The sequence below is a fragment of the Eulemur rufifrons genome, chromosome 8, assembly GCF_041146395.1.
Source record: "Eulemur rufifrons isolate Redbay chromosome 8, OSU_ERuf_1, whole genome shotgun sequence".
Taxonomy (NCBI): domain Eukaryota; kingdom Metazoa; phylum Chordata; class Mammalia; order Primates; family Lemuridae; genus Eulemur; species Eulemur rufifrons.
In genome coordinates this window covers 111,163,841-111,308,019 of record NC_090990.1, presented here as the reverse complement: position 1 = coordinate 111,308,019, position 144,179 = coordinate 111,163,841, and the positions used below count along the sequence as shown (strand labels likewise).

Genomic DNA, 144,179 nt, shown 5'->3' with positions numbered 1-144,179 from the left:
CATATTGATGCCGAACTTAGTGCAGACACCCGATGGGCATAGCGCACCACAGCCCAGAACTCCTGGGCTCAAGCGATCCTCCCGCCTCAGCCTCCAGCGTAGTTGGGACTACAGGCGCGGGCCACCGAGTCAGGCAATTGGGTAATAATGATAACGGTAATGTCTTTGTAATGGCCCCTTGCCCCTTGAAGGTTTTCTGGCCCAGAACAATCTTGTCTTGGATGCTCCTGACAGGGCCTACGCAATTACCTCTCTCTCAGGCATTTGCAAAATTTTGATTAATAATATCTTTTTTATTTTTTGAGACAATGTCTCACTTTGTCATCCTGGCTAGAGTGCAGTGGTGTCATCGTAGCTCACTGCAACCTCAAACTTCTGGGCTCAAGGGATCCTCCTGCCTCGGCCTCCCGAGTAGCTGGGACTACAGGCGCGTACCACTGACGCCCAGCCAATAATATCTTGTATTTGCACACTCTGCTCTAGCTTTCAAAGGTTTCCAGAAACATCTCATTTAAACTTCACGAAAATCTTGTGTTGCTCTCTTTAAGGATGAATAAACAGATTCGAAGGGGTCATTATTACTGTAATCGGAAATGGCACTTGAACTTGCAGTCTCCAATCCCCCACCCCCATCACTTCCCCAGATTCTCTGCTCACCAACTTGCGGATGCTTGGCCGGCCAATCAACGTTAGCACTTCCTTCCTCTGACACTGCCTTGTTACACTGTGTCAGTCACGTGCACATTTGCACACGGGCGGCACGCATGAGCGCCAGGTCCCTCCCCCACAGCGGCTGCGGTATGAGCGGTGTAGGAGGCGGCAGTGTGGTGGCAGGTGCTTCAGGTGGCGCCTGGAGAGTAGGTTCTGGTCCTCATCCCGCCACCACCTGTGCGACCCTCAGCAAGACAGGAGCACCTGGTGTGGCTCCTGAGGAGGTGGCTGCCTACAACCTCTGAGGTCCCATGTGGCTCTGGTGTTTCTGGACTGTGATTGTTCAGAAAGTAAAGGGACCACCACCAAAAAGAAGGCGCAGTGTGTTGTGTTGAGGTTAACAGAGGGTGAGCTTGCCATGTCCTAGTCAACCCTGAGCAGAGCTTCCACTCAAACCAACTCTGAGCTCTGCCCCCTGCCCCCCATCAAGGCCTCCAAGCCCCTTCTTGGAACCGTATTTTCCAAGTCCAAAACTAAGCGGAGTGTGGTCTGACGGTTATTTAAGAGAACTGTTGGACTGAGGGCGGTGGCTCACACCTGTAATCCTAGCACTCCGGGAAGCTGAGGCAGAAGGATCACTTGAGCTCAGGAGTTCGAGACCAGCCGGAGCAAGTGCAAGACCCTGTCTCTACTAAAAATAGAAAACTCAGCCAGGTGTGGCGGTGCCTGTAGTCCCAGCTACTCGGGAGGATCACTTGAGCTCTGATGACACCACTGCTAGCTGGGGCAACAGAGCGAGACTCTTGTGTCAAAAAAAAAAAAAAAAAAAAGAGAGAGAGAGAGAACTGTTGTCGAAACCGCAAGGGGGTTTCAGTCGAGGTATAGTTGCTTGTCACACAAAGATCCAATTATTGAGACAATGAGGATTGCCCAGGAAGAAAGGAATTTTTTAATACGACAGATGTCTTTTGTTGGGAAAACAGGAGAAGCTGCCTCAAACCTGTCCCTCTAACAGACATCAGGGGCTTTTTAAGGATGGGCCACATGCCTTGGGGCAGGTCATTGAAATTTATTCATGGAGCTGGTTACAGAATGAATATTGAATGGTCGGCCCTGCGCTAGGAATCCCAACGCAGCTGAGCCGGGGCAGCCACTTGTTCCTCAGGTCTTGAACACATTTAAGACATGAAACTGCCCTTCATAAAATTAATAAAGGGCCACAAGGCGGGAGCTGTGGTAGGGGAAGTACATATATCACCAGCCACTGTTCCCCCGCTTGCTTTCCTATGGTTGCCTACAGCTCAGGAGTCACACAGCTGGTGGCCATGAGGGTTCTCAGCTTTCTTCACTGCTCCCAGATAATGTTAGGCAGGGATCAAACCTGCAGGTGGTGGGTGTAGGCCAGGAGGGTGTTCCTAGGGGCGGACCAATCAGGGGAAGGGACTACAGGAAGCCACAGAGCACCTGATAATCATTTGGCTATATCCCACGCCCCCGTAAGCTCCCCTGACCACGCCAATAAAAAGAAACCACCTGGGAGTCCGCAACTTTTTTCTCCACTCATGGAGACTGACCCGTTCCTCTCTCTGGAACGTATTTTCACTTTGGGTAGCTTGTGTACGCAGGAAGTAAGTATACATTTTTATACATGTACACAGCAAGTGTACATATAGACGACAATAAGTAAGCAGCTGTGGGGAGGAGGGGAAGGCTGAGCTATCGAATCCCCTCTTCTCCTACCCCATAGGTCACCCCAAGTGACCTAGAGGAGAGGACTGGGCCCAAGAAGTTGGGGTTGCCTCCCAAAACTTATCGTAAAACTTCAATGAGAAATCAACAACTTATCTACAGCAATACCACCCTGAACATGCCCGATCTTGTTTGATCTTCGAAGTTAAGCAGGGCTGGGCCTGGTTAGTGCTTGGATGGGAGAAATCAACAGTTTAATGAAATTTCTCTTCACTGAACTGGGAAGCACTTGTTTAACACCTACTGAGCAGCAGGTGCCCAGTGGGATGGTAAGTGAGGAGCCCCCTGCCCTGCAGGGCAGCTCAGGCTGGGAGGAGAGCAGGCAAGTCCCCATTTAACCAATTACAAGCCAAAGAATCTTTAAACCCACCTATAACCTGTAAGCACTCCCCCACCCCCCCTTCGAGATGGCTCACCTTTTCGGGCCAAACGAATATATGCCTCCCACGTATTGATTTATGACTTTACCTGTAACCCTTGTCTCCCTGAAATGTCTAAAACCAAACTGTAACCCAACTATAGCGAGTCCACTTGCTCAAGGCTTCTTGGACATGGCTCCAGGTCATGGTCCTCAAATTTGGCTCAGAGTAAATCTCTTTATAATTATTTTACAGAGTTTGGCTTTTTTTCCTGTTAACACTTCTTTTCCTTTCCTTTCCTTTCCTTTCTCTTTAGCCTGGCCTAGAGTGCAGGGGCATTGTTGGGTTTGGCAATCTCATTCTGTGTTCTGTGCTCTTGCCCAAAGAATGATCAGAAACACCGAAGTAAGGCAAGCCTGAGGTGAAATTTATTGAGGGGGAGCGAGATATATACACCACTGATGATGGCCGCACCCGTTGTTGTAGCAAAAGAGGGCTTGGTTGTGGTCTGAGTCTTGTTTCATAGTGTCTGGATAGGGACCTCCTATGGTTCAGACTTCGTCAACTTTGATGGACGGTTGGGAGTTATATGACCTGAGTCTTACTGTGCGTGGGGATCGCCCACGAGCCTCTCTGAAAGCCCATTTGGAGGGGTGTGAACCGCAGCATAGATTTAAGCTAATGACATGATAATTAGCCTTAGGTTGTCCAAAATCACCTTCCAGAACCTATTGTACCAATGCCACTTGGCCCGAGGGCTAAAGAGTCCTTTGCATTCTTTTGCAGTTGGCCTGCTAAATTCCGATTGGTAGGATGTTGCCTCCCCTCCCAGGCATGGCAGTTGCTCAGGACAGGGTTAAGGTGGGGCAGCGCCAAGACATGGGCCTGGGGTCCGCCCTTGTCCTTCTTCACAGGTGGGGCAATTGCTCGAGGCAGCACCAAGGCAAGGTACCCACTTTTGTCCCTAGGAAACCCAGAATCCCTTGTTATCTACCTAACAGCATCATCATAGTGTTAAGGAAAACCCCCATCTATTACTTGGCACAGCAGGCACCTGAGACCCCCACCCCTCATGGAAGACCCGCATCAGCATAATACTAACCTATTACCTGACACATCAACTAATCTATTACCTGACGCATCAACTAACCTATTACCTGGCGGGCATTAGCCACCTGAGATCCCACCCCTCGCATCACCGCAACTTAATAAAAGTGGGAAAAATTGGGTAGACGGGGCTCAGAATTTGGTGGCGAGACCCCTCTGAGCCCGCCGGCGAATAAACCTTGATTCTCCGACTCTCCATGTGCCACTCGGTTTGTCCTCGGGACCACCGGCTGTAACACTTGCTGTAACAATAGGTCACTATAGCCTCAAACTCCTGGGCTCAAGTGATCCTCCTGCCTCAGCCTCTGGAGTAGTTAGGACTAGAGGTGTGCACCACCATGCCCAGCTAATTCTTTTATTCCTTTTTGTAGAGACAGGTTCTCACTATGTTGCCCAGGCCAGTCTTGAATGCCTGGTCTAAAATGATCTTCCTGCCTCAGCCTCCCAGTGTGCTGGGATTATAGATATGAGCCTCTGTGCCTGGCCACGGCTAAATATCTTTAAAACACAGTCCGTCTTAGAGTAAGTTCTGCTGCCTTAGTCTCGCTAAAGAAAGGGAGCAGGAGACGCAGGTTCTGAGTGGCCAGAAAGAAGGGGCTAGTTCCTGTGGCATCACCGCAGAGAGCCTTGCCTTCCTTTGTACCAACCACTTAGGGATCGCAGACCTCAGTAGTGCCAGTCCCCTCCAAGTTTTATGCCTGAAAAATTCCAAACTGTCAAGCTCCTTGAAGGATCACAAACTGCACCTTTGGTAATGGCTTGTTTAACCAACCTTGAGAACCATTCTTGACCCACAACCAGGTATTACCACGAAAGGCTTTACCCACTCGCCTGAGCATGCCGTCTTTCACTTCTCGTATTTGGAAGAGAAGGGGAATCTCTTTTTAATTCAGCAGCCACTTCAAGTGGAACAGAAACTTCCAATATCCAAGCAGTAATAGGCGTCCTTTCACTACTCACGCTTCAGCACAGGGGTTCGCTCCTACTGCAGCCTCAAACCCAGGAAAGTGTCTGCCACACACAAACTGAACATTCACCCTCACCACCTATAGGATATCGCGTGTCTCTGAAATCACGCAGGTTGCCGCCAGCTCAGTTTCCCATTATAGTTCCACGAGAAGTAGTGATAGCAGTTTCCTAATCACAGTTAGAAATTCTCCTGCCAGGTACTACAGACTCAGCATTGCTGAATCCATTACCAACCAACCAGATTGTACTAGAACCTTCAGTAGCATCATGATCTTGGCCAAACTCCTACAAGAGCAAACATCTCTCCTAAAGTATGTCACAGCTGGTTTTGGAAAACCCTTTCCTTTTGTTGTTAAAACCGTAAGGGGGTTCGGTCTAGATCCAGTTACTCATTGCACAAAGATCCAATTATCAAGACAACAAGGATTGCCAAGGAAGAAAGGAATTTCCTAATACGACAGATTGCTGGGAGAACGGGAGACGCTGCCTCAAATCTGACTCCCTGGCTAAGGGAGATGGTAGGTTTTTAAAGGAGAGGCCACATGTCTTGGGGCAGGTAATGGTGTCTGTGTCCACCGGGGCAAGTCGTGTGCACTGGGGGAGCTTGTGGGGGATGGTGAGGCATCAGGAAGTCTGCCCAGGAGCCTTCAGAATCTCAGCTTCTTTGTCTTGCAGAAAATCCACCATTTCTGGGACACAACCCAAAAAGTCAGGCAGTTAGTTGAGGGAGAGGATTATGTAGGAGTCATTGAAATTTGTCCAATGGGGGGGCGGGGCTGGATACACCTCCCTTCCGCCAAAGCTCTGGCTGTTACTTTTCCTCCCACCAAATTTACCCTCTCACTTACCTTGCCCTTCTCCTTTGCCCTCAAAGCATCAAGCACATCTCTGAAAATTTTCTGACCTCCAGAGCAGCTGAAACATTCCTCCAGGAAATGTGTGGCTTAAGACCTTCATGAAACCCTCCTGATGTGGGCCTGCTGAAGAGGAGCTTAGTGGGCAGGCAAAAGAGAGTAGAGATAGCTAGAGTGATTAGAGCCTTGATGCCCGGGAGAATGGAAGATGCCAAGAGGACCCACAGCTGTTTATTTAAATGCAGGCGGCAGGTTACTGGGTGGACTGAAAAGGAATCAGAATCTTCCGGTCATGATGGGCAGCTTTTGAACTACAGTATGTACAAATGGGTCCCCTGTAAGAGAACTTGAGACTCAGCAGTTAGCTGACCTTGTACAATTTGCAGAGGAATAGTCCTGCGCCGGCTGGCACGATAGTCTGGTCTGACTTGGGAGAAGAGGAATGTGGCAGACGGGTTGCACACATGGAAGAACAGGAACAGAAACAAGAGCTGTGACGAGGCCCTGAAGGACGACGCCTGGTAAGTGGAGATTGTGTCTGAAAGGTCCATGAGTGCATGGAAGCAGCAAGGAATGAAAACTTTCACACACCCCTTGTGGGGTATTTGGAGATCCTGGTCCCGATCTGCTCAGGGAGGCCAAGAGAGTTAAAACAAAGAAAGCTGCGCGGGACTGGCCACCCCCCAGCCCCCGGCCCGTGGAGCGCGACTGAGACCATGCCGACCCTTACGGAAGACTGCCCTGCCATCCCATGCTGCACACCAGATGCCCAAGTTACCGTGTCTGTGTTCGTGCTTCCCTGCATAACCACCTGCTGTTTCTGGGTGCGGCACGCAGAACTGCCCGGCCTGCTGTCACCGGTGCCCTGGCATGTAAGTTTCCCAAATACGCTCATGTTTCTGTTCTCTGGTCCTCTGGTTTTGCTCTTCAGTATCGGTTCTCATCAGGCGAAGGCTTTAAAGGCGCTTACTCCGCATAACACCCCTTCAGTTGGGTTTTCTTGTCTTGGGGGGGAAAAGTGAATAGAAAATGAGTGGGTGAGTATTCCTTCTTTTACTCTCTTTGGAAGGGACTGAATAAAGTATTTCTTCCTCGTATGATTCATATTATAGAATGAGTTTATGGTTAGGTTTGTTCCAGGTGGGAACTTGAAAAGTGTCTATGGGACAGAATTCGGTTCATGGAAAACCCAGAGCCGCAGGGGTCTGGAGAGTCCCCGGAGGTTGTAAAATCTGACAGCTGCGGACACCGGCATTCCTATTGCCCTGGTAAGGACGCAACTACCCTCCTCCCTTATCTCTACAGGATGTGAATGACGCAGGGGTCCCAGAAATTGGTTGTTTAAAAAAAAAATTTATTGCAGCGGCTGTTCTGGCCCAGGTACTCACTCCCCCCTGAGAAACCTATAAAACCTAAGGCTTTCCCCTCCCTCAGGGTGGACGCTCTTTGGCCTCCACCCGTCTGCACCCAGATGCCCAAAATAAACAGCATTTTGCTACACCTGAGGCTTCGTGTGTCTCTCTCGGCTCCAGACCTAACATTTATAAAACCACTTACCCTTGGAATTTTCCTCAATGAAAGCTTAATTATAGATCTAATTTCTTAAAAGTTGTTAAAATTTGTATCAATTTTAATTTTTCTAGGAATTTGTTAATTTCATTTAAATTTTCAAATTTATTGGCATAAAGTTGTCCGTAAAATCTATTTTTAAAATTTTAAACTTTTAGGCCAGGCACGGTGGCTCACACCTGTAATCCTAACACTCTGGAAGGCCGAGGCGGTGGATTGTTTGAGCTCAGGAGTTCGAGACCAGCCTGAGCAAGAGCAAGACCCCGTTTCTACTAAAAATAGAAAGAAATTAGCTGGACAGCTAAAAATAAATATAGAAAAATTAGCTGGGCATGGTGGTGCATGCCTGTAGTCCCAGGTACTCGGGAGGCTGAGGCAGGAGGATTGCTTGAGCCCAGGAGTTTGAGGTTGCTGTGAGCTAGGCTGACGCCACAGCACTCTAGCCCAGGCAACAGAGTGAGACTCTGTCTCAAAAAAAAAAAAAAAAAAAAATTTTTTTTAAGCTTTTAATTGTAAAATAAAGCACAGATATAGAAAAATCATACAAATGCAATTTAGTGAATTTTGATAAGGTTAACACCTTGGTAACCACCACTTAGACCAAGGAATGAAACTATGCTTGCCACCCTAGAAGTGCCACCATACGCCATGAGCCTACCAGAGCCCATATCCTCCCTCCAAAAGTAACCACCATCATGACCTACATTAATCACTTCTTTATGTTTCTTTAAGTTTTAAAACCTCTTTTAATGCACAGGTTTTCTCCCTCTATCACTTTCATTTCCTCACAATATATCTGCTGACTTTGAAGAACACAGGGCATTTGACCTGTAGAGTTTCACGCAACTTGTATTTTGCTGACGGCATAAACATGGTGCAGTTCAACATGTTGCTCTATTCTCTGTAAATTCTACAGATTGGCAGTGGGGTGCAGAGGCTTCCTCAGACTCAAGTTCGATGACTTTGACAAGACTATAGATAGGTTGGGTTGTGTTCTTTCATCAGGAAACATATAATGCCTTTCCTCCCCTATTCATTACTCATTTCATAGATCCATTAATTCACTGAGGATTGCAAAATGATATTCTAATTTTATAATTTCATTTTCACTCATTAGCTGAAATGATGTTGTAAAGAGATGCTTCCTTCATATACTACTTCATTACTCGGTGATACAATTCATAGAGGAAAGATAGCATAAGTATTTGATTTTTTTTCTCATAAATTTACCAGTTTTTAAGGTAATGAATCAATTCCCATCATTTTCTAAAGTTGGCCATTTTTTACATCATTATGAGCTCATGAATATACTTTATGGGTTTCAATCAATGACAATTATTATTCTTTTTGAAACTCAAATGGTGCCAGTGAAAATCTTTTCACATTGGCTCCTGAGTCCTTATGACATGATAATAGTAGTTGTTGGTTTCCTTTATTCGTTTGTGTGGCAAGATACTCCAGGTTCATCTTATACATTTCTCACCCAAAGTCTGGAATTAGTCATTTCTCTGAAAATCCCTGATTAGTCTTATTGGGAAACAGTATTTCAAGATCACATCGTGACCTAGGAATTGGTACTAGTTTGTGTATAGCTCCTAGACCCCTGTAATGGACCAAATTAGAGAGAGAAAGTAAATATTCTTTAAAATCAACTTTGTTGAGATGCATTTTTAATAATTTATAACAAATAAAATGCATCCATTTAAAGTGCATAGTTAGATGAGTTTTGACAACTGTATACATCTTTGCACCCACCACTTCACTCATGATGTGCCGTTACCCCAAAATGTTATGACTTTCAGTAAATCTATGACCACCACCAGAGGCAACCAACAATCTACTTTCTATTACCATACACTTGTTTTACCTACTCAAAGAAATGCACATTCTCCAATTGTTGGATGCAGTGTTCTATATCCTCAGTGAACTTGAGAATTATTATTCAGTTGTTCCACACTCCTGTCTGTTTGACCTATTAATAGTTATCTCCCACTAAAATGAAATTTCCATTCTTCTTATAGTTCTATCAATCTTTGCTTTTTTTATTTTTCAATTTTATTTTATATACATCTCGCTCTTGCTCAGGCTGGTCTCAAATTCCTGAGCTCAAGCGGTTCTCCCTAGTTGGCCTCCCAGAATGCTAGGATTACAGGTGTGAGCCACCATACCTGGCCTTTTGCTTTATGTTTCAAACCTGTTAGTTATGAGGTGATTACAAATTTATTATTATTATATATTCCTGGCAAAATGATCCTTTTATGATTATGTGATGAATTTGTCAGGTTTTGCCTGATATATTTTTTGAAAACCTTTTCTTTGGCTTTTCTGAATACTTATGTTTTAGGTATATCTCTTATCAGTGGTAAATTTTTAAATGTACTTTGACAAAGTTCCTCTTTACTAGTCAGTTTGGTTTATTTATATTTACTGTTCACTAATATTTAGGTTTATTTCTATCATATTATTTTGTGCCTTCTATTCATCCTGTGTTTTGTACCCCCTTTCTTCCTTATCTTCCTTTGACTTTTCCCCCTTTCCCTTCTATGTATATTACACAATATTTTTGTTTGTTTCAAAATATTAAGGGGGTACAAATGTTTTTGTCATATAGATGCCTTGTATAATGCTTGAGTCAGTGCTTTTTGGCATGCCTGTCACCAGAATAGTGTTCATTGTACCCAACGGGTAAGTTTTTATCTCTCCCCGCCTTCCTATTCTCCCCCACTTCTTCATTTCCAGTGTTTTTATATCTCTTAGTGTCCATGTGTACCCATCGTTTAGCTCCCACTTATTAGTGAGAACATACGGTGTGTGGTTTTCCATTCCTGAGAAATTTCACTTAGGATAATGGTCTCCAGTTCCATCCAAATTGGTGCAAAATGCACTCTATTTCTATTACGGTTTTAAGGTTACTCTTGAAGTTTTGACATGTATATTTAACTTACTGTCTAACAGTGACTAATATCTTGGCCTTACTATCAAATAATTCAAGACCTTTTAAATGATTTGATTTTGAGCTCCCCTTTCCAACTTATATAACTATTTTTGTTCAGTATCTTTGTTCTCCTATTGTTTATGAGTTTTCCCCTAATGGGTTAGTTGAGATATTACACATACCATACAATTCACTCATTTAAAATATAAAATTCAATGGTTTTTAGTATATTCCCAGATATATACAATCATCACTCCAGTCATCTTTAGAACATTTTGACCACCTCCAAAAGAAACCCACACCAATCCATTATCCCCTGAGCCATAAGTACACCACTACTCTATTTTCTGTCTCTATGAATTTTCCTGTTCTGGACAATTCATATCGATTAATTCATATGACATATGGTTTTTTGTGACTAGCACCTTTCACTTAGAACGATGTTTTCAAGGTTCATCCATGTTGTAGTAAATGTCAGTAGTTCATTCTTTTTTATGGCTGAATAATGTGCTATCGTATGGATAGACCACATTTTGTTTATACATTAGTTGCCGATGGACATTTGAGTTATTTCTACCTTTTGGCTATTATGAATACTGCTGCCATGAGCATTTCTGTGCAAGTTTCTGTGTGGACATACTTTTTTATTTCTCTTGGGTAGATAATAGGAGTAGAATTGATGGATCACATGTTAACACTATGTTTAATAGTTTGAGCAACTACCAGACTATTTTTCATTTTACATTCCGATCAGCAGTGTAGGGGGGTTCTGATATCGCCATATCGTTGCTCACACTTGTATTATCTGACTTTTTAATTCTAGCCATCCTGGTGGGTGTGAAGTGGTATCTCATTGTGGTTTGATTTTGCACTTCCCAGACCACTAATGTTGTTGAGCATCTTCTCATGTGTTTATTGACCATTTGTATATCTTCCTTGGAAAAATGTCTGTTCAGATCCTTTTTTCTTTTTCTTTTTCTTTTCTTTTCTTTCTTTCTTTTTTTTTTTTTTTTGAAGATGGGTTCTTGCTATGTTGTCCAGACTGGTCTTGAGCTCCTCAGCTCAAGCAATCTTCCCACCTCAGCCTCCCAAGTAGCTGGGATTTACAGGCATGAGTCACTGCATCTAGCTTGCCTGTCCATTTTTAATGGGGTTTTTGACTGAATTATTGAGTTTTAAGAGTTCTCTATGTATTCTAGATACAAGTCCCTTATCAGATGTACAATTATACAAATATTTTCTGTCATTCTGTGGGATGGGTATTTCTGGACTCTCAATTTTATTCCATCAATTTATTTCTGTCTTTGTGCCAATATTGCACTGTTTTATCATTGCTTTGTAGTAATTTTTAGAATTGGGAAGTGTGAGTCCTCTTACTTTATTCTTTTTAAAGACTGTCTTACTATTCTGGGTCCCTTACAATTCCATATGAACTTTAAATTCAGCTTGTTAATTTCTACAAAGTCAGCTGGAATTGTGATAGGTATTGTACTGAATCTGTAGATCAGTTTGAGAAGTATTGCCATCTTAACGATGTTAAGTCTTCTGATCCATTTATTTTCCCCAAAATTTATATCTTAATTTCATTTTCCCAAAAATTTAGATCTTAATTTCTTTCAACAATGTTCTGTAGTTTTCAGAGCATAAATTTTGCATTTTGTTAAATTGTTCTAAGTATTTTTTCCTTTTTGATGCTACTGTAAATGAAATTTTCTTGTTTTCAGATTATTCATTGCAAAGTATGTAGATATACAATTGGTTTTTGTATATTGATTTTGTATTGAACATGTTTGTTAGTTCTAACAGTGTTTGGTGGATTCCTTAGGATTTCCTATATATAAGATCACGTTGTCTGCAAATAGATAGTTTTATGTCTTGTTTTTCAATTTGGATGCCTTTTACTTTTTTTTTCTTGGTGAATTGCTCTGGCTAGAACCTACAGTACAATGTTGAATAGAAGTAGTGAAAGCAGACATCGTCGTCTTTTTCCTGATACTGAGAGGAAGCGTTCAGTGGTTAAGTATAATGTTAGCTGTGGGTTTTTCACAGATCCCCTTTATCAAGCTGAGGAAGTTCCTTTCTATTCCTAGTTTGTTGGATGTTTTTACCATCATGTAATTTTTTTTTTTTTTTGGATACAGGGTCTTGCTCTATTGCCTGGACTAGAGTGCAGTGGCATCATCATAGCTCACTGCAACCTCAAACTCTTGGGCTCAAGCAATCTTCCTGCCTCCGCTGCAGCCTCCCAAGTAGCTGGGGACTATAGGCATGTGCCACCATGCCTGACTAATTTTTAAATTTTTTGTACAGACAACAATCTCGCTATATGGCCCTGACTGGTCTCCAACTCCCAGGCTGAAGCAATCCTCCTGCCTCAGCCTCACAAAGTGCTAGCATTACAGGCATGAACCACCCGGCCTTAATTTTTATTCTTTTATTGTATTGATATGAGGTATTACATTGACTTTCAGATGTTTAACCTTGCATCCCAGGGATAAATCCTACTTGGTCATGGTGTATAATTCTTATGTTGCTGGATTCAGTTTGCCAGTATCTTAAGGATCTCTGCATTTATATTCACAAAAGATGTTGGTGTATCGTCTTTTCTTGTGATATCTTTGGTGTTGGTATCCGGGTAATATTTGCCTCATAAAATGAGTTGAAAGCCTTCTCTTATCTTCTGTTTTTCTGAAGAGTTTGTAAAGAATTGCTGTTAATTCTTCATGCTTGGTAGAATTCAGCAGTGAAGTCAACCGGGCTTGGGTTTTTGTGGGTAGTTACGTCTTCTTGCTTTTAAAATTACACATTTTAACTTTAACGTTTAACTTCAACTTCTTCACCTGTAATAAGTCTATTCAGATTGTCTGTTTCCTCGAGTCAGTTTCAGTAGTTTTTGTTTTTCTAATGATTTATCCATTTCATCTAGGTTATCTAACCTGTTGTCATACAATTGTTCTTTATATTCTCTTATAATACTTTTTAAAATTTTTGTTTATTTTTTATTTTTTCTAGAGACAGAGGTCTCACTTTGTTACCCAGTCTGGTCTTGAACTCCTGAGCTCAAACAATCCTCCAGCCTCAGCCTCCCAAAGTGCTGAGATTACAGGCGTGAGCCACTACACCTGGCCTCTTATAATACTATTACTTCTGTAATGTCTGTCATTCTTTTTTTTCTTTCTTTCTTTTTTTTTTTCCACAGAAGGCAGCACATGTAAATTCATTTCTGATTCTTGTAATTTCAATCTTCTTTTTTCTTGTTCAATCTGGTGGAAGGTTTGTCAGTTTTGTTGATCTTTTAAAAAAAAACAGCTTTCGGTTTTGTTGGTTTTCTCTATTGTTTTTCTATTCTCTACACTTCATTAATTTCAGCTCTGATCTTTATTATTTCCATCCTTCTGCTTGCTTTAGGTTTAGTTTGCTTTTCTTTTTCCAGTGTCTTAAGGTGGAAGTTTAGGTTATTTATTTGAACTCTTTCTTAATAGTATTCACAGCTATATATTTCATAAATTCTGTTTTCATTTTCATTCATCCCAAAGTATTCTCTAATTTTCCTTCATTTCTTTTCTTTTCTTTCTTTCTTTCTTTTATTTATTTTTTATTTTTTATTTTTTTTTGAGACAAGAGTCTCACTCTGTCACCCAGGCTAGAGTGCTGTGGTGTCAGCCTAGCTCATAGCAACCTCAGACTCCTGGGCTCAAGTGATCCTCCTGACTCAGCCTCCCAAGTAGCTGGGACTATAGGTGTGTGCCATGATGCCTGGATAATTTTTTCTATTTTTAGTAGAGATGGGGTCTTGCTTTTGCTCAGGCTGGTCTTGAACTCCTGAGCTCAAGCAATCCTCCCACTTCGGCCTCTCACAGTGCTAGGATTTAAGGTGTGAGGCACCACACCTGGCCTTTCATTTCTTCTTTGACCCATTAGTTATTTAGGAGTGTTGTGTCTAATAATTCTACATATTTGTGCATTTCCCAAACTTTTTCCTGCTATTGATTTCTAACAATTCCATTATGGTTGGAGAACATACTCTGTATTATTCCTACCCTTTTAAATTTACTGAGGTTTGTTTTATGGCCTAACACATAATCTATCCTGGAGAATGTTCCATTAGCACTTGATTTTATTTTAAAGTCCATTTTCTCTTAAAGTATAGCACTCTAGGTTTCTTATAATGGCTGCTTGTATGATATAGCTTATTCCATCCTTTTACTTTCAATTTATTTGTATCTCTGAATCTAAACTGTGTCTCCTGTAGACACAAGCTTTTAAAAAATTCAGTCTGACAATCTGTCTTTTGATTGGATTGTTTAATCCATTCATATTTAATATTGATACTGTTGGATTTATGTCTCTTTTTTGTTTTCCAAGTCTTACATCTTCTTTATTCCTCTACTCCTACACTAATGCTTTCTATTGCTTTAAGTGATTATTTTCTAATGTGTCTTCATTTCTTTTTATTATTTTTTATTTATTATTTATTTTTTGAGACAGAGTCTTGCTCTGTTGCCTAGGCTAGAGTGCAGTGGTGTCAGCCTAGCTCACAGCACCCTTAAACTCCTGGTCTCAAGTGATCCTCCTATCCTCCTGCCTCAGCCTCCCAAGTGGCTGGGACTACAGGCACATGCCACCAAGCCCGGCTAATTTTTTCTATTTTTAGTAGAGATGGGGTCTCACTCTTCCTCAGGCTGGTCTTGAATTCCTGAGCTCAAGCAATCCTCCCGCCACAGCCTCCCAGAGTGCTAGGATTATGAGCCACTGCACCCAGCCTGTATTTTCATTTCTTTAATGCTCTCTCTCTCTCACACACACACATATATATATATATTTTAAGTAGATCTAGGCTTTACCATATACATCTTATCAGAATCAGCTTTAAATTTTTACTAGGTTAATTCCAACAAACATTGCTATTGTATAGGTCTATTTTCATTTCCTTTTTATGATATTATTGTTATACATATTACATCCACTAAAGTTACAAACCCAACAACACATTGTTATAATTACTCCTTGACCAACTGTAATTTCCCTAACTCAATACAACTTTACTCTGTCAACTTTAAAGTACAACTTTACTCCTTTGTACTGTTATTAGACAATACATAGGTTACATTTCTATATTATAGGTCCTAAAATATTGTATACATATTTGTTTTTTAAATCAAAAGGGGAGAAATATTTATCTGTACTGTGCTATATAATTACCTTTCCTGGTGTGGATTCAAACTACCATCTGGAATCACTTGCTTTCAACCTGTAGTCCTCTTTTAGTACTTCTTACAAGTCTGCTAGCAACACATTCTCTGCCTGAGACAGTCTTTGTTTCACCTTCAATTTGGAAAGGTAGCTTTCCTAGATATAAAATTCTTGGTTGACAATTTTTTCTTTTGAGCATTTTGAAAGTTATCCACTATCTTCTGGCCCCACTGCTTGTGCCAAACAGTCAGTCAGCTGTTGATTTTATTCCCTTAAAAGTACCAAGTTGTTTTTCTCCGGCTGCTTTCAAGATTTTCTCCTTTTCTTTGACTGTTAGCTTTGTTTTTGAGTTTTTTTCCTTTTTTCTTTCTTCTCCTTCACTTTTTTTTTTTTTTTCCTATGATGTGTCTGTGGATCTCTTTGTGTTCATCCTACTTAGGATTCATATAGGTTCCTGGTTGTGTAAGTTCTTGTTTTGCAATAAATTTGGGTGCTTCTTCAGCCATTATTTCTTTGAATATATTTTTCATCTTTGTTCTCTCTTCTGATATTTCCATTATGTGTATGTTGGTGTGCTTAAAAGTGTCACACATTTCTCTAAGGCTATGTTTATTTTTTCTTCATTCCTTTTTCTACAATGTCTATCAATCTATCTTCAAGTTCACTATTTCTTCTACCAATTCAAGTCTACCACTGAGATTCTCTAGTGAATGTTATTATACATTTCAACTTCAGAATTTCTATTTAGCTCTTAATATCTTTGATAGTTTCTATTTGATATGACATTGTCTTCACACCTTCCTTTGCTTCTCTAATCATGGTTTCCTTTAGTTCTGGGAACATGCTTAATGGCAACTTCCAAGTCTTTTTCTTATAATTCAACATCTTGTCACTGTTGCCTGCTTTATTTCTAGTGCATGAGTTGTACTTTCCTGTTTTTTCCAGTATTTGCTAGGGACTGGATATTTTAGATGATGTATTGTAGCAACTCTGAATATGGGTCCTTCATCTCCCACATCCTTGGGGTTTGTTGTTTAGTGACTGGCTAATCTTATCAGTGAAATGTATTCCCTCCCATCCACCATTAAGCCTCTGCTGTTGCTCGTCAGGTAGTCATGGCTTTAGGTATGCCCACATCTCCTTGGGATGACAGTGGTTTCCCAGGCTTACCTTACTCTTTCCTTGACCATGTCATACTCCAATAATTGCCAACTGAATGCTCTATTGTTTTCAGCAATGGCCTGGGGAATAAATTGTTCTACAAGCTAATCCAATCATATTCTGACTCCTTTGTCTTTTTTTTTTTTTTAATTTCCAAAGTATTACAGGGTACAAATGTTTTTGGTTACATGGATTGCTTTTGTACTGTTTGAGTCAAGTTTAAAAGTGTGCCCATCATCCAGTGTTCACTGTACCCATGAGGTAGTTTTTGCCCATCCCCTCCTTCCCCCTACCCCCTGCTTGATCTCCACTGAGTTTTACTTCCTTCTATGCACATGTGTGCTTATCAGTTAGTTCCAATTTAATACTGAGTACCTGTGCTGTTTGTTTTTCCATACTTTAGATACTACCCTTAGGATAATAGTCTCTAGTTCCATCCAAATTGTTGCAAAAGGCATTAAGTCATCCTTTTCTTCATGGCTGAGTAGTATCCCATGGTATATGTATACCACATTTTGTTAATCCACTCATGAATTGATGGGCATTTGGGTTGATTCCATATCTTTGCATTTGTGAGTTGTGCTGCAATAAAATTTGAGTGCAAGTGTCTTTTTGATAAAATGACTTCTTTTCCTCTGGGTAAATACCCAGTAGTGGAATTGCTAGATCAAATGGTAGGTCTACTTTTAGTTCTTTGAGGAATCTCCATACTGTTTTCCATAATATTCTGACTCTTGAAGAAATGGTTTCTAAAGTCTGTGTGTCATACTTGTTCTAATCCCAGAAGTGCTCCTGTGAGCTATCTTATTCTTTGGTTCTCCCCACAAAACTAGCTGGTCTATAGTTTAGATGGTATTTTAAATCTCCTCCGAGTTGCTTTTTACCACAACCTCCAATATTATTCCCTTTTGAGATTTGTGCTCTGTTACAAATGAAGTCTTGTTTGGAAGAGATTAGGGGTTACCTATTTTGTCTGAAAAACCTCTTAAACCAGGGCTTTGGAACTGGAAAAATGGCAAACTTCTGCATGACACACCACCACCCCTCTCCCCACTCTTGAAGCTGAGTGCTCAGTTGAGGGGGTGGAGCAGCAGCCTGAGGCCTTAGCCTAACTCTTGGCATGAAACCACCATCTCAGGAGCCAAGGCAAAGGTGAGCTGTGTCCCAGTATTCTAAGTATGCCACACCCAAGGCAGTGCCTGGTGGGAGCTGAGTGGAAGAGGTGAGCTCACACTTCTTAACTACACTCACCTGGGACTTAACCTCAGCAAAAACAGCTGGGAGCAGGCTGAGAAATGTCAACATCCTGCTCTTCCCAAGAAGAAACCACTCCCAAGTGGGAGCTGGGTAAGGAGGAGCCCTGTGTTCTTGGCTAAAGCAGTCTGGGGTCTCCACGTTGATAAGCACAGAGGGAGAAATCTAGGTTTAAATATCACAGACTCTCACATTTCCTACAGAATTTTCATAGGTTTTTTGGAATAACGTATTTCATCTGCTGTTTGCCTATAGGACCATTTACAGAAGCTTTCCATGTTCAATAATTTTCACCAGTTTCCCTGGGGAGTGGGTAAGCAGAGCTCCTCACGCTGTCATGCTAGAAGTCATTCAGTTGTTTTTTTTTTTTAACTCAGAAAAATAACATTATTTTATAAAGGTTAATTTACCTTCATTTAGCATTTTCTTTCCACACCACCTCTTGTTGTATCTTAGATTTTCTTTCTGACTTTTCTTTCTGGAATAAACTCTTAAAGGTTCATTTAATGAGGATATGTTGGTAGTTCTCATTTTTAAATCCAAAATGTCCTTGTCTCATTTTCTTGATAGTTTTGTTAGGTACGAAATTCTAGACTGATAGTTTTCAGTACATAAAATATTCCATTCTCTTCTGGTTTTCACTATTGTCAAGTAGCTGTCACATTGTTGTTACTTTGTAGGTATTGTTTTCTTTCTCTTGCTCTTTTAAAGATCAGCTATTGGTGGCTTGCTTCATAACGGTGTCACTTTTGTAGTCCTAGACTTTGTCTATCTTCTAGAAATTAGCTCAGTCGGTCTAGATGTTGACTTATTTTCTGGATTCCCTAAATCTAAGGATGTATAACTTTCATCAAATTTGGAAATTTCTCAGGTAAAATACCTTCAAATATCATCCCTAATCATTCTATGATCTCTTCCTGGTACTCTGATGTTCCTTCTTTCATACATTCTGTCTCTCTTTAGTGCATTCTGTATAACTTTGTTTTGGTCTCCTGATTCATTCTCTTTTGCTTTGTCTGTTTTTCATGTCTAGATCTTCTATTGTTTTCAAATCTGACTGATCACTTTTCTTCTCATACGTTCTTGCTTATCCCCACCTCCATCATTTTCTCTTGCTGCTTCTCATTTTTTTATATTCCCTTCTATTCCTTACATATATTGTATTTCAACAAATCTAAGTCATCAAGTATTGAAAGACACACCATTTTTCATACCAATTTAATACTGTGATGTCATCCCAATTTTAGAGATGTTAAAAAAATTCTTTTTTGGTAATTTGGTAATTTGTCTCTGAACACACTAATCCAATGATTCCAACATCTTCAGTTTTTGAAGGTCAGATTCTGTTACTAATTTATTCACAATGACTTATTTTTCATTTTTGTGACTTTGAATGTGAGTCCAAAAGTACTGGAAAATTACCTATTGACAATTGAGACTGAGTTTAAAGTGCTTTAAGACTGCATTATTTATTTCTGCTAAGTGCCCAGAATCACATCAAACCTCATGTCACTTTAACTTTTTAGCTTAATTTTTCCAACCACATGGGTTGTGTAAGTTTGGTTCTAAACTGGTTTGTCAGCTTGTGGATATTAATTCTTTTCTTCTTCTTCTAACCAAGTTGTGATTTGAAGCTCGTGGATATAAATTCAGAGGTGGACTTCTCTCCATCCAGTTTTCCGACATGTCTGAGTTAGCATATTCTGAATGTTAACTGAATGTTATCTTTTGAGGTTCCGGGTTTTGGAAGAGTGTCTCACTCTGACTTCGTATTTACGTTGGCCACTAGGCTTTTTCTCATTTCTAGAGCTCAGCCCATTCCAAAGTCATCAGGACACAAGAATTGGCAAAGCCTCCAGGCAATTGTTCTCTTTAACACTGATACTTCTCTGTATTCATGCTTTTTATTCAATCCCACACTAAACTTTATATTTTTAAAATTTTCAAGTCTGCAAAGATAGTGAAACAACTGCACAATACATTCATCTACCTTTCACTGACATTCACTAGCTGTTAGTCTGCATTTGCACTATTTCACGTTTTCACAAGTTTTACACACACAACACACATTTCTGCTTAACCGCTGAAAAGCAGTAAACAGAATGACACTTCATGTCTAATTATTTCATCATGCAGCTTTGAAGAAAAAGGGTATTTTCTTATTCAAGTGCAAAACCACTGTTACACTTAAGAAAACTAAACATTAATTCCTATCATGTAAGAGTTCATACACAAATTTTCTAAGAGATGTCCCTAAAATGTCTTTGATGGCTGGGTTTATTTCATGCAAAATTAAATCCAAGGACACGTACAGCATTTGATTCTACTGTATTTGGTTACATGTTTGATTATATTGCGTTGCTATATCTAGAACAATCTCCCTACTTGTTTTGTACAATTACTTTAAGAATCCAAACCATGGGTCTTGTAAACGTCCACATTCTAGTTTTAATTATTCCACATGATTAGACTCAGGTTAAATGTTTTTGGTAAAAATGCTTACACAAGTGGACCTTTGGAGTATCTTTCTTCCTTTCTAGCTCCACAATGGATATAAAGATTTTTTAAAAGATAAATCATATCCAGCACTTCAGGTATTTTGTACCATTAGGAGGGCTCCTCAGGGCATGAAGAGGAAAACAGATGCTCCTATTTATTAAATCGCCTTTCCAGACCACTAGTAACATCTTCACAAATGAAAGAAATGATCTATTTACCACTACCTGAGGCTAGGTTATAGGAAAAGGAGCCAAACCTACCATTAGGTGTTCTCTACCAATTCATTTTTGCATTTACTATCCCTAAAAATCCAGAGCCTAACACGGGTGTTTGTTGGGAGTCTAAAAATCTAAGGATCAATTAATTAGTGCAGGATTACATGCAGTTAAGAGCTGAGGATAGATTTGAAAGACTTGGGTTCCAGTATGAACGGCTTTTCTCATCTCATCAGTAAAAAGGTAGAAATTATATTTCTAACTTGCCCCTTTTCATGGCAATATAAGAAAGAGAAGGTATGAAAAAGGAAACTAAATATTTGTTGTGGAAATTGCTGTGCCAACTCTGTGTTATAAATGATCTCAATTTATCTCCATATTAACTCCATGAGCTAGATATGACTATCCCCATTTCACAAATAAGCCAAGTGAAACTCAAGAGACATCATACTGGTAAAACAAGGGTTCAAACCAAAGTCTGTACAATGGCTGAAACCCATTTTTTTTTTCCTGCTATACAAAATGCATCTAGAGGCCGGGCGCGGTGGCTCACGCCTGTAATCCTAGCACTCTGGGAGGCCGAGGCGGGTGGATTGCTCAAGGTCAGGAGTTCGAGACCAGCCTGAGCGAGACCCCGTCTCTACTAAAAATAGAAACACATTATATGGACACCTAAAAATCTATATAGAAAAAATTAGCCGGGCATAGTGGCGCATGCCTGTAGTCCCAGCTACTCGGGAGGCTGAGGCAGTAGGATCGCTTGAGCCCAGGAGTTTGAGGTTGCTGTGAGCTAAGCTGACGCCACGGCACTCACTCTAGCCTGGGCAACAAAGTGAGACTCTGTCTCAACAAAAATGCATCTAGAAGGGACGTAATTAGGAATGTCCATTTTGATGTTTTACTTGGCTATTCATGGCCTTAAGTTCTATGTAACCTAAAGAAAAACCAAAGTCAACCTTCTTGAAATTATAGTCTACACTCAGTCATTCCTTGTGTGTCTCATTCACCTAACCCACTGTACTCTCGTGGGTGCACAAACTGTAACAGCTTTACCAAGGTCATCTGTGGCTTCTACGTTGCTAAATTCAATGGCCATTTTATCTTTACTTCAACTCTTGCCAACACTGGACATTACCAATACCTCCATCCCTTCTTGAAACCCCTTTGTGTTGTCTTCCACTATGACTCTCCTGGCTTTCCTCCTTCCTGTATGTCTAATTCAGAGGTCTCCTTTGTGGAGTCCTTAAATATTGCTTCCTCTGCTGTTGTAACTATCCTACTCTTCTCATTCTATACATTTCCTGGGCAATATCACACTCTTACATTGCTTTAGTTACCATTTATTATTCTAGTGGATCAAGTTAGATGTTTACCAAATGCCTACCAAGTGCTGGCATACTCAGTGATGAATAAAACCAGATACGGTTACTAAATGGTGGATCTTGCAGGCTCTGTCTCTCTGCTCAGGGATCTCCCCTAAACACCAGAACCATGGACACCAGCATCTTAATTTTCCATCAATACCTCACACTCAAAACATTCCAAACCAAACTCACTGCCCTCCTCCCTCTACTATAAACTAATTCCTTTGTCCTCCTCTCTTCCATTTTAATAGGCGCTAACAACCCCATGGCTTCAATGATTAGTTTATTTTACTTTCTAAATCTCTCCAAAATTTGACTACTATTCTCTATTCCACTGCCAGATAGCTACATTAGGGCTCACCTGGATTACTTACAGCATCCAATTGCATCTCTACCTCCACTATTCTCCACAATCCATTCCTCACAGTTACAATAATCTTTCAGAGAGGAAAATCTAATCACATCACCCCTCCAGTCCCCACCCTGCTTAAAATTCTTCAGGGACTCCTTGTTGGCATGAGTGTTAAGTCCCAAACTCTTTTATATAAACTTCAAGACTCTCTGCTTGAAGAGGACCCTGTTCCGTTCTTCAGTTTAGTATTTTACTACTCCGACTTACAATGTTATAGCTGAATCAAACTTTTCAATTCCTGGAATATATCCATGTTCTCTTTCACTTAACAGGTTTCTATATATTGTACTCTTTTCACTCTCTCTTTGCCTGGTCCACTGTCCTATCTTCTATGAGTGAAAATGATTCTTTCCTGACAACAGTTTGGGTTAGATTCTTTCCTATGAATTCTGACTGTATCCTGTGTTAATCCCTATTGTAACACTCATTATTCTAACATAGTGTCTAAACATTGAGAAGGCAGGGACTAGATTTTATCCTGTTCACTACTGTATCTGGTGCCTGGCACACAGCATACATTTTTTTGATGAATTAAAATTGTCTCATCTCACAGAGGAGGAAAAAAAAGAAATTCATTTGAAAACTTTTTCAATTTTCTAATTTAATAGAAATAAACAAAACAATGTGGTTTTCAAACAAGGGTTTAAACTAATCTAATACAACTTCTACAACACATTCCAGAGCATTATAACAAGAATTATTTACAGGCAGCTAATGTATTAAATAACCATGAAAAGAAAAAACTTGCTTTTATTACACACCAGCAAAAACACAGGAACGGAACAATTAGAAACTGCAACCTTGTTTAAAAAAATTAAATATGATTATTTAGAGAATACAATACCACAGAAACAGCACTTTTTAAGAATCATATTGAGGGTAGTTAACTATGTGCAAAAATAATAGTAGTAGTAATAATAATAATGGGGGGAGACCAATTGAAATACTGGGCAACTAGTAAGGCTGTGAATTTAACCCTTTCATGTGTAGGTACGTCTACATAAAAAATTAACAGGCTTTCAAATTGCACACATCTTTTTCATAGGCTTATGTACATGTTTCACTGTGTTTTAAAACATAGTAAATGCCTACATGTTTCAGACCAGGAGCAGACATGCATTCCATCCTTAAGTTTGAAATTTAGGCCACACTTGAAAGGGAATATTGCCAGCGGCACTTACGAAATCATTTCAGTGCCTTCCCACATATAAAATTGGTGAATTTAAAAGAATAGCATTTTTAGTTTTCAAAGATCACTGGCTGGAAAAGGGCTAAACTTAATTTTGTACATTCTGTAGTTTGATATGATAAATATATCCAAATTAATTTATTTCTGAAGATAACTTTGTTTCTCAGATACAATAAAAAATATAAAGGACCACATAGGCAAACACAAGGAACTAAAATGAAAGAAATGCTATACATGCATTTTGACCAAGTAAAAGAAACCATTATATTCAAGAGTACATGTTGAAATCGGAAATGTCTATGTAAACTGTGGCATATAAATTTTTTTCCTTAAAAAAGTACCTTCGATTTTTTTTTTACTCAAACACCTACTTTTAAAAAAATATGCAACTTTCCCCAATTTTTAAAATAAAATGCCACAATATATTGTCATTACCTCCAGCATACTTTTAAATTTCTTAATTTTTAAAAGATAGACTGGGTGATATGCATACAAACTTTTCTATAAAATCACCATCCAGGAGAGGATTCTGACATGCTATTAGGCAACAGACTTAAAGCAGTGTTATTGCTTTATCAAGGAGGAGATAACTGTGAGAAAAAAATTAAAGGAAACATCCAGGTCTGGTACATGGTCAAACTGTAATACAACTTGAAAATATTGAATCATGTTCAGCAGAGCATTAATATGGATGGCATAAATTAAGAATTCATAGCATGAATTAAGAATTTGATTGCTTTAAGGGAGCTGGGAGCATGGATTTTTATAAAACTACTCATTGATCCAATGCTGAGTATGCAAATAAGCAGTGCTGACTTTGATAAGAATTTTTATATTTCATGTGTTGTATGTGAACAGGGATGGACACAGGATGTAAAGGCCAAGGGAGAGGGGGCCACAGCGTCTACTCCCATTTTGGAGTAAGAGACCATTTAATCACATATGGTAGACCATAATCCAAGGGCATAGTTGGAAGACCTGAATCTATTGGCTTATTAACACTAATCACTAACAATTATATGGCAGGATACCTGCTGAGGTAATTGATATATCTAAAATTTGCACACTATAAACCTTTTGCTTCTATTTTAAAAGCATTTCTTTGGAGTAACTAAAAATCTCAAAACTTGTTTTGATAAAAAGTGAGACATAAAATTATCTAAAATTCCCTTACGTAAGAAATAAAATCAGAAAGGATCAATTTGTTGATTCCAAAAAGAATAATTTCAACAGTGGATCCAATCCAATCATTTCTGTGTAGCAATGGTTTGGATATTTCTATATAGAGCATGACCTACAATCTAACCATACTTTGGAACTTTCACATGCTTCACCTAGTAAGGCAATTTCTTCATTCAATGAATGAGCTGAGTCAAGTGCTAAAAGCACAAATTTAGGTCAGCAGAACAGATCGAGGAACATTTTGTTCTTAGTTTTCTGATGGGAGAAGTAAACTGAAGCATGGCAAAAACTTTAAAAGCTTTCAAGAAAACATTATTATGTGGACATTTCTCCAAATCTAAAATATTTACTGCCTTTTAAACAAAGAATATAAATGTAAGAGAGTATCAAACAAACTGTCTTCAGGGATTGGTAGATATTCAATGTTTGTCTTTTTAAAACATAAATTAATAGGAAAACATTATAAGATATCTGAATATCAATTTAAATCTTCAAACATTTTAACTATAGCTATCTTAGGGCTGAATAAATCAACTTAGAAACACAATGATATGTGTGCAAGAAAAAAAGCTTTAGTGAAATCTAAAGTGAGTATGTTTTCTCAATGATGGTTTGTTGATAGGTATTATTAGTAATTCCTCAGCAGTATGAACTATTTTCTATTAACAGAAATGGAGCCTATTAAATATTGACAATAAAGTGGTTTTAAACTGATTAACCAACCTTAAAATAAAACAAACAAAAGCCAAAAACTCCTAATATGGAAATGTTTTTAAGAAAATACATTATCTCTTAAGGCGCCGAATACTGACAAATATTTACTTAAAATTTGTTTCTCCCCCCAGCTGGCAGAATCTATTTATGACTTATTACCCATGATTTTTTTAAAAAAGGATTCATATGAAGAGCAAATATAAAACATTAGAACTCAAAGGCTTGATAAAACAAAGTTATACTGCTACTCCTCACTTTCCAAAAATGTTCCCTTAGATATATGTCTACTTATAAATTGAAACCATGGATGTTGTAGAATAAAGGGAAATAGGCATAGGTAAAAGTATTTTAAAATTATTTTCTCCCTCTTATTAAAAAACTTTCTTAGGAATTTGAAATTTGAATAAAGTAATTTAATAGTTTGGTATATTTTTAAAAGCTTAACTTATAACAAAACTGAAAGAGAAGCTAAAAGGAAGCACGGGAATAAAGTCAGTCAATAGCAGTAATAAAATCAATACTATTTAAATACATAATCAGAAGGCCTGAATCATATTTGTTTACCCACCACCCCTTGTTAAGAAAAGAAAAACAACCCAAAGGAATTTGTATAATAATTTCTTTATAGCACTTTATTTGATTTAATACGCACTAAAAAATATTTACCTCTTAGACAATTATGTCAAATAATTTTCTGAGTAGCTTACTGTCTGACATGATTAAACTGAATTTTTAAAAAGGAAAATGATTTACCACAAATCTGCTGACGTCTGAAAAATATCTAATGGCAAATTCATCTATTTTGGTCTCTTTATATTCTAATGTGTCCATACAAAAGTAGGACTAAGATTTTCAACCCAACAAAAGAGAAGCCTGTACACAGTCTAGAACACGTATCTTAAATTTGAGCATCACAAATGAAAAGAAGAAAAATGAACCAGAGCCAAGTTGGTTCATCCTCAGGTGCTGCGATCAGGGTAGTAATGGTGGGTTTATTCCAGTAACCATTCAAGTGGGGATTGGCTCATTTTCAGGATTTACTTACAGGTCTCTTCTAACTCCTTAAAGCCCCCAGTCCATGCATATGTCCCACTTGGTGGACGGATGAGTAACCTAACCCCACCGGGTTTATTTCAATATTTTGATATTTCAATAATAAGCTGCTTCTGAAGATTTTTTGAGAAGTCTGTTCTCTATTAAAATAAGATAGAACCTCAAAATATGAATGTGAACATTAGAAATAGACAGCATATATTACAAATCCATTCTTGATAGGAACATTAGTAAGAATACACATTAGCTTAAAAAACAGGCTCAGCAAATGTTGCTGATCTGCCAGAAGTTTTAGTTCACTATTTACAAATAAGACAAAGTGAAATACAGAAAATTTTACACATTTGGTAGTTGACAGATAACTGTTTGCCAATAGTGGTCTATCAGAAAACTGATATGAAGGAAGACTGGATAAGAGCCAGTTGTCACCTTCTCAAATTTAAATGTACAGAAAACTAGATTAATTTTGAAACAAACATTCTGCCTTTCATGGGAATAACTGCATGATCACATGATTTAATTGGGAAGTGCAACTGTTTGGAAGTGTTTTCTGGAAATGACTACTACAACTCTACATGATCCACTATTGAAAAGTTACCATTTTTACTTCAGTAGATCGTTGAAGCTGATTAAATCATGACCAGTGGTCATGTCTCCTAGACCCTAAGTATGAGTAGAAAATAAAACTACTGTTGAATTCTTTAAATGAATTTAAAAACTAAGACCCAACAGCATTAAAATGAGAAAAAATATAATGGCATAATTCAGTGCACATCTGCACTGACATTAAAGTGGAATCTGAGCTACTCTGAAGTATTTTTAACTAGAAAACAACTCAGTATGTATGTATGTGGAGGGGGAGGCTTAAAAATTTTTAATAACTGTGCGACCTAGTCCAAAAAGACAATTTATCAAGCAACATGAGCCTCAAGTATTTACTTATACATCCACAGTATCGTGTACCAATCAATTCCACATGATCAACATTTGCCATTTTGAACAAAGAACCATCCTCATTAGTAACAGAATCGCTCACATCATTTCACTTTTTCTTTTAGTTTTTCCTTTAAAGTTGTAAATAGAGTTCTCTCCCCTTCCTTGATAAGAATATGTTTTCTCTCCATTATTTCAATCTAATACTGTGTAAAAGCTATCAGCTTCTTCAAGGAGGTGCCCACTGTAGGCAGGATATTCCAGCAACACTTAAATAAAAGTTTTCTGTTTTTTTCCTTTTCTTTTTCTTTTTTTTTTTTTTTTTAAACAATTGATTTAAATCCATGTCATTTTACTTTATATGTACTGGTCTCTCATCTGACTTTAGGCGTTTTCTGCGGGGCTGTATAAAGTCTTCATCAGAGTCCTCAGTTACCTCACCATCATCCTCTTCCTGCTCAAACTCTGGCAAAGGTGCGAAGGTCCTGTCTGAGTAGATCTCTGTGAGTTTATCTTCAAAGTACAATGCAACTGCTTTCCCTGCCTGAGCTACTTCTGAATCAGCCTGCAAGCAAAAGATAGGAATATTCACCTATTGGTAATGCATATTCCTTCACCAAGTTTGCATGGTCTGAAAAGCTTACCTTCAAATTAATCTCTTGTGTGTCTGCATAAACTTGAACAACTTTCATCATCTAAAAAGGATACCAGAGTCAAAAAAAAAAAAAGGGAAATTATAATCCTTTCTAAAGTTATGAGACTGCACAGGATTGGCGACGAAAGTCAGCCATACTAGGGAGAACAAATTGCTATAACCAGATTAAGTGCTTTCTAAAATTCTACAGAACATGGAACCATTTTCTTTACAAAGCTCTGTTACTAAAGCTACTGTGAAACCTCAGTAATTGTCTCATTTCAAATTATTGAGGTCAATCTGAATAGGAACTGGTCTGAATACATCAATCTATTCAAGAGAAAAATTTTGTAAAGCAAATAATGTAAGAAATGTTGCTTTAAAAAACTGTCAAACTTTCAACAAACCACTTCATTGGAATTCTATCTGTTTGGCAATGTTAATCATAAATTATTTAACTAGTACTAAGGCAGGGTTATCCTCTTATCAACTATAGTTCATGAAAGCAATATTTACTTGAAAATAATCTAACTGCATTAAAAAATAAGATAGAATGTGGAACTGTTCTTTTAAATTTAACGTCAAATTAGTGAGATTTTACTAATTTTCTCTGTTATTGTATTGCTATAAAGGTGACTTAGAATTTTCACCTTATGAGGATTTTTTTGTTTTTTCTTTTTTCTTTTTCCAGAACATTCCTGTATTGTTTTGTTTTTAATTCTAAAATACCACCTGGATGCTTCCAGAGGTAGCTATGGATAGGTACACTTTAAAGGATTTGATGTGATTTATTCTAGCAATAGTAATATGGCACTCAAATTTTATCAGCAACAGAGAAAAGATTAGAGTATTGATCTTTTCAAGACTGTGAATTCTCCTTAAATGCCATTTTCTTCTCCTATAATGAAAACCTTCCATAACAATAACAGACTAGACTTTGTCCCAAAGATAACAAAAATAATTTCCTTGAAAGAAGTATATATCACATTTCTTTCCAAGGTATGGATAGCTCAACCTTACCCTCAAAAAAAATGTATAACCAAAAGTTAATGAAAGTCAAATTGCTGAAATTAGAAAACTCTGTATTATACACTCTGGGCTACTATTCAAGATAAGTCACCAGAGCTTAGTTTATGATTTTAAGGTTCTATATTTATGTGGTAAATAATAAAATCCAATGAAAAGGGTACAGATACCTTTCCTAAATGTACCCCAAATTCAGGCTGTTTATCATTACCCACAAAACATACTAAACTACAGACTATTTTCCATACTTAATTCAACCCTCAACTCGTTTAGGAAGGGATACTCAAAAATATAAATCTTATTATATTTAAGTGTACACTCCAAATTATACATATAAACTTTCTTCGTTGGAGCTGTGAATACAATTAGATTTTACTTTTGACAAGACTTTAGCAGAAAAAATTTTTAATCAAGTTAGAAAACTCTTTCAGCAGGGAAAAAAACAAGCAAACAAAAACTAACAAACCAAGACTCTATAGGTTGGAAGCTAACATACCTCATTAAACCTTTCACAGTTCTTGAAGATCAAACGGACATCAGCTACAAAGTCATCTGGGATTTGGTAGTGTTGGGAATGTTTTTTCTGAAGCTTCTTTTTCACGGTAGATAAATCCATTGGTTTCTTTATAATTTTATAGTAGTTTGGTATCTAAAATAAGCAAATAAATAAGAGTAGATAAGAATTCTACAAAAAGTTTAATTTGAAAATGTATAACATTAATTTTAGAAAAAACATGTTCATTATTGAGCCAGCTACTTGCAAATTTTGGGTACAGTGATTTATAAATCTTCCAATCATATCATGAAAACCAAATCTTATGTAGAATATGTGCCAGTCTCTATGGTTGGCGAAAGTCCTCAAAGCTCTACCTTTAATAATTAGATGTGGAAAGAAAGCAATCAGCGAGAGCCTTAAGGCCATTTGTCTCATCAGAATTTTATGATTCCTGAAGAGTTTTATTTTAAAAAGGAAAGAAAAAAGAAAAAGTGTATAAAATGTATTAAGGTTATGGTTAGAATAGGATGCCTTAGCCTGGTGCAATGGTGCACGCCTATAGTCCCAGGTACTCGGGAAGCTGAAGCAGAAGACTCCTTGAGCCCAGGAGTTCCAGGCTCCAATGAGCTGTGAATATGTCTGTGATTAGCTACTGCACTCCAGCCTGGGCAACATAGTGAGACCCTGTCTCTTAAAAAAAAAAAAAAAAAGAGAGAGAGAGAAAGACTGTGTCTTCTAAAAGACATCATAGAGAACGTCTTTTATATCACAGATAAGTTACAACTTAGCAACAGAGGAAGAAAGATGGCAATCATAAGAAAAGTCTATTAATGATTTAGTAATGATGCTAGGGAATTCTGGCCCCATCTTCGGCCAAAAATTTCTACCCTTGAGATATAAGTGAAGACAGAGAAGCTCTTTAGTCAATGAAAAGAAAATATTTGCACATAATTTTCTACTGTGAAATCCCTCAACTTGGAGACAGATTTTCTAGAATCAGATGATTACTACTTGTACAATATATCTTTCCTCGGGTCTAGACCTTTTGGGCTTTAAAATTCATTTCTTAGCCTACCCAGTAAACAAGTCAACTATCATTTAATATTCTAATAACAGGTCTGGTATGCAATAACGTATCATTCAAAAACTGATGGCTAGCAAATAAAGTGTGTATAACATATTCTTACCACACTTATTAGGCATTGAACACCTCTCGTCTTCCTTTTACCGTAGTTCAGAGCCTTTGTTTATTTCTTACAAAATACTTCACATAGGTTATTTGATATAACCCTCAGAACATCTCAGTGAAGTAAGAAATGGTATCAGAAAAGAAACCTGAGTCTTAGAGAGGCTGAGGAGCTTATTCAAGAAGCCTGAGTTATATTAGGTTATTAAGTATGAAATGATTTCTTTAAGTACTAAGTTTGACAGTTGATGTCTCTGACGTTTCACTTTGACACTTCTTATTTTTATAGTGAAGGTACATCCTCAGTCTTTCAAATGCAAGTTTTGGCTTGTGATTATCTTTTTAATTTTTTTAGAGCAGTTTTTTTGAATCCATGGATAAGTCAAAAATTCATGTTATTTATGATTTCTGTCATGCATGGAACCAATGCCGCACAAGCAGCTCGAAATATCAATGAAGTGTTTGGGAAGGATGTGACTAACGAACGCACACTCTGTCGTTGATGGTTTGAGAAGTTCTGTTCTGGTACTTTCAGTCTTGAAAATGAGCCATGTGGGCGACCTAAGACCAAGGTGGATAATGATGAGCTGAAAGCTCATGGTGAGTGTGAGAGCTGTAGTGGAAGTGAATCCATCTCAACCTATGAGTGAATTAGTAGCAAGGTTTGACATTACTATTCCAATAACAGTGGACCATTTGAAACAAGTCAGCAAGGTAAAGAAGGTGGATAGATGGGAACCACATGAATTAAATGAGTGTCAGAAGAGAAATTATCTCGAAACTTGCCTTTCTTTTCTGTCATGACATAAAGGCAAACCATTTCTACACTGTATTGTTACATATGATGAAAAACGGATTCTTTTTGACAATTTCAAGCATTTGGCACAATGGCTGGATAAAGATGAAGTGCCAAAACACAGTCTAAAACCAAATAGTCATCAAAAGAAGCTAATGGAGTCTATTTGGTGGCCCACTACAGCTTCAAGAAACCTGGTCAATCGATTACAGTGGATGTCTACTGCAACCAATTGGATGAAATGATGAGGATGCTTGTGATTAAGCAGCTGAGATTGGTCAATATAGACAGGCCAATCCTCTTGCAAGACAATGCTCAACCACATGTTGCACAAACTATAGCATCTGCTCTTGGAAACTCTCTGTCATCCACTGTATTCACCAGACCTTGCACCAACTGACTACCACATCTTCCAGGCTTTGGACCACTTCTTGCAAGGAAAACTACTCAATTCTCAACAAGCTGTGGAAAATGTCTCTTATCACCACTCACCCTCCAGGCTTCTTCAGTGCTGGCATGAACAAGCTACCGTTAAGATGGCAAAACTGTGTTGATAGTTCAGGCTCATTACTTTGATTAATTGTACTGCTTCTTATTTGAGATATATTAATAATAAACTACACTTTTGATTCAAAATTGGACATTTCATATTTAATAATACAAGCAGTCTAAGGCCAGAGCCCATACTCTTAAGTATTATATGGGATCTCTTCACCAGGGAGGTACTAAGGTAGGCAACTCACCGAAGCAGGAACGGGCTCCTGGAATTCAATACTTAATTCATGGCAATAGAGGTAAAGCAGAAGACGTTCACATTTCTGGCCCAAACAAGGAGAGGAAAACACATGAAATATTTTTCCCCTAAAATATTCTTGAGAATGAGAACTATATCACTACAAAATATAATTATAACAAATTAAACATAAGCCTCCTATATACTAGCTATTCAACTAAATATATACACACACAAAGAAAACTGCCTAACTTCTCATTTAGTTTCGAGACTATCTTCTGTTCTACTTTAAATAAATAAGAATGCCTTTATTCTAATACGATAACTAAGGTAACATATCTATTAATTCTTGATTATTTATACAAACAGGAGTCACAAAAGCAACATACAGTACTTGGTGCAAAAAATTATAGATTACCTGGTAATAAATAAATAATCACTGTTGTTCCTCATTGTAATTTCCTGAGGCAGGCAAGACAAATGTTATTGCTTCAAATGACCCCACTCAGGTTCAAGATAAATAAAAACTGTCTACTGAATATAATTCCAAAATTTTTTTTTACACAATCAGGAGTAAACTGAAACGCATTTTACATTCATAGTTTTCTATTTATTTAAATTTCTTTTAATATAGGCTTGTATACCTTGAACACATACCTTCTCTTCACAGACAGTGGACACAGGATTTTGCAAATACATACAGTAGATTAGAGAGAAACTTAACTCTAATGACCACAGAATGATGTAAAGATATTTTGCCTTTGGACATCATAGACTACAGATCAGATCAGTAGAAATCTGAGTGAGGAGAGGATTTTAATATTTAATATAATGGAAAGCTATTAGAGGATTCTAGGCAAGGAAGTGATACACACCTTTTTAAAAAAGAATACTCTGTTCAGTATAGAAAATGGACTGTGAGGGGCAAGAGGAGAAGCAGAAAGACCAGTTAAGAGATTATTACAATAGTCCAGATGAGAAATTCTGATGGTTACCTAGGGTGGTAATGGTGGGGGGAAGTAAGTAAATGGTATTACAGTCATTCTTGATTCTTTCATTTCTAATAGGTTTCTATCCTGAGCAACAGCAATGAATGGTGTCATCCAATGAAGGGGAATACTGGGGGAGAAGGGCAGTTTCTTATGTTGTTATTTGATTGTTTTTTTTGTTTGTTTGTTTGTTTGTTTTGTTTTTTTGAGGGAGAGGATTAGAAATCAAAGTTTTAGTTAAGACATGTTAAGCTGCATAGAAGAGCCTGGAGTTCAGGGTTAGAAAGATTTCAGAAGTCTTCAATATGCCTTCAATATATCATCAGATGACGAGATTAAAAAATAAAAATGTTACAGGTTGGTGCAAACGTAATTGCAGTTTCAGCATTGAAATTTGCCATTTGATGTTGGAATACATTCTTAAATAAATGCGGTTATATTTCATTTTAATGCGCATTTCTCGCTTTATTTTTTCACTAATAACTTATTAGTTGCTGTTTATTTTGTATTTATTTTAGACTATGGAAAAGATGTTAGACAAAAAGCAAATTTGAGCGATTTTCTTATTCGAGTTCAAAATGGGTCGTAAAGCTGCGGAGATAATTCCCAACATCAACAATGCATTTGGCCCAGGACCTGCGAACAAATGCATTGTGCAGTGGTGGTTCGAGAAATTTGGCAAAGGAGAGAGAGCCTTGAAGATGAGGAGCACAGTGGCCGGAAGTGTCATCGGAAGTTGACAATGACCAACTGAGAGCAATCATAGAGGCTGATCCTCTTATAACTACACGAGAAGCTGCCGAAGAGCTCAACATTGACCATTTTACGGTCACTCAGCATTTGAAGAAAACTGGATAGATGAAAAAGCTCGATAAATGGAGTGGTGTCTCATGAGCTGATGGAAAATAAAAAAAAAAAAACCATCGTTTTGAAGTGTGGTCTTCTCCTCTTGTAAATAACAATGAACCATTTCTCGAGCAAATTGTGATGTGCGATGAAAAGTGGATTTTATACGACAACCAGGACAAGTGGTTGGACCGAGAAGAAGCTCCAAAGCCAAAGTTGCACCAAAAAAAGGTTATTGTTACTGTTTGGTGGTCTGCTGCCAGTCTGATCCACACAGCTTTCTGAATCCCGGCAAAACCACTACATCTGAGAAGTATGCTCAGCAAATGGATGAGATGCACCAAAAACTGCAGCACCTGCAGCCAGCACTGGTCAACAGAAAGGGCCCAATTCTTCTCCGACAATGCCCAACCACAAATAACACAACCAACACTTCAAAAGTTGAACAAATTGGGCTACGAAGTTTTGTCTCATCCACCATTAACCTGACCTCTTGCCAACCGACTATCACTTCTTCAAGCATCTTGACAACCTTTTGTGGGAAAAACACTGCCACAACCAGCAGGATACAGAAAATGCTTTCCAAGAGTTCGTCGAATCCCAAAGCATGGATTTTTATGATACAGGAATAAACAAACCTATTTCTTGTTGGCGAAAATGTGTTGATTGTAATTGTTCCTATTTTGATTAATAAAGATGTGTTTGAGCCTAGTTATAACGATTTAAAATTCAGTCAGAAACCACAATTACTTTTGCACCAACCTAATATCAAGTTATGTACATAACACACAGGGAAAAAAAGATGTATACAGGCAGACACCTACAGAATCCCTAATAACAAATCAATTTATTTGACACTTACCCTTTGGTCCACGGGGCTTAATCCCTGTGCAGTTTTCCCCTTCTTACTATGTTGCAAATTATCACAATCATATTCAACTTCTGGCTTCCCAATATCTCTACAAAATGTGCATATCCAGTCCCCACTAAACAGGGAAACAGGCAATTAGTCTGTGTAATTATAACAAAGCCCGCTCTAGGGAAGCTAGTTCCCTAGATATGAGACTCTAGTTTGTTTACTTTATAATTTTTGGGGAAAAGGGAGGTTCTATACTTGTCAAATCTCATAAGATGAAGGTGTGTGATTAAAACCCCCTCAAAGGCTAGGGGCATCTATAATCCCAGCATTCTGGGAGGCTGAGGTGGGAGGATGGTTTGAGGCTAGGATTTCGAGATCAGCCTGAGCAACCAGTGAGACCCTGTCTCTACAAAACATACAAAACTTAGCCCAGCATGGTGGCACATGCTGTAGTCCCAGCTATTCAGGAGGCCGAGGCAGGAGGATCACTTGAGCCCAGCAGTCTGAGGTTACAGTAGGCTCCCATGATGCCACTGCACTCTAGCCCAGGCAACACAGTGAGACCCCGTTTCAAAATAACAACAAAACACCAAAAAAATCCATGAAAAAAAAAATTTTTTTTTAAAAACCCAAAACTTTTCCCAGTCTTTCTTCAATTGATTACTTTCTGGAAAGCATTATAAAAATGACATCTCTGCATTAAAAAGGAGTCTCTTCATAGTACAAAGTTGATGATCAGTATTTGCAGCACAAGGCCTAAGACCAACTCTCTCAGGCTTCAGTATTACCATTATATGGGCCCAACATTCATAAATAAGAACAGCAGAAGTTATGGAGTTTGTCAGGTATCTTGCAAATCAATTCTTTTTTCATGGCCAGTCAAAAGCTAGACTACACACAACACACATACCTGCAAGTACAAGCACATGTACATATACCCCTTATCTCTTAACTCTGCTAAGTGTATACTTTGTTTGTATCAGGGATTTCTATATAACTGTAAATTCTAAAATGATTTATTCATATTTGTGCACTCATGCTATATATAAACAGACATAGAGATATATACAAAAATAGATATGTAAATCCTAAATCTAGGGATTGTACTAATATATTTGTGTCAACAGTTTACAATCCTTTCCAAAGCATCTGCTTTTGAAAGAAAGCATTCAGTGGCAAAATCCTGACATCTCAGTAGATATTACTACCTAAAGGAAAGAAAAATACGAAAAGCCTTAATTTCAAGACCAAAGTGCCAGTGCTTTTCTTTTCTGAAAGAGTAAAGAAAAAGAAGGTCCTTATTACATCTCTGGCAAATGACTATACCTCCTAAGATTTAGGTGAGAATTACAATTCTTCAGAAAAACATTCTGTTTATATATCTACCAGTTTTCTAATTCAAAAAGTTGAATCTTTCAAAGAGAGTAGCATTATTCAATTAAAATCATTGCCACTCAGGAATTGGAAAGGAAATATGAACTTTTTTTTTTTTATCTGTAGCAAGAAAAAAAACTCAGTTTCCTCCCAGAGAATGCTGGTATACTTTCATTTAAAAGGAAACTGGGGGTTAAGGAAAAAAGGGGAAGATTAAAAGAAGTAAGTATGACTCTATTTTATAGTCTCTGAAATCAGTCAGAGATAAGAGACTGCATGAACATAAGATATAAAATTGTTAATTGGAAGGGAAAAATTAGAGCCCTTCTAAACCAAACCCCACCATTTGTAGTTACAGAAACGGATCCCTGAAAATTAGTGAGCTGCCCAAGCTCACTACAGAATTACAACCAGACTACAGGTTTTGTAACCTAGCCCCACACATTTGTTCCACTTATTAGCTGTGATATCATCAGTTTGCCTTGGGTGCTCACCAATGAATGTTTTAATGGTTCAAACCACATTTAGCAGTCATGGGGGTATTATCAGCTTGAGGACAAAGCTCACATTCTCCCCCAATCTCTTTTTTATTTATCTTTAACCCAAGTTCTTCTCCTCTACAAGGAACTCAATAACTGTCCATTCCAAAAGTTGATGACCAAAAGACATTTCTACTAGCTGATCACAAGAAAAATCTGAGAAATCTGCACACACTGTGAGTGCTTCCTTCGGGTAGGCACTATAAATTAACCACTTCCTCTGGCCAAGAGGAAACTTATCCCTCCCCCCATAAAAAATTCCACAACATCAAAGGTGTTTTTACAGATGATTTGTTTTTTCTTTTAAAATGTCTTTTGAAAGCTCTCAAACATTAGAAAAGTTTTGGGTATGATCCAATAAATCCTCCTCAAATTGAATGGCATTCATAAATAAAATTATTATTGTATACCCTATTAAGAATGATGGCAATAGACTAAAAATTCGCCAAGAAGAAAGAGATTTTCTCCAACACAACAATCCTCTTTGCCCCTCTTAATTTAGAATTTTATCTAATTTGCTTACACTGAATATAAACATACCACTTAGATCTTGGACATTTTATTATTCTTTTTTCTCTGGAACATAATACCAAAGGAATAAAAGGCTCCCTGTTTTAGAAATACTATGCACTGGTTAGAAGGCCATCTGCCCTGAAAACAACTTTCTGCTATTTTTTTTCAGCTTACGAAAATATACAAAAATAACAAAATCAATTACTTCACTGGTACCTTGGAAAGCTAAGAAGTGTTGGAACATGACAAGTTAGATGAAAGACCTTTGGACATTTTTCACAGCACAAGAGATCCCCTCCGTTTTGGCAGACAGCACACCAGTCTTCATTTGGGTCATCATCTTTGCTGTTGCCATCTCCTCCAATCCTTGCTGACCTGTGCATGAGGCTTCGAATTGGGGACTTTCCATTAACAAGGCTGCTGAGCCCTGACTGTTTGCAGCTTTCATTCATATCTGTTGGTTCAGTTTTCACATGGTTTTCCAGGCTTGCTAACGCATCCAATTCACTCTCTAGATGCAGGTTAGTTGAGAGGGGTGGTGTCAAGCTACTCTCAGGACTGCTCAACTAAAACAAAACAATGACAAGTACTTGAAGAATCATTTAATCCTTACTGTATGCAGTGTATTTAAAAGTTATATCAATATGTGTATAGATATACTGACATGAAATTCTTTTATGAATCACACTAGTGACATAAAGAAATGACAATAACCCCAAAATTATTTAGGCATGCAGATGTATGATTTTAAGGGTTCTATCCCCTTAATATTGGTTCACTGAGATTAACAGGAAATTAATTAAACTGTTAAGCATACTGATTGGGGAATAAGCATAGGGTTATACTTTTCCAACAGACAGCTAATTATGGCACACATTTTTCACACCAGAATATTTTGCATAGCATTTGAGAAACATTCTATAATGTTCTTCTACCCACCTAACATTCTACTATTGTAGGAAGATTGTGACAATGTAAAAGAAATCTTTCAAGACCCTTTGCACCCATTTTTAATGGGGGTATTTTCCAAACCAAGTTCTGGATGAAGAGGTAACACTGCTCCAAACCCAAAGCTAAATCTCTTGCTCTCTAAATCTATATACACTGTGGTGAATATACTAATACCATGCAATGAAATTCCTACGTGCCAATCATGTGGAAAGTGAGACAAACAAAAGCCCTAGCAGTGAGGAAAAATGAAGAGGGGCTTGGGTCTTCCTTCATTCTATATTATAAATTTTATAAAATGTTCCATCCGAGGAACTCTAGATTGGTTAATAACTTATAAGCCAAAGACAATCTTCCCACCATAAAACTCTTTCATCAATAAACTTCTTTTATGTCAGCAATCTTAATGCTAAGTTCACAGGTCCAGGACAATGCCTAGGATCTTTTGTGGCCTGAGATTCAATGTAACTACTGAGATGATTAATAATTTCAGAAAAAGATAGAACCCAATTTAGTATCATGGCAAAAATATTGACAAAATAGAAATTCAAAGATAATTTCAAATGAGTACTTAAAACTATTACATCTTTTCTGATTAATTATAGCTGACTCTTAGACAAAAACGTTGAGTTAGAAAAAGACATTTGGTTAGTGCCAGACATGAAAATTCAAAGATAAATAAATGTCCCCAGAAACACCATTCAGTCTTAATATACTTAGAGATGGAAGAATCAATGAAGTGACTTCTTTAAATCCCTGTCAGATCCCAGTGGGAGCTTACCATGCAAGCACTTCTCCTGCCATCTTCTGTCTTTTCTTGTTTCACAGCTCCTGAAAAACTACATATTTCGTCTTCAGTTCCAGGTTCTTGCTTGACCTTTACTTGATCAGATTTGAAACTAAGACTTGTCTTCTCAGCAGTTCTTCCTGATGACCCACAGCTAATAAAAACAACAAATAACGGTCACACATGTTTAACAGTATGGTGTAAGTAAAAACAATTATACAAAAAGTAATGCTCACTAAAGTGAAGACAATAGAAAATTAAACTTATAGAAGATAAGGATACCTCATAATGCAGTTAAGAAGAGTATGGTATAGCCCTAGCTTCAACCTCTTTAAAAATGTAGGTAAAACTTGCAGAAGACCCTGAAAACACATTTTATGGTCTGAAGCACTTATAAGTAAATCATTTAAGGAATCTAGTAAACAATTATATTCCTAGGCCAGTGGTATAGAATGTCAGTGATTGCTTCTTTTTATAAAAATATTTTCAGCTCTTCTCCACCTTCCCAGACCTCCAAAGAATACAGCATCAGTAATAGTGGTTCATGAAGCCTCTCCAAAGACTATTTTGGCATTTAGGAACTAGGGATTCCATGGAAGAAGAGGATAACAAGTCGCCAATAACCTGGAATATCCTTATTTGAATCAATGTAATAATAACCAAGAGGACAGGCACATGACTAATTAGTTCTATCACAAGCACAAAGCAAAATCACTCTTAAGTGAGTAACTGGTAAGAATGGATTGCCAATTGAGAATGAACAACTTTTTCACTGAGTTAGTACTTTTCTTCTAAAAGCACTGATTATTTATTTAAAATATAATTAAAAAGCCAGGCAAGTATTTAATAGGACCAATTTTGACAATGCATCCACATATATACATACAAATAAAAAACATTCATATAATATCTTAAATAAAATCTCTCTTGCAATATACTAAATTACTCAAACTAGAGAAGAGTAAAAATCAGTATTCTATCTTAAAACACATATATAAACACACACACAGAAGGACACATGCACTCCTATTTCTTAGCTCTGTCTACCAGAAAGGCCTAAGAAACAATGAACGATTCAGTAGCAATAAGTACCCCTAGTGCGTTATCTCGAAACACTATTTTCCCACTAACATAACCAGAATTTCTTGGAAAAACAGCTGATTCCAAGTCCAAAGCAAAAAATGTACAAGATAAACCTGGAGCACTGTTTCCTAGGAAAAAAGGAAGCTTTCAAAGACTACTGTGATTATAACAAAAAGACCAAGGAACAAACTTGAAGAAGCTTTTATTTATTTATTTATTTTTAATAGAGAGGTCCCACTCTTGTTCAGGATCTCAAACTCCTGAGCTCAAGCCATCCTCCCACCTCAGCCTCCCAGAGTGCTAGGTTTATAGGCATGAGCCATTGAGCCTGGCCTCTGCAAAAGCTTTTGACAGGTCAAAGATAGAATAATTTAAACTATCAATAAAAAAGAGCATCTATAATGGATTAAAATATATGAGACATATTTTTCATTTTTTTCTTTTCTTTTTTTTTTTTAAAGAAACACAGAGTCTTGCTCTGTCACCAAGGCTGGAGTGCAGTGGTGCCATCACAGCTCACTGTAGCCTCAGACCCCTGGTCTCAGCCTCCCAAGTAGCTGGGACTACAGGTGTGCATCACTGCACCTGGTTTATTTTTTAAATTTTTCTGTAGAGATGGGTTCTCGCTATGTTGTCCAGGCTGGCCTCAAATTCCAGGCCTCAAGTGATCCTCCTGCCTTGGCCTTCCAAAGTAGTAGGATTACAGATATAAGCCATAGTGTCCAGCCTAAAATATGTTTACATATTTGAGTTTCTCAAGGTAATAATAATAAAACTCATTGATCACTGTTGGAGGGTGCTGGGAATCAACTCATTACCATGAAAGCAGGCTAATAAAGAATCAATTTATCCTGCCTTTCCTATAACCCAATAGTTGATGACAGAAAGTACCTCTTTACAGAAATATTCTAAGCTGAAAAATAAGGAATGACAACAATTCATATCATTTTTCAACCAGTAAAAAAAAAAAAAAAAAAAAAAGAGCTAAGCAATGATCACTAATGGTTGCTATCACAAAAACCCCAACCAGACATAATGTGCCCGTGATGGGTAAAACATTGCCACCATTAAGTATTTTTGCCCTTCCTCCCCATAAATCAAACCTGAATCTGATCAAACCTCCTGATCTAAATACTAATGCAGATGAGAAACATTTTTTTTTTTTTAAAAATAGAGACAGGGTCTCACTCTGTTGCCCAAGCTGGTTTTGAACTCCTGGCCTCAAGTGATTCTCCCATCTTGCCCTTCCAAGGTACTGGGATTACAGGTATCAGCCACCATGTCCAGCAGAGGAAGCATATTTAAATGATAAGATGGAGAAATAGGGGAAACTCTATAGGAAAAAGAACTACATTTTTGCAACAAATAAACTGATAATGATATAAACATATCAATCGATGGCAATCTATAGAGCTTATGTGAATCTGATTCAAAGAAATCATTTGTCTAAAAAAAGGCATTGATGGCAAAATTGGGAACTCTAAACATCAACTGGATCTATACGGATATTAAAGAATGAGCTATTAATTTTTTTAGGTGTGATAATGGTTCTGTGGTTATATATTTTTAAAATTCTTATTAAGTGATATATACTGAAATAGTCACAAGGGAAATAATATGATGTCTGAGATTTGTTTCAAAATAATCCAAACCAGGAGGGAAATGAATAGGAGTATAGAAGAAACAAGATCGGCCATAACTTGGTCATTGTTGAAGCCAGGTGATAAGTATATGAGGGTTTACTGTTATATTCTACTTTTATTACATGTACTTGAAGTTTTTCATAATAAAAAGGAAAAAATAGTTATTAATAACAATACTCACCTGCCTCGACTGCCAGTACTAGAGGTACTAGGGGGTCTCACAGGTGTGTGAGAATTGGATAAACCTAAAAAATAATAAGTCAAAATGTATATAAATACATATAAGGATATCTGGAATTCTACCCACTGGTTAGAAAACTCAAGATTATTATAACCCAACTTTAAAATTCTTGGAAATCAGACCTAGCTGCAAAGTCAGCGGTGGCATGACGTTGACCAGTTTCTCTCATCTGAGCCCAGACATCATTTCAGAATCTTCCTCAGAGAATTACTATCTAGTCAACAAAAACTACCAGATCAAGAGAAACCTATCTGCCATCTCTCCCCAAGTCACCTGATAAAATATTCTACTTGGATTCCCATTAATTATTCTTTTTAGAAGTCTTGAAATAATTCTTATTAAGCCTCAAAAAACGGCAAAATCCAAATCTAAATTTGAACTGTTCTTCCTCTAGAAATAAGCAAGTAGTCTGTTTCAATAAGAAAAAAAAAAAACATTTAATTTACATCACAAAAATATATTTCATAACCACTTCTGGACTGTTAACATGTTTGGAGTTGCTTTAATCATATATTCATGAGAGTCCCAATTGATTCACCTGGTAATAGGGTTAATAAAACTGGGTTTCTGGAAGAGAGCTAAACATCACAGGTATTTTAATAGATTCCTATAATTTAAGTTTTAATTTTAAAATTATAATTTGAAAATTAACTTGCTTTTCCTCAACTCATTTTTTTAAACAATTTTTCATTATTTTACAAAGTCTTTTAAAGTTGAAATCCAAGAACTCTTCAAGTGACCTTCTATATTGTAAAATATAAGATAAAAAATAAATGTATCTACAAACCCAGCAAAGAATGTGACCGAAGTAAGGAATAAGTACTTTAGAGTTCTGAACAGCATAGACTATAGATATATATTAAAATTACTACGGTTAGCTAAAGAGTGCTAACAGTATTTGAATAAAAATAATTACAAAGAACAATCAAAAACAAATATTTGTTACCATGACAGTTAATTTTATGTGTCAGCTTGGCTAGGATATGATACTCCACTATTTGGCCAAAGACCAGTCTAAGTGTTGCTGTGAAAATATTATTAATATTTGGATGTAATTAACAGTTAAGCCAATAGACTTTGAAAAAAGCAGATTATCCTCCATAATGTTGGTTAGGCCTCATACAATCAGTTGAAGTCATTAAGAGAGAAAACAGAAGGTCCTATCTCCACCTTCCCCTCCCCAAGAAAGAATTTTGCCTCCAGACTCTGGTCTCAAGGCTGTAACATAACTCTTCCTGGGTCTCTAGCCTGCCGACCTGCCCTGCAGATTTCAGACTTGCCAGTACTCACAATCACATGAGCCAATTCCTTAACATAAATCTCTCCATCTCCCTCTCTCTATATATACCTACTATTGATTCTGTTTTTCCACAGGACACTAGTAGAGATACTGAGAGAGGCTTTCTGTGTTAAAGAAATAAGCGAATATCTCTGTTTGCTTTACCTGATGATCCTGGAGATAGGGCAGAGGGTCCTGGGGAAGGATTCATGGTGCTTGTAGGCTGCGGGGGTAGGTGACTGCCTGAGATGTATCTACTTAGTAGATTATCTAAACTACTTGAGCCAGCATCTTCCAACTAAAAAGAAAGAAGAAAAAAGATAAATGGATTAAAGCAGAGGAGAAGTTATTAATTTCATTATTGTCACCACTTATATGCAGTATACTAATGAAGTAACAGATTATCCAATATCAAACTCAGCTTAATTGTTTCTTCTTTAGGCTTCCCCGAGAACCTACACAGTATAAAGTTTATGTGAATAAAACCGTATTACTCAACAAATATCCAGGTGCTCAGGGCAAAACCTAATGATCTATTAAATCCTGTATGTTCTATTATGTAAATAGCTCTGACACATTTCTGACACTTTTGCCTTTTCTTAAAAATGCTGCAGGATCCTATTTAACATATTCTTCTCCCTAGTCTCCCTCTTTCTATTTCAACGTCCATAGTCCTGCCAGAATCATTCACGTACCCGGAAATGTAACATGTCAATAACTAACTTTAAAGCTCTGAAAAGTTCTTATAGCTCATAGAAAGCCCTTATCCCAAACCATTACTACACACACACACACACACACACACACACACACACACACAAAAAGGGAAAAGTCAACAGATCTGAGCCCTTTTCTTAATTAGAGGTAGCAGGATAAAACCAGAGGACCCAGCACTGTGATTTACAGCTGATTCCCAACTTGAACATCAGTTTCTTATCTATAAAACTATGATGATGATGTGAGAAAATATTTACATAAGAATAAAAATATATTATTTAAGTATAAAAATTACCTTAAATTTTGCACTATTTCATATAAGAAATGGTCAAATTGTTCTTACTTATATAATTGTTAATCTTCTTGTTTACTGGCCTAGTTGTATCCAGACCTGCCCCCTTTCAATCTTTTTTCCTACTAGAAGTCAGATTGTTTCTTATACAAATCTATTTCTGGTTCAAAACAGAAACCTAAACATATACATTTACTTCTTGCTCTCCTTTCTTCCCCTAAAAGCACACTGATTTTCACAGCTATACAACAGAAATAACAGCATTAAAGTATAAACTTTGGAGTAAACTATGAATATAAACCAGGGTAGAATTGTAAAAATGATCAGAATGGAGCAGTTCACAATACATCACAGGCAAGGGAGAATCCTCCTAAAAGGTAAATAGGACAATTTTTTGAAAGCCCTTACAAAATTGCATGCCAGAGACATGAAGGAAGGTGAGAGTAGGTTGTGGGTTCGCTGAAGCACAATTAAGGGATAGTAGCAGCTATAATTTGTGGTCACAGCTGTTGGGCAAGGATACACTTGTAACGTTAAAATTAGAGGAGAATCCCTAGCTGCAACTCACTCAAGTCAACTGGAGGATTTGTGAAGAGGGGAAGCTCCTAATGTGGGCCAAAGATGGAAATGGGGCTGCATCCCACCTAAAAACAAAGGATTCAAAACAGACATGAAAATCCCATGTTACCTACTCAGGAAGAGGTGAATAGGAAGTATACAAAAGGGCTTTCCTGGTGCCATTATAGCTTCCAACTGAGAAATGCTAACTGAAGCAATCACCAGCAGGTTTCACTAGACATGGACAGTCACCATAAATAAAGTTAAAAGTCTAACTGGAAAAATATTAATTCATTTATTCATTAAACCAATATTTTTGAGCATCCCTGAATAACTACATGGAACATAGGGTTAAGTATTATATAAATAGTTTCTATTATTTAAAAGGAAAAAACCAATTCAATAGGAAAATGAGCACAGGCATGTCACAGAAGACAAAGACAATTCACAGAAGATATAAAAATAATCAATGAATGTAAGATAACCAATCGTGCTAATAAAAGAGATGAAAACACAATCAATAATAACATCATTCTTACTCAGATTGATAAAGATGGAAGAAAAGTGATTGATTTACCGGTGTTGGAAAGATAGCACAGAAATGGGCATTTTCAAATATATAAGCTGGCAAAATATTTTCTGGAGGACAATTTGTCAATATCTATGCAAACGTTAAATGTGTAACCACTTTTGACCCAGTAATTACACTTCTACCAACTTATCTTACAGAATTATATGCTCACTGTGCCTCAGGTGCAGCTTTTTAAAAATAGCATTAAGGTATAAATGACATAAATAAACTAAACATACTCAAAGTGCACAATTTGATGTGCTTTCTCATACACAACTGGGAAAACAAAATCAAGAATAGTGAACATCACACAGTAGTAATATTCTCCAGGGATTAGGGGGTAGGGGGGAAGGTAAATTCACAACTAATGGATGCGGTGAGCATTGTAGAGGGAAAGGGCATGCCTCTAATCCTCGCTTGGGTGAGGCAAAGACATAAAATGTAACCAAAATGTTTGTACCCTCATAATATCCTGAAATAAAAAAAAAAAGAATAGTGAACTGATCCTATCTATCACCCCCAAGGTTCCTCATGCTCCCTGGTAATCTATCCCTCTCTCCCTTCACCTTGTACTCAACCGCCCAGTCATCTGCTTTCTGCCATTTTAGTTTTTGCCTAGAGTTTTATATAAATGGAATTATACAGTATGCACTTTGTTCATTTGTTTTCTTTCACTCAGCATGATTATTTTGAGATTTATTCACGCTGTTGTATCAAGTTCATTCCTTTTCATTGTTGAGTTAATTAATATTCCACTGTATGGATATACAATTTGTTTATCCATTTATCTGTAGGCAGACATTTGGGTTGTTGCCAGTTTTTGTCTTATTATAAAGTTGCTATTAACATCTGTGTATAAATCTTTGTACATACACAATTCACATATTTCCTTCTCTCTTTGGCAAATAAATAGAAGCAGAATGGCTGAATCATTATGGTAGATATATGTTTTAAGTTTTTAAGAAACTGCCAAATTGTTTTTCAAAGTAGTTGTACCATTTTATATTCCTATCGTGTTTGAAGGTTCTGGTTCATCCACATTCTCCACAACATACTTACTATAGCTAACATTCAATCTTTTTAGTTTAGGCATCCTGCAAAGTGTGTTGTGGTATATCTCACTGTGGGTTGTTTTTTTGGGTTTTTTTTTTTTTTTTTTTTTTTTTTTTTGAGACAGTCTTCCTCTGTCACCCGGGCTAGAGTGCAGTGACATCATCATAGCTCACTGCAGCCCCAAACTCCTGGGCACAAAAGTGATCTTCCTTTTTCAGCTTCCTGAGTAGCTGGGACTACAGGTGCATGCCACCATGCCTGGCTAATTTTTTTCTATTTTTGGTTGCTGGACTCATTTTTTTTCTATTGTTTAGTAGAGAGGGGTCTCACTCTTGCTCAGAGTGGTTTTGAACTCCTGGTCTCAAGCAATCCTCCTGCCTCAGCCTTCCAAAGTGCTAGGGTTACAGGTATGAGCCTCTGTGCCTGGCCCTCACTGTGGTTTTAACCTGCGTTTCTCTAATGACTAATAATATTAGTATCTTTTCACAAATGCAGCTTTGTTTTTAATAGTAAGATATGAGGAATAAACCAAAAGGTTCACCAACAAAGGGCTTAAAAAAAAAAAAAAATCACACACACACCCAACAAATTGAATACCCCATACAGCTTTAAACACAAGAAAACTCTAAGAACTGACATGAAAAAAATCTAAAAGCAAAATCATAAAACTTGCAACACAGTATTTATCGTATTATACTAGGTGTGTATGTATGGTACAATCACACTTTTTGTTACCAAAACAAAAAAAAATTGCACACGCACACATTTGCCTGTGTATCTTTATTTATATTTGTATATGCCTAGGGGGAAAAATCTGAAAGGATGTAAACCAATCTGTAATAGTGCTGGAATTTAGTTGGGTGAAAGAAGAATGGGGTAGACAAGCATTTCCATTTTTTCAGATTAACCTCTTTTGAAAACCTACAATGGTTTTATAAGGTCCATGGAGGTCTTTAAAAAATAGGGAAATCCGATACATCCTGTACCACTGCTCCCACCACATCCCATTCCCCACCAAAACCCTTCAAAATGGCTTCTCACTGAGCTTAGGATAAAATCCAAAATCCTTTATATGCTGCTTACCAAAGGCTCTACATGATCTGATTTCAAATTTCCTCTCCAGACTCATTTTATGCCACTCTTGTCCCTTCTCTTTTTCCCTTTCCTCATTGCCCTTTTTTCTGTTCTTTGAAAGTGCCCAGTTACTTGACACCTTGTGGACTATGAAATTCTGCTCCTTTTACCTAATGAAATTTACTACTGACAGCTTCAAGCTAATTCCTCCTCAGCCTCCAGGTTTCAAAGAGTCTTTAACCCACTAGATTTAGTTAGGTACTCCGGGTATACACTCTCCTTTTTAGTAATACCATACATTATAAATAGGATTTTAAAAATCTGTGAATGCCTGCATTCTCCTGGCCTATAAACTATGTGACAGCAGGTCTTCTCTTATCCCCACTGTTCCTCAAAACAAGCACAAAGTAAATGCTCAATACACATGTTAAACGAATGGTTATAATTTTCCTATTAAGCATAATCTCTTGGTCCTTCCTCCCAAAGCTTACTTTATAATAATAGGGAATGGGGGACTGCACAGCATGGTTATCTGCACTCAGCAGTTTATTCCTGCTGGGGTGTTCAAAGGGCAATGCCACAGAAATTCAGTATCTGGAGTTGTTGGTTTTCTTGGCTTTGTGCATGTTAAACCTGGTATTTCTATAGTTTTCTCATATTGCTCAGTTTAATAGTCTTCAATAGCAACTAATGCTTCTTCTTCTAGGGTATCATATTGAGAACCAGGCAGATCCATCTACTCTAAAAATGACCCTAAAGTAACTTGTTTGAAGAAATTAGATCCTAAAAATTCTTGGTGGGGAATTTGTTAAGTTTTCATCAGTATATCCATATTCAAGTGGAGATAAAAGAAGCCAAAATAAAAGAATTGTGGGCTGACAGGACAATGGTGGATTGAGGATCTGTTCTATTAAAAAGGGCTATCTTGAAGATACCTCTTTAAAGGTTCCAGCTTTTGAGGAACTAAGGTTACCTTGATTGACAGTGGAAGGAATCACATTTGTGAAATTCCTTGAATAAAAATTTATTGACTTTAAATAATTTTGCCTAATGCCATAATAAAAAAAAAATTCTTTATACTGTCCAAAAAAAAAAGGAGTGGGAGAAAAAGGAAGAAGAGGAAAATAATCATAACTAACATTTATCGAATATTTACATGCCAGGCACCAAGCTAAATACTTTACATGAATCTCACTTAATCTTTCCAACAAGTCCCCAAGGTAGATTGTATTATTATTCTTATTTTGAGAAAGCTTAAAATAAAAGAATGACAAAGCCAGCATTTCAGAAATCACAAAATCTGACCTCAGATTTGACTTGATTATCTCCTGCAATATACCTAACTGCTTGGAATCTCACATTCTTTTCATGCCTTTCGGTATTTTTGCATATCTAATTCCTCCTACCTGCCTTCCTTAACCTTGACTGGCTAACATTCTCCTACCTATCTTCCAAGTCCAAATTTAAGATTATCTCATATAAAGCCTATTCTGACTTCCACAGGCATATGTAGAATCTTTTTCTTTATTCTTCCACTGTCATCTATACACATCCACTTGTAGCAATAAGCCAACTGTTTTGACCCTGTTTAGAAAATTATCTCTCTATTATATAGGAAACTCCTTGAAGGCAAAAACCATTTCCCTTTGATCCTTATATAACCAGTACGTAGGGTCTAGTACATGGTTAAGTTCTCAAATATCTGTTAAATATACGAATGCTTTTCTCTGAGGACTCTACTGCTGGAGAAAAAAAGAAAAATACACAAATGCATTAAAAATAGTAATCCATGTTTCCAGAAATATTTTAGTGTTATGCTGTACTGAAGATCTGGCCTTGAACCTAATAAAGGGATTCTATATTTAGGTGCTATTCTATCAATCATAAGGAAAATATTACATTTTACCAACAGAGATGTTCTAAACCTGACTAAACAAATACATACTGTTACCAAAAGTGAAACACTAAATATGACAGTACACAACATTCCCTGTTTTCCATTTACTACCAAAATGTAAATGTTTAAATTTCCCATTTTATTTTTTCTACCTATATTACCATTAAAACATCTCACTTAGTACAATCAAAAGCTATATAAGTTAATAATAATTCCTCAATTCCACTTCACCTGATGCCTCACGTCTATTTTATTACACCCAGTCGTGCCTTCTCACTCCCTCAAGTCATTCTATGTACCATTACCCAGGTCTAAAACATCTCTACCTTGACCAACCGGACCATATCTCGTATCTATACTAAAGTACAATTCAGTCCCTAAGGAAGTTTTTCCTGATTAGTCAAAAGAAGTTTGAGACTTCATCTCTACATTTCAGGTTTGTAATCCTACTCAAAATCTTAAACTTAACTATCTTGGCTAGTCAGCTGCTTAGAGACTAATGGTTTTTTTTTTTTAAATTTTATTTATTTATTTTTTTGTTGGGGTCCAATCTGCTCTCAGCACCCAGTCCCATCCAGACAATCTGTCTTTTTTTTTTTTTTTTTTTTTGACACAGAGTCTCCCCCTGTCCCCCGGGCTAGAGTGCCGTGTCATCAGCCTAGCTCACAGTAACCTCAAACTCCTGGGCCCAAGCGATTCTCCTGCCTCGGCCGCCCGAGTAGCTGGGACTACAGGTGCATGCCACCAAGCCTGGCTAATTTTTTCTATGTTTAGTAGAGACAGGATCTTGGCTCTTGCTCAGGCTGGCTGTCTTGAACTCCTGATCTCCAGCAATCCTCCCGCCTCAGCCTCCAAAGTGCTAGGATTACAGGTATGAGCTGGTAATCCTAGCTCATACCTGTAATCTTGCTTTTAAAAGTAGGTGCCCCTGGTCTACTTGCTTTTAAAAGTAGGTGACAGTAACAAATGTTGGCAAGGATGTAGAGAAACTGAAATCTTCATATACCGCTGGCAGGAATGTAAAATAGTGCAGCTACTATGGAAAACAGTTTGGCAGTTTCTCAAAAAGTTAAACGTACAATATGACTGTGTAATTCCACTCCTACATATTAACCTTAGAAAACTGATAATCTATGTTCACACAAAAAGTTGCATATAAAAGCTAATAGCAGCATTATTCCTAATAGCCAAAGAGCAGAAAACCAAATGTTCATAGACTGACGAAAGAACAAAATGTAGTGTATCTACAATGGAATATTATTCAGCCATAGGAAAGGAAGGAATTAAGTACTGATATATGCCACAACATGGAGAGACGTGGGAAACATTATGCTAAGTGAAAGAAGCAAGACACAAAAGGCCACATGATTCCATTCATATGAAATGTGCAGAATAGGCAAATCCATAGAGACAAAAGTAGATTAGCGGTTTCCAGGGCCTGGGAGAGAAGGAAACAAAGAGTGACTGTTAATGAGTACAGTTTCTTCTGGGGTGATGAAAATATTCTGAAATTAGGGGTAATGGTTGCATAATCTTGTGAATGTGCTAAAAACCACCAAATTGTACATTTTTAGAGTGGATATCATGGTCTATAAATTTTATTTCAATAAAAAGTAGATGGTACTTTAATAAAGCAGCAGATAAAAAATAAAGAAAGACAAAATATCTGCAGTTAAAGAAGAGGTTTATAGAAGGCATGGATTCTACTCCTCCAATCCCATTTTAAAAAAATTAAAGATGGGTGAGGACACATTCTGAAATTCCTTGTCTTAATCCCAAAGCTCTTCTGGGTAGGAGAACAGGGGTATATGGGCTCACTTCCCTTATAATGCTCAGCTTTTTAAAGATGTAGAGCATCTACACTTCATCTATCTGAACCAAGTTAAAGTAGTCCTAACAAACTGGGTTAAATTTGACATTAGCAACCATTCTCCCTTTGTAAGTTTCTTAAGAACTGGAACCAAGTCTTGTTTGTCTTCTCATCCTAAATGCTCTCGGACTTTAGCATACAATAAATGCTTAGTTAAAACTGAATGACTGACTACTTTAACACTGTGACTATCTCTGGTTGCCCAAAGGCTCTCAATACCCTATCTCTCCAGGTCTACAATCTCAAAAACCTCCCTGGTATTGTTAAGGGAAGTGGAGAGAGAGAGAACTGGACTTACAATCAGGACTCTGGGCATTAAATTCCAACTTTTCCATTTATCATTGACTCTGGGAAAAGTCATTAACCTCTTTTATTGTCTGTCATTCATAAAATAGGGATATTATATATTCTATCAGGTGATTTGAAGCATTAAACTAATACATTGTATGTAAAATCACTTCATATATTATAAGCTTTTAACTTAGAAATGTTACTTTTAATATTCCACATTTTTCCATTCTATATAGTCCAGTCTTCTTAGCACCAACAAAATCACCATTCCCTTAGCCAAAAAAGATCTCTCCTAATACCAGAGAAGGAACTGAATTTAAAAAATTCACAATATGTTAGTGATTTTCAAACAACTTTGATGAGGACTATAGTTAATAATACTGTATTGTATTCAGGATTTTTGCTAAATGAGTAGATTATATCTTACCATGGGGGTGGGGGAGGGGAGGGGTAGATAACAATGTGAGATGATAAGTTGATTTTTCCACAATAGTAACCATTTTACTATATATATGTCTCTTATAACAACATGTTATATATCTTAAATATACACAATTGTAAATAAAATTAAATTAAAAAGAAACAATTTTGAAGTTATAGAAATATCCTTTAAAACTCTTACACAAACCCATTAATACACAAAAATATTAACCTGCAGCCATAGAAAGAGTCAAGGGTCCTACTGTTGCAGCAATTTCACTGCTCCTTGCTCTCATGGCGATCTCGAACTCCAAGGAACTCATACAACACACGAGGTGATTTCATATAACCTTGGCAGGTTATGTGTACATTTTAATTCTTTTAATTCAAAGAAATTGGTAAAATTTCAGAAGGTACTGAAAGATATTTTTCTTTAGGAAAGTATGACAGCTGAAAAGGGCAAGAGGCCTCAGGAGTCCTTCATGTTCCACCTATTCCTCCCACTCATTACTTCCCCTTCTCCTTTCAGTGTACGTCCCAAAGTGCCTGATGCCCTGACCCTCCCTCTAACCCCACTCTTTCACCGCCCAACTACTACTCCTCCTTTTGGATTTAACAGAAAAATGACAAAGATCTGACCACATTTTGGTCCCGGGTCTCCACTCTGGCTTTAAACTTGCAACAGAGTGTATCACCTGACACAAGGTTTGTCTGTTCACAGGTGGTGGAAAGGATCTACCCTATTAGCAAAGCTGATATTAATCTATTATTATACCTCTTTAGATAATATCACAATTTGCTGTTCACATAACATTCAATTCCCTAGAGCTTTAAAATACTGAAAAATGCTAGTTTTGTTAATTTTTTTTTTTTAAATTTGAGATGGAGTCTCATTATGTTGCCTAGGTTGGTCTCAAACTCCTGGGCTCAAGGGATCCTCCTCCCTCAACCCCCTGAGTGGCTGGGATTACTAGGGTGTGTTGCCACACTTAGCCTGAGGAATGCTAGTTTTAGCACAAAAACTTCTCAAGATTCAAATATTTATACTTTACTCTTTGTTTAATTGACTAATATAATTGTGCATATTTATGGAGTACAATGTGATGTTTTGATCTATGTATGTATTATAGAAAGATTCAATTAAGCTAATAAACATACCATCCCACCAACCTATTTTTTTTTTGTTGTGAGAAAACTAAAAACTCATTTTAGCAATTTTGAAATATACAATACACCAATCAACTGGTCACTGTGCAGTGCAATAGATCCCTAAAACTTATCTCCAAAGGAAGCGAAATTGGTATATCAAGGAGAGATAATCTGCACTCCGATGTTCACTGAAGCATTCTTCACAATAGCCAAGATTTGGAAGCAACCTAAGTGTCCATCAACAGACGAACAGATAAAGAGAATATGGTATATATACACAAAGGAACACGCTATACAGCCTTTAAAAAGAAGGCAATTCTGCCACTTGTGACAACATAGATGGAACTAAAGAACATTATGGTAAGTGAAATAAGCCAGGCACAGAAAAATAAACACTGGATGATCTCACTTCTATATGGAATCTAAAAATGTTGATTTCATAGAAACAGAGAACACAAACGTGGTTACCAGAGGCTGGGGTGGAGGAGGGAAGGGGAAAGGAAGATGTTGATCAAAGAGCACAAGGTTTCACTTGGGCTAGAGTAATAAATTTTAGTAATTTAAATTTTACTCTTTAGAAATTTCAAGGAAATGTTGGTCCTGAATTTTAAAAACCCTGCAATAAACACTTTAATTCCCTAATTAACATGAGACATTAAATATCTCATTCAACTTAAATACAAACCTGTATGGGTGGAATATCTGGCAGCGATGGAAGGTTTTCTGGATTGGTAACTGAGGGGATTAGCTCTATTGCTGTAACAGATGGGCTGGTGGGACCTCGGTTTGCATTTGCCATAGTTGCCGTAGTAGGGCTCGTTGGGTTGATCGTGGTGTTGTGTACCGATACAACAGGAAAGGGTCCAGCATGCCCTGGGTTTGAGTGCTAATAAGAAAGAAGACATTATCATTACTTGATCTGCCAGAATATTAGAATACGAACTATACCTTTACAACGATTTTTAGTTTAGGAAAGATACACGAGTATTGGATATCCGTGGGCCCTCTCAAACTTATTCAGGAGAAGAACAGTTCAAACTTAGCCTTTGCATTTTTCTATTGAGTTTTGTGTAGTATCTAGAAAAAAACAGACTTCCCAATAATTTTCAACCTGTCAGCCTGGTGATACGATATTATTTCAGAACCAAGAGGTATATGGTAGATGATCTGAAAGTTTTCAAACAGAAGGCCAAGAAAGTTACTGTTCTCTCTACATTCCTCTTTGATTATTTAGTCTTATTTCTTTTTTAGAGACAAGGTCTTACTCTATCATCTAGGCTGGAGTATAGTGGCATGATCATAGTTCACCACAGCCTAGAACACCTGGGTTCAAGCAATGTTCCCTCCTCGACTCCTGAGTAGCTAAGACTCCAGGTGTGCATCACTATGCCTGGCTACTTTTTTATTTTTTTAGAGATGAGGTCTCATTATGTTGCCCAAGCTGGCCTTGAGCTCCTGGCCTCAAGCAATCATCCCCGCTTAGCCTCCCAAGTCACTGGGATTACAGGTGAGATAGCAGCTTGATATGGTAGAAAGAACAATGAATTTACAGAGAGGAAACAAGACATCAATTCCTCACTATAATACCGTGTGACCTTAGGCAAATCACATAATCTCCATAATTTAGAAATATGGAAAATGATCCCTCACTTGTTTCACTGTGATGGCTGTTACAAGAATCATTTAAGATAATACAGGCCGGGCGCGGTGGCTCACGCCTGTAATCCTAGCACTCTGGGAGGCAGAGGCGGGTGGATCGCTCGAGGTCAGGAGTTCGAGACCAGCCTGAGCAAGAGTGAGACCCCGTCTCTACTAAAAATAGAAAGAAATTATATGGACAACTAAAATATATATATACAAAAAAAAAAATTAGCCGGGCATGGTGGCGCATGCCTGTAGTCCCAGCTACCCGGGAGGCTGAGGCAGTAGGATCGCTTAAGCCCAGGAGTCTGAGGTTGCTGTGAGCTAGACTGACGCCACGGCACTCACTCTAGCCCGGGCAACAGAGTGAGACTCTGTCTCAAAAAAAAAAAAAAAAAAAAAAAAAAAAGAAAATACAGATGAAAATCTTTGGGAAACAAATTACTATACACATATAAGTAACTCATTTGAAATATTTAACAACTAAAAATGCTAATAACGTTCAGTGATTTCTGTAGGGGTAACATTAAAGCCTAACAAAAATGTTTTGAGATGGCTGGCTGGTTAGTCTGATTCTGCGGCTTTTGTACTCTTTGAAATGGTGTACCTGGCCCCTGGTAATATTTGAAGGCTTTCTATGAACAAAGGGATACATGGCTGTGTGAACAGTTTTAATGAAATTAATGTTCAGATTCCCAACCTCCGTATGTATTTTCTTTAAAAAAAAAAAAAAAAATCCTATTTGCCTAAGAATTGCCATGCTCTGCAGGGTCTCCTTTTCCACTTTTGCAACTGCCCTTCTTCCCCTTGACAGAAGAATATCATGCCTCTGACTCATTCCTAATCTTATTCTAGGCACGTTGCCCCATGATGGGGAAAAAAAAAAAACCTGTACAGATAATCAAAGGTATAATTGAAAATAATGATACAGGGTGTTGAAAGTGACTGCCTCTAAAATTGGGAAATAAATCTTCAAATGAGTTTCAATATTTGATGATCAACAAAAACAAAGACCTGGGAAGCTGACACTTAAAAAGGTTTTTAAATAGTTGAGGTTCAGTTTATAATCTACAAAAAGTTAAAAGAACTGAGGAATATTGCTATAATAAAATTATTTTAATTCCCAAATACATAATTTTGTGAACAAGTTTCCCGAGTATCATATGAAAACAAAAACCAAAATACAAGTAATAAAAATCATTGTTGAATTCTGACTTACTTTAACAGTAAGTAAAAGCATACAAACATACACGACTAAAAGGAGGGGATAAAAAGCCTCCATGTAGCTCAAAAAAATGTATACACAAAAAGAATTTCATTTTATATTTTCTAATATTCTAAATCATGTATATACATATATTTTGTTACAACAATTGTGGAGAAATAATGCAATGATAATTTGGTCCACAGAAAAGGTTTTAAAACTTAATGGTAATATGCTGAAATAAAAAAAAAAAAAAACTTAATGGATTTATTGTCACTGGGAGTTTACAAAGAATTTTTTATTAAACATTTTTCCTGCAGGAAATTACAATAGGCTAATCTATGCTGATCACGCAAAAATATACCATATTAAGCTAAAACACTATAGGTGAACTAGAAGCTAAATTCAAGTCCAAGGAGAGCTTCGTATTAATATTTATTGTATTTGGGATTCCAGTGGATTGATTTTAAAAAATGATGTAAAGGTTTTTTTCTTTTTACTTTGTAGTGTCAATATTTACAATATGCTAGAAAGGATATCTTTTTCAGCTACTAATATTTAAACTTATACTGGAAATTTTAAACGAAACCCTGCAAATGTGTGAGGGAGTATATATTTTTCAAAGTCTTTCTAGAGATACTTAGACCAAAAAGCTGGAGGACTACTGCTCTAAGACAGTGTTCCTCCAACTTTATCGTGCAGACTTACCTGAAAGACTTAGTATAAAATTTTACATATTATTGCATGCTACCCTCCTAGGAATTCTGATTCAGTGGTTATGGCTCAGAATCTGTTCTGACAAGGTCCCCCACCCTACCCAAGCTGACTGGTGATTCCGAAGGCCTTTAAAGTGTGTTTTGAGAAACACCACTCTCAAACGCAAAAAATGAACTCTATTATTTTATAACTACAAATCCTATGAAAAAGTAGTCTCATTTTATAATCATACCTCCTAGAACAATTATAATCTACTATTCAGGCATAGATTATAAAACATGTCTCTAAATACACATTTTTAAGATTAAGCATATCTATATCCTAAAAGGAACAATACTTGACTAGAGAAAAGAAAAAGGGGAAAAAATGACATATAATTAGCTCTATTACTTTCAAAGTCCTTTTTATGTGTTAGGATCAAAAAGTCACATTAAAAGAGCAGAGGAACAATTTCAGGAAACTAAAGTTCTAATTCTGATTTTATCATTACCTCCTGTGGTTTGTTTTTCACATCTATAACTTGAATAGGTTGGACTAGAACAGGGTTTCTTAACCCACAGTATATGGGGTTAAAAGATATCCAAGAAGCTCTTAAAATTAAACACAGAATTTCGTATGTATGTATATTTTTCTGGGACAAGAAAATATATAGTATTAATCAAATTCTCAAACATATCAACCACACACCCCTGAAAACTGATTTAAGAAAATGATGTCTTTTAGTTTTAAAATGGTATGATTCTTACAAATGTAACTCTAGGCATACTTGTCTTTGGAGGTGTGGCTGCATCATGGAATATTGAGGGCCGCTGTGCCTGGGTATCCCTGGTATTCTGGCAGCATTCTGAGCCAGTCTCATTTGATGGGCTTGAAAAGCTCCACAGTTCATGTTGCCTCTTTGCATTGTTTGCACACTGATCAATCGTGGAGGCTACAAAAAGTAGAAATTGATATTTATGTAATAATCATTAATAAATTTATCTTTCAATTATAAAATGTTACAATAAAAATAATTTAGCCAAGATAAAAGAGTCTAATGAAAAAAGCATAAATAATTCTTCTCGTCTCTAGCCTCAATCCCCAATCTGGTGTGGAAGGATGAGAACTTCTGTACTACCAGAGTATTAGTGAGTTAAATTTTTTTCCCAAGATAAGTTATTTACTTACTGCCTTTCTTCCTACTTCACCCACATACCCAACAGAACAAGCGCAAATATTTAAATTCTGACTTTTGAGCTCTGCTCAAAGTCCTGCTAGTAACTTTGAAATGTGTAACTCATCTACATAGGAAAAAGTGTAATCTTGAGGTCTTCATAATTTGTATCAATAATGTAGTAACACAATACTCACCTGTTGCTGTAACATTTGAGGTGCTGCTTGTCTAGGATGCTGCTGTGTTGTTGTTGCTGTTGTTGGTACAGGTGCTGGTGGTTGCTGCATCCTCATCTGTTGTAACTGCTGATGTTTCTGTGCATACACTTGTTGTTGCATGTGCTGGAGCCGAAGTTGTGCTAAATTAATCTGCCCAGGGGTTTTACTAATGTGGTTTGTCCCTGGAGGAACTTGCCCAACTACAACATTAGGAGTATAACCAGGAGCTGGTTTACTCTCTATTACTAGATTACCTGAAGGATTTAAAAAATAAGAATTTTTATATAATCCACTAATCATCTACTTTACAGATTAATCACTATCTGTTCCTCCTTCTTGACAACTACCAGCATCTCAAAGCTTCCTATAGCTCAGCAGGAATTGGAACCATGTTTAAAGATGGTGAGGATCAGAAATAAAAGGCTGAATAAATGACTTTTGATTATCTAGAATAATATAAAATCTGCCCTTATTCTTTATTTACACAGACATACAGAAAATTAGAGATGAAAGAGAAAGTATTAGAGGAGGCCCATCTAGTCAGTCTAAATCAATTCTCCCATGACAAGATTCCAGGATACGAGATTGCTAGCACTGATTACCAAAATGTGCAGAGCAGAGTACTACATTGCTACAAAACTGTCTTCTGTGGCAATATGGAATGCTTCAAACACTGATGTCCTTAGAAGTAACAATTTTCCTTGCTTTTCACAGAGCCATTGCTTTCTAGGGATAGAGGGCAAATTTTAGGAAGATGTGATTTAAGGTGAAAGCTGGCAGGCTTTTCCTGTAATGGGCCAGATCGTACATATTTTAAGCTTGCCAGGCCACATGAGAACTGTCTCACAGACTTTGGTTTTTGTTTGTATGTAGAAACCATTCTTAGCTACCATGCCACACAAAAATAGGTTATTGATGCCAGATCTAAGGCTAAAGCCAAATTTGAATACAATTTGTCCTTTTATGCAAAGATTACTTTTTAAAGAAAAGAAAACAGAAGGTCATCCAGCCTCTGCTTTTATAACTCCCAATGTTTAAGACTTGACTATTATGAAAGTGAGTTTACTCAATCTGTAGATAGCTCTAATTGTTGGGAGTGTGCGTATGTGTGTGTGTGTGTTTTAATTGAGCTGTCTGACCATCTCTCTGTGGAATAACAAAAGCAAAGTCCACTTCTCTTCCACATGAAAAGAGCTACCCTTCTTTCAAACATTCCTCAGGACATGACTATCAAAACACATCAGCATCTTGGGAGTCCTCCACTAATGCATAATTTGGCATAAACTACCGAGCATCTAAAACATTATTCCAGGGAATGAAGAACGATTTGCTAAGATTTCAATATGAAATAGTCAATATCAATTTTAAAAGATGGGGGAGGGGTCTAGAAAAAATGATACACATTAGAAAACACTATTCAGAGTAGACCCAACATTCTTAAAATGTAATGACAGAGCAATATAAAACCACAGCTGCAGTGAGTTTCCAATGAAATATTTTCCAAGTAGTTTACATTGTAAAGTTAAAAATTTGATCTAAAATTTGCTTTAGATGTTTTCTCCTAATTCAGTGTTCCAAGTTATATTCATAAAACTAATTATTTCTCACCTAAATTGACTACATTCTTTGCCCAGAAGGTAGGATCACAATGGAAACGTATTGCTCCATTAGCAGCAGGGACTGGATCACATCGTGCTTTCAAAATATGACGCAATTGAAAAGTGATCTTAAAGGGAAAAAAATTCACATTAGTTTTAAAATTAAGTATCAATTTAAAAAACATACAAGATAAAGACTTTTCAAAAGTTCATGTAGTTCCAGTGTCAGTCTCAGATGAGATAGTGTCAATGTTTAAATTAGCAATCAAATCAAATGCATATCCTTGAATTTCTGCCATTTCTGGTAATAAATTGCATTAAGACACTAGGTATCATCAAAAAAGTACATACTGTATGACTCTATTTATATGAAATTCTAGAAAATGAAAGAAATCAAATTACTAGTTGCCAAAGACTAGGGGTAAGGAGAACAAGGAAACTTTTGAAGTATGATGGAAATTTTCTGTCTTGCTGTGGTAGTGGTTACATTTGCCAAACTTCAAATTTACACTTGAAACAGCTACAGTTGACTCAATATAAAAATGTTTTAACGTCCATTAACGAAAAATGAAGAGATTGAGTGTCTTACCAGTCGCTTGCTGTATAGTAGTGCAGTGCTGCTACCACTTGCAATTGCCCAGTTTGTAAAGTTCATAACATGCTTCACCTGTCGGGAAAGGCCTGTGATGTCATTCTGCTGCTGCAGTAACTTCATCTGCCTTTCTTTTGTAACATTCTGAAAGAGAACAAGAGCTTCTATATGAATTCCATATGAAAAAAAATCAACCCCAAATTTCTAGTGCAAATGGACACAATACCTATTATTTCCTTTGAAAATAAGATAAATGAACAAGCTCATGATTATTTAGTGAGCCTATGATTAATCAGAGGAAAAGTCACTAATAAAAATGGGACTAAAACTTAGCTCTCTAAGCTAAAAAGGATATTCCACATATAGAAATTAATGTTAGTTAATACATCTCTTTTCTTTCAACACATAAAATGTTTATTAAAAATAGTGCTCTCCTATTAGGTCAATCCAACATACAGAGTTTATGGCATAATGAGGTAACTTTTACAAATAATTTTATATAATCTAAACTCACTATAGTTTAAAGGCCAAAGAAAATTTTGTGTCACCAGTGCCACCTCCTGGTATGGCATGAGACTGAAGTTAAAATCTCTTTGCTTTAAATACCTAAGACAAAATGAAAAAGATAAATTCCAGAGCTCCAAGGGTAGAATTAGGAAACCTGCTATACGACAAAAGTTCATAAAGGACAAAGAAGTGAGGACTGACCAAACTGGAAAAACCAATTCCAGAGAAATGCTGAAAAGGAAAAATTAACTGCTTTACGGGAACTAAAACCCCCAGGAGAGATGGGTAATGTCCTATGTACTTTGAAATTCAGCATATTAAACAATTTGTCTACTTTCTTAATCACTTTCTCCCCAAAGTGACTCAACTTGGTTTACTGGACAGTATTTTTCCTAAGGAAACAAGCTGTTCATTTTACAATATAAATTAACGGATAATTCAACTGACAGAAGTTTGATTTACTACTCCACTAGAAATCATTACTTTTTATAAAGCTTAGGAAAACCTCTTACAGAGTTGAGGAACATATTACACTAGAAAACATCTATTTTTAAAATTACCATCATGTTAGGACTATGTGGCAGGTGTATCATGAGGAATTTACATGCACCTTAGCCTTAAGAGGCATCTTTAAATTCAGAAGCTCTTGAAATGGTTTTAGAAATATAATTTTAGATTTAGAGCTACAATGTATTTACAATAAGTTAAAATGTATCAAAAATAGTCACTGTTAAGTGCTCTCCATTCACATGGTCCTTTTGAGGAAAAAAACATGATTAGCATTAAATGCAACTGACTGGATGTAGAGTAAGAAAGGACTCCCAACTTTAATGATGTGTGTGAGCAAGAATACTTTTCATCTCATATTTAGGTTTGAATGGAAAGATGTATTTCAAAGGACAGAAATTCAGAGATAACATTCTGCAGACATAATTTCTTTCATTGGTATATTATTATACACCTCACATTTTTTAAAGAGTTCTATGAAGATGGAACAGAAAAAAAAATGTATTATTGACAATTTGAGGTTAACAGAAATTAAATAGTCAAATACTCACATAGCTTACATTATTACTACTCAATAGAACAGAAAACATAACCCCCCATATTGTCTGAGCCTACGTAAGAGAACAAAATTTTCAAACAGAAAATATTTTTTCAAAATTTGAGCTCCTCAGAAAATTCACATTTGAAATTTGCTAAGAACAAATCAACTGGGCAGTAGATCAAAAATTAATTTAGATTTCACAAACTAAAATCAGTAACTAGATTCTCATCTAGAAATTTATTACATCTACATATTAATCTTGAAATATGCAAAACAAAGAACTAATATGACAAAATTATCAGTAAGTTTAAGGTTTATAAATTTCAAAATGAGCAGCATTTTCAGCAAGACTATGGAAATATTTTTAAAGTAAGGTGAAACACAAATGACTCAAACAGAAGCCCCACACGCACTTATATGGGAAAGTTAAACTGAGGCTCCATCTTAGGAGGCGCTGGGGTTGAAATGTGGTGGGTCTGCTTTGCCTTCATTTAACATCACATTTTAGTAATACTTCTTTCATTCACTATCTCCTAATGTATACAGCTAAAATCAGTGTTATTGAATTGGCTGCAAAATTAACTAATTGGAAAATGGGTCTCTCCTCAAATGGAAAATGAAAAAACCTTATTTTTTATTTTATTTCCATACCCCCCACCCATCTAAAAGAGCTTTCAATAAACATTAAAAACAGCTGAAGAGCAAGAGAAGCAGTTTTTGTTTTATTTTGGCTTTGAACCATACCTCTAGCTGCTGTAAGAGAGATTTTCCTTTCTTATTAATTTCATTGATAAGGGTGAAAATGGCCACTTTAATTTCCTGTTCTACTCGTTTGTTAGTCTCATTTACTTCTTTTATCCTGAATAAGAGAAATGCATCATTAGGTTATCAACTTATCCTATGTTTCTGAATCATCAACTGTTACAGAAATTCATCCAACTGGGCACTTAACCGAGTAATTAAAATTAAAACTTTTGTCAAAATGTACAACTTAAATTTCGGAAGACCTAACCATTCAACTTGGTCCAAACAAGTTATGTATATAGACAAAGAATGAATTTAATCTTTGGTAAATTTAAATTTAGCTCATAAAGGCCAGTTTACTAAGCTGGATGGCAATATCCTTAAGTCACTATGACATGAATGTGATGTACAAACATCTAACAATAATGATTGCTGGTTAGCGTCAAATCTGGCACATTGGTTCTATTTAACCTTAATGCTTCCAAGAACAATTTGCAAAAGAACAATGTTGCAACCAATAATTATTATCTTTTGAAAGGGTAGGAGTTAAACTTACAAGCATTTATTTTCACTTATAACTTAACCACTTCAAATATGGGTTCTGATACATTCCTTCCATAACTTCCGGTCAAAAAATACTCTCCTATTGTATAAAGGGTAGAAAACATTTTCAATTCATTTTTAAGAACAGATATTAGATGTTTTAGAAATAAGTACCCACTGTGGCTATGACAGTTTTGGTTGCAAATATGCAGTGGCTGGTAAAATAGAAAGTGGGGAATCCCACCAGTATAAATAGGTAAGATATCAACAACCAACAATAAGAGACAGCCTTCAATTTTTATACATTCTACTTCTATACCAACTATAACCCACACTTTCAGCCCCTAAAATGCTTTTCATTTGCCAGTTTGAATTTAAGTAACTTTAATACACTCTGAGCAATAATGCAATTTTTCCTCCTTTGTCTGTATATCACTGCTTGTTTGGGCACTTACTTGAAACTTTTATTGAATTCTGTCCTTAACTTGTTAAAGTGAGTGAAAGACAATGTTTTTTGAAAAATAAAGGTACTAATCAGTAGCCATAAGAAATATAAGTCTCAGCCGGGCACGGTGGCTCACACTTCTAATCCTAGCACTCTGGAAGGCTGAGGCGGGAGGATCGCTCAAGGTCAGGAGTTGGAGACCAGCCTGAGCAAGAACAAGACCCTGTCTCTACTAAATACAGAAAAAAATGATCTGGACAGCTAAAAATGTATAGAAAAAAATTAGCCGGGCATGGTGGCACATGCCTGTAGTCCCAGCTACTCGGGAGGCTGAGGCAGAAGGATTGCTTGTACCCAGGAGTTTGAGGTTGCTGTGAGCTAGGCTGAAGCCACAGCATTCTAGCCCAGGCAACAGAGCGAGACTCTATCAAAAAAAAAAAGAAAGAAAGAAAGAAATATAAGTTTCAAATGTAAAATGATTGAGCCAAAGGTGGAAATCAGTAAGCATGCTGAAAGCAGAGAACAGGTAATCAGCTTCAGTCAGACTCCTCTTGGACTTAAGCAGGTGTACATGGTCAGTTCTGATAAGAAAAATGTGCATTAAAAAATATGGATTCCTTTGGACCTAGGGTTGGCCAAAAAAAAAAGAGGGAGGAAAATATAGTGGAGACAGATCATGGAAGAATGTGTCTAAAAGGGAGAGTTATCATCAGAGATTTTGATACTGTTTTTTAAAGCTTCCTGGAGATGAATTCATTAATCTCCCCAACCCTTTGCAATCTGGTAACCGGTAAACCTCTTGTTCTAATTCTATATACAGACTCCAGAACACAAGTACAAAATGTGTACAAAAATACAATGTACGTACAAAACATATGTATAAAAATATGGGACTGTTATATGAATCAACTCACTGTATTTCCTTTGAAAGGGGCATTCATCTATAATTTGTGAGAAGACATACAGTTATCCTCTCCAACATCAATCACAACGTATGAGCAGTTTAACCTAAAACATCCTGATATTGCCAAAAAAAATCAAACCATCAATGTGTGCATGTGTGTATATATACATGTTATCTACAACCCTTGAGGAGCCTTTTACTTTCTTTTGATATCATTTCTTAAGATGAAAAGGTCTACCGTGTGTAAAGCATTATTTTCATTCATTCAACTATTTAGTATTTTTGAGCATCTACTATGTGCCATTTTAATTGTAAATTAATGAATTTTAGTATTTAACAGAAGTTCCAATATTTGTGAGTCTATAAGAATAAATATATATTAATCCTACACATATCTCCAGGAATTTAATGGTTTTAATTATGCCAGCTCCAAGTGTTTGTCTTTCTGGTGTAAGAGTCCTCATCTTGTTAATCTGCTCTCTCATGGAACCTACTCACACTTCCCTTATCAATAAATTTATTTAGAAATGTACCAAAATAGAATAATTTCTGAATAATAATGATAGAGATAATAACAGCAGCTAAAATTTGAGCGCTTACTATGTTCCAGAAACTGTACTATGTATTCAACTTACAACGCTACTCCCAAGATAAGCACTGTTTTTAATGCTTGTTTTACAGATGGGGAAATAAATTGGTCCACTGATACTCTCTTCCTCTATATTGTATCTTCCACACAGTCTCTACTTTAAATATCATAACTCAACTCTCTCCACTTTAATTTCTTTTTCCAAGTTTAAGGCTTATGTAGACTGGAGTCTTATTAATTATAAAATAGTCAAAGATGTATCCTAAAAGAGTATACAAAATTTTGACAAATTAAATTTTGCTTAATTAATATTATAATCCCAAACTCATACCATTTCCTCCTCAAAAAAATGTTTTCTGTATATGCTTAATATAGTAGGAAAACAAATTTAAACTGGACTCACTTTTTGTTAATAATCCTTAAAGCAAAATTATGGTTTTAAGGCAAAACTTACCTATTCTGCACCTGAGTAGCTGCAAAATGAACATAATTCTTCTTCTCAAGAAGTTTAGCGAGCAGATTCTCAATTGCACCTTTCTGATTTTGGAAAGCTTCTTCTAAAAATTGATACCTTAAAACCAAAACAAAAACTACATTTAAAACAAAAAATTGATGATTAAAATTTTGGAAATAACAAACAGCTATATAAGCCAATCTTGAAACCTTATTTAAGTAATCAACTCTATGCTGGCCACTTGTACCTTATCTCAACAGCAACTTTTAGCTGGTAATCCCCTCCCTTTCTGACCCTAAGAAGCCATTATAAAAGAAAAAATTACTCAAAAAAATGTTTGTGTACTCTTTTTATAATATTAGAGTTTTGATTCAGGATTACATCTTTTTAGAAACCCAAATACTGGAGTTAAGCTGTATATAATGTGAATCATAAAATACAACCACATTATAGAAAATACTATCAAAACTATTCATAGTTCCAACATCACAAAATCACTGCTACAACTGCAATATATAACTCCTAGTCTTTTAATTATATACTTTTAAATGCAAGTATAATCACAATAAACATTTAATTTTATCTGACTTTTATCCTTTATCTTATCTTTATAATCACACTTGAAATACTTTTTCAGTTCTAGACCCCATATATTGCCAAACTTTCCAAAAGGGTTTTATCAGTTTAAAACATCACCAATGCTAGTTTTATTTTGTCAACATGAATGATATGCATTAAAATTTTCTAGTGAAAATTTAGACAAGTCTACACTTCTTTGGTTACTGAGAATCTAGAATAGTTTTTTTTGCTAGTTTAATTTCCTTCTTTGTAAATTGTTTATTAAATCAACAATTTTTTTTAGCTTCTTCTATGTCCTTTTTACATGGGTAAAAGGATCATTATGGTCCATATTCTATTAATAGGCATAAATATAAAATGATACCATACTGTGCCAAGAGTTCTAATAGAGGCATATATAATCTGCAACAAAAAAACCCAGTGCCTAAATCAGCCTCAATACCAAGGAAATCTTCACAGAAAAGTGAGAACAGTATCCTTTGCTAACCACAGAGGCATGTTGTGGCACTATAAATACTTCAACAGTGCCAAAGAAAAATACATAAAGGTCAGAATATGAAACAATAACTGGTAAAACCTGAGACAGACTGCGAAGGGCCAGGTATACCATGCTATTTTTGCATTTTATTCTCTAAGTGATGGGAAACCCTTGAAGAATCATAATCAAAATGTTATGATCATATTTACATTCTAAAAAAATAATCAGACAAATATAAAAGACCTAAAGAAGAGCATAGAAGGGAAAGACCAGCTAGAACTTTAAGATCAGGTTACAGTACTGGGTTGGTACAACCAAACAAACCGGAACAACTGACTTTGTCAGAGAGATTAGCAGATTTACGAGGTTATGTATTAGTTATAGCATGATCCATGGTACAACCTGAAAACATGATGCCTAGCTAAGGCACAGTCAAGAAAAGGTCACTGGCCGGGCGCAGTGGCTCACGCCTGTAATCCTAGCACTCTGGGAGGCCGAGGCGGGAGGATAGCTCAAGGTCAGGAGTTCGAGACCAGCCTGAGCAAGAGCCAGATCCCATCTCTACTAAAAATAGAAAGAAATGATCTGGAGAGCTAAAAATATATATAGAAAAAAATTGGCCAGGCATGGTGGTGCATGCCTGTAGTCCCAGCTACTCGGGAGGCTGAGGCAGAAGTATTGCTTGAGCGCAGGAGTTTGAGGTTGCTGTGAGCTAGGCTGACGTCATGGCATTCTAGCTCGGGCAACAGAGCGAGACTCTGTCTTAAAAAAAAAAAAAAAAAAAAAAAGGTCACTGGAAATGAGGAATTCAAGTACTGACAAAATTATAATTGTCTATGTGGGCACTGAAATTACAAAACTAAAGGCAAGAATTGAGATGAGCAGAAAGACTATGAGCATCTAGATGTCTGCTGTGTCTTCAATAAAGGTCTCAGCTAATGTAGACAAAAGCAAAGGCTATGATATTGTTAACACACAGGAAGGTCTGTTAAGGTAAAGGGAAGTTTGCTTAGGGGAAGAATTCAAGAGGTAAAGGAGGAACAGAGAGCAGTAGAAGAGCAGTGTAGAGCAAGCAGTGTGGGGATCTGTTATGGAATACAGCTGGCAAATAAGGTTTGTATTTTGTGCATTGATTTCAAGAAATTTTTTATGGTGGTAGAATACACATAATAAAATTTACCAGTCTAACCATTTTTAAAGCAAACAAAGTGCAAAGTTGAGCACATTATAACTTGTATAAGATATTAACAGCACACACAAAAAAAATGTGGGTATTTTAATTTAAAAGACTTTTAAAGAGGTTCTACTGTTGGATAGGGACCTACATGGAAGAGCAACATTTGATTTATTCCACATACCATTATTACTCTATGTCCAGTAAAAAATTTCACTATGTTAATCTATACAAATAAAATAGAAATATGAGAATGCCATGCTAACCCTTTTGACCTAATGAGCTCTGTTTACTCTGTGAGGAAGAAAGATCTTTTTGAAGTAGTTTGATTATGTCTACAAATAGAAAGGCATCTGGTAGAAAGGTCAACCAGTAGCAAAACTCACAAAATTCTAATGCATAAAATTTAACCTTATACAACTTTCTCTTCTAATCCCCAAATAAACACGTTTCAGAATCTTGTTTCTAAAAATATCTTGTTGCATTCATGAGAACAAGAAACAAACAAACACTATTTTCTTAAGTATGATATACCTAGGTAAAAATATGTGTCCTTTCCTCCCGTTATATAGTGGTTGACACCTGAGTCGGATGGTAAAGAATGAATAAGAGCTTTCTAGGTAGACAAACGTGGAAGAAAGGCCAAAGCTTTCACTAAAAAAAAAGAAAAAAAAAATTCTTAACGTACAAAAATACTTCTGAAATCACCTGTCATTTTTAGGGCAAAATAAAAGAAGACAAAGCTAAAAGAACAGGTACCAGATGCTAAAGAGCCCTGTACATTTTGCTGAAGCCAGATTCAGATAATAAGTAATGGTGAACTATCAAGGGATTGATTGGAAAGTGATAATCAGATTTGTTTCTGTTCACCTGAATAAATTTCAGTCATATGATTAGAAGAGAAACACCAATGGGAGCTTAAAAAACAAAGAAGCAATATGAGGTAGTCTGGTAACAAGATTCTCTTTGCTAACAGAATAAACTTTATTCCTTTTTAACTATTCAAAATTATCATTGAAATGCTTCATATGAATAACCAACAAATGGATTAAGTGTAATTTAGATTAACATATAAATACTTGAAAGTAATTTCTTAGATTTTAATTTTGCATTATGAAGTAGTAATTCTCAATGTGGGCTTCTTAGTCACAATGAGCTGTTTTTAGTATTTCAAAATATCTAAGTAAAAATTCCGTATGTCCAGGATTTAGTTAGGACACTCTAAGTCAACATTGTGTGCTATAGGGTAGAATTAAAGATACTCAGTATAATAAATATATCACTGATTATCTGGTTTTGATCAAAATTAATCAATATGCTTATATGTACTTATTGAGAAATAAGGTACATTTAATGCAGTTTGCTAAGAAGTTTCTGAGAAGGCCGGGCGCGGTGGCTCACGCCTGTAATCCTAGCACTCTGGGAGGCCGAGGTGGGCGGATCGTTTGAGCTCAGGAGTTCGAGACCAGCCTGAGCAAGAGCGAGACCCCATCTCTACTAAAAAATAGAAAGAAATTATATGGACAGCTAAAAATATATATAGAAAAAATTAGCCGGGCATGGTGGTGCATGCCTGTAGTCCCAGCTACTCGGGAGGCTGAGACAGGAGGATCGCTCGAGCTCAGGAGTTTGAGGTTGCTGTGAGCTAGGCTGACGCCACGGCACTCACTCTAGCCTGGGCAACAGAGTGAGACTCTGTCTCAAAAAAAAAAAAAAAAAAAAAAAGAAGTTTCTGAGAATATGGTGCTCGTGAGTAAAGGATGGGAGACAAACAAAAAAAGGGTGGTTTTTGCTGGGTGCAGTGGCACATGCCTGTAGTCCCAATTACACAGGAGGATCACTTGAGCCTAGCAGTTCAAGACCAGCCTGTGCAACAACACAGTGTGATCCTGTCAATCAATCACTGTTTTTTTTAAAGGTTGAGAATCACCTAGCTAATTATTTCAAACTTTTGAATGTACGTTTAGGGTCTTATTAAGTCCTGAGCTCTACTACTCTACTTGCCAAATGATACGGCACTATTCTTAGTAATTGTCACTGTACCTAATAATTAATAAGATTTGATTCTGGTACATCAAGGGAAATATATCCAAACTGAGTATCTAGGGAAATCTTTTTTAAAAACTGACTCAGTTCCACTTTTCTTCACTTATTCCATTTTTTATTTTTTAATTTACTTAAAATTCTTTAAGAGACGGGGTCTTGAGGTGTGAACCATCATGCCCAGCTATTCCATTTTTTAAAATAACATAAAATTTCAAACATTTTTCTTGAGAGGAGGTTCAAAAAAATTTTCCAACATTTATTAAGGTCCAATTCCACTGAACCTACTTCCAAAAATTATCCACTTAAAGCCAATTTTATTTACACACCCACCCACTCCCCATCCCCTAGATCACTTTTAAGAAAATTGCAAACATATTTTATCTAAGCATTTCTCAATCTACAGATAGCAACAGCTAGCCTCTTTTGAGAACTTACTATACTTTCAGGCACTGTGTTAAGTATCTTACATGTATTCTCTCATTTAATCTTTAATAAAACGTAATGACTTAGATACTGTCTTCACAGTAACTGGATGACTTGGACAACCTTTTGTGTCTCAGTTCTTCAGTAAAATATGGACCAATCTTATTTACCTTTACAGGCCTGTTGTAAGAATTAAATTGGTCAAAACACACAAAGCACTTAAGGCATAGTAAGGGTTTAATGTTTGTTATCACTATTGCTAGCAGTAATTTTAAAGGATATGCATTGTTACAACATTAAATCTCTTCATCTCAAACCTTCCAGCAGCAACAAAAAAACCTACTCCGTACACAAAGACCTGATATTGAGTGTTTCAGAGAAATTTTTAAAAAGAAGCCATGTTCCTCATTTAAGCCCCTATATGAACGGGAGACAATAACAATCATAAGAGTTCAGGGAAAGTGGCAGACAGCAAGAACTGTGAGCAACCATGAAGAGAACCCAAAAGGACAGAAATTTCTAGAAAGTATGGGGAAGACATTAAAATTCTCAATTAAATAGAACAGGGACAAAAAGCCAACTTTAAATCTCAAAGGGCACAGTGATAACATCTGATATTTCAGTTACCTAACATTTAATTAGTAGAATAATGTCACTTTCTACTGCTGTCTTCAAAATCACTAATCTTTTCTTCTATAATATCTAATCTGCTATTAATCCTATCCAAAATGAAACAAACAAACAAAAAAAACAGAGAGCCCATGCGCACACATGCAACAATGAGTTGTAATCACACTAATATATGTATAACTGGTATCCCCCAAGGAGAAAAAAGAGGGAAGAGAAAAAGTAATATAAATATTATAATTGTAGACAAAAATTTTACAAATTTGATGAAAACTATACAGATCTAAGAAGCTCAAATCCCCCAAGCAAAAAAAAAAAACACATTAAGAAAACTACACTAGGGTATATCATTTCCAAACTGCTTAAAACCAGTAATGAAGAAAAAAATCTTAAAAGTAGTCAAAAGGGAGAAAAATGCATTATGTACAGATGAACAAAGATAAAATGGTAGATTTCTCAATGGAAAAATGCAAGCCACAAAATAGTGAAGCAACATCTTTAAATTACTCAAAGAAAACTGTCAGCTTAAAATTATTTATCTAGCAAAAATATCTTTCAAATATGAAGTTGAAACTTTTCAGAGTGATAAATATGTTCACTATTTTGATTGTGATGATGGTTTCACAGGTGTAAACCTGTATCGTCATACAGCAGAGATCCGAAAGTGCTATGACCTCAGCATAAGGGCGCAGTGAAAGTAATCAGCCCCTCTACCACCTCTAAAAGACTGAAAGAAAATTACAATAATGCTGTGAATCCTTAGAAAAGAAGGGCAAAATTCTTAGAAGTTGTAACCACAAAGTACCCCACATGTGGATTTTTAGACCAAGTGCATATCATCTAGGTGGTTCAAAACTTCTTCTGTAAATTTAATTGTCCCAAACTGGTAGTGCTTCTAGGCAATAGCAACAGGAAATCCAATCCTTTATTGTGGACAGCACCTTAATTTTAGGCCAAAAAAATTGCATAAATAACTTTTCAAGGAAAGTGAGATGTTCAGTTTATTTTTTTTCTTTTCTTTCATTTTTCTTTTTTTTTTTCTTTTTTCTTTTCATTTTTTCTCCACACCTTCTCGTTTTTTTCAAGAAGTTCACAGTTTAAAACAACTCTGTGCTGGCTGTGCACAGTGGATCACACCGGTAATCCTAGCTTTCTGGGAGGCCGAGACAGGAGGATAGCTGCAGCTCAGAGGTTCAAAACCAGCCTGAGCACAGTGAGACCTAGCCTCTATTTAAAAAAAAAAAAAGAAAAAAATAAAATAACTGTGTGTGTGCATACATATATAGGGAAATATGGCACCCTGAGCAAGAAGTAACAAAAATAACAGAAGAAGAAAAGACCCACTAACAGAAGCAAAATATCTATGCTTCCTAAAGAATGAAACACAGCTAGAAAATATTCAGGCAACCATTTAAAAAGATGGAAGAATACAAAAGATCTCTTTGAACTTTTTGCTAACTCTCTGTATATCTATAATTTTACATCTAAAAATAAAGTTTTTAAAAGGGGAGTAGGGCGGGCACGGGCACGGTGGCTCATGCCTGTAATCCTAGCAACTCTGGGAGGCAGAGGCAGGAAGATTGCTTGAGCTCAGGAGTTCAAGACCAGCCTGAGCAAGAGTGAGACCCCATCTTTACTAAAAGTAGAAAAATTAGCGGGGTGTGGTGGCACACACCTGTAGTCCCAGCTACTCGGGAGGCTGAGGCAAAAAGATCATTCGAGCCCAGGAGTTGCAGGTTGCAGTGAGGTACAATAACAGTACCGCATTTTATCTAGGGCAACAGAATGAGGCTCTGTCTCCAAAAAAAAAAATAAATAAGTAAATAATAAATTTTTAAAAGAGGGAGTAGCTGGCAGATTTAAAATATTTAAAATATAATAGATGGGTTTTAATGGCAGTTTAGACATAGCTAAAGAGAATATTCATGAACTGAGATTGTTCGGAGGAAACTGCCTCTCTGTTTTGTGTTTTAAATGTAAAACATGGGAAATATAAAAATTAGGACAATTGGAGAATGGATGGGGGGGGAGGTTTCTAACACATTAATTGGAATTCCAGAAAGAAAGCCAACAAAGAATGCAATAGACACAATATATGAAGACATTACTGATTGCAAGACACAATCCTAACCAAGATTTTAAAAAATATTTCAGTTACCATTTACATAATATTTTAGCTATTTTTGTGTATAAATGATATATCTTATGATTTTAAAACTTCTGTAAAAGAGTCATTATTGATATGCACTGAATTCTTCTATTTGTCAGGAAGTATTCAAAGGGTACGGATAGCACAGTAAACAAGATAAAATAAGGTCCTGTTCTTCTCTTCCATCCATTCTAATTAAGGAGAAAACAAAAATCTTAATAAGGTGATGTGACAGAGAAGATGTAAGTGCCTAAACATTCTAGATTGGGTATGCAGAAAACATACTGACATTTATACAATTATCTCAAAGACAGGAACTGGGCATGCAGAGAGAAATCAGAGATGAACAAAAATGATCAGAGGTAGATTTGCATTGCTACAAAGGAAAATAACCAATCTACAGGGATTTAGTCTTTGTAATAATTTTACCAATTAATAAAATATTTACCCAAGATAATTCTCAACCCATCTGTCCCTTTGACAAATGGGTAACTTTTATCTGTGAAACTAACCACTCTCTGAATGTGCTTATTTCTCAAGTCTTTTCTCCTGATATTCCTCTTTCAGGAGAACTCTTTACCATACCCAATTACTCCCTTTTGAGTCATAAGCAATCATCCTGCTGGGTAACTGACTTACTGAGCCTATGGGCTCCTCAGATAGTCTGATATCCTAATAGACTCACTAACTGTGATATTAAAATTAATGAGGCTCTGTTTCAGCAAAACCTGAATGAATTAATTCTATTTTGGAGATACTCGCTGAGATGACCTACCATGGAACCATATACTCAATCAAAGTCTGATATAGACTACAAAACCACAAGATAGTAAGGAGTGTAAGTTTTTTCATTATTGTATAGTCATCACCTAGCATGGTACCTGGTATATAGCAAGCACTCAAATACCTACTGAACACATGAGATTAGTGAATACTGAAAGAAGTTCAATAAACGAGTGGTTCTGTCTGACAATAAATGTACCTCATGAAAAATATACACTTGGATAGGTAATCTTGATTTGTTGCATAGTTATGCATCTAGCTTCCTAAGAAATGATGGTAGATACATACTTATATGTCTCTTCTACTAAAACTACATTCAGGTTTTTCAACTATTTGTAGCACATCTGAAAGATTTAATTTTTAAAAGAATTTACAGAAGAACTAAAAAATGAATACAGCAAAGGTTCTTCTAAAGCAGTAATTCTCAATCACTGAATAATGTAAACTACCAGTATTTTATTCTTAAAATACTGTAAAAAAGAAAAAATCTGTTACCCAGATCATAATATAAGATTCTTATTTAACTAACCTAGAATAGGAATGAGGCTACTAATATCTTTTTTTAAATCTCTCTAGGTAGTTCTACTATACATCTAGAATCTGTTTTAAAACTTATCCATATAAAAATCTTAATTTAAAAGCCGAATTCTAAGAAAAGCTACTTCTTTAAGAAAAAAATTTTAGAGAAATTTCACTTATATCATTCCACTGAGGTGACCACCATTATAAACTTACTCTTCAAGAAAAATATCTGATATTAGGTTTTAACCAGCCACTCTCTTAAACTATATTGATCCTCAAAAACAATCTACAAATATCCTTCTCTAACAATACACAATATTGCAATAGGATACAAAAAAATTAAGGTGGAACAAAGGTGACTTTCACTTTCAGCCAGGACAGAGTAATTAATTGGTCAGACTAGCCCTGCCACCAAAAACTAAAATAAGACAGAAATTATGAGGCAACTATTATATATTCAGTCACTGGACCACAGGCGGACAAAATCTGCATTTCTTTAGAGAACACTACAATCATCCTGCCTCTCTGTAGGCAATTCATGAAAACTGGCACAGACAGCTGGAGACCAAGCAGAGCATAGGCAGGAATCAGGGTTTAGGACTTCTGAGTGGCTGAAATCCATGGGTCAGAGTGCTGGAATGGAGGGAGCTCTCTGTAGGATGAGTTTGGGGAATGGAAGATGGGGAAAGGGAAGATACAGAATAAGCACAGATTCCTCACAAGTCCTTGGGCCAAGGTCTGGGCTATATATGACGAGGTGAGGTTATGCTAGGTTTACCAGACAACAGGTGCTATGAAGTTGACACTGGAAGAGAAAAACTAGAGGCAAAGGAGTTCTGGAAAATAGAATTCCATCTGAATTCTATCTTTAGAGGGGAAGAGACTTTGATAACCTCCCTGAACATCTACCTGAGAAACCAGAAAGGTCAGACCTTAGAGGAAAGGACTGATTTTTCTTCTTCCTGTGGCCTAGCCTCCTTCCCCCAGGTGGTGGGGGTAGGAGGGGCTGGACCTCTGTGGGTCGTCTACACAGTGAGGCTGAGATGTTTGGGGGCCTTGGGGAATATGGGTAGGCCTTTGCAGTGATACTTAGCAAGAGCAGCTGCAGGGGAAGGGTGGGGGAGTTTGGGGTGGCTGTTAGCAACAGCTACCTTTATTGAGTGGTTAAGTACTGGGCCTAGTGCTTAGTGTTTCACTTGCATCATCTGAGCTAATCACAGCAACCAACCCTGCAGGGCAGGGAGTTGGGATCCCCATTTTATAGATGGAGAAACTGAGACTCACTCCATTCACACAGTCAAAGTAACACAGCTAACAAACAGCAGAAACTGGATCTGTCGGAGTTTTGACTCCAAAGACAGTGCTCTTGAGCCACTAGGCTTTGTTGTGGCATGTGGGAAGAATGATGTTGGGAAACAGGAGCTCTCCCTAGGGAATAGATTGAGGGAAGGGAATCCTAGTGTTGAAGAAAAGGAATGAACAACTGAGGTAAGGCTGAGCCAACTGCCTACTTTGTGTCACGTACTGTTCTATACATACAAAGATGAATAGGCCAGAGGCTGATGTAGTAGCCCCATTAGGATCCCTTCCTAGGCTCCAGGAAGGGCCCTAACATTAAAAAAAAAAAAAAAAGGAAAGGACTACACCATGAAGTTTTACCCTAGACCTACCTTGTCCTAATAAAGCCTAAAACCAAGGTTTGACAAGCTCTTTCAAGAAACAGAGTTTAGAAGTTGAGTCCTATCAAGTTAGATAAACTTGGGAAGTATCTTGGGCTTTCCACCATAGATCTTCTCTAACAAAACATAAAACCAAGCTTACACAAGATCACAGTGATCAGCCAGTAATTTAACTGCCTGTTACAACAATCAACAATCTTCGGAATTTCTATATTATCCACAATGTCCAAATTGTAATTAAAAATTACTAGACATTCAAAGAAACAGAAAAGTCTAACTTTAAATGGACTATCACAAAAATTTAAACAAACATAATAGGTTCTTAATGAGTGAACTTACAGGAAATCTCAACGGAGATAAATGGAAACTTCCAAAAAAATTGGGAATTCTAGAAAAGTTCAATAACTGAACTGAAAAAATTCACTGGATGGACTCAGCAGCAAATGGGAGATGTGTAAAGAAAGGGTTAGTGAACATGAACACACATCAACAAAAAGTATCTCGTCTGAAGAAGAGAGAATAGATTGAAGAAAAATGAATAAAGCATCAGAGACCTTTGGGACAAAATTCAATAGTCTAACATAAGTGTAACTGGAGTCCCAGAAGACCGTGAGAATGTAGGGAAACTTCTTAAGAAATAATGGCCAATTTCCCAAATTTGATGAAAACCATCAACTTATAGATAAAAGCAGCCCAGTGAATCCCACACAGAATAAAAAGGAAGAAATGCATACCTGGAAAACATCCTGGTCAAACAGAGAAGACCAAAGAAAAAGGAAATCTTGAAAGTAGCCAGAGAAAAGCCATACACCATTCAGGAAGGAACAATATGAATGATATCAAAAACAATGGAAGCCAGAATACAAAATAATGATATTTTTTAAATGTTGAAAGAAAAAACTGTCCATCTAGAATTCTAGTGCAAACTATCCTTCTAAACTGAAGGTTTTCACATGAACAGAAGATGAGATGATTCACTGTCAGGAGACCTGTAAAACAAGAAATGCTGGACGATATTCTTCAAGCAAAAGGAATGTAACAGATGGAATCTCATATGCAGGTAGAAATGAAATGAAACAGAAATGATAATAAATGGGTAAATATAAACCACCAGGCTTTTATTTTCCTTTCTAATAACCTCCTTAAAAGGCAGTTAAATTTTTAAAAAAAAGCATTATAAGGTAAGGTATATGATACATGAATAAATGAAATGGCAATAGTACAAAGGTTAGGGATTGAATAAATTCAATTTTTCTTTTGTAAAATTAATTATATCTGTGAAGTGAGAAATTATAAAATATTTTAAATAGACACTAAGCTGCATATTATCCCTAGACCAATTACTAAAAATAATAAAGTACAGCTTATAGCTGAAAATAGATATCAAATGGAATACAAAAAAATTTATAAACTTAAAAGAATGCACGAAGAAACAACAGAACAGAGAGAAATAAAAAATTAATAGTAGGTGGTAGACTTAACCTAACCATATCAATATTAATAAAACCATATTAATAAACATTTGTTGAATAGAAAAAATGAGCTAAATTTATGTCAAACACTGTTGTACATCCTTGGGAGTTATAAGTGAACAAAATAAAGACACTTTCCCTCACGAGTTTACACTCAGATGGGAAAAACATAAAAAATAAGTTATGTATTATGTTTAGAAGATGATAATTGCCACATAAAAAGGAAAATAAAAGCAGGATAAGGAAAATTAGAAGTGAAGGGGCAAAATGCAATTTTAAATGGAGTGATCAGAGTAGGTCTCATAGACAAACTACATTTAAACTGGGACTTGATAGATATAAGGAAGTTAGCTATGTGAACAAGTAGAGTAAGAAAGCTGCAGGCAGAGGAAACAGCAGCAGCATCTTTAAAATGTTTGAGAAACAGCAAAGAAGTCACTGTAGCTGTAGCAGAGAGGGAAAGTTAGATTAGCAGTAGATAAAGTACATGCTGACATTCACTCTAGCAGTTGTGTTAAGAATAAACTAAAAGAGAAGTAATATTAGAAGCATGGAGACAACTCAGGAGACACGTGCAGTAATCCAGGCAAGAAATGATGGTGACTGAGACCAGGCTATGAGCAATGCAGGTAGTAAGTGGTGGGATTTGGCAATATATTTTGAACGTGGAGCCAAAAATTTCCTGATAAATTTGGATTTGGGTATGAGAAAAGAGCAGAGTCAAAGTTGGTGCCAAGATTTTTGGCCTATGCAACTGGTAAAATACAATTGCCACAAACTGAGATGGGGTAAGGCTACCAGTGAAAAAGGCTTGGAGGCCAGGCGCAGTGGTTCACTGTAATCCTAGCACTCTAGGAGGCCGAGGTGGGAGGATTGCTTGAGGTCAGGAGTTTGGGATCATCCTGAGCAAGAGCAAGATCCCATCTCTAATTAAAAAAAAAAAAAAAAAAAAACGTTTGGAGAAGGTAAACAGTAGTTCAGTTTTGGATGTGTTATATTTGAAAAAGACATTCAAGTACACATGTCAAAGTCTGTCAGACAGACAAATCTGAAAGTACAGAAGTGAGCACTGAGCTAGTAATGTAAATTTGGACATCATCAGCCTACAGATGGTGTTTAAGGCCATAAGACTGTAGGGATAGATAAATGGTGTAAACCATAAGTGGGAAACCTAGCCTTAGGGCCATATGTGGCCGCCTAGATCCTTAAGTGTGGCTTTCTGACTGAATCCAAGTTTTACAAAACAAACCCTTTTATTTTTATTAATATACTTTAGTTTATCTTTTACATTCTTATTTTATTTTTAAAATGAACATATTTAAAATACCAAAGAATAAAGTAAGTTTCAGCAAAATAATTCTCCCAGATTGACTGGCACGATTAGAACATTAGTAAGCCATAGGGGCTAAACTGACGGCTGCTGCGCTCAGGATCTAACTTCCCAGGCTTCACTGGCACCACTACTGCATGAGGCTGGTTGGCCAAAGTTTACGGGGAGTCGAGCACACCAGTCTGTCATCAGCTTTTGATGATGGTGCACTGTGTTTCTGTTTGAAGTAGAATTTGTGAATAGTTGCACAGCACAACAGTATTTTTTAATTCTGTCTGCTTAACAGTCCATCATGTCAAAGAAGAACAAGAGAACACTGAAGGAAGAAAACATTTTTAAATGAAGATTGTGAACTGCAATATTATCTTGTTTCTGCTAAAGATAAGATGATTTGCTTGTTTTGTGATACTGCAATATCAACATTAAAGAAATTCAGGCCGGGCGCGGTGGCTCACGCCTGTAATCCTAGCACTCTGGGAGGCCGAGGCGGGTGGATTGCTCAAGGTCAGGAGTTCGAGACCAGCCTGAGCGAGACCCCGTCTCTACTAAAAATGGAAAGACATTATATGGACAACTAAAAATCTATATAGAAAAAATTAGCCGGGCATAGTGGCGCATGCCTGTAGTCCCAGCTACTCGGGAGGCTGAGGCAGTAGGATCGCTTAAGCCGAGGAGTCTGAGGTTGCTGTGAGCTAAGCTGATGCCACGGCACTCACTCTAGCCTGGGCAACAAAGTGAGACTCTGTCTCAACAAAAAAAAAAAAAAAAAAAGAAATTCAATGCTCATCAGCATTATAACACTCATAAGGACCACAAATATTTTAAATTAGAGGGAGATGTGTGAAAGGTTGTACTGCAGAAATTAAAAGATGAAAAGCAAAAGCAAAGACAATTCTTTCAAGCAGCAATAAGACGTGGAAATAATGCCACTGAAGCAACTCATAAAGTAGCTTATATACTTGGGGGAGGGGCAGGGGGGCAGGAAAGGGAAGTCATTCAGTGATGTAGAAATCATGAAAGAATGCATTGTTGAAACTGTAGGATGCTTAGACCCAGATGACGATTTTAAGTACAAACAACTGTCTCTTTCAAGGAGAACCATAACTGATCGGCAGCAGAAATTAGCCTTCAGCTTAACAGAACAATTTCATGCAATACTTCAAAGGGAAAATATACATTACTCAATCACTTTGGATGAATCAACTGACACTCCTGACTCAATGCAGGTTTTATACTTTCGGGTCATAGCAGATGATTTTCTTTGCTACAAAGAGTTACTCGCTTTGGGCACTCTTGCAAACAGAACACAGAGAATAGATAACTTCAACAACTTTCAAGATAAATGTCATGAAGTTGGACTGAATTTGGTAAGTTCAGTGAGTGTATGTACAGACGGTGCACCTTCCATGACAGGAAAACATGAAGAGTTTATCACACAGATTTTTTAAAAGGATTAACAGATCCAGATACTTTCATTTCTTTTCATTGTATCTTGCATCAGCAAAATCTCTGTGCTAAACTTTATATTAAGTGACACTTTGCAATAAGTTATGAGTATTGTTAACTATATTTGTGCAAATAAAACCTGGCATCATCAGTTTGCAACAAGGTAAAGTTGAATGATGAGGTACTCAGTATGGATTTGCCTTAGCATTCTAAAGTGTGTTGGCTATCACAGAGACCTCAGGTGTTAGCCAAAATTTCATCTTTACAAGAATAGATAAATTTTATGAAGAATAGAATCAGCAATGTGAATCACTGAAAGAAGATTTCTATAGGAATACAGCATTTCTGTGTGATATGTCAAATCAAAACAACTTGAGTATTTCTTTGCAAGGTCTATATATGATATATGGCCAAAATCCAAGCATTTTGAAAAAAGGTATCTTTTTTCAAAACACCACTTCTTCAAAAGGAAATTTCAGATGAATGTTTTCCCCAGTTAGCAAAGGTCATTGATGAGAAGGATGATATATGCGAATCATGTGAAGAATATGCAGCTGTTATAGACCTATGAATTGGAGAATACAATGAAAGGTTCACTGACTTTGAGAATCATGGCATCACACTCAAATTAACATTTCAGCCTTACCTAGTTGATATCACCAAGGCACCTAAAGAACTACAGATGGAATTCATTGAGCTCTCAGTGGATAACATTTTAAGTCATTGTTTGATGCTAAGAAAAAGCCAATTCAAATATGGAAAAATGCAGAATGCCCACGCCTTCAACAACATGCCCCAAAAATGCTTTTGTGCTTTTCAACCACTTATTGCTGTGAATCTACATTCTCCTACCTAATCCAAACCAAGATGCCCTAAAGGTCACAAATGATTGACACCCATCTAGAGGATCAACTGAAACTACGGACCTCCATGCTGCAACCAAATATTCAAATAGTTTCCAACAAAAAGCAGATACAACAATGTCATTAAAAGGTTAGTTAACTTTAAAATTAACAAATAGTTTTCATTTTTTGAAATTATTAAGTATATAGTAGTTAAGAGTTTTATGAAATAATGTACATTTTTAAGTGTATCTAACTGAAGTTTCTTGAATGTGGCCTTATTGATTGCAGCTAAATTAATACGGCCTTTCAATATGAAAATGTTCCCCACCCCTGGTGTAAACCCTGGCACATCCAACATAGGAGAACCAAGAAAATAAGCAAATGAGACTGAGAAGTAATCAGTGTGGTAGGAAGAAAACTAAAACAATGTGGTCTTCAGGTAGCCAACTAAATAGAATGTATTAAGGGAATGATCAAACACACCAAATGTTGCTCATACATAAGGTATTAAGATCATGACAGAGAAATAACCTCCATCAATAGCGCAGTGGTTATTTATGACCTTGAAATGAACAATGTTGGTAGGATGCTGATAGTCAAAAGTGTATATTTAAGAGAGAAGGGGACATTGACCATGATTATAACCAGTCCTTCCAAAAAGTTTTGCCATAAAGAACAGGGACTGCTCTGCTGGTAAGGAAAGTGGGCTAACGAGGACTTGTGTTTTCTTTCATTTTTTTAAAAATGGAAGAAAAATAAAATATTGAAATACTGATAGGAATAAATTGTTAGCAAATGAAAAACTGACAATTTGGCAGACACAAAAGCAAATTATGCAAGCAATTCTTGTCTACATGAGAAAGGGTAAAATCCAGCTTTTCATACAAGGAGAGTTCAACTAAGATAACAGACAAAAATGTGGGTGCAGGTGCTTTGGTAGAGAAGTAGATGTGACAGAAGGAGTCTGCAGAAGTTCTCGTTTGATTATTTCAAACTTCTCAATGAAGTAGGAAGCAATGCCAATATCTGGGAATGAAGATGAAGGATGAAATATTCAACATTTAAGAGGAAGAAAAGGTGTGAATGGACAATATAATTTTCAAACATTAAGGGTCTCCCTGAGGGAAGTGGTTGTGAATTGAGAATGAGACCGGTTGGTATCATTATGGCATAATGTGTTTTTCTCCTGCCATGTTCAGTTGGACAAACGAAGCATGGTAGGAGGGAAGTTGGGTTTAATCAGGATTGTAGTTTTGCCAAGCAAGTTCAAAAAGTGGGATAAGGGTGTCAAAGCTAAATGCAAGGGAGTGATTAAAATGATTAGCCATGACATAAAACTTGGAAAGGGTTAAGTGAGAACACAAAGGGATGAGGTAAAGTGAAAGGGTAGTAGGATCAATGGATTAAAATAAAAATCACTGTGTGGTTGAATAATTGTAGAAGTCTGGTACTAAGCAGAATGAGCTGGAATGATAGGAGATGTGGTCAGAGAGAGGAATGCTTAAAATCAAACACAATTATTAGAAATGACAAGGTCTAGTATATGATCATGTGTGTGAGTGGCTGTGGCATGTAAAGGACAAGAATGTTGGAAAGGAATTCAAAGAACACAAAGACTAGGGTGTGTGAAGGATCAAATCTATGTATATTAAATTGCTAGGAATTAAGATAATAGTAGTATTCCACAGTTTACCATTGAGTTGGGAACTAAAATCTCTGAGAGATAAAGGGGAATGAATGACCCAAGGGTTTTTAGATGACAGCAGCAATGACAGGTTACAGGTGTTGACATGAAATTAAAATCTGGAGTCTTTTAGAGAGGAAAGAGGAAGAATGGACTAAAACATACATCATTCTCTTCTCCTCGGTAAAGAGACGACCTACCTCATACCTCCAAGCCAAGGAATACATGAGATGTGAAAGAAAACACTGTTACCAGTTAAGACAGCTACAGGGGAAGCAGTATCCATTATAGCAAAGGTGGCAAGAAAAGGATAAAAGGGAGCGGGGGTTGAGGATACAGAGATTCTGATGACAAACTATAAATTCCAGAGAACAAAGTGGCAGAGAGGGACAGAATCAGGCAAATAGACACCCTTATGGGAATTAAAGTATGACAGATGAGGGGACACTTGGGAGTGTGAAACTTTCTTGGGTAACAGATAAATAAGGATAAAGGACATAATAATATTAATCCTAGTAGATTAAAGGCCAATAACAATGGAGAGGCTGAAAACAGTGGTGGTAACAAAAAAAAAAAAAAAAAAAGGATAGAGTTTGGGTCTTCCTCTTTTCAATGGAACAGAAATTCTAGTTCCAGCTAGTCAACCCCATCTTCACTCCAGATGAGGACTGAAGAGTAAGAAGAGTGTAGTCTTAAAAATGACCATTCACTTCAGGAGAAACAAACTCTCTCCAAATGTGTAGGTTCCATCTTTGCCCCATGCTGACAATCTCTAATGTTTCTCGTTAACTATCACGTATCAAACTTGTCAACATTATTTTTCAAATGACCCAATATAACAAAATTTAATAGACATGGTTTCTTTTTTTCCTGAAGACCTCCTTCACAGAGTCCTCAGTTTTCACGCTTCAGTCTAAACTAGCTACTGCATCGCTATCATTCTGGGCAATCCCTTATCTTTTACTTTCTTGGTTTAATAACTTATTTGGTGGATCACATTCTCTAATAACTTTCCAGAAAGAAGTGCACAGTTTCCAAAGTTTCTGAATCCTTGCATGCTGAAAAATGTCTACATCTTACCCTCATGTTGATTTATAGTTTAGGTATAGAATTCTAGGTTGAAAATCTTTTCCCCTCACCTCCCAATTTTTGAAGTCAGTGTTGCACTATCTTCTAGTTCCTAGCATTGCTATTTTGATTGTCATTTCACTGCTGGTCACCTAATCCTAATCTTTCGAAACTTTGTTCATCTCAATTTTAATCCATAGGGTACTATCATTTCATGATGTCATATAGGTCTTTTTTTTTTTTTTTACTACAATTGTTCTGGGCAATAAATGGAACATTTCATCCTGGTTATAAAACATCATAAACAAGAAAGATATAGACACAGATCTTCATAAAATCTTACTGCTATTTAATTCAAAGCTAATGTTTTTAAATCTCTACTAAATAGATGATTTGTCTAAGATAATATAAATTATCACAATTATATAATTGACTCAAGAAGAGATGGGAAACCTGACTCTCCCATCAATAAGCACACAAGAAATTGAGACTCTTAAAGAACTAGCCCTTCAAGGCCTTAAGTCCAGATAGAAGAAGTGGGTAGGGGAAAAAGGATGGAAAAGAAAGTATAAGATAACACACACAAGTGAACTAGTTTTAAGGTTAAATGGCTCTCCTAACAGATAAGGAAGGTGTTCTACACCTCTAAGAAGTTGCATGTACAAAAGCAAGAGAAGTTTAGAACTTGGGGGATGGGTGGGTCACTGCTGCTAGAGTGCAAGTGGAAGATAACAGATTCTCTAGTAAAGAATTTAACCCTGCCCAAAGAGAGGTCTACCCTTTGCCTTCAGTTCCTGACAAGTAATCTCTAAGCCCCTGAAATGTCCTGCCTGATACAAATATCTTTGTTTACCTGGGGACCCTGAATCAAGCCAGATAGTCTATGCTAACGATATAATTTATAGTGGCTTTGTGTCACAGTATCCCAGTCTCAGGAAGGTCTGTCCTAGAGAACTGAGGTCTGCCATGTGGGGCAATGAACCATGTCTACATGACAGAGCCAGAGTAAAAATTCTGGACACCAAGGCTTAGGTGAGCTTCTGTAGTTGGAATAGTCTATCTATTTTGTCACAAATCACTGCCAGGAGGAATTAATGACGTCCATGACTTACTCCACTGGGAGAAGACAACTGGAAGTACCACATTTGAAACTCTCCTGGACTCTGCCCCATGTATCTTTTCCTTGGATGATTTTAATCTGTATTCTTTTGCTGTAATAAACATAACTGTGATTGAAATAGCTTTGAGTTCTGTGAATTCTAGCTAATTATCAAACCTGAATGTAGTCTTAGGAAATAGTGATCTTACAACTGGTGTCAGAAGTTAAGAGGGGTTTCATGGGTTGTTCTCTAATTTTATAGTTGGCATCAGAAGCAGGATTGCTAGAATGACCCTGGCTTACAGAAATATGTGGTTTGGGAAGAGAAAAGATGGAGCAGTAGGAATTGATAAAACTTTAATTACTGGATGGCTACCTAATCACTCATGTTATAGAACTGCAGCTGTAGTTATCATAAGTAAAAGTTACTGATGTAATTTAGAAATGGTGAATCCAATTCCCGAGGAGTTGAACTGCCAGATAAATAAGGAAATGCAACTAATAAGAAAAAGTTAATTAAATAATCCTTTTGTTATTGTCTGTAACAGCTAAAATGAAAATACAAGAGAGCACTGAGACAGATCCTGACACTAAGCCAAGCTGAGCCAGTCTGAGCTACAGCCACTAGTCTCAGGGCCATTCCAAAATGAAAAATTATGCTGGGACATCAGCACCTCTACAATCTCTAGTCACAAGAAGGTAGCGTAGGTGAGGGAAAGACAAAACCAAGAAACTACTAAAACCAGGGAGTAGAGTACAAAGGAATCGTCTCATTTTTTTTGGATCTATTGTCAGTTTCCTAAAGAAAAACTTTTACCAAAATGGACTACGAGAGTGATTCATTGAGAGGCACAGTATCTTTGACTTTGAACACTGAAGAACTGGAAGACTATGTTGGGTTGATGCAGGACCCACAACTCACTACAGAATAACCACAGATGGCTATACATGATCCAGATACACAAGCAGTTATACCCTAGGGCACAGCTAGCCTGGTGGATTGGATAAAAGCCACTGTAAAGTGTATTTATCCTAAAAAGGCCAACTGTCCTCCTCCTCTTACGATTGCCAAATGAAAATCCCCAGAATAAATAAGCGATATGCTTTTTATGTAAGCCTTGCTGGACTGGCATTATGATGACGGGATAGTCATGTACTGAGTATGCTTCACCGTATATGATAAATACCGTGCTTCAGGGGGCCTCTTTTGTATGGGCATGCCATGTAACCTTACTGCTACAAAATCTAGCAACAATCCAAGGAGGCTTATCAGATTTATTGTCTTAGCTTCTCTTTACAGGTCTTAACAGATGCTAAGAAATTTAGAATGATTCATAAGAAATTAGGGAAAGACAAAGGGGAGAGGTCAAGGGATTTATCCCAGCAAGATGGAAATCTTTAGATGGTTACTTAAAAATGAGATTAATAAAGCATACATTGATGAGGTTGAAACAAAAGTTTTAATACAGCACTACACATAGTGCAGGGGATTAGGTAGAATAATAGGAGCCCCTGCTAATCCCCAATATTAAAGGCCCCTAAACTAACTTTGGTATATTTTACCTAAGTTTGGAAAAATTTAAAAAGCTGAATGGCAAAGATGACAATGAGAAACCTGCCTCAAATTGCCTTGGGCAATTTTCTGGCAGATTAATTAATCAAGATGAAGACAGGTGGAGAGGCCAGGGTCTTCTAACTCAACCCCTATACTGGGAAACCAAGGCAATATACACGTGTGGAAAAAAAAAAATCTAGGGGGTAGATAAAAGACATTTCTGGAACTCCTTGACACTCAAGGCACTATCATTCCAAAACCTCTTGAAGTCCTAACAGCTGTCAAGTTAGACTGGGAGGAGGCAACGGCTGATAGGACTAAAGTGAAGGTTTAGATGAAAATCAGAGTGTCCTGGCAGACTTTATGTGCAGTGGTTATGTTTCCTTTACCTGAATGTATTATTGAGATAGATCTAATATCTCACTGGTGAACACTTCACTTGCCTAGTATTGTAAAACAAAAGGCATATAAGTTCACCTTAAGGCCAATCTCAACTGGACATGCTAAATGGGAACCATGAGAACTGCCCAAGTCCACAAAGGTTGTATATTTGGCACAGTGTAAAATAGCTGGTAGACAAAAAGATTATATTTTAATGAAAAATTAGAAGCTGGAGTCCTGGTGCCAATGAATTCTCCATACAATAACACTGTGTGGCCTGTGAAAAAAGTGGATGGCTCAGGAAGACTAACAGTTGGTTATTAAGGTTTGAATAGAGCAGTGCCACCATAGCATCAGCAGTCCCTAATATCGTCTCAACATTACAAAAAATAAATAGCAGGCTAAAGGAGAGTGTACTCAGTGATTGATCTTGCAGATGTTTTTTTTTCTGTATCCATCTAAACAGCCAAACACAATTTGCCTTCAAGTGGAAGTGATCCCAATTTACATTTACTATATAGCCACAGCGTTATTTCAGTTTACCACCTTATTGTCATAATTTGGTTAGAGAAGGTTCAGACTTGATTCTGGGTAGTAAGATACTAAACTGATAATACCATGATTATATCAGAAACTGAAGACCAAGGTAAATGCAATGGTGACAAACATGACCAACGTGAGCAGGTTGATAAATCAAAGGTCTAACGGCCTGCCCAAATGGTGAAATTCTTAAGAATAACCTGAGTAGGAGCCACCTATGACATTTTAAACATGAAGAAAAATATACTGCTGTTCCCACCTACCCCAAACAAGAAGCCTAGTGTTTGGCTGGGATATTTGGATTTTGAAGGACACTTATTCCAAATCTGGAAATATTACCTTTCAATAAAACTACCCAAAAGAAGCTCATAATTGAATGGGGCCTGAACAAAGGCAGGCTGTGTCTGAATTGCAAAAGGTAGTCTCTCTCATTACTTTTGGGCCCCTATGATCCATACTCAGACGTGATTTTTGTAAGTGTCAGCAATACATACTTATGCAGACTGGAGCAACCATTGGGATTTTGGACCAGAAAATTTCTGGATGCCATGGTATAATGTAGAACATCTGAGAAAAAAATTAGCTGCTATTGGGCATTGAGACTGACTCTATGAATGAAGGCTATAAAATAATCCTGAAATCTGAAATACCCATAATGTGATAACAGAGAAACACTAACAAGGAAGGCAACGTCCAGAAAAGTTCCCTATAAAATGGAAATAGTTTGTGCAGGAACACATAACCAGGGAATGTAGGGGTGCTCCCTATACTTATAAGCAGGTAGCCTCTTTTCCCCTAAGGCTGACTTTGGAACCACCTGAGGAAAAGCTGGATCCTGTGACTACATGGGTGCTATGCTATAAACAGCTAATAATCAACAAAGAGTTGCTTGGGTTATGGACAGCAGTTCCAAGGTGAATGAACAGCACCCTGTTTGGAAGGCCAGCACTGTGACTGAAGGAGGAAAGAAAAAGAAAAAAGAAAAAAAAAAAAAAAGCTCGGTGGGCATGCTATTTTCCCATACATTGGGGTTTTTACTGAACTCTGTAGTTGGTGTCTGAAGTGAGGGTGGTCTTATGGAATGTTTCACAACTTTGAACAGACGAAGAGAAAGGCACTGGTAAAATTCAATAATGTATGCTATACTGAACACTTGAACTTGACTGTAGTGGACCACTGCTGAGTATATATTTTTTTAATGGTGGCAACTATACTTAGGCAAAATAACCCTGGCAGTAATGTGGACATAATGAATTTGACATTGTAAACCTCAATGAAGGGAAAACAGTTGTAAATGTGTTGTAATAATGGGAACCTGGGCTTTTAAGTCCAATGACATGGGTTCTGCAGCAGTCCATTCAGGGAAAATAAAATGGCAATGTAAACCAAAGAGAAAGGATGTGTGATATTTTGATATATATTTGTTTTGGTCTTTGTCACCATTCCTGCCTCACACCTCCTAAAACCCTCAGAATTTCTGAAGTGATAAGTGTCTTTTGTATCCTAATGAAATGATGAATGGGAGAGGGGTCAAGAGCCTCATGGATTTTGGTTGTCAGGGAAACCAATCAGGTGATTAGAGGGTTGGAATTTTCAGCCCTACTCCCAACAAAACTAAGAGGAGGAGACAGGGTCTGAAAGATTGAGCCTATCACAAATGGCCAATGATTTAATCAATCATGCCTACCTAATGGACTGCCATAAAAAACCAAAATGGCGGGGTTTAGAGAGCTGCCAGGTTGCTGAACACATAGAGGGTAATGTGCCCAACCAGAGGGGGCATGGAAGCTTCCACTTCCCTTCCCCCATATTTTATCCTACATATCTCTTCATCTGGCTGTTCATTTGTATTCTTTAATACATTGTTAAATAAAAGTTATAGAGGGCCATTGTTTTGGACTAAGCTCCTACACTAAGCCCCAACAAACCAGACTAAAAATCAAAATGGAGTCACTCATGTGGAGGTCACCAAACTGAAACTGAGTTGTTATCTGACCTTCCAAGAAACCAAGAGAAAGATATAACAGGCTAATTTCCAGTTTCAATGCTAATCCCTCTGTCTTTAATCTTTACAACAAGAGGTAACCTGAAGTAACCTGACGTTAATCAATCAGTTACTCCTCTACTGTTCCCGCCTTGCATGCAAGGAAAGTTAACTTTGAAATTACCAATCCACTTTTTGTTGTTTCTGCTTTCTTCAGCCCTTCTCTGTCTGTAAAACCAACCTTCTCTTCCTGGTTCACTGGAACACTTATTTTACTATATGGAATGAGGTGTTGCCCAATTCTAGAATCCTAAATAAAGCCAATTAAGATCTTCAAACTAAATTGATGTAATTTTGCCTTTTGACAATATCCTTTGTAATAGATTGGCAGAAGTAAATTAAGTGCTTCCCTGAGTTCTGTGAGCCATTCTAGCAAATGATCAAACTCAAGGAAGGGGTTGTGGGAACTCCTGATTCATAGCCAGTCAGTCAGAAGTACCAGAGGCTGGGACCTGCGACTGGCATCTGAACTGGAAGGGCAGTCTGCAGGACTGAGCTCTTAACTTGTGGGATCTGACTCTTAACTCCAGGTAGACAGTGTCAGAACTGAATTGAATTCGATTACAAGATACCCAGCTTATGTCAGAGAACCGGTCAATATGGAGGTGAAATGGTCACACAAATAGTCACAGTAGTGTTCTGTATTGAGTGAATACAGGAGGAAAAAGTTTGTTTTTTCCTATATTCATGAGGACACATATAAGAGATAATTAGGACTTAGATAATCTAACTAGTAACGTTAAATGGTGAAAGAAAGGAAAAGGATCATGGTTTAACTTTGAGGAGGCAAAGGAAACTGAAGTTGTTCTCATATGGGGAAAAAAGTATGCCATCTTCCTTTTCTTTCTGCCTCTCACATCAACTTAAAAAGCTATAAGAAATCTAATGTTCAAGGCCGGGCGCGGTGGCTCACGCCTGTAATCCTCGCACTCTGGGAGGCCAAGGTGGGCGGATCGTTTGAGCTCAGGAGTTCGAGACCAGCCTGAGCAAGAGCGAGACCCCATCTCTACTAAAAATAGAAAGAAATTATATGGACAGCTAAAAATATATAGAGAAAAAATTAGCCGGGCATGGTGGTGCATGCCTGTAGTCCCAGCTACTCGGGAGGCTGAGACAGGAGGATCGCTTGAGCTCAGGAGTTTGAGGTTGCTGTGAGCTAGGCTGACGCCACGGCACTCACTCTAGCCTGGGCAACAGAGTGAGACTCTGTCTTAAAAAAAAAAAAAAAAAAAAAAAGAAATCTAATGTTCAAAAAAGATCTGGCTACAGCTGTTAGAAAGGTAACTGAATGTCTTAACTGAGACTATTAGACACAATCAACGGTTAAAATTTGGTCCTGAGGTAAATGCATACACAAGACTGGTCACTTCAGGTAAATTTACAGCCAAGTTGCACGTAAAGACAAGATATTTCTGAACAAATTAAGGGTACAAAAATTTAATACATGTTTTGTAAAATAGGGAGAGGTGCCTTGAAAAACAAAAAGCATTACCTTTATATGGTCAAGTTTGAGATAGTCTGTATACTGTATTCTATATACCATGAGAGAAAATAAGCAAATGGGTTAAGAAGACATCTGGAGTCTGACTGCCTGTGTTCAAATCCTGGCTGTATCACTTACTATGAGACCTTGTACAGATTGTCAAAGCCTTCTGTGAGTAGGCTGCCTCACCTTTAAAACAGTCGTAATACCAGTACCTAAACCTCATGGGTAGTATGAATTAAATGAACATTCAACATTCAGAAAAGTCCTTGGCACAAAGTGGATGCAATAATTGTTAGCAATTAGGATTACTGTACCCCCTCTTTAAGAAGATTCTAATGTACTTCAATAAATTCTGATGAATGAAAAACTCTAAGATATCATACAGTTGAGAAATATATTTAAGTATGGTTAACCCAACTTCTCCTACTCTTTTTTGGCAATAGGTTAATAAAGCCTATTTCCACCCAACCACAAAAACTGTTTTTGAAAAACACTTAAGAAAATCCTGGACTGTGGGTAGGCTAGACCATTTTACTTGTAATAAATAGACAGTAATATAGAAGCTGGGGAAATTTACTGGGAGATTTTGTTATACACCTGACTAGAAATTTCAGTAGAGTTCCAAAACAATTCAGATGAAACAGATCCGTGGTAGGTGAATACTATTGAATTCTAAGAGTAAAACAGGGTTAAAATACAAAGCTATGCATTAAAGAGTTAGTAACCATGCTTACTTAACTGTTTATAAATCCCTAGTTTTTCTGCAAATTATACATCTAACATGAAATCAGTATATTTATGCTTTGATGTTAAAATGAATATCACACCCACACCCATGAGAATACTGCCTTTTCAGATTATAGTCCATAGCCTAAATACCACATGACACTTGGAAAAAGCTTATTTGAACCACAGGAATAGAAAACAAAAAATAATACAACTCCATTCTTAAGAACCTAAACCCCCATGATACATCTTTAACAAATATTCATAAGACAATTAGATATGAATGTGGAACCCATTAAATAATTTATTGAAACATATATTGCTTCAAGAAATAAAATATATAAAATTTAGATTTAAAATCTCAAGAGACAAAATTATAGGATCAATATTTGCTTTAAGAAGAATAATTTTACAAGCACTTTTTTATAATATTTCTTGGTAAGCAATTATGACTTCTGTACCTATGTTCTTTGTGTTCCAATAGCTGACAGTCTCTACATGTCAGTCTATCACATGTTTCACAGAAAAGTTTCAACTGTTCTTGTTTGTGTACAGGGCAGAAAACAGGGCGCTGACCAGATGCTCCAACAGACTCTGTAGCAAAATAAAACAAATATTTTTTTAACTAAACATAAAATTTTTGTCTAATTTTCTAAATGCTTATTGATGTTGGTATCCAAAGCTTATAAAGAATAAGTAGAAAATGCTATAGAGGCAAAAGACAGATGTTAATTGTAATCATTAAAACTGCAGCTATCTTACCTGAGACATCTTCTTTCTTCCTGATCAAGTGATCTTTCGTGAATTTTACTCTTTGATGTGCTTCGATACATGTCTTACATAGCCACTCTCCACATTCTACACAAAAGCCAACAGCACTTGCATTGTCTTCACAACTAGTACATACCTAAAAGAGGAAATAAATACTAATGTACATTAAATTTATAAAATATATATATCCACAAAACAAAAAGGTTAAGAACCTTCTAACTTGCTCTCAAACATACTGCCTAATTCAATGTATATAGAATAAAATTATTGTTATCCATTTATCTTCAATAAAATCCTTTTCCTTACAGATCAAACAATCAGCTAGGTAAAAATCTAAGGCTCAGACCACAGTCTACACAAATTTGACTTTTTAAGTAGTGACTTTAGTCTCTTTTAACCAAGTTTGAGAGTACAGAAGAAAGCTATCTTTAATTTACAATTTGAAAAGATGAAACTACAACAAACTACCCTAAATTACATAATTATACAAATATGTTTTTCTTATAATGTACATTTTGATACCAAGATAGGAATATAAGGAAAAATTGAGACGCATACCTGTTCTGATTTTTCATCAGAACTGCTAGGAGCTTCAGATGTGTCTTTCACAAAATAATTATCCACAAGGTCTATCTGTCTGCACTCTTGGCGGCATACTGGGCACCGTATTACACCAACTACAACACAAAATGACAACATTAAAAAAATTTTCTTCAGGAAGAAAATAAGGAAATTGTGCATGCCTATATGGAAACATTCATTCGTCACTGATAAGAGCAAAGAAATGAGTATGAAAAGCTGAGTAAAATAACCCATTGACCTATTTCATTGGGGTAAAAATTATACCCTATTTAGGAAATAAAAATAAGCATTAATATCCACCCCCTAAAAGTGCTTTTTTATTACAATGTGGTTGGCTGAATTTCTTTGTGGTTCCCCCAAAGAAATCCAGGTTCCAATCTTTGGAAACTATGAATGATACTTAACATGGCAAAAGGGACTTTGCAGATGTGACTAAATTAAGGCTCTTGATGGAAGGTACTTCCTGATTATCTAACAGGCCCTAAATGTAATCAAGTGGCTTTATGAGAGGGGGACAGAGAAAAATCAGACGACAGAAAAGTGGAAGGCAATTAATAAAAGAAGCAGAGATTGGAGTGATGCATTCTAAAGACAAAGGAAGGAGCTACAAGCCAACAAAGACAGCAAACAACTAGAAAATGAAAAAAACAAGGAAACAGATTCTCTCCCAGTGCCTCCAGAAGGAATCAGTCCTGCCTACACTTTGACTTTAGCCAAGTAAAACTGATATCAAATTTCTAGCTTCAAGAACAGTAAGAGAACAAGATGCATGCTGTTTTAAGCCACCAAGTTTGTGGCAATTTTGTTACAGCAGCAACTGAAAACTAACACAGTCTATTATCTTATAAATTTTGACTTGCTTCAGAGATACTTGAATTTATGCTAATGTGGGAAGAAAGATTATCTGTGTCTTCACCTGCTAGTGTTCTAGCATCTATCAGAATGGATAAATTGTTGAGGCAACATGGAAACTAATCTTAAGAATTAAAAATAGCACCAGAGTCAATATAACAAACTACTATGTGTCAGCCACAGAATTGAGGATATAGCCTAAATGACACAATCCTTGCCTTCAAAACGAGTTCTAGACTAGTATATAATTTTTACAGTTTATAATGTGCACGACTACAGGAAGCACCGAAGACTGGGATATAAAGAGTCCCCAAGAGTCGTGTACTACACAAACTGTAGTGCCATATAGTCGTTCTTACAGAAAATCAAAACATAAATAAAACACGTCATTGCAAAAGTAGGAATATCAGAGTCTCCCAAGAGGTAGGTGTGCGTGTGTGTGTGTGTGTGTGTGTGTATATATATATATATAGTTAAAACAAATTCAAATATATATTTATTTATTTACTTATTTAGAGACAGAGTCTCACTCTGTTGCCCAGGATGAAATGCAGTGGCACGATCACAGCTCACTATAACCTTAAACTCCCGGGCTTAAGCGATCCTCCTGCCTCAGCCTCCTGAGTAGCTACAACTATAGGTGCACACAATCACACCTGGCTGATTTTTATTATTTTGTAGAGATAGGGTCTCACTAAGTTTCCCAGGCTGGTCTTGAACTCCTGAGGTCAAGCAATCCTCCTGCCTAGGCCTCACAAAATGCTGGGACTACAGGTGTAAGCCACCATGCCCAGCCCTCAAATATATGATCATATATTTTAAAACATTGTTTTATATAGTACATTTCATAAATTTTATCAAAAAAATTGTATGAAAATAAAAACAAAGACCTTGCTCAAAGGAAATACACAAGAACAATTTTTCAAACCAAAGAAAGAAACAGCACAATGAAGTTCAAGCTCAGTCTAGGAAACATAGTAAGAGTCCATCTATTAAAAAAACAAAAAACAAAAACAAAGAAGAAGAAGAAGAAGAGAGAGAGAAAAAGAGAGAAGAGGAGTAAGAGGAGGAGGAGGAGGAAGAGGAAGAAGAAAGAAGAAGAGGAGAGAGACAAAGCAGAGGGGGCAGAGGAAGTGGAGGAGGGGGAGAAGGAGAGGGAGAAGGGGAGGAAAAAGAAGGAAGGAGAAAGAAGGAGAAATCACCTGTAATCCTAGCACTCTGGGAGGCTGAGGCGGGAGGATTGCTTGAGCTCAGGAGTTCAAGACCAGCCTGAGCAAGAGCAAGACCAGTCTCTACTAAAAATAAATAAATAAAAATTAAAAAAAAAAAGAAAAGAAAAGAAAGAAGAATAAGAACAAACACCACCACCACCACGACCGCTCTTACTACCATCACACAGAGGATGAGGGGGAAAAAAACAAAGAACATAAATGTTTTCACATCTAAAGAGTCATGAATTTAGAACCTTTCAAGAAACACAGTATAATATAAAACTACAAAGGAGATAAGGGACAAAGATCTGGGAGCAACTAACTCTTCTTAGAGTGAATCGTGTCAATTTTCACTAAAGAGATGACACTTAAATAGGATACTGAAGAATGAACAAACATTTAGTAGTATGCATGAAAGGGTTTACTTGGCAGGCCTGGGTTGCTCAAACTCTGCACATTCCTAAGAAGATGTGTCTTTGGGACAGGCCCTTGAGAGACTCCTGCGAGAGGACCTCTGAATCCACGGACTATTCTGCCTGATAAAAGTGGTTTTGTATGCCTGAGGCTGATATCAGTCCTGTGAGGGCTGCATGCAAATGAGACTGATCCCCCACTAAAAACTCTAAACACCAAGGCTTAGGTGAGATTCCTTGCATGGCAATACCCCTGTGTAATTGGTCCCACGCTGTTGCTGGGATAATTAAGCACATCCCTGTTCAACTACACTGGAAGGGGACAACTGGAAACTTGCACCTATTTCCTCTTGAACTTCGCACCACGCATGTTTTCTTCTTGCTGATTTTAATCTGTATCCTTTCACTGTAATAAAACACAACCCTGATATAACAGATTTTCTCAGTACCATGAGTCCTGCTAGTGGATCATTGTTCCCGAGGCTGATCTTGGGGAACTCCAACTCAACTAAGAAAGAAGGAAACTGAGAATACAATGTGCAAAGTTTACTAATTAAAACAATAGGAGGCTATAAAGGACAGCAGAAAATATTTATATATACATATAATTACATCTACATAAAACACTGTAAAAGTTAATGAGAAATGTGCGACGTCTAAATGAAAGAGTATTTTTGACGAAGGACACAAAAGATGAAGAGACATTCTATGTTCTAAGCAAGAAGATTCATTATAAAAGTATCCATTACATCTGTATAAATAAATGAATCCATGCAGTCCCATTAGGTGTTACATATTTTGAAACTCAACAAGCTGATCCTCAGGTTTTTATACATGTTGAATTCAATCTAGCAGGTTGACATCACAGTTTGACAATACAAATTCATCTTTTTCTCATTCTAAATCCCCACTTAATATTACGGAATTTAGAAGAGTAACATAATATACAAAAAAAATGAGGGGTGAGGAAAGGGCAAAGCACACAAAAGAGTACACAAGCAATTTTAAGAAAATCAGATAGAAAAGGAGAATTGAACAGTTCCAAAAGAAACCCAGCCCAGTACACAAGGAATGGGGAGATACAGCAGAGAAAGACTCTTATGTGCACAAAAAATTTTCAGAGAAAGTTGGAATTCAGAAACTTGAGGTATAAAGAAGTTTCGATGAGACACAAGGGAATAAAACGCATGTCTACAGACATCAGCAACTCCCACTCCTATGCTGACTACTTACCTCTGACAGATTACCCAGCAGCCAGAGTGTCTTACCTCCAAGATAAGAGTTAAAGGTTCGTAGGGATCTTTTTGCTATTTGCTTCTATATTTATCAAGAAATTTAAAAATTATATAAATGTATGCTTTAAAAATGAGAGACATTTTACATTTTCCAAGTGAGGTCATGAGTGAATATCCCCTTCTAATCAGTGTATATCAGATGAGTGTGCTCCTGATTCACTCAATGCTAGTTGCCAGGATGAGTTTTGACCATTATATAAAATTGACACCCAAAACCTGACCAGTTTATGCATAATGTCCCTAGAACTGATTTCATCATTTCAAACCTCAAGTTCTGAGCTTTTAATAATTTATGCTTATTAAATTAGTTTCTTTTAAATCCCAGTTTACTAAAATTTTTATTGAAGGGGGAGGGGAAGAGGAGGCTCTTTCTAAAAGGCCAAAATACACAAGTCTACAAACTAGTTTATCTTCACAGTGTTAGGTTAAGTGAAATTTAGTTTCAGTAAGTTGACCGGTAGACTTCCATTCAAAATGAATGCCTAAGCAGATGTGGAAAAACCAGCTGACCACCAGCCCCTCAACTCAAACACAGAAATGGCTAAAACATAACAAACTAAAGTGTATCTTGAAAAATGCATATCTAAGCCTGGAAGCAAGCAGAAAAAATTTTGAAGTGACAGAAACAAATACAGAACTCAAAGCCCAAGTTGGTGAGGCAATGATGACAAGTGGACCACAAGGATTATCAATCAGTACCACTGCTGGGAATAGGAAAACAAAGTTTAAAAGGTGAAATTAACCTCCCTCCATAAAGTCATGGAACAGGCTTTTGGTGCCCTACAGCCTAACATCCATCTTTGCCAGCCAAACCCCAAAAAAGCTATGTGCATGGATATATAAAACCAAAATTTGTATTATCTGAACAGTACAAAAAAATGCCAAGTTAAGAAACTAGTAAGTTTGTGTGGAACCTTACAAACACAAACCATCTTATGAGAACCCCTCCTATCCCAGGGCACAAGAGAGACTCCCACTGAAGATAGGCTCACAACAATAAAAAACTCAATGCACATGAAGAAACCCAATATTCTTAGTGTGGGTCAACAAACAAAATAAACTAGGAAGTAACCTAGAAACCACAGATTTCAAATAAATAAAGCAGTCTAAAAGACTGCAAATATTTGTAAAATGTTTAGAATGATAAATGGACAAACAGAATCTATGAAAACAGGTATATCTAAAAAAGAATCAAAGAAATAAAATACAAGCATTGAATAAATTCAAAATAGGTTAAACAGTAAGCAAGAGATAAGTGAAAATTATCAGGATAGAACATAGATATGAAGATTGAATTCACACAAAAATAAGGAAAAATGGAAACTACAAAAAAGAAGGTAAAAAAGCTAAAAAACTAAATGAGAAGGTCTACCACGTGTCCAACACACATTCTAGAAGTTTATGGAGGATAAGGTATAGAGATGCTATTTAAAGAGATAATAGCTGAGAATTTCAGAACTGAAGAAATCAGCCCTCAGACTGCAAACCAAGTCCTGAGCAAGACAAATGGAAATAAATCCACAACTAAATATAGTGTAAGAAAATTACAAAACAAAGATAGGAAAAAATTCTTAACTACTAGCAAGAAAACAAAATTTACAGTAATAGAAGACAATCAGACTGACAACAGACCTCATCGTAAAAAGACAATACCAAAAGATGACCAGAGTAATACATTTAAAGCTTTGAGGGAAAATAACAGTCAATCTAGAACTCAACATCCTAATAAATTTTATTCAAAGTAAGAACAAAATATTAATTTCAGATACACAATATATAACAGTAAAAACTAGTAAAAAACTAGGAAAGCATAAAGTCCAACCATGTAAAACTGCCAACATTAAAACATTTATGACCTGCAAATATGGCAATTTTATATAGTGTAACCTAAATATTTAAGAAAATAGAAAAATATTTAGATATGAGATACAAAAAACAACTAGCAAAGATAACAATAAAACATTTGTTACATCTAAATATGCATGACCTAAAAGTAAATATAAAGATATATAAATATTAGTTTGCATCAGAGAGATCAGGAAACTTTTTCAATGTCAGATGGTGATGTAAATGGAGGGGCCAAGATCTAAAACACCAAGATGTCTGGGTCTACAGCCCATGCTCTTAAGAACTACACTAAACTATTTCCCTAACTAAAAGGCTGGTCTATTACTGACAAAATAAGAGACTAAATTAATAGAAATTAGAAGAATTCTAATTTCAGAATTAACAGAAATGTAGAAGATAACTTAGCAATGAAGCAGAATCAATTGGACTTAATGAATGACTGCATGATGAATGAGTGGCAGGAATTATAGCAAGGAAAGAAATTAGAAATGACAGATGATTCTCAAATTCCTGCTGTGGGCGATTCATTCTTTTCAAAATATTACTGCTCATTGACAATGCACCTAGTCACCCAAGAGCTCTGATGGGAGCTGTACATGGATGCTGTTTTCATGCCTACTAACGCAACATCTATTCTGCAGCCCATTGATCAAGGATTCATTTTGATTTTAAGGTCTTACTAAGAAATACATTTTCTAAGGCTATAGCTGCCATAGATAGTGATTCCTCTAATGGATCTGGACAAAGTAAATCGAAACCTTCTGGAAAGGATTCACCATCACAGATGTCATTAAGAACACTTGTGATTCATGGGAGAGGGTAAAAATATTAACATGAGTTTAGAAGTTGGCTCCAACCCTCACGGATGACTTTCAGGGGTTCAAGATTTCAGTAAAGGAAATCACTAAAGATGTCATGAAAATAGCAAGAGAACTAGAATTATAATAGAAGTGGGACCTGAAGATGGGACTGAATTGCTGTAATCTCATACTAAAACTTGAACAGATGACAAGTTGCTTCTTGTGGATGAGCAAAGAAAGTGGTTTCTTGAGATGGAATCTACTGGTAAAGATGTTGTGAACATTGTTGAAATGACAACAAAGGACTTAGAACATTACACACACTTACTTGATAAAGTAGAGGCAGGGTTTAAGAGGACTGACTTTACTGTGGGTAAAATGCTATCAAACAGCATCATATGCTACACAGAAATCTTCTGAAATGGAAGAGTCAATCAATGTGGCAAACTTCATTATTGTCTTATTTTAAGAAATTGCCACAATCATCCCTACCTTTAGCAGGCACCACCCTGATCAGTCAGCACCCATCAACATCAAAGCAAGACCTTCCATCATCTTCCAAAAAGATTACCACTCACTGAAGGCTCAGATGATCGCTAGCACTTTTTTAGCAATAAGGTATTTTTTAAATTAAGGTATATACTTTTTTTTTTAAGATATAATGGTATTGCACACTTAAAATACTATAGTATGTGTAAAACATATCTTTTACATGCACTGGGAAACAAAAAAATTCATGTGACTCACTTTACCACAACATCACAATATCAGTTAACACAAACTCACTCTATCTCCAAGGTATGCCTATATTAGTCTTTAAATTAAAATTCAAAAAGCTTACATAATAAGAAAATTATACATTCACTACCAAATATCACAAGATATTTCCAATACTAGCATCATCTAAAATAAGTTGCCCAAGTTTTTTCAAAATGAACAGAAATTTGTATACAAATATCATACTTTTCAATTGACAATATGGGTAAGTTATAGCCAGCCAGCTATTTAAAAAATGCAGTGTACCAGTAAAACAGCTCAATCAACAATTTATTAAGAATGATTTTTATATTTTTAAAGGAGAAGAAAAAAGCTACAGAGATTATATGCAGCCCACAAAGCCTAAAATATTTACTATCTGGTCCTGCAGTCAATGATATTTCATTAAATCAGATGAAAATAATACCATATAACCAGAAACTTCAAGATAGTTCTTGAATTCAAGTACTAAAATCTAAGCCACAGGGATTCTGAGTCTTCTAAGCGGGTATAATTCACAGTAGAGAGAAGGGTTCAGTTTGCATGTGTGCACACATGTGCTTAAGTAAACTTGCATGCAACTCGGTTTTCATTTCTCTTTTCATGGGGGAAGGAGGTACAGAACTGCAGAGGCCTAGTGGAGCCTAGGGCGATGACCATGAAGACCCAGGATTCTATGGCTTCTTAGGTCCAATGCATCTGCTTATTCACTGCCTCCTTTAGGGGGACATTTGAATGCTATACTGACAGACTCCATCAGTCATGAAATGATCACGAAGGTCTGCTTCTCCAACTTCAGCTATATTTTCACTGAGCAGAGAAACAGTGAGGCTCTGCTACTCTGGGGATAAAGCATTTAATTTGAAAATGCATTCAGTACAGGGCAGCTGAGACAAACTGTATCATCATGTTTTCCATGGTCTGCTGGTTCACCACTAACGAATAACCACACCAACGTGCCCAAATTTTACCCTATAAAGGGAGTCACACTCATGAATAGGCAAAGAACAAGTATATCCTATTTGAGAAGGTTCAGTAGCTTGAAGGAGATCAAGCTGAACAATCAGAACAAGCTAACTGGCTCCTGCTGAGGCAGAACTAATGGAAGAAACACAGGAGACCTTGAATTTAAAAAAAAAAAAAAAAAAAAAACTGAGAACTTTCAGAGAAAATCCAGTGATAATAAAAATTACAAATATACCGCAAAAAGCCCTGCTAGAATTAAATAAACAAAATTTCCACATTTAAAAAAATTAAAAGACATGAAAAAAAAATGGCAATTCCTAAGAAGCAAATCAGCAGTCTGGAAGATCAAATTTAAAAACATATCTATTAAAAAAGAAAAGTACAAACAAATACATACCAGGAAATGCAAAAAAAAAAAACAACAAAAAAGGCAAAACTCCCCCCAAAAGTGAAGAAAATATTAACATTATATAAATCTAAATTCAAGTCAAAAAGCATTAAATAGGACAAAGAGGAAGACTGTCCAACAAAACTGTCAAAAATTGTATGAAACAAACAACAGAACTACAAAGAGCAAAAACAAATGAAAATGCATAAACATGGTATTAAAACAAAAGATTTTATAGTTGTCAAGCTCCCATTTCTTTATCCAATTTCTGAAATATAGAAAATTACGGTATGTTTGGCTACAAAACACATTTAGTGAAAAAAACCTAACCTGAACTGGCATAAAGCTATTTATATCTTTAGTTACCCTATTTAGGGTAAATATTGTTGCAGAAATATTAAGGCATTTGATTACAGGGCACTACCACAGACTCTGCTGGAAATTTAAGTACCATCTTGTCCTTCTAAAATGTGAACATTTGTGCATCACAAACACTGAATCTATGAATGAAATTTTTTAACTCAAAAACAGAAAACTATTTTGTTTTCCTATGGCCACAAAATTTTAATCATGTAACCTGCCCATGATAGAAAAAAAAAAAGCCAAAAATTAAAAGATTTCACTGACTATATATATATGGGTACAATACCCTTTAAAAAATAATAAAAAGATAACCTTTTCCCCCCAAAAGTGAAACAATTACTAATTAAGGAATAATACTGTTGTTCGAATTGGAATTTTTTTTTTTTTTTTTTTTTTTTTTTTTGAGACAGAGTCTTACTCTGTTGCCCTGGCTAGAGTGCCGTGGCGTCAGCCTAGCTCACAGCAATCTCAAACTCCTGGGCTCAAGCGATCCTCCTGCCTCAGCCTCCCGAGTAGCTGCAACTAAAGGCATGCACCACCACACCCAGCTAATTTTTTCTATTTTTAGTAGAGACGGGGTCTCACTCTTGCTCAGGATGGTCTCGACCTACCGAGCTGAAGCGATCCTCCCGCTTTGGCCTCCCAGAGTACTAGGATTACAGGCATGAGCTACCTTGCCTGACCAACCCAGATTTTTTTTAAGTGGAATTTTTAAGAATTACCAAAACAGAAAATACTTTAAAACATATCTTATTTCAGAACAAAGTATTTGAAAACAAAATGTAGAGGAAAATATTTGGCCTTAGTGGCTCTTACAAAAACTCACGAGCATTAATTTATCTTCTAAAGATACACACAGTTAAACTGCTAAAAGTCAAAGACAATAAAATTCTGAAAGGAGTATAAGAGAAAAATGACTCACGACATACATGGGAACAGTTAAGATTAACAGCGAATTTGAGCAGAAACAAAGGACCAAAGGCACATAATTCAATGTGGTAAAAGAAAAAGGTACCTACAACGATAATGTATTAATAAAAAATAAATTAAAGAAAAAATTAGGCTAAGTGGAAACATCAATAAAAAATGTACAAAGGAAAAGAAAAAATTACCAAGAATTCTATATTCATCAAAACCTGCAAAAATGAAAACGAAAATAAAGACATACCCAGATAAATATGGACTGAGAAAATTCACTGCTAGTTAACCTGCCTTACCAGAAATATTAAAGAAAGTTCTTCAGACTCAAACAGTAACTCCAATGCACATAAAGAAATACAGTAGTAGTAAGGTTAATTACATAGGTAAATGTATTATGTTAAACATATAAACATGCTTTTTCCTCTTTCCTTCAACTTATTTACTAACTTTACTTACTTTACTTTACATTCATTCATTCATTCAGACACGGTTTCACTCTGTTGCCAGAAATACAGTGCAGTGGCATGATGATAGCTCACTGCAACCTCACACTCTTGGGCTCCAGTGATTCTCCTGCCTCAGCCTCCCAAGTATCAGGGACTATACGTGCGCACCACCACACCCTGCTAATTTTCCTATTTTTTGTAGATACTGGGTCTTGCTCTTGCTCAGGCTGGTCTCGAACTCCTGACCTCAAGAGATCCTCCCACCTTGGCCTCCCAAGTGCTAGGGTTACAGGTGTGAGCCACAGCACCCGGCTTCCTTCACTTATTTAAAAGAAAACTGCATGGAATTTAAACTATAACTGGCATCCATAGCAATTTAAAAGGTTAATATAAATGACTATAAACACATTTTTTCTTTCTTCTCTTCTTTAAAAACCATACAAATGTATAAAGCAGTAACTATAATACTGTACTGCTGTGTTTATAACACACAGCTATATAACATATATATCCATAATGTACATAACAACAGCAGCACAAAAGAGGGTGGGGAGCCATATTGGAACAAAATTTCTGTGTTTTACTCAAGTTAGTAATTTGAAGTAGACTATGATCAACTAAGACGCATATTGTAATCCCTAATGCAATCACTAAGAAATTAACTCAAAAATTATAGTAAAAAGATCAAAGGAATTAAAATGGTACATTAGGAAATTATTTAATACAAAAGAAGACAAACAAGAACCAATGAACAAAAAAAGTATGAGCTACACAGAAAACAAATAGCAAAACAACCAACATGGATCTGATCACATCAATGATAGTAAATAAGAATGAATTAAGCACACCAATGAAGATAGAGATGGTCAGACCAGATAAGAAAAGATTAACTGTATACGGTTTACAATACACACATTTCAAATCAAAGACACATAATAGGATGGGGAGAAAAAGATGGAAAAGTCATGGAAACAGTAATTATAAAAGAGCTAGAGTAGCTATACAGATATCAGATAAGATAGACCTTTACACAAAAATAATTATTAGAAACGAAAGTGAATTTTTCTGCCAGGTACAGGTGCTCAGGCCTGTAATCCCAGCACCTTGAGAGGCCAACGCCAAGGCAGGAGGATAGCTTGAGCCCAGGTGTTAAACACCAGCCTGGACAACAGTTGGAGACTTGGTCTCTACAAAAATATAAAAATAAAAAATTAGCCAGGTATGGTGGAGTGTGCCTGTTGTCCCAGCTACTCAGGAGGTTAAGACAGAAGTATAAATTAAGCCCAGGAGTTTGAGCTGCAGTGAGGTATGAGTGGGTCACTGCACTTCAGCCTGGGTGACAGAGTGAGACCTTGTTTCTTGAAAAAAAAAAAAAGAGTTTTTTAAATAAAAATATCAATTCAATTCTCAGGAACATATAAATATAACCACATGTATACCTAATAAGACAGCTTCAAATCACATGAAGAAAAATCTGACAAAAGTGAAGGAGACAAAGAAAAGAAAACATGTAGATGAACAAAAAATGCTCCCTGCCCCCACCAAAAAAACACAGGTTTACCGCCTGTGAAACAATTATCAAGTGGTCTAATATATGTGTAACTTAATTCCAAGGAGATTAAGAATCAGAAAAATATTTTAAAAACCAATGATCAAGTTTTTCCAACTTTAATTAAAACTTTGACTCAGAGATGTAAGAATCTCAATTATTCTTGAAGATAATACCTCAAAATAAAAACATGAAAAACCACATCATGGGCCAGGAACAGCGGCTCACACCTGTAATCCTAGCATTGTGGGAGCCTGAGGCAAGAGGATTGCTTGAGCTCAGGAGTTCGAGACCAGCCTGAGTAAGAGCTTGACATGTCTCTACTAAAAATAGAAAAATTAGCCAGGCACAGTGGCATGTGCCTGTAGTCCTAGCTACTTGGGAGGCTGAGGAAAAAGGATCACTTGAACCCAGGAGTTTGAGGTTGCAGTGAGTTATGACAACACCACTGCACTCTACCCAGGGCAACAGAACAAGACTCTGTCTCAAAAATAATAATAATAACAACAAAAATAAATAAAAGCTCTGTATATTTCAATAAAAAAAGAAAAAGCAAAAAAAAAAAGCACATAATGATCAAATTGCTAAAAACCGGTAATAAAGACTAACTCTTAAAGGCAGAAGGAAAAACAGACACATCACATACCTAGGAGCAAAGATAAAGATAGCAGACCTCTCATTAGAAACTACATAAGCCAGAAGTCAGTGGAGTGACATCTTTAAAGTAGTGAAAGCAAGGAAAACATACTCAGGAATAAATAAACCAACCAAAGTTACAAACAATTGGGAGAAAAAACGAAAAACAACAGAGATTGCAGATACAGAATTATTAATAATACATTAAACATAAAATAAATGCTTACTGTAACAAAACAAAAATCCCATTTACTATGACCAAGGAAAAACAGGGTGAAAATAGTTTAAAAATAACAGAAGGAAGTAAAACAACAGCTAAATAATAAAAGGAAAAATCATTACAATGAAAGGAGATCATTACAAAAATAGAATTATACTGAAACTTTCTAATAAACTTTTCAAGACAAAAAAGAAATGAATACAATTTAAGAGCTATTTATATATTCCCTGGAGCAAAAAACACAATTTTTGGTGTGTCTGTTGAACTCTTAACAAAATTTGATCTTGTAATTTAGCTACCAGAATCAAGAAAAAAAAAAAAACTTTCGATTCAAAAGGTACTGATTTTTACAGTCCCTATCCTAATTACAAATAAATAAAATGTTAAAGTCTACAAAGTAAAAATAAATAAAAAGGTTACTACACACAACCCAAAAGAAAAAGATTCCAGCTGGAAATTAAAATTACAAGGTAACCAGAAAAAAAGGTAGGAGAAACAGTTCATACTCAATGGTCTTATTGTTAACTGTAGTCTTAAATTTTGTTTGGTTTTTTTTTAAAAAAAAAATCATAAAAATAGAATTTAGTTCTCTCTGAGAAATTTTTTAAAATGATAAAACAAACCAAAGTAACTATGAGAATGGAAAGCTAAAATATACATTACTGAAAACAAAATTGAGGAAAAACTGATAAACATAAAAATTTTTGAGAAAAAGATAAAATAAACCTTCAGGAATCTAATAAGGAAGAAAAAGACATACAGAAGTCAGAATGAAAAAGGAGAATTTTGAAAGCTTACTAAGCCTGTATCAACAAATACTACATGTAACTCCAAAGCAAGAAAATTTAAAATCTAGAGTAAGCGGACAATTTCCTGGTAAAATATGACTTATCAAAAGCAAACCAAGAATTAAACTTAAATAGATGTATTAACATTCAAAGATTAGGAGAGCTGCTATTTTAAAAACTAGGAAATCCAGGTGGTTTTACAGATAAGTATGCTTAAAAAACCAACCAGCACTCCATTATTATTTGAACTAATCTAGAACAGAAGAGTAAAAATCTCAATTCATTTTATAGGGCTCAACATTGTCTTTCTATTAAAACCTGACAAAAAAAATGCAAAAGAAGAAAACTGCAGACCACTCTAACATATTGATTCTATAATTCTCAATGAAATATTAGCAATCTTGTAATTTACCAAAAGAATACCATATTATGATCAAGTGTTTACACCAGTAATTCAAGGATTATTCAAACAGCAGGAAAGTTAAAACAATCACACCAAAACAACTGAAGGAGGAAACCATATGGTTACATAAACAGATGCTACAGTAGTATATGATAAAATTCAGACATTAATAAGAACATTAAAAAAAGAGAAGCAAACAACTTAAACATGAAAAGAACAATATACCAAAAAATTGAATAGCATTTAAAACTAGCAAAATGTTAAGAACTTTTTAGTTCAAGTCAGAAACCAGGCATCATTTATCAAAGACACACTATAGCAAAATAATAATGGCATAGACTCTGTACCTAGACTAATTAGATTTAAAAGCCAGCCCCAGGGCCTCCAAAGCTGTATTTTGTGTTAGTTCCTTCATCTTGGAATCTTAGTTTCCCATTTGTAAACAGGAATAATAATAGTATCTATCTCAAAGCCTGTATTACATGTTAATATTAATATACATAAAATCTGACAAATAGTAAGTACTCAGACATTATAAGCTATATAAGCTATCATTACAAGTTATTATTTGTCTCAAAGATTTTAGAGCAACACTGTGTAACAGCATTTTCTGCAGAATTTTCTGCAATAATGCTGTATCTGCATTGTCCCATGCAGCATTCAATACAACAGGTGTCACTAAGCACTTGGAAAGTGGCCAGTGCAACAAACTAAATTTTTAAATTTAAGTTTCGGTAACTACAAAATTAAATAGCCACAAATGACTAGCTCCTACGGTAAAAGACACTGCAGTTCTATGTAGAATACTTGAGATGTTACTTATTTTTAAGGCGATTAAAATTAAAAAGATAAAAAGAAAAAATTAACAGTTTCCAATAATGTCACAATGAAAAGCAAATCCTCTCCTCAAAGCCAAAGTATAAAACTATACAAAACTGTCCAAAAAAAATACACAAAACCTAATTCAGACTACTGGGAATTAACTATTATCAGACAAAATGAGAAGCAATTATTCTATAAAGACTGCTAAAGTTTCAGGCCTTCTTGCCTGAGGATGCTCCCATGATCCCAACTCCCACCCACTTCAACGGTCTGGTCTGCAATATCAGTAGTTTTACTAGAATGCGGCTGACCATACAAACAGCAGCTTTGCTGTCCTGTGGGGCAGAATCAACTGGGGAAGGAGGTGAATGAGAAAACAAGTCTTGCCAGGTATAAACTGCTGTTTGGAAAGAATAGGCTTTGCTATACTTGGGTTGGGGTCACAGCTGGAGCAAGCAACAGACCAACCACAAAACTAACACAAAGTACCCTAAAATGAGAGAGTCACAGAAAGGCTAAGATAAACTCTCTATACATAGCTGGCTAACTGGGAAACTGCACATATAATACAAAAAGGAGATCCCAAGAAAGCCTAAAGGTCACATGAGACTGAAAATAAAGATTTCAAAGCAGCTATTATAAATATTTTCAAAGAATAAAAGAAACCTATGTTCAAAGAATAAAATACTATGGCATTGCTTCAACAAACAAGAGATCTCAAGAGAGAACTAGAAAAAAGAACCTATACAGATGAAAAGCATAATATCCAAAATGAAAATTTCACTACATATCTAGACTCTAACAGACTTCAATGAACTTGTAGATAAATTAAAAATATCCAATCCAAAAATCAAAGAGGAAAAAATACTGGAGAGAACTGAACAGATCCTCAGAAACCAGTGGAACAAAGTCAACAATCTCAACATAAATTTAATAAAAGTCACAGGAGATAAAAGGAGTATAAAAATGTTTGAAGAAATAATGGCAGAAAACATCAAAACTTCATGGAACACATTAATCTACAGATTCAAAAAGCTGAAAGAACCCCAAATAGAATAAACACATATTGAATCAAACCCAGACACATCACAGTCAAATGGATGAAAACCAAGAGAAAAACAATTCATCAAGGAACAATACCATCAACATCTGACTTTTTTCATCAGAAACAATGGAGGGCATGAAGTAATAAAATAACATTCAAAGTACTGAAAGACTGTAAACCAAGAAATGTATATTCAACAAAAATATCTTTCAAAAATAAAGGCAAAATAAACATATCCACAGATAAACAAAAATTGAGAGAATGTCACTGGCGTATTTACACCACAAAAAATACTAAAAAAAGGAAGTCTTTCAGGCTGAAAGGAAATAAAACCAGATAGTAACTCAAATCCACAGGAAGGAAATAAGGAATACTAGAAATGGTAAATACCTGGGGAAGACATAAAACACTTTTTGTTCTGAATTTCTTTTATAAAAATAAGACTGTTTAAAGCATTAATAACATTGTATTGAGTTTTTAAGATCATAAATGTAACAATTATGACCATAACAGTACAAAGGATAGAAATGGAACTATAGTGAAGCAAAGTTCCTGTATTTTAACAAAATTAATATATTAACAGTATTACCCTGAAGTGGACTGCGATAAGTTAAAGACACATCATAACTGCAAGAGTAACAACTAAAACAAAGTAAAAACAAAATCAAAAATTTTTAAAGGACCATAAATATATTGGTTATAATGGACACAAGAAAAAAAATACTTAATAAAAATACTGGTTAAGAGTCTTAGACATGTTAACCAATGACACATATACAAAACAACATGACACATATCCAAAACAAATAGCAAAATGGCCAACCTAAATCCAACCACATCACTGCTTGCATTAACTGTGAATGAACTAGGGGGAAGGGTATTAAAAATATGAATGAACTAAACACTCCAATGAAAGGGAAGAGATTGAGAATAGGTTAAAAGCAAAATCCAACTACATGCCTTCTAAAACAAACATTTTTAGATTCAAAGACACAAATAGGTTGGTTCAAAGTAAAGGGAGAAGAAAAGATGTATCATGAAAACAGTAGCCAGAAAGGTGGAGTAGCTATGTGAACATCAGGAAAAAAACAGACTCTCAGACAAAGACTATTACTAGACACAAAGAAATATAAGTAACTATTGAGAGGAGAAATGGACAATTCAACAATTTTAGTTGGAGATTTCAATACTCATCTCAGTAACTGAAAATTACACAGAAAAATTACTAACAGTAGGCTATTAACATACTAAACATACTAATCAACTAGAGGTAACTGATACAGAACACTCCACCAAAAGACAGGAGAATGCACATTCTGTCCAAGCACAGATGGAACATTCTGAACCACAGACCATTTTATTGGGCTAGAGATCAGCACACTAAGGCCTATGGGCCAAATCAAGCCCACACACCATTTCTGTGTGAAACAATAGCTAAGAACAGTTTCTTATTTTCACAGAATTGCAGAAGAAAAGGGGGAAGAGGAAGGTGACGGAGAGGAGGAAGGGGGAGCGGTTGGTAACAGCAACGACAGAGATTGTATTTGGCCTGCAAAACATAAAATACTTACTCTTTGGTCTTTCAGAAATACTTCACTGACCGCTGTGCTAGTTATAAGACAAGTCTCAATAATGTGAAAAGGTTTGAAATCACACAAAGTATGATTTCCTATTGTGGTTGCTACAACTCAATTTACAGTTGACCCTTGAACAACGAGAGTTTGAACTGTGAACGTGGACTCATACAAGGATTTTCTTCCACCTCTGCCAACCCTGAGTCAGCAAGATCAATATGTCCTCTTCCTCCTCCTCAGCCTGAGTACTCAATGTGAAGATGATGAGGATATTCATGATGATCCACTTCCACTTAATGAATAACAAATATACTTTCTCTTCCTTAGGATTTTCTAATAACATTTTTTCTCTAGCTCACTTTATTGTAAGAATACAGCATATAATACATATGTAAAATATGTGTTAATTGACTATTTATGTTATCTATAAGGCTTCCACTCAACAGTAGGCTATCCGCACTTACATTTCAGGAAAGCCAAAAGTTATATTCAGATTTTCAACTGTGCAGGAGGGTTGTCACCCTACACCCACATTGTTCAAGGGTCAACCGTAATTAGAAATTAACCACTGAAAGAAATCTCAAAAGCCCCAAATATTCGGAAATTTTAAAACAAACTTCTAAAAGACCCATGGCTCAAAAGAGAAATGATAGCTGGGCACAGTGGCTCATGTATGCAGTCCAAGCTACTTAGGAGACTGAGGTGGGAGGATCACTTGAGCCCAGGAGTTGGAGGTCACAATAAACTGTGATGACGCCACTGTACTCTAGCCCCGGCAACAGAGCAAGAAGACTCTGTCTCAAGGAAAAAAAATTAAAACTAAATATATGTTTATTAAAGGAGTGCTTAGAATCCAAAAGAATTTTCTGCCATAAAAAATGTTCTGTATCTCCACTGTCTAATAAGGTAGCCACTAGCCACATGTGATTGCTGAATACTTGAAATGTGACTGTGGTGACTAAGAAAATTGAATCTTCAACTTTATTTATCTTTATTAAAGTTTAATGTTAATTGCCCCCTGTGGCTATTAGGTACCACATTTAACAATATGAGCTGAGAAGGAAATTTACAGCTTTAAAGACTTATACAAGAAAGAGGGAAAAAAAAACCCTTATCTAAAACCAATCATCTGAACATGTACCTCATTAAGCTAGAAAAAGAGCAAATCAAAACCTAAGTAAGTAGGATGAAATAAAGATCAGAGTAGATATCAATGGGGAGAGATGGGAATGAAACTCAAAGTTGGTAAACAATTAACTAGATGGGAGAGAGGGTGCAGGAAGTTTGGAGGAGGGAAGAGAAGGAGAGATATAGATACTGATCTAAAGAGAAAATGAGAGTACAGATGACCACAATCAGGAATGAACAGAGGATTAATAGCCAATCATGCAAAAATCAAAGCCAGTAAGGGATTATTATGAAAGCCTTATAAGCAACAAGACCACTTAAATGAAATAGATCAAATTCTTAAAAAATACAATTACCAAAACTGACTCAAAAAGAAATAGAAAAACTGAATACAGTAATATCAAACAAAGAAATTGGATTAGGAATTTTAAATCTTCCACAAAAGTCCAGACCCAGCTGGTTTTAATGGTGAATTCTCTCAAGGAAGAAATAAAACAAACCTCACACAAACTCTAGAAAATGAAGGAGAGAACAAGACAATTCATTTTAAGGGGCCAATATTATCCTGGTGCCAAAGAAATAAGAAGACAAAAACATCACAGACAAAATAACACAAAAAAACTTCACACTGGGGAGCAAAGGAGTATTAGAAGAGGAGATAAGAATGATTCCCAAGTTTCTGGCTTAGGAAATTGGAGCAATGAGATGACTGCTCCAGTTTTTAAGAGGTGGTTTGGAAACTGTTGCAATGAGTTCAATTTTAGAGACAGTAAATTTGCAATGCATCTGGGTCATTCAAGAAAAGATGTTAAGGAGGCAGTTGTGCTAAATAAAAATGTACTTAACTTAGTTTGCATAAAGATGTCTTATTTTGAAGTAATGGCCTACCTGACAAGATTTCACATAGTCTCTTAAGAACTGCCCAGTGTGTTGTTTTAAATTTTCTGATAAAAATGATATAGTCAGAAGTTCATAGTTTGGAAATTTATGGATTTAAATGAGTTGCCACTCTATATCTTCTTGTATTGTTTGAAATTCTAACCATGTGCATGTTTTATTTTTCAAAATAATTTTTAAAATTGAACTGGTTGAAAAACATCTTAGCTAAATAACTTTCAAGACTCTCTGACATGCAAATTGTTTCATTTGTAAGAATTAATTATATTGGTCATCCCTTTCATCTTTAAAATTATTGTTTATTAAAGTCTCTCAAACTCTAAACTCCTGAGAGCAGAAATATCTAGCACTGCCTTGCACAGTATCAGAATTAAAAGCACGAGTTTAGTGAGTCATGAGTCTACAATTTTACACCTATAATCTGTAAAATGTTAGAACCTAAAGAACTCAATATTTTCACTCCTGGGGAGACGTAAGTAAAGGAGACCTTAATTGAAGACTTCATGGTTCTTTGACCTAAACTACTAAAAAAAACTTCCTACCCCTCAGTATCAGTAGGGAGTAGTAGGGAGCTTAACTTCTACCTCCACCTGCCAATAACAAGAAGGAATAAGGTGGTAGGAGGCCAGGCAAGGCATCACTTCACTTCCTATTCCTTTCCTCGTAATAAGGTCCCAATCGGGAACTGAGACACCACCCTTATTCTGCAGCAATCAGTGGGGTGAGTTAGCCCTATGCTTCCTCCCTCCCTGGTGTCACTGAGGCACAACAGAATTGAGCTGGAACCCTAACTCAGAAGCAACAAAGTGGGATGAGCTGGTACCGCACTTCATCAGGAAATACCAAGGGAGAATGTCAGCTTTCATCTCACCCATCTGCAACAGGGCAGTAAAAGTCAGTACTCTTCTGCCAGTGAAGTACCAGGGCCAAAGAGGAAGCTAAACATACACACCCACCTGATCATTATGTTACATCTCAACAGAAAGACTGCTGACTAAAAATGAAGATTAAATAGGATCTCAAGTCTCAGAAATAAAATATCCAAAATAACCACAACATACTCACAAAATCTCTTGTTATACTACCAGGAAAATCATAAATTGATAAAAACAATCAATACATGTGCACATCAAGATGAATCAGATGTTAGAAATATCTGACAAAGTCTTAAAAGGAACCATTATAAAAATGTTTCAGACAGCAATTACATACACCCTTGAAACAAATGAAAAGTAGAAAATATCAAAGAAATTAAAGTTATAGAAAAAAGACAAATAGAGATTACAGGACTAAAAAATACAATGACCAAATTTTAAAAACTTGATAATGGGCTCAACAGTCCAGGGAAGACGACAGAGAAGAGAATTATTAAACTTCAGGCCAAATCAATAGGAAAAAAAAAAAAAAAAGACTGAAAAAAAGGAAAAAAAAAGAACAGTCTCAAGAACCTGGCCAGGTGCAGTGGCTCAAGCCTGTAATCCTAGCAGTCTGGGAGGCCGAAGTGGGAGGATCACTTGAGGCCAGGAGTTTGAGAACAGCCTGAGCAAGAGCGAGACACCATTTCTACGCAAAATAGAAAAGAATTAGTTGGGCAACTAAAAACAGTAAAAAAAAAAAAATTAGCCTGGTATGGTGGTGGGTGTCTATAGTTCCAGCTACTCAGGAGGCTGAGGCAGAAGGATTGCTTGAGCCCAGGAGTTTGAGGTTGCTGTGAGGTAGGCTGATGCCACGGCACTCTAGGCACGGCACTCTAGGCACGGTAGCAGAGCAAGACTGTGCCTCAAAAAAAAAGAACCTGTGAAACAATAAGAAATCAACATTCCTATCACCAGAATTTCAGAGTTCCAGGAAAAAAGAGACTAAGTAAAACTTAAAAAGCATTTTTTCTTTAAAAGAAAGGGTCTCACTATACAGCCCAGGCTGGCCTCGAACTCCTGGGCTCCAGCTGATCCTCCCACCTTAGCCTCCGAAACAGCTAGGACTACAGGTATGCACCACCATACCCAGCTAATTTTTAAAAATCTTTTTAAAAACAAACAAGGTCTGGCTCTGCCACCCAGGCTGGAGTGCAGTGGCATGATCATAGCTCACTGCAGCCTCAAGCAATCCTCCTGCCTCAGCCTCCCAAGCACCTGGGGCTACTGGTGCATACCACCAAACCTGGCTAATTTTTTAAATTTTTTGTAGACACAGGGTATCACTATGTTGTCTAGGCTGGTCTGGAACACCTGGCCTCAGGCGATCCTCCCACCTCTGGCCAGGAAGTTCAAGACAAGCTTGGGCAATACAGTGAAACCTTGTCTCCAAAAAAAAAAAAAGTTTTTTTATGTATTCAAAAAAAATAATGGCTGAAAATGTCCCAAATTTGCCAAAAACCATAAACTTACATATTCAAAGAGTTGAGCTAAAGCCAAAATAAGCAAAACCCAACAAAATCCATACCAAGACACATCATAAAGTTCTATAAGCTAAAAACAAAGAAAAATATCTTGAAAACAGCCAATGACTGCTTTACTTAAAGAGGAACATCAATTCAAAGGACATTGGATTTCTCACATAAAATGTGCAGACGAGGAGAAAATAGTTCAACACTGTTCAAAGGCTCAAAGAAAAGAACTGGTAACTGCAAGTTCTATATTCAATAAATATCCTTCAGGATGAAAGAGAACTAAAGACATTCTTAGATGAAGAAAAACTATAAAAATCTGTTGCTAACATAGTACCTACCCTTAAAGTATGGCTAAAGGAAATTCACTGTAACAGAGAAGAAATGCTAACAGAAGGAAGTCTGGATCTTTGGCTCTTTGGAAAACAAGAACATTGGAATGGTTAAAAGTGAGGGTAAATGTAACAGACTGCATCTCATGGGGCCTTAAATCATATGTGACGGCTGATACCTAGTGTATATGGAGTCTGGTGCTGTATACAGGAAAACTTAAAGATAACCATTTAGGTCTCTTTACACCTAAGAAGGGCAAGGGGACCTAAATAGAAGTTTCTATACTTCATGCCAAATGGTAAAATGTCAATACAAACAAACCGTAAGTTATAAATAAATGTTACAATATCTAGAACCACTAGGAAACTATTCTAAGCACTACATAAAACTATATTGATAAGGAAAACCCCCATCTATTACTTAGCACAGCAGCCACCTGAGACCCCCACCCCCTCACGGAAGACTCACATTAACATATTACTAACCTAATACCTGGCACATCAGCATATTACTAACCTAACACCTGGCACATCAGCATAACACTAACCTAACATCTGGCACATCAGCATAACACTAAACCTATTACCTGGTGCAGAAACTAACCTAACCTATTACCTGGCGGGCATTAGTCACCTGAGACCCCTCACCCTGGACCACCCAACTTAATAAAAATGGGAAAAATTGGGTAGATGGGGCTCAGAATTTGGTGGCCAGACCCCCTCTGAGCCCGCGGGCGAATAAACCTTGATTCTCCAACTCTCCATGTGCCGCTCGGTTTGTCCTCGGGACCACTCGCTGTAACACTTGCTGTAACAATATAAACTATATAAAACTATACAAAAACATCATAAATAAATAAAGACAGAATCTTAAAAAAATGTTAACTCACATGAAGGCAAGAAAAGAGAAAGAGGAAACAAACAGAAAACAATAATGGCAAATGTAAGCCATAACACAATAATAATTACCTTAAATACACTGAATTGCCATAAATACACCTAAAAACTTCTAAATACATGAATTAAAAAAAAGTCTGGCAGAGTGAATAAAATTATACTCCAATACTATGCTATCTGCAAGAAACTTCAAACACAATGACAAAAGTAGATTGAAAGTGGATGGAAAAGGACATACCATGCAAATAATCTTTTAAAAAGCAAGAAGATAAATCCTGGAAAGGTAGTGGCAGTTCTGCAGACCCCTCCTCAGAGAAAAGACCAAAACTGATACTATACAACCATTTAAATCCTCTGGAACATTCAAGGACATGCAGCAAACAAACAATCATTTATTCAAGAAAACCTACTAAATCTTGGTAAAAACAGCTAGTCTGCAGCCACTCCCTCCCTCCCCCACCAACTCAGCATGAAGAAACCAACACTTCCATTAGCTCCAAGTCAAGGATTATAGTATCTTCCCCAGGAGGGGAAAGCCACCGCCATTTCTCATCCCACCCAGCTCAGGACTGTAAATGCTAAATTCGAGGCAGTGTGGCTAGAGGTCAGGAGCTCCCTTCTTCTACCCAGCGCTAACACCTAACACCTACAGGAAAGGTTTTATCCCAGGCACATCAGGCAAAAAAATGCTGGGGTAGCTCATCTGTAGGGCAGAGGATCCATGCTACCATAGGCAAGCCCAGAGCTGCTGCCCCCACCCAATACCTTGTTCATGTCACCCCAAGAAGTGGGCACTGTCCCCACCTACAGCTCCAGAGGAATGGCTCAAATAATTTTTTCTTATGGCCCAACTCTTTCTTCTCTGGACAAAGAGCTGTGAAACTCTTCCAAAGGAAACTGACTATTTGGAACAGTATGGGAAAGTTCAAGCCTAAGGGCACTCTTAAAAACAGTGGAAATTTTGGTGGCAAACAATTAAGAGGAAGCCACTAGCTCCATGAGAACAACACGCTAAACCACAGGAGAGCTAGATTATACGAGAAAACCAAGGAAAGAGACATCCAAAAAGAAGCCTCATTGGCTCCAAACAAACCTAAAAAACTACCATGAGGGAGAAGGAAACTGAATTTAATTACAACAGAATATGGAAAAATTTGTGCCCCAGGGAACTGTCAAAAATAACAGAGTAGGCCGGGTGCAGTGGCTCACTGGAGGTCAGGAGTTCGAGACCAGCCTGAGCAAGAGCGAGACCCTGTCTCTACTAAAAATAGAAAGAAATTATCTGGCCAACTAAAAATATATATAGAAAAAATTAGCTGGGCATGGTGGCATGCCTGTAGTCCCAGCTACTCGGGAGGCTGAGGCAGTAGGATCGATCGCTTAAGCCCAGGAGTTTGAGGTTGCTGTGAGCTAGGCTGACGCCATGGCACTCACTCTAGCCCGGGCAACAGAGCAAGACTCCGTCTCAAAAAATAAAAAAAATAAAAAAATAACAGTAATCACACAATTAGCAAAACTTAACAGCTAGGTGTTATACCAACAGAGGTAGAAAATTTAATAGAGATCAAGGAAATAGTCCAAAAACCCTGCTAAAACCACTATGTCCCAAGGTAACTACACATGCCCCAAGGCTTTGCCCTTTGAGAAGACACATCAGAGACTTCACACCGTACTTGCAAAACTTCGCAAAACTTTGGAAAAATGACCCAGCCAAGTCCCTAAACAAATAAAAGAGCAAATAACAACAACTGGCAGGTCTAGGGGTAAAAGAGATCAATATCACAGAAGAAAGTAGTATGGAAGAATAATTCTACCAAACTATGAGACATATAAGAAAGAAAAGGCTCTCTTCTGGGATATTAAGCATAAAACAAAAAAAAAAAGAAAGAAAACGCAGTGTGTAAATCCAACTGTATCAACAGTACCATTAAATGTGAATGGATTAAACAATCCAATCAAAAGGCAGACTTTGTCAGACTGGATTAAAAACCAAAGTAAGACTCAACTAAATGCTGTCCACATGAGATAAAATCTAGACTAAAACATGCAAATAGGCTCAAAGTAGAAGAGTAGAAAAAAACATCTATTGTGCAAAGAGCAACCATAAGAAACCTGAAGTGGCCATACTAATTATGGCAGGAAGAATAATGGACCTCTGAAGATGTCCTCACAATCTGTTGCAGAGTGAAAGATCAATACATAAAATTCAATTGTATTTCTATGCACTAAGCAATGAATAACTAAAAGAAAATTCAAGGGACCCAGAAGAAACACAACAATGTTAAAAAAGAACAAAAGTTGGGGACTCACACTCCCAAATTCAAAACTTACTAGGACAATTTGTTACTGGCATAAGGATAGACATATAGATCAACAGGATGAAATTATGCCCAGAAATAAACCCTGAGGTTTATAGTCAACTGATTTTCAAAAGGGTGCTAAGAGAATTCAATGGGGGAAAGAATAGTCTTTTCAATAAAAGGTACGGGGACATTAGATATCTACATGCAGAAGACTGAAGCTAGATCTTTACCTCATACAAAAATTTTACATACAAAAATTAACTGCATAATAGACGTGAATGTAAGAACTAAAACTGTAAAGCTCGTGAGAGAAAACATAAGAATATGTACATCTTTACAACCTTGGGTTAGGAAATGGGTTTCAGTTATGGCACCAAAAACAAAAGCACAAAAGAAAATATAAATCGGACCTCATCAAACTTAAAAATTTTTGTGCTGTGAACACTGTGAATATAATTAATGCCAATGAACTCTATACTTAAAAATGGGTAAAATGGTGGATCTTGTTATATTTTTCCATATGCAAAAAAACCCTTTTTGTGCTGCAAATAATACCATAAAGTACCAGCCTGAGAAACAGCAAGACCCCATCTCTACAAAACACAGAAAAATTAGCCAGGCATGGAGCCTGTAGTCCAGGCTACTGGGGAGGCTGAGCCAGGAGGATCACGTGAGCCCAGGAGTTTGAGGTTGCAGTGAGCGACGATGACACCACTGCACTCTAGCCCAGGTGACAGTGGGAGACCTTGTCTCAAAAGATTAAAAAAAAAAGTGAAAAACAACCCACAAAAAGATATGCATATCAGATACAAGAGTATAGCATCCAGACCACATAAAGAACTCTTAACAACTTAAAAATGTCAAATAACCCAATTAAATAATGAACAAAAGTCTGAACAGACATCTCATCAAAGGAGATATACAAATGGCCAATAGGTAATAAATATCATTAGCCATCAGGGAAATGCAAAAGAAAACCACAATGAAATACTATGCCACACACCCACAAGGATAGCTATAATCAAAAAGACAGATAACAACTGTTGACAAAATTATGGAGAAATTGGAACCCTCATACATATTGCTGATGAGAATGAAAAATGGTATAGCCATCTCAGAAAACAATAGGCAGATCCTCAAAAGATTAAATATAGTTACCACACAATCCAACAACTGAACTCCTAAGTATACATCCAAGAAAAATGAAAACATATATTCACACAAAAACTTGTACATGGATATTCACAGCAGCATTGTTTTACAATAATCAAAAAGGAGAAACAACTCAAATGTCCATCAACTGATGAATGGTTAAACAAAATGTGGTATAACCATAAAAGGGTATATTATATTATTCAGGCCTAAAAAGAATGAAGTACTGATACATGCTACAGCATAAATGAACCGTGAAAACATCAAGCTGAAAGAAGCCAGTCACACAACACCACACACCACCATATAATTTCATTTATAAGAAATGTCCAGGCCGGGTGTGGTGGCTCACGCCTGTAATTCTAGCACTCTGCGAGGCTGAGGCGGGAGGATCGCGTGAGGTCAGGAGTTTAAGATCAGCCTGAACAAGAGACCCTGTCTCTACTAAAAATAAATAAATAAATACTTTAAATATTTTTAAAAATGTTAAGAAAGAAAAAGAAATGTCCAGAATAGGAAAATCTATAGAGATACAAAGTATATTAATGGTTACCTAGGTCTGGGGGAGGGTGTTAGGGCCAAATAGGTAATAAATACTAATGGGTGCAGGATTTCTTTTGGGAGTAATGAAAATGTTCTAAAATTGATTGTGGTAATGGTTGTACAACTGCATTGAATATACTAAAAACCACTGAACTGTACACTTCAAATGAGTGAATTATACGGTTTGTGAATTATATCAATCCAGCTTTTTTTTAAAGAGTAGCCATGTTAATATCAGATTAAAGACTTCAGAACAAAAAATAAAAATACAGAAACTATATACTGATAAAGAAATATCCTGAAATGTTGCCATTTACATTAGAGAAATTTTATTTGCACTGACATAGGGTTGAGTCTCATTATTTAAGGTAGTTATATTCTATAAAGTTGCTACAAAAAATAAATTAACAAATATGGAACCATTACTCCTACAGGAAATGCAGGATGAGGTTCTCCAAGCCTTTGTTCACAATATTTTCATCAACCAATCAATACATAACATTTTTATGTGCATTTATATGTAAAGACACTTTAAAAGATGTTGTTGGTTCATTAACACTGAATTCACAGCCAAAGTATAACTCATGCCTAAATGAAGCTTATCTAACACACATTTTCTCCATAAAGAATACACAGCCTCTGTGCACTTAGGAACACCAGAGGGCACTTCAGCTTTACGTTTGGGGGCCATCTTAAACAATGAAATCAACAAAAAGCACAAAAATGAAAACAACATGCCACTAAATAGGCTGCAACAAGAACACATATTTATAGTATGAGAGCTGAAAAAAGGTAGAGCATCTCCTTGTTTGACCTCAGCTGGGAATATGGGAGTTGAGAGAGTCCAATTTTTTGCCACTCTGCCCATGACCATGAATCACTGTAAAAGCACTACAATTATCAACATTGGGTTTTCAAATAAATTTTAGTTGCGTAGGTGAATTCTAAAACACAGAACCCAGGAATGAGGATCAACTGATTCTTTAACATACAATAAAACATACTTTTAAAAGACACGACTTTAAAATCTATGGGGGCCAGGCACAGTGGCTGTAATCCTAGCACTCTAGGAGGCCGAGGTGGAAGGATAGCTTCAACTCAGGAGTTAGAGACCAGCCTGAGCAACAGCGAGACCTCATCTCTACTAAAGATAGAACAATTAGCCAGGTGTGGTGGCACACACCTATAGCCCCAGCTACTCGGGAGGCTGAGGCAGGAGGATCACTTGAGCCCAGGAGTTTGAGGTTGCAGTGAACTACGATGACACCACAGCACTCTACCCAGGGCGACAGAGTGAGACTCTGTCTCAAAATAATAATAAAAAAAAAAAAAATCTGGAAGGAAAAATTGACATTTTTAAAAGTATTTTTTATTGTGGTATATAACATAAAATTTGCCATTTTAACTACTATGTATACAATTGTGTGGCATTAATGACATTCGCAATGTTGCGCAACCATCCAACCATCACCACTATCTATTTCTAAAACCTTTCATCATCCCAAGTAGAATCTCTGTGTATCCATTAAGCAAAAACTCCCCATTCCCTCCCCACAAGCCCTTGGTAACTTCTAATCTACTTCCTGTCTCTGTGAGCATGCCTATTCTGGATATTTCATATAAGTGTAATCACACAATATTTGCTTTCTTGTGTCTGGCTTATTTTATGTTTCCACAGTTCATTCTTGTTGTAGCATGTATCACTCATGTTGGAGCATGTATTGAAACTTCATTCCTTTTTATGGCCCAATATTCCACTACATGTATATACCACATTTTGTTTATCAATGCATCTGCTGATGGACACAAGTTGTTTCTACCTTTTGAGTATTGTGAATAATGCTGCAATGAACATTGGCAAGTATTTCTTTGAGTACCTGTTTTCAATCCTTTTGGGTGTACAAGTATACAGTAATAGATGTGCTAGGTCACAGGATAATTTTATGTTTAACTTTTTGAGGGGCCACCATACTGGTTTCCACATTGGCAACACCATTTTACATTGCCACCAGCAATCTACAAGGATTCGAATTTCTCCACATCCTTTCAGTTTTTTGACTAGAGCTATCCTAGTAGATATATTTTATTGTGGTTTTGTTTACATTTCTCTTAATAATAAATGATCGTGAGCATTTTTTCATTTGCTTATTGTCCATGTATATATCTTCTCTGGAGAATTGTCTATTCAGATTTTTTTGCCCATCTTTAATTAGACTCTTTGTCTTTATTATTAGGTTGTAAGCATTTTTTTATACCAGATACTAAGTCCTTATCCAATATGTGACTTACAAATATTTTCTCCCATTGTGCAGGACTTCTTTTCACTTTTTTGACAATGTCCTTTGATGTTCAAAAGTTTTTTAATTTTGATGAAATCCAATTTATCCATTTTTTTTGTTGCTCATGATTTTGGTGTCATATCTAACAATCTATTGCCAGATCCAAGGTCATAAAGATTTATTCCTATGTTTTCTTCTAAGTTTTATGGTTTTAGCTTTTATATTTAGGTTAGTGATACATTCTGAGTTAATAGTATTTGCATATGGCGTGCGGTAGGGGTACAACTTCATTCTTTTGCATATGGAAAATCTGGTTGTCCCAACCATTTTTTGAAGAAACTAATCTTTCTGCCACTAAACGGATTTGGCACCATTGTCCAATATCACTTGGATGTACTGGAAGGACAAATAAACTGTTAACATGCTATGTATTAAGAAGATAGGAATTGGATGAGGACAAGAGTATACAGCTTTGTACAGTTATTTAACTTTTGAGCCAATGTGAAAGTACCACTTAGTCAAAAGCTAAAATAAATTTAACATTTTAAAATACAATTACTAGGCAAGCCACAGACTAGTATACATATCTGACAAAGGACTCAGAATATATAAAGAATCATACAAAAGCACTGAAAAAAAGGCAGAACAATGCAGGCACAATCTGAAAAGGCACACCACAAAAAATAATATCCAAGGCCAATAACCATACAAATAAATGCTGAACTTTCCTAGTTATCAAGGAAAGGCAAATTAAACTATAATGTTATACCACTACACACCTACCAAAATGGTTTGGTACAAAATTAGTAAAATTTTGAAGGAACCTAAGACATAGGTTAAAAAGGCTTTTGTGAACTTGCTTTGAAACCTAAGCACCATCTATGCAACATTCCAATCATCTTACCAAACTTGACGACACAATTCATGTATAATTTGAAAGTTTTTTTGCATTTGTTTCTTGTCTCTCCAACTACATAGTACTATAAAAACAATGCTGATCATTATAATGATGCTTACTTTTTATTAACACATTACGATATAGCTTACTGAAACACTCTAAAGGGAAAAATTTACTTAAGAACTTAAATTTATGATGTGAGTGAGCCACCCTGGGAAAATAAAAAAGTAAAAAACAAAAAATAAAAATAAGTAAATAAAGAGGGAAAAAAAAAGAACTTAAATTTAACTTTTAAAATTATGAAATCAAACTAATTCTAAATTAATTACATCCAACTCAAATAAAAGCGATTAATCAGATTCTACTGAGTCAGGACAAAGGTAGAAAACTGGCAGCCTATTTGGTATTATTTAGCCAGAATAGAGTATTTTTTAAATTCCAATTTTAATGCTTTTAGATTGGGCAAGCTTCATTAATTCCTATGTCTTACACTAGAGTTACCTGCCTGGTTCCTGAAGGCATCCAAATCTGCGCAATTATCTCCATATGGAAGATCCACATTTAGGTATAATTTTACCACTCTACCTCTTTATTTTAAAAAGAAATGAGGATAATATTACTCCTCTGATAGGATTTTTATAAACAAAATAACACGAAAAAGTTTTAACTTGGAATTGATGTTATTTTACAGACAAGGACATGAAGTCTAAACAGATTCAAATAAACTTATCCATGGCTAATTCTTTTCAGCAATTATTAACTCAGATAACCTCCTGTGAAAGTATACAACATAAACTGAGGAAGGAAAACACAGAAAGAGAAAATTAGATAGATGTTAACAACAACCTAGGGAGCCAAGGTTCTGGCTGGTGGTGGGCTCTGGCCTCCGCGCTCCTGCTGCGCGCGCCTTGCGCCTTCCAGTTGCTCAGCAGGCTCCAACCCCAACGCACTCACGGAGCCCTAGCCTAGAGCAAGGCTCTCCTCTCTGCCCTGCTCCGGGCGTCGCCGCCCGCCTGACGGCCCACTTGGCCTACGCTCTTCGGCGTTGCTCCGGTTCGCTCTCACATTTAGGAGCTCAAGCCTGGGACAATGGTGTGCTTGCCTGTATCGTCATTCCACTTCTGATATAGGTATACAAAAAAATTCCTGGAGCCATACATATACCCTTTGATTTCCCCTTTTATTAGTCATATATGGCCTAGAAAAGCTATACAAGAATCCAATGATAAAAATAAAAGCAAAGTAGACTGTAAAGGTAGAGACGTAAATGGACTATCAACAAGAAGACCGGCTGGGCGCGGTGGCTCACACCTGTAATCCTAGCACTCTGGGACACCGAGGCAGATAGATCATTTGAGCTCCGGAGTTCGAGAACAGCCTGAGCAAGAGCCAGACCCGTCTCTACTAAAAATAGAAAGAAATTAGCTGGACAACTAAAAATATATAGAAAAAATTAGCCGGGCCTGGTGGCGCATGCCTGTAGTCCCAGCTACTTGGGAGGCTGAGGAAGTAGAATTGCTTGAGCCCAGGAGTTTGAGGCTGCTGTGTGCTAGGCTGACGCCATGGCACTCTAGCCCGGGCAACAGAGTGAGACTGTCTCAAAAAAAAAAAAAAAAAAAAAAAGAGAACCAGAAATCTCTGACAAAAAGAGACTAAAGCAATTTTCCCAAAGGATCTCATCGTTTTAAAAATGGATCTCATAATATGAAGCACCTTATTTGTAATTGTCTATGACCTTTCTCACTGAGAATAGAATTCAGGATAGATAGGTTAGGTATTTACCTGATACTAATCAGGAAATACATGATATCTGTATTTAAAATGTAGTTAGTTATATTTAATGGCCTCATTACTGAGTTATTTTTTCATTAATGTAGCTTCCATTTCTATTACTGCTGTTTTAATCATATGAATCAATAGGTTTGTACCAGTAGACAGTCACTAAACCAGTGCTTAAAAACCTTTAGTCTTTCATTCACATGCATCTGACTGCTGTTTGCTCTCATTTCTTTGGGCTCTTCAAATTTGAGTGAAGTACAATTTTACTGTGAAACAGTTCAGTGAGACTGTGCCGTGAAATGAAGAGTAGAGTTTTTGGAGATGATGATGATGTGAAACATAGAGATATAATTACTGTCCAACACAATGGAGCAGCTTGCCCATGAAAGTAGTAATTACTATTTATTGCTCTGAGAACACAGAAAAGACAGGAAAACGGGAAACCTCTTTGAAAAATGAAATTTTTACATAAATGTCTAATGTATATTATAAAATTCTAATCCTTGTTACATTCCTTCTATTCCTACAGATGTACTAAGCATACGGTTTAAAAAAAAAAAAAAAAAAAACCAGCCTAAATTACAGCCAAAAGCGTGAGGACCAACAGGTATCATATAATATGCACATGAGAGAGGGGATCATCACCTCCAAACCAACATTAAGAGCAGAAGGACTGAATTTCGGTCATGACTAATCCATACTTCAATGAACCCTAATTATTATAAAATGTCTTATTATTTTCTAATGCCTTATCTCTTCAGTAAGATTCAATGGGCCCAAGGTTCATTACATATATCCCTTTTGTACACCTTACCTCATAACACATGAAGGTAACATATGACAGCTGAAATGCAGTGCTCTTATTACTTTCAATACTTCAGACTCATAAGCACAGTAATACAGTAAAATGATTCTAAATGCCCTACCCTCCTATCTGTTCTATTGCAGATGAAAAACTGATGGGGATCTTTTGACTGACATTAGTTTTTTCCTTAAGTATTTACTTTGTGAGGTTTGGTTTTTAAGCTATCCCCCAGTGAGGGAAATGAAATGTGATATATAATTTGAACATGAGCATTCTGTTAATAAACCACAAATGGATAGGCCACAGTAGTCCAAAACTCTTATTCTGGCAGTTGTGATGTTAAAAGTAGAAAGTGCAGGGTATGGTGGTGCATGCCTGTAGTTCCAGCTATTCAAGAGGCTGAGGTGGGAGGATCACTTGAACCTAGGAGTTCAAGACCACCTGGGCAATAAAGTAAGACCCCATATCTTTAAAAGAAAAAACAAAAAGTCGTCTGAAAATTCTCATTTTTCCAAATCCATTGCGGACAACAGGTCAGACCGTACACACATTATTTGAAACCTGACTCACAAGAAATGCCTAATTATGTCCCACCAATTCCAAACACGAGACATGGCATCAGAATTAGGCTTTGTAGGCAAACAGACAATAAATATCAAGGATATTACACAGGTAGTTGCATAACAAATGAAAACAAATTTCCACAATTTTTATCTACAAAATTGAAAATAACTTAGTAAATTTCTTGTAATATAGGTCTACTAATGAGAAGAATGGAATTCTTGGAAGATAAGTTTGCTTAATTGGGAAGGATTTAAGTCATCATAGGTAGAGGGCTTTCCTTGCTTGGCTAACGAATGAGCCACTCAGAAATTTACCTTGGTTACAACCTCATTTTTATTTTTAAGAAATTCTGCTGATTAGATATTCCATTCTAAATTTTTCTATTTCTCTGATTTTTGCTTTCTTGTGAGTTGGGAATTATGCAATCAGTGCTTAGTCTGCTCTGCTATGTTGTACTCTTTTAGCATAGAGTAAGTGCATAATAAACACCATGCTTTGCCATCTAATTCAAAACAAAATAATACACTCCACTGTGCCTTCAAAGCATGACATTTGAAATCCACTCTTTCTTTTGTTTGAAATGATAGATATGCACTGGTCATTTTTTAAAATGTTGTGCTACAGCCATACATATGCCTATCAAGTTATAGCTGTATCACTGCAATTTGTAATGCACAAAAAAACAGTGCAAAGCAATGAAAGTATTACATAGTCTTTGTCACAACTACTCTATTTTACATTATAGCATGAAAACAGTCACAGACAATACATAAATGAATGGGCATGGCTGTGTTCCAATAAAAATTTATTTCTGAACACAAATTTAAATTTCATATAATTTTTACATGTCACAAAAACATTCCTTTGATTTTTTTCAACATTTAAAAGTGTAAAAATTATTCTTAGCTCATAGGTCATACAAAAGCAGGCAGCAGGCTGGATTTGGCTCATGGGTCAGTTTGCTAGTCCCTGACCTAAAACGATGTCCAACAATTAACAAGACCACTCACAAGCTCAGAACCCCTAAATCAGAACTGTATTTCCTCATTCAAGTAGGAAGACAACCAAGGATCATCCATTGCTTGAGGAAGCCTACAAAACAAAAAGAGATCAAGATAAAAAGAAAAAAAGAATACGCAGAAATCAAAATAATAGAGGGAACAGAAGAATATCTAGGGAGGAAAAACATTAATATCCCCAAAGAAGGAAGATACATATTAAGAGAAAAAGATCAGAATACTATAAAAATCTAAAAATCTCTTAGAAAAGTACAATGTATTAACTGATTAAATAAATTCAACAAAAAAAATTGGAGATAAAGTAAGGAGATCTTTCAGAATGTCAGTTGAGCAAGAAAACAAACAGAAGGAAAACATAAAAGATAGGGGTGAATATGAACCCAAGAAAGCCAACATCCAAACAGTGACGGTTTAAAAAAAGTGGGCAGAAAGGAAAAGGACCTTATGAAAATCTGTAGTTTTCTTACTATAAATGAAGATTAAAAGACTAAATGAAAAAGCACAATGAACTTTTAGAAACAATGAAAGAGGAAAAAAAAAAACAACACCGAGGCACATGACTTATTTCAAAACAAGGATAAAGAGGTAAAAACAACTAAGATTTAAAGCAATTAAAAGGCTCCGGGAGGGGTAAATAAAACAAAAGAAACCCAACTGGGGTTGTACAAAGGAGCAAAATCAGACTAGTATTGGCAACACTGATTTCTTTAAGACACTGAAAAGATGCCTTCAAAATTCTGAGGAAAAAAGATTTTTAACGTAGAATTTCATATCCAGTCAAGCTATCATTTCGTAGCAGTGTAGAATAAAGAGAACTTCAAAACTGCAAAGGCTCAGAAATTATACTCTCAATGACTCTTCTTCAGGATGTACAAACAAGGGAGTGAACAAAAAAAGGGGAAGACATGGGAGCCTGGGGTTTGTGTAATCAGAATCAAGACCCTCTTCATAAAACTGACTTGTGAGATTAAGCCCTCAGAAGAGTACATAAGTAAATAATAGTAAAATGTTTGAAAAAATAAATCTGACCAAGAGCATGGAAAGGAAGAAATGTATCTGTCACTGGCTGGGTTCAGGATAAAGAAAAAAATTTTCTCCTGAGCATTTCTAAATACAGGCCAGCCTACATAAAAACTCTAAATCAACATCTGCCAGTTTTAAGAAACATCAAACTAAAAATCAGCTTCAGTAATTCTTGTGTTGGTGGCATCTGACAAAAACAAATGCAAAATACTCTGTGGAGGCTAGTTCCCTAAAACCAGGTCTAGCAGATTTCACAGAGATAAAGCCCTGGTGAGTAAGCTCACAATCCAAAATTATAAAACACAAGAGGGCCTACTATAAACAAGACTAGGGAGAAGCAAGCAGTAATAAGACAGCAAGAACCTCACATAATGAAATTATCAAATAGAAATATGAAATTAGTACACTTGAGACATTTAAAAAATAAAAAGATTAAAATAAAACACAGGCACAGTGGCTCATGCCTATAAACACCTAGCGCTTTGGGAAGGCAAGGTAAAAGGATCACTTGAGGCCAGGAGTTTGAGACCAGCCTAAAAAACATAGTGAGATTTTGTCTCTACAAAAAAAAAAAAAAAAAAAAAAAAAAAAAATCAGCCAGGTGTGGTGGCATGCACCTATAGTTCCAGCTACTCCAGAGGCTGAGACAGGAGGATTGCTTGAGCCCAGGAGTTCCAAGTTACAGTGAGCTATGATCATGCCACTGCACTCCAGCCTGGGAGACAGAGACCCTATCTCTTAAAACAAACAAACAAACAGTAAAAACAGTTAAACATAATTTGAGAAGCCATTTATATTAAAAATGAAAATATTAAGTAGATAGGAATAGCTCATAAAAGATGTGTAAGACCTTTATAGAATAAAAAGATAAATTATTATTCAAAAACACAGAAAATTCATAGAAGATTTAAGCAAATGCAGCAGGATACCATGTTTATAAAAAGGCAGACACCATACTATAAAGATATTTTCTCCTAAAATAATCTATATATTCAAAGCAATTCCAATAAAAACACAGACAGGTTTTTTTCATTTTTTGGGGTTTTTTTTTTTAAGAGATAGGGTGTCACTACGTTGTCCAGGCTGGAGTGCAGTGGCTAACCACAGGCAAGATCATTGCATACTGCAGCCTCCAACTCCTGGGCTCAAGTGATCCTCCCATCTCAGCCTCCTGAGGAGCTGGGACTACAAGCACACACCCCCACACCCTGCTTAACAAATTTTTTAAACAAACTTTCACAAGACAATTCTAAAATGTAAAGAAAAGCAAAAGTTCAAGATCAGTGGAGAGCTGAGTGCACCACTGTAATCCCAGCTACTCAGGAGGCGGAGGGAGAATTGCTTGCTCCCAGGAGTTTGAGACCAGCCTGGACAACACAGTAAGACCCTGCCCCTTAAAAAAAAAAAAAAAATCAATCAGTCAGGATAACCTTGAAAATGGCCAGGCACAGTGGCTCACACCTGTAATCCTAGCACTCTGGGAGTCCAAGGAGGGAGGTCAGGAATTTGAGACCAGCCTGAGCAAGAGCAAGACACAGTCTCTACTAAAAATAGAAAAAATCAGAAAAAACTAGCTAGGTGTGGTGGTGTGTGCCTGTAGTTCCAGCTACTCAGGAGGCTGAGCCAGGAAGATTGCTTGAGCCCAGGAGTTTGAGGTTGCTGTGAGCTAAGACTGGGCTGCTGCCACGGCACTCTAGCCCAGGTGACAGAGCAAGACTCTGTCTCAGGAAAAAAAAAAAAAAATCTTGAAAGTGAGCAAGATACATGTGGAGGGCAGTGAAATTACCTTGATGACAAAGCTTATTGCTTATCATAAAGCTATAGCAACAACAAAAAGAAAAACTGACTTAAAATTTAAAATTCTTAAACAGTAAAAGACAGCTCTCTAAAAAGTCAGGTGTATTAGTTATCTATTGCTGTGTAACAAATTACTCCAAAACTTAATGACTTAAAACAACAATAATTATTTTTCACAGCTTCCTTGAGACAAGAATTTGGGAGGACTTAGTAGGCAGTTACAGCTCAGTGCCTCTAATGAGGCAGTCAGATGTTAGCCAGGACTGCAATCATTTGAAAGCCTGACTAAGCTGGAGGATCTTCCTCCAAAGTGGTTCATTCACATGGCTGGCAAGTTGATGCTGGATGCTGGCAGAAGACCTCAGTTCTTCTCCACATGGGCCTCTTTTAAGAACTGCTAGAGTGCCTTCACAGAATGGCAGCTGTTTTTCACACAGAATAGGGATGCAAAGAGCAAGGAAAAATCTGTGTCTTTAATGACCTAGCTTCATAAGTCACTGTTAATTCTGTTGTATTCTCTTTCTTGGTCACAGAGACTAGCCCTAAGAACTGTGGACAAAAATTACTGAAGGGTATGAATAGCAGGAGACAAGGAACAAGAGGCCATCTTAGAGGCTGGGTACCACACCAAGCCACAGGCTCACAATAAATCTTCAACTTACATAACCAACAAAGGATCAGTGTATAGAATTTATCAAGAATTCTTGTAAATCCAAAGATGCAATCTAAAGAAAAACAGAAAACATATGGACAAGTAATTCACAGAAACCACATATAATAAGCATTCAAAAGTATTGCTCATTAGTGCCACATAGTGCATGTCATTTATTGGGGCACAGGCTTTAAATGTTTTTCTAAAAATGGTGTATTTATGCCTATTCATCCTTATTCTTTTTCCCAGTTGCCCTTGGGTCCAATGGGTAGGGATACAAGTACAGTTTGCGGCCACAGAAGAAACACAGGTTAATTTATCCATCACCCTGAGCCCAATCTCTTAAGTTAGCCTCAGCAAAGTATAGTAATGGAACTCAAACGTCATAAACATAAAAAAAAAAAAACAAGAGATCTACAGTGAGCTATTTATGAAAGCTCAATTTCTGTTAGTAAGTACTTTATTTTTACATTTTATTGGGGGCAGGCTCTTTATGAACTGTTATAGGTACTCCAAAATGAAGGACTATAAATGTATAAATCTACCACATCCTACTATTCTATAGTCTGATATTCTTCCCACTATCCCAATGACTCTACATTATTGTCTTCTCACTGTTCTTTAAGGGAGCAGGTCTCAAGTCTCAGAACTTCTCTTACGATCTTAATTACTGAGGAACACAAAGAGCTTTTGTTTAGATGGATTATGACTATCAATATGCACAGCATTAAAAATAGTAGCTGAGAAGTTTTTAGATATTTTATTAATTCATTCAAAAATAATACTCACTACATGTTTAAATAACATTTTATCAGAAATAACTATATTTTCCAAAACAAAAATATTTAATAAAGCGTGGCACTATATTTTAAAAATCTGTTTAATGGCTGGCTTCATAGAAAATGGCTGGAAATATGCTTCTGCATTTAATCTGTTTTGATATGCTGTTTCTTTGAAGAATACAAAAAAAATCTGGCCTCATACAGCTATGTATCTAAGAAAAAGGAGGCGTGTATTTTATTTTATTTTTTGAGACAGAGTCTCACTTTGTTGCCCGGGCTAGGCTAGAGTGAGTGCCGTGGCATCAGTCTAGCTCACAGCAACCTCAAACTCCTGGGCTCAAGTGATCCTCCTGCCTCAGCCTCCAGAGTATCTGGGACTACAAGGGCGAGCCACCACGCCTGGCTAATTTTTTGTTTCTATTTTTAGTTGATTGGTTAATTTTTTTTCTATTTTTAGTATAGACAGGGTCTCGATCTTGCTCAGGCTGGTCTCCAACTCCTGACCTCAAGCAATCCTCCCGCCTCAGCCTCCCAGAGTGCTGGATTACAGGTGTGAGCCACCGCACCCAGCCAAGGAAGAGTATATTTTCATAGCCTTTTTAGATCATTGTGTGTATATTTTTCTTGAATATAACACAAAAACTTAAAAAGTATATGTCTTAAACATCAGTTGCAATGTGGAATCATAAACCTTATCAATGAAATTTTACTACTCTATTAAAATCTATTTAGTATTGGTCTATTTTGCACTTTGAGTATTTTTCCTATGCATAATTTTATAATAGCATCCATTGGTCATTTAGAAAATATTGGTTCAATAAGCTATGCAGATCTCTCAAATGCTGACATTTCATTATACAATATCAAAAAAAACCCACATTCATTAATATCATTATCAATCTCATCAGAAAAGCCTTTAAATACCGAGAAACTGTCAAGCTCACAGCAGCAAATACAAGTTTTCCAAAATTCTAATTTTCATTTAAAAGCTCAATTTTTATCACTGGCAAGATAAAATGTCAGTTGTTTTCCTGGAACTGACAGACTCAATTCATTCATTTTTGAGAAAATGGCTGCCAAATACCCATACCTAAAAACCAGAGTCAATCATTATTTCAAGTAATAATTCTTTTCCATGAAAAAAAGCTGCCAATTCAGCTTGGAACCCAAACTACACAAGTACTTTTTCTTCTTGCACTTCAGTCTACAGCAGAAGCACTTTATGTACATTTCCCATTTCATCACACAGAACATTAATGATCAAAATAAAATAAGTTTTACTGCTTCATCAAGAACATTAAGTCAAACTGGCATAGTTTTTTGGGTTTTATTTTTGTTTTTACTCTAAGTGTGTGGTAATAAAGATACAATGACTTTTAGTATGGCTTGGAGCCACTATCTTAATTCATGCAAAGATGCCAGCAGTTTTACCCATCATTGCTTTTGCGCCATAATACAAATGTCAGCACAGTGAATAAGGCAAATAACAAATTAGTGGAATTATTAAAACAGTTTTAACCTTGTGAACTCCTGAAAGGGTCTCAAGGACAAAGACACTACTGCCATAACACCTACCACCATTCTGAGGACCACACTGTGAAAATCACTGTTTTAACATATTCTCACTTTGGGGCCACCAACGAGTATATTTGAGGAAATTAAAAGCAACTATATTCCCCTAACTAGAATTTTGATGTACAGATACTAGACATTAATTATAAAGAGAATTTAGGACATCAGTTTACAAGTTTTTACATTACAAGTTCTAGGTAGCTATAGAGTTTGAGAACTTAAATGACTTATCAGGCATGCTGTACACAACAGTACATGTCAGAAAAGCCTAGAAAACTGCCAACAATTTACCCCCCTGCCTCTTCTTCCCATTTACTATGAGATAGAGGTAGTTACAAAGAATGAAAGACAACTGGAAGATGACTGAATATAATAATACTGCAATTTATTGGGGGTTTCCCATGTTAGCTTCCAATAAGTATTATTTTACGATATATTAACTCATCTAATTCTCACAACACCACTATGGAGTAGATATAATTATTACTCTCAATTTATGGATGTTAAGTGACTTATCCATGGTCATTCAAGTAGTAAATGGTAGAGCTCAAAAATGAATTCAGGTAGCCTGATCACAATGCTAGAAGCTGTTAAAAAGTATTTCAGCCAGCAGTGCCCTGCCCTGCCCTGGGTCCTCAAGGGAAAAAAATTTGTTTAAAAAATAAAGTGTTTCAGCTCTCTTTGACATATCTTTAATGACCGGTTGCTGGTATGGTACTACAAAAAACTCAAGCTTGTTTGTCAAATAGGGCAGAGAAAGTATGACCTACAGAGTCCCCAAAAAGTCACACAGACGCTAGAACTGCCATACAGTACATGTATGTACTCCTAGGACAAGAACTTCCAAGGGCTCAAACAGAAGACTCCCCAGAGTGGCTTGGCATGGTCTATGATGAACAGACAAAAACACCATTAGGACGTGCTCTTCACACTCAGAGGTCTTCCCTCCCACTTACCATGTAATTGTTGCCATCTCAGACTTTTCACAGTAAGTTGACAAATTCAGAAATAAATGATTTTTTTGTGTTGATTCTTCCATCACTCCCACAAACTATAGTAATATTAAACTTATGTAGATGCAGAAAGTTGACATAAAAAACAACAGGATCATTGAATCTAACTGGACAGGAACTCAGCCTCTTCATATTGCAGAAGACCTGGAGAGGCTGCCTACATGCTAATTAACAGCAGAACCCAATGCAACTTATACCAATACAGTTCTTCAGTCTCAGATATGCCCAACTACAAAAGTCTCATTTGAAAGTTCATTCAGATGCATCAATACAAATTTGTATTTTTACTAATACACTACACATTTATATCTATACACTCGATACTGATAGCTTTTCTGTCTCAAACCTGAAAAAGCACCAAAAAATTTACAAAAGCACTTTAAAAAGCTCACTATTGAAATTCAACAAATATTAACTAGTTTATCTATTTTGATTTTCCAAATATTCCAAGAGATCAGACTTCCTCCTCAAAATATTTAAGTCCATGTTTCTCAAAGTAAGATAGGTACCATCTGCATCAGAATCACATGAGATACTTGTTAAAAATGCAGATAACATAGTGTTATCCCCAAATCAATTGAACCAGTCTCTGAAAAAGCTCCCAAATTAATCCCTGAATAAGCTCTCCAGGTGATTCTTATTCATTCAAAAGCTATTTATTAAACATTCATCCTATAATACAATATTCTAGTGCAAAATGAGAGACAAACAAATAAACAAAAATAAACATTTTGGATTTTGGCTGAGCTATGAAGAAAAAAAAATGATATGTCAGAGAGGGACCTGGAGGACTACCTTAAAAAGAGTAATCAAATAAAGTCTTTCTGAGGAGACATTTGAAGTGAGGAGCCCTTCATTCAAGATCAGTGGTTCTCAAACTTAAGTGTGCATCAGAATCACCTGGAGGACTTGCTAAAACAGACTGCTGGTCAGAGGTCTGGAGTGGGGCCCAAGAATTTATATTTCTAACAAGGTCACAGATGCTGATGCTGCAGGTCCAGGAACCACACTCTGAGAACCATCAATCTACAGGGAACAGCCGAAGTGTGTAAGTATATTAAGAGAAACAGAAAGAAGTCCAGTTAGAAGGAAGGACACTATACTCATCGTTTCAAAACCACTTGAGAAAGATGGTGGATTAAAATCACCAGCTACAGTTCTCCAGACAAGAGAAGATGAAATGTGAGGTTGTTCAATACCTTGCATTTTTAAAGTATTTCAGTTATAAAGCATTTTCACTTTTTTTTTTTTTTTGAGACAGGGTCTCGCTCTGTGACACAGGCTGGAACGCAGTAGTGCAACCATAGCTCACTGTAACCTCCAACTCCTGGGCTCAAACAATCCACCTCAACCTCCCGGGTACCTCGGACTACAGGCAGATGACAGCAGCTAATTTTTTTCCTATTTTGGAGAGACAGGGGTCTTGCTGTGTTGCCCAGGCTGGTCTCAAATTCCTGGCCTCAAGCTATCCTCCTGCCTTGGCCTCCCAAAGTGCCGAGGCGTGAGTCACTGCACTCAGCCTGTTTAATTTGACTTAGTGAGACTATTAGCTACATTTTAGAGAGAAACTGAATTCTGAGACAGTATGAACCTTCTTTAGAGTTAAATAGGCAGAACTATGTTCCCTGATTCCAAATTCAGTGTTCTTTCCAACATAGCTTGTTCTCTTTTTTAAAAAAGCAAAGCAAAGCAAAGTGTACACATAGGAACTAATACTGACAAATTAGTTTCTAGACTCTCTACCATAGAAACATGATGGATTCCAGACCCAATTTGTCCTATATATACTGTCTGTATATACTGGTTAGAAAGCAACATTACTCGAGATTGACAGTATTTAGTTCCTTCCGTTTATTTCTCCTAGTTCTAAAACAAAGGATGAAGAAGTGAAAACGAAATTTACAGGTTATTATTCTCTCTTCTACATAAATTTCAGAGAGACAATTTCATAAACCTCAGTCCCTCAGCCACATCAATCACAATTTGCATCTTGCAATTTGCCTCTAAATCTCTCACCTAACACAGGTATCCAACAGAACACTGAATCTCAAGTGTCTTACTACGCTTATGGGGCCAAGAATAGTTATCCTCTACACATCTATTATCACTTAGTGTCTTCTCCATCAACCAAAACCTTATTCTTTTTTTTTTCCCTTTTTTTTTTTTTTTTTGTAGACAGAGTCTCACTCTGTTGCCCAGGCTAGAGTGCCATGGCGTCAGCCTAGCTCACACCAACCTCAAACTCCTGGGCTCAAGCAATCCTTCTGCCTCAGCCTCCCAAGTAGCTGGGACTACAGGCATGTGCCACCATGCCCAGCTAATTTTTTCTATATATTTTTAGTTGTCCAGATAATTTCTTTCTATTTTTTTAGTAGAGACAGGGTCTCGCTCTTGTTCAGGCTGGTCTCGAGCTCCTGACCTCAAGCAATCCTCCTGCCTTGGCCTCCCAGAGTGCTAGGATTACAGGCGTGAGCCACCGCACCAGGCCCAAAACCTTATTCTTAACATAGCATTCTTAACCTGTATATCCCAATAATACTTCAAACCAAAACATCCAAAACTGAAATCATTACATCCTCCCTCTACCCCTACTTCTGTGCCTGAATTCTTTATTTGCATTAATAGCACTGTCATCCCCCAAAAAAGAAACCTGGAATTCAGCTTACACATTTGTCTCCATCACACCAGTCTAAATGCCCCACTCTACCTCCATTCCTATCGCCACTTACAATTAGTTACTACTAATAAACTAGCTGCCATTTCTTTTGTAACTGCCATGTACGAATCACTTTACATTACACATATATTTTTAAGATTAGTCAAGGGCAGTAACATTATGTATTTTATCTCACTTCATTCTCTCAATAATCCTGTGAGCTATGTACTTTTGCCTGTTTCACAAATGAGAAAACAGGCTAAGAAAAGTTTAATCTGTCCAATCATAAGTAGGAGGTGACAAAGTAGACATCCAAATTCTACCATACCAAAATGCTTCCTTCTATAATACCTGATATCAGTCCTTTATTACCCCTTCCAAATGATAAATTTCTCACCTAGATAACTGCCAAGATTCTCCTCACTGATCTCCCTGCCTCTGGCCTTGAGCCTTCCCTCATTCCTTAAGTGCCCCAAGTGATCCTTCTGGATCACAAATCTGATCCTTTTATCCTCTTGATATAAAAGCCCTTAAAGAATGCCCTTTAGTCCACATTGTACAGAATACACTTTACAGAATAGTTCCAAAACCGTTAGCGCAGATGTCTACAATCACTTACCTGCAATTCTGAAATTCAAAAGCTTTGAAATTTTAAGTTTTTTCATAAGTTTGCAACAAAACCCACTCTGAATTTCAGGAGGCTATTTATTGTCCATTTAGCCCATTAGTGTGATATTCACGTGTTTCAATGCAGAAACATTAATGTATTTGATAAAGAGCTATTAACCCTGACCCCGCTAAAATATTTCCTAAGTGACCTTACCAGGAAAAAGAAAAATTCCAAAATGTTCTTAAGTTCAAAACACATCTGGTCCCAAAGGTTTCAGAAAAGGGACTGTGGGCCCCTCACCGGTGTATTCAGCCCATCAATCCACTCTAATTTCCACCAATCACCTTACACGTTCTTTAATTCCAGGGATGTATAAAGTGCCCTATGTCCTGAATACCCTCCAACCCACTAAGGTATTCACCCTTCAAGAACCTGCTCAAGGATTTCTTTTCCGTGAAGTTCCCCTGACCTTCCCTCCCCATTGTGCCACAACCATTGTCCTCCCCCAGGACTTCCACTGCTGCACGTTGTATTTCCCGGTTACACTGTGAATGAGGTCCCGAGTATTTTATTCAACCCTAGCACAGTGCCCAAACACTAAGGGCTCATTAACGTACAATGAACTGAAACGAATTCATGCCCACCTCTCCCTGACTCCCAATTTCCTCCAAAGTTCATTCCTCCTTCATTCCCAAACCTTAGGATGTTCCCTAATCCTGCAGGCCCCTCGGTTATTCTCACTTCCTGAGCGCCTCCTTCCCAATGTCATTTTAAAATTATTTTCTACCAGGAGCCTTCTTGTGGCCCCAAGCTCTCTCCAACGTCTGTTATCCACCTCCATTAAATCCGTAGTCCTTTCTCTTAACTGTGAACAGGCCAAGTCCCCTCCCTCCAGAGCAATCCATGCTCACAGCCCTTACCTCTTTCTTACCTCCTCCCTCAACATCTCTCCTGGCCTGGTCCCTTCCACCCAGAACGCTCCTCACAACTGGTTTCCCACACCGCCTCTTCTCTCACTGTCCGGGGTCCACCAGCCCCACAACCAGCACCCCGCCTGTATCTGCACACCACAACCTCCCTCGCAGCCAGTGTCCCCTCCCCCAGCCTCTCGCAGCCGGCACCCCTCCCTTCCACCTCCCCGTATCTCTTGCGGTCTAGCTTCTCTGGAAACTGTCCTGGGGGCCGTGTCTTTCACCCGTAGACCCTCAGGATCGCGCCGATCAGAGCAGCCCCAACAGCTCCGTCCCCAGATCCTTCTGGACTCCACAAATTCCCTGCGGCCCAGACGTCGGGCAGGGCCTCTGGCTCACCTTGTTGGATGTCGCCGTTGCTGCCCCCCGGGATAGGCACGCTGAGCTGGCGCTCAGGCTCGGGCAGGCAGCGCAGACAGAAGGAGTGAAGACAGGGCAGCAGCTTGGGCTCCGCCTCACGCCGGCTCTGCAAGCTCTGCTGACACACGGCGCAGGTGTCCAGGAGCGAGGCTGGCGGTCCAGGAGGCGGCCCCGCCGAGGGACCCGGAGCGGGAGCCGAGGCTGGAGCTGGGGCCGGCGTCGATAACGCCCCCCCAGGAACTCCAGGGCCCACTGAGGCCGTAGGGGCTGAAGCAGCCTGGGCCGAGCCCGAAGAGGCCGCAGCCACCCCCCCGTCGTCGGGCCCAGCCGCGCCGCCCTCCGCGCCGGCCCTGCCGCCTTCCTCCTCCTCCTCCTCCACCAGCACCGCGGCGAGAGGCGGCTCCGCCTCCTGCGCCGCGGGCCCCGCGGCCCCGGCAGTTACCGGCGCGCTGCCGCTGCCCCCGCCGCTGCTCTCAGCCTCGCCGCCGCCTTTGTTTTCCGCCATGTTTTCCTCTTTGAACCCGCCGGACCGCCCCGCGCCGCCCGCCGCCCGCGTCGCCGCCGCCGCCCCCAGCCCCAGCCGCAGCCGCAGCGAGAGCGGCCGCCGAGAGCGAGCAAGCGAGCGAACCCACGAGAGCGCGCGCGCAGACGGCGCCCCCGCCCCCGCGTTGCGCGTTTTAAGGAGAGCGGGCGCGGCGCGCGCACGTACGCACCGACGTTTTCCAAAGGGAGGCGGGAACTCGGTGCGCGGGCGCGGAGGTGTCTCTGCTTCCAGTACCGGCCTTCGGGCCAGGTTCGTCGCGTCGGGGCCGCGGCAATTTAGCTCGAAAGGAGCTTTTAAAACCAGAGGCCCTTGATGGTGGACGGCCTTTGACTGCTGGTGGTTGTAAACTCTGATGCAGCGGTGGTGCAGAAAGAGGACCGAAAAGAGTGGAAGGGTCGAAGGCCCGGGCCCGTTCCTGCCGGAGCAAGCGTCTCCCTGGCAGCGCTGTTCCCAGCGGCGAGCGCGTCTCCGCGGAAGCTTCACCTGCCGCGCGGTCGGATGCCGGGGCCTCCTGGGTTTCTGTGTTGCGCATTATCTAGCCGCCTTCGTTTGGGTGGCTGTGGCTCGGGGGAACAGTAAAGTAGAGTTTTGTTTTGTTTTGTTTTGTTTTGTTTGAGCTGGGTACCACAAATAGACTGGAAAGGCCGGGTGAGGAAGAAACTCTTTAACAGTATTTTTTAGCTTCCTAAGGTGATTCTCAGACGTTGCTACATACCACAATCACCTGGGGAGTTCTTCAAACACAGATGCCAGAGTTACCTACACCCTAGACCTGAATTGGGAAGTAGGGGAGAGGGCTGATGGATGTTGAGGAGTCACTTGAGCTGATTTTAACACGTGTCCATTTGGAGAGGCACCGATCTAAGCAATATCCTGTCCTGGGAGTCCCACTTACGTTTCCTGACGTGAGCTGGGTGACAAATGTCCTAACAATATCAGTAATAGCAGCTTACAGAAAGGGTTGTCTTTTTATTTGTGAAACAAGCATTTGGAGGATTTTATGTAGTGCAGTGGCTGTTGGAATCGTGAAGGGATTCGGTCTTCTCACTGTTGCCAAAAAATTTATCTGTGAGCTGGTGTAAGTCCTTAACCACGTGAAAACATTTTATTTATTAAAAAATATTTACTGACCTCTTTATTATGTGTCTGATAGTGTTTTAGATAGGTTGGGATGACAGCAGAGAACAAAGGAGCTCCCTACCTTCAAGGAGTTTACAATCTAATGGGGAAAGATTGACAATAGATATAGATATAGATACTAGGGGATGGTAAGTGCTATATGAAGAAAAAATAAGCAGGGTAAAGGGATTAGAGATGGCCGAAGAAGGCCTCTATCGATCAGGTGAAGGAGCCTGTCTGGAAGAAGAGTGTTCCTGATGGAGGAACAAATAGCAAGTGGAGAGGGCCTGAGGCAAACAGAGCTTCTTGGCTTGTTAGGGGAACAGCTAGTAGACTGTGGCCAGTGTGGCTTGAGCAAGGGAGTAGTAGGATATGAGATAAGAGAATTATTAAGGTGGCCGGGTCGTGTACAGAAACGGTCTTCAATTTGTTTTAACTTTTGTGCCCTTTAAAAGAGTTTTGGAACTGTTTTCTCTCAAGCATTGTCAATTGACTCTAAAATTTTTCATAGGTTTAAATAGTTGCAAAGTGTAATTTCTGACATTTCTCAATACTGACATTTTTAAATCTATCTAATGGAAAAGTAAACACTAAAATGTTTTAAAACTATCACCTGTTTTTAAAGTACATATAAATGTCATATTTTGTTAAATATTGAACATGAAAAATAAAGTTTGGGAATGTTTTAATGAAATGGCTAAGAATCTGTTTTGTTTTCCCAATTAGTCCATACAGGCTTGAGTGCATACAACATTGCTAGAATGAGACAGATCCTGTATGAATTCCATTTTTCATTTTTATACACTTAAACACTGCATTAAAAACTATGTATGAAGCTCTGACTCGGGTGGGGCAAAAGCAATGTATGTAACCTGAACATTTGTACCCCTGTAATATGCTGAAATAAAAAAAATTTTTTTAAATAAAAACTATCTCTATATACACGTACATATATGTAGTGGATTAATTCCCTTAAAACTATCCTTATGTACCCCTTAGAAAAATTTCCTCCATTGGAATACCCCTGGAGTACTCATTTAAGACTACTGAGTCAGATGAGAAGCCTTGTATGGATTTTAGGCAGACCCAAAGCGGAATTGTGAAAAGAGTCACTGCTGCCTAGAGAAATCACTTGTAGAGAGAATGGAAGAAGAAAGACCAGTTAGGCTGCTAATGCAATAATAACTCAGTCAAGGAATAATGGTTGATTGGACCAGGCTGGTATCTGTACAGGTGGTGGAAAATATGAAGTATAGACTATTCTCCAAATTTACTTCAAAAAAATAAGTTTATGGATTGAATTTCTCAACCGAAAGTTTTGCTTCCATGAGTTCTTAACCTTTTGATGCCTGCTACTGCTTGCCTTGATTAAAATCTAGAATAAAATTTTTTTATTCTGGAGCCAAAATGCTTGGTTTGAAGTCTGGTTCCACCACTTACTATGATTTAGGACAGCTCACTTAACTTGCCTCAGTTTCCTCAGTTGTAAAAGGGTATTTGCTACCAGTAGTGGTAGGTAGTGAGGGACCTCCAGCTATCCTAGGGACAAAAGGTGGTGCCTTGCCTTGGTGCTGCCTCCAGCAGTAGCCACACCTGGGAAAGAAAGACGGGGCAGGCACCTGCCTTGGTGCTGCCCCACCTTGATCCTTCCCTGAGCAATTGCCACACCTGGGGGAAGGAGGAATGCCCTGCCAATCTGCAAAAGAATTCAGGGAATTCCCCAGCCCCTGGGCCAGGCAGCCCAGGCACAATAGGGACTGGAAAATGACCTAGAGTAACTCAAAGCTAATTATCATGTCGTTAACTGTCCATTAAAGTGGTTCAGTGCTGAAGTTTGTTTTTTCGGTTTTTGTTTTTTTATTTGAAGTTTGAACCACGAGGAGGTTGCAATCCAAACAATGTAAAACAGGACCCTGGCCCATAACCAGGGCCTCTTGTTATGACGAGGGCCTGTTTGTTGTCTATGGTGAATGTATCTTGCTCTTGCTCTATAAACCTATCTTGCTCTTCCTCAATAAACTTTGTTTCGTGCTGGCCCTGGTATTAGTACGTCTGGTCATTCTTCGACCAAGAGCACACCAAGAACCGAGAACAGACTGCCAACTGGACAGTAGGGTCTACCTCAAGGTTGTTTGACAAATAATATTTGTAAAGTGCTAATAACAGTGCCTGGTACATGGTAAACATGAGTGTTAAAGTAGACCCACAGTACTCTGAAGGGGACAGAACTGTAGAGGAAAACAAATGTGCCACTGAGAGAAAATCCCAAGAAAGGGAATCAAGCTATGAGCTGAACTGAACAAGTGTAGGTAGAGGCTGCATCAGCCATTCCCCTAACCTAGGCTGCTAGCCCCTGACCCTCTTGTCTGAGCATTATGAGAAAAACACAGTTCTGAAATACAGGAGAGAGCTATCGGTAGGTCTGTAGCAGTTCTACTGTGGAGAAAACCCTTCTGAGTTGCTGGTAACCTAAAGTGGAAGGAGCTTTCCAGTTGTTTAGAAAAGAGAAAGAGCACTGGAGGTGAGTGACCCAGGTAGGTGAGTAATGGTGAGAGCGCGATGTGTCCAGCTGGACACAGGAGGTTCCAGACAGTAAGGCAATAGCCTGAGGGTAGCAGGAGCATTTGCAAATGCTGGTTTACACCTCCTAAACAGCAACCATGGTGAACAGTATGAGCAGAAGAGTGCATGAGGACCAGCAGAGTGATGCTGAGCTGCGGTTGAGATTTGGGACATTTCTATAAATGTGCAATACTTACACTCACCGGTGGGTGGGGCCAAGGGATGTAAAGGTGACATTTTATCATTTAAAGTTCACTTCTCAGCATTTCATGGTGTGCAAAGTGCACTTTGACTTCCCAGTGCTATGTTGTCTGAATGAGTTTGGGAACCACTAGTGCCAAGAAGAGCAGGACAGATAGCGAAGTTCTGAGTAATTACTGTCTATTGTTTTTTCTGTCTAAGGCTTTTCAGGGGCACATTGTAAATCCAGTAATAAACATGACGTTTGAACAGCAGTTTACAATTTGCAGAGTGCTTTCACACGTATTATCTCTAATTCTTGCAACCAGTAAGATACATCCCAATTTAGACAATAAACAGACTTCATTATGTGAATGGACTGTAATGTATCAGCCACCTATTGTTAGAAAATAAGAGTCATTTTCAATTTTTTGCTATTATGAACAATATTTTGATAAGTATTATGATGAATAATTCTTAGTACGTCTATAACTATTTCTTCTGAATATTCCTAAAAGTAGACTTCTTGGCTGGGCTTGGCCTGCACCTGTGGTCCCAGCTACTTGGGAGGCTGAGGCGAAAGGATTACTTGAGCCCGGGAATAAAGGCCAACCCGGACATAGCAAGACCTCGTCTTGATTTTTTAAAACTAAATAAATGAAAAATTTAAAAAGTCAAATTGCTGATTCAAAGAGTATGCCTATGTAAAAGTTTTTAACATAACTTTAAGGGATTCCCTATGATTTATTAGATAACCAAATTGTTTTGAAGTTTTGCTACTATAAATAAAAAGTGCAATGAACATGTAATCTTTTTGTCAAATCCCTGTTTCTCTAAAGGTCTCTGTTTCCTCCTATCTCACTCATTCCTCAATTCACTCTGGTCTGGCTTCTCCTCCCATCACTCTACCAAAACAGCTTTTGGTAAGGCCATAGATTACCTCCATATTTTTACATCCAGTGAACATATTTTATCCCTAACCTTGTCT

General features: G+C 37.1%; 1 protein-coding gene and 1 non-coding gene across 3 annotated transcripts; one reads left to right on the top strand and one right to left on the bottom strand.

Annotated features, from left to right (window-relative positions):
- Positions 1 to 22,875: 22,875 nt before the first annotated feature.
- Positions 22,876 to 139,415, bottom strand: TRIM33 (tripartite motif containing 33). 2 transcript variants are annotated; one of them, XM_069480803.1, is made up of 20 exons: positions 138,766 to 139,415; positions 93,049 to 93,167; positions 92,482 to 92,626; positions 92,181 to 92,313; positions 65,584 to 65,700; positions 62,649 to 62,763; positions 60,347 to 60,493; positions 59,768 to 59,885; positions 58,139 to 58,413; positions 57,555 to 57,719; positions 53,912 to 54,112; positions 43,500 to 43,632; positions 41,996 to 42,059; positions 39,083 to 39,242; positions 37,570 to 37,919; positions 34,931 to 35,054; positions 32,244 to 32,318; positions 29,519 to 29,671; positions 28,007 to 28,057; positions 22,876 to 27,927 (listed from the first exon to the last, which is right to left on the bottom strand). In XM_069480803.1, exons 1-20 carry the CDS (start codon positions 139,289 to 139,291, stop codon positions 27,715 to 27,717), a joined length of 3,384 nt encoding a protein of 1,127 aa, XP_069336904.1. In that variant the 5' UTR covers positions 139,292 to 139,415; the 3' UTR covers positions 22,876 to 27,714. The 2 variants fall into 2 exon arrangements, with proteins under 2 accessions (XP_069336904.1, XP_069336906.1); XM_069480805.1 differs by lacking the exon at positions 28,007 to 28,057.
- On the top strand, positions 48,116 to 48,255 carry LOC138391173 (small nucleolar RNA SNORA8). The gene has a single exon (XR_011234787.1). It is a non-coding gene; the product is annotated as a small nucleolar RNA SNORA8 (small nucleolar RNA).
- Positions 139,416 to 144,179: the final 4,764 nt, after the last annotated feature.

Coding starts and splice junctions, on each gene's coding strand:
- TRIM33 (XM_069480803.1), bottom strand. CDS start 139,291: ATGGCGGAAAACAAAGGCGGCGGCGAGGCTGAGAGCAGCGGCGGGGGC. Junction 93,168..138,765: donor CAACGGCGACATCCAACAAG/GTGAGCCAGAGG, acceptor TTTGTGTTGTAG/TTGGTGTAATACGGTGCCCA. Junction 39,243..41,995: donor AGTACTGGCAGTCGAGGCAG/GTGAGTATTGTT, acceptor TGTTTTTATTAG/CTGTGGGTCATCAGGAAGAA.